We start from the raw sequence: 144,179 nt of genomic DNA on the forward strand, positions 1-144,179 counted from the left end.
ATGATTTCAATAGGGTCATTTTATGTAAGGCCTGGTGAGAAGGTAAGTAGGGGTTATCGGGAAAAGGCAAATGCATCCAACTCTTAACGGGTTTTTGAGGAAGGAAGTGAAATGCTAACAGCAGCTTTTAGAGCAACTTCTCAGATCTCGACTTAGGGGAGCAAACAGAATTCGGTTATGACTGAATCAATTGGACCAAGTAGAAGATTGTGGGGCCCTATCCAGGATTTGACATGTCCTATCTGAGACCAAGTGGTGGGTGTGAGAACAGAGGGCAATGGGTGAGTCTAAAAACCAGTCCAAAGAAAGAAAAGGAAGACATGTTGACGTTGGCTAACCAAATGAAGGGAGAAGAAAAATTAAAAAACAAAAACAAAAACTTGGAAATGGCAAAAACAAACAAATAAACAAAAACTGGCAAGCAGACAACAGACAGGGAAGCAATCTCTATTGCCAGAAAGGGAGTTCAAGTTTTAATATGTTCATCTGGGGGGCAACGGCAGGACATGTGAGGGCAGGCATATCATTAGCACGGAGAACCCTTGGATAAGAGACCAGACTAAGATCCCTGTGAGGATGTGGAAACTGTGAAGCCCCAGGCTGTCCATCAGATAACTGTTATTATTTTGTAAAGTCTCAGAAGCTTCTTATAGGGAAAAATGGAACATAAGTACAAAATAAATAATGAAAACGTTTCTCCCAGCTGCCACTTTGCCCAAATTTCTCTTCATGTCACGCTTTCACACTAACCACTGGGCATTCCTGTTAAAATACTACCTCTACTTCTTAATGCCTGCCCATGTTTGTTTAGATGGGTCTATGCCTTTGATCCTTTTTCTTTCATGCTGTCTCAAGTAATAAGGACAATAATGACTGGAATCTGTCTATTTTGGCCTATACAGCACTGATTGGAGTGATATACTTTTATACCATGTTATTTCATAGTAAACATGACATTAAACTCAATTACACCGAAGATTAAATTCTTTAAAGTCAGCCTTTCTAATGGGACTAACCTCATAACTCTTTGTATGGCCTTTGTTGCACTACCGTGGGTAAAGGCTGAGCTACTATTAGAAACCAAAAACAAACAAACAAACAAACAAAACAACAAATTCAGAAAGTGGGACTCTACCACTTGGAATTTTATTTTCATCCATATCCTAGTTCAAAAATAGCAGTCAAGTTCTGGTGGGGTTTCTTGGACATCGTCAACAGGCGTGGCTTCTGTCTTAGGATTAAGATGGCTATCCTCAGTCATAGCAAAAAGTAAAAGAGGAAGCAGAGGACAATCAGCTTCTTTTTTTCCAAAGAACTGACACAGGTTGTACACACATCACATCTGCTCATACCTTATTGCTCTGGACTTAGTCACGTGACTCTGGGAAAGCCGGGAAATATGGCTTCTAGGTGGGTGGCCTTGTACCAGCTACTATCAGAGGGGAGCAGGAAGTTCAGGTCTTTATTACTAAAAAGAAGAAGGGGAGAATGAATTTGTGGGACCAGTTAGCAAGCTCTGCTACCCTTGGGTTCAGATCTCCGCTCCTCATTATGCTGTTCTCTTCATTTAACAAGACCTCCCTCTACAGGTATCAAACCAATTTTTACAGCAACTAACCCATTTTGTAGTGCTGTTTTCAAATGGAACACATTATGATTTAAAAGAGCTAAAGGTCAGAGCTGCTTTGGTTAAAGTTGGAAGTGAGGGGCCAGCATAAGCATCTGAGTCTCCTCTTTTCTCTCCATACCTCACTTCACAGGAGTCCCTTAATTCTGAGAAATAAGGAGTTCTTGGGTGGCTCAGTGGGTTAACTCAATCTTGATCCCAGGGTCCTGCGACTGAGCCCAGCATCGGGCTTCCTGCTCAGTGGAGAGCCTGCTTCTCCCTCTCACCTGGCTCAAATAAATAAATAAAACCTTAAAAAAAAATTCTGACAACTAAAATTTGGAAATTGCTATTACAGTGCTCTTATATGCTAGAGCACCTGGGCTTAAGATCTGCCTTGGGCTCAGGTCATGATCTCAGGGTGCTGGGACTGAGCCCTGCTCAGGAGGGAGTCTGCTTCTCCCTCTTCCTCTGCCCCCTCACCACACATGCGCTCGCTCTCGCTCTCTCTCTCCCCATCTCAAATAAATAAATAAAATCTTAAAAAAAGAAAAAAACAACTATGTTATGCTTCCTAAGCAGTCAAAGATAACCAGTGAAAATTACTCTCTACCACTTAAATAATGAAAAGTCCTCTTCAAGTCCTGATTTACATCCATCTTGTCAGCTAAGTGAACAAGTGAGCATGGAGCCATTTCCCAGTCTGTTCTCAGAGAGCTTCTAACCTTGCAGAACACCCTGCCAAGTGTGAATTAATAATCACTTTGATGCAAAGGGCAAAAGGGTAGGATATTTCTGTGATTCTTCCCCACAAATCTAATCTTGACAAATGGAATAACATTATGTCTCATTAGCTAATAAACTATCTAGACTGAAATTGCATTTAGGGATAGAAATGAGCTCCAATTATGCATAATACTCCTGGAAACATCTTTTTTATCTTCATTTCAAGAATAGAGTGATGTGGTTTGAAGTGGTAGGGTTTGTAGCCAACGGCCAAGGGAAAGTTCTTGAGACATCTTTGGTACAAAAAGGTGGTTTTATTAAAGCACAGAGACAGGACCCATGTGCCTAAAGAGCTGCACTTGGGTCATAAGGAGTGGCTGGTTATACACTTTCAAGTTGGGAGGGGGTTACGGATAGTGTAGGTTTCTAAAGAATTTAGAAGCAAGATTTCCAGGACCTCGAGGGGCCTAGCTATTATTTGGAAAAGGTCATTTATTACTGTCTAATAAAACCTTAGTCATGAGACCCTTCAGATGTGTATCAGTGGGTCATGTGCTTGGGGGATGATTGCCAACTTGTATCTTGGGGTTAGAGATAAAGGAAGTTTCCAAAGGAATTTTTATATGTTAAAGGAGACTTACAGGATCCTGGGGAGGTCGGGCCAAGACTGACTTTTGCTCTTAGCAAAGTATTAACATTGAGGCAGCTGAGGTCCTAAAGGAATGTCCCTCTGCCTGTTTCAAGGGCTTGTCAATGGGCTCTAAGGAGTAAGAAAATCTGATTTTTCTTTTGCCTTTGCTTCCCACGTCATTAAGGGCATAAAAAAAAAAAAAAAATCCCTAAAGAAAAGTCAACAGAACTAAAAACAAAACACTAAGAAATTTTTATTCTAGCCACTAATTCCATGGGTTTCATTATTGCAATCTAAGAAAACAGGGTAAAGACCTTGGCCATAGGGGGCTGTGGTTAATTATTTCAAATTCTGTGAGTCAAAATCAGGCTATGAAGTTCATCAGGCCTCCTGTCAAAAATCAAAATATTTAACAGCTTTTTCTTTTCCATTTTTCCTTTTCTTTTTTTTCTTTTCTCTTTTCCTTTTTATTTATTTTTTTTATTTTTGGTAGCATAGTACTATAATTTCTCATTTATAACCCCATGTTTGGGGTAAAAATAGTTTATTTCTGAATGTGGGAATAAATTATATCCAGCTACTTGTTAATATTCCTAGGATTAGTTCAAAATAAATCATATCAATACTTGTGGAAGGAAATTCTTTGCAGGACAATCTCATTGCCTGAATTAACAAAACACACATGCTTTATCATGGCGGGACTTTGTCATGGCCCAAGAACTCTTGTGTATAGGTTATTAACGGTGTCTTTATAGAATTCAAATGGAAAACTTGGGATATTGATCCACTTTATATTTGCAAGAGTAAAGTTTCTCTGTAGTTTTCAAGAGGTCTCTTGTTTATAAAGAAATAACTTACAGGGGCGCCTGCGTGGCTCAGTGGGTTAAGCCGCTGCCTTCGGCTCAGGTCATGATCTCAGGGTCCTGGGATCAAGTCCCGCATCGGGCTCTCTGCTCAGAGGGGAGCCTGCTTCCCTCTCTCTCTCTCTGCCTGCCTCTCCGTCTACTTGTGATTTCTGTCAAATAAATAAATAAAATCTTTAAAAAAAAAAAGAAAAGAAATAACTTACAAGCTATACTAACATATTTATTGTCTTACTAGCGATTACTTTGCTACTGAGAAATACAGGAGACTGATATTTAGGATTCATAATGAAACACACATTAGAGCATCTCGCATGTAAATCTTGTTTCGGTTTCCATTATTTTAATTTGCATAGAACCTCTGCCAAAACTTATTCAAGAAAATATTGGGATTTCAGATGTCGCATTACATGTTCTATCAGACAATATTTAGATGATCAAAATACTGTTTTGCAAGTCCTAGTATCTGAAGAGTTATGAATAACCCCTTGTATTCAAGAGTTAGAATCCTCACTCTAAGAATGCAATGTGTTATTTTTCCACCAATTCATATTCTAGCTGCTGGATCAAACCAGCAATTTATCTAAGTACTAGAGAGATAAAATCAGATTAAAATCAAATTATGGCACCTGGTCAAATACTTGCCCAAATAAAAACAGAAAGAGCAGATAATCCCTTTTTAAAGATGCCAGGTGCTTCAACTCACAAGATAAACAGCACTTAGCAAGTCCCAGCTCAGAGGCAGTGGCTGTTCCAGTGTGAGTCCTTTGCCTCTGTCAGTAAACTTCCTTAGCCTGCATCTTTCTGGCTTCCTTCAGTCCTTCAAGCGTGTGTGTGTGTGTGTGCACGCACACACACATAATAAGAGTCTGTTTGAAGTTTGTCTCTGGATCAAGTCATGGCCCATCATTACAGAATAAACTTCAACAGGACAAGGGCGGCGTCTTTCTTACTGACCTCAAGTCCTCAGGGATTGGCACAAAGCAGGAATTCAATGAATAGTTTTGAACAAATTAGTGAATGAATAAACTAGTGCCAAGATTTCCACTCCTACACCCTGTAAAGCCTACATTTGTCAGGGTCCCCAGTGACCTCCATGTTGCTGAAGCCGGCTGTCCATTCAGTGTCCTTGTCTTTTTGACTCATCAGGCCACTTCACAATGTTGGTTCCTGTCTATTCTCTGAGATCTCCACTCTTCTCAATCTTTTTCAATCCTTTTTTAACCTTGTTTGTCAGTTTCTCTTCTCCTCCCTGAGTTTTAATGTCAGAGAACCTGGACCTGAGGGGTGCTCTTTTTTGTTGTTTTTTGTTTTTTATTCTTCAAGGAGCTCACCCAATCTCATGGCTTTAAGTGACATCACTAACTTCCAGATTGATATCTACAGCCAACTCTAGACTATCCAGTCACTTCTTTTTTTTTTTTTTTAAGATTTTATTTATTTATTTGACAGACAGAGATCACAAGTAGGCAGAGAGGCAGACAGAGAGAGAGAGAGAGAGAGGAGGAAGCAAGCTCCCAGCAGAGCAGAGCGCCCAATGTGGGGCTCGATCCCAGGACCCTGGGATCATGACCTGAGCTGAAGGCAGAGGCTTAACCCACTGAGCCACCCAGGCGCCCCTATCCAGTCACTTCTTGATATCCCCGTTCGCATAGCTACTAGACTTCCCAAACTTCCCATTATCCAAATCCAGTTCCTGCTCCCCTTCCTATTGAGCCACTCACTTCCACCCCAAACATGCCCCATTTGCATTCATCTCCCTATTAGTATCAGTTCATGGCTTTTCTGTCCTCCAGGTGCTCAGTCACCCACCACTCCTACCATCACGAGACCGGAGACACCATCAGAAGCAGAAAACAATGACTTTTCTCTTCCTCCTACATTCATCCTCCTACCCCTCCTTTCCACTGGCAGATTCTATGTGGAAACCAGCTGGCAAGAGAGTCTAGGAATAGTGGTTTGAAGCTTCCAGACTCATGGTACACAGAGGAGAGCTTAGAAACCCGAGCATGGGGCGGAGCATCTGTGGACACTAGCTGCCGCAGCCTACTATCTCCTCTCCCTGCTTCCACCCTTATCCCCTGGATGACTCTCAACACTGCACCCAAGGGTACTTTTTAACAAATGCAAATCAGATAATGTCACTCATTTGCTAGAGCAGAATAAAATAAAACAAACTTTATTTGCTCTCCGTTTCACTGAGGAAAAGACAAAGTGCTCACAGATGGCTGCAAATGGAATGTGATCTAACATCTGTGGCCTTTCTGACTGAGCTCTGTGGCAGCAACCCTGGCCTCCTGTTCCTGGAATACCTTTAGCTCCCTTTTGCCCTTGACACTGGTGATTCCAAAAGCCTAAAACACTCTTTCCCCAGGTGGTCACCCTCACCACTAAGTCTTTGCTTAGTTGTTATTTTTCTAATGAAATTTTATTTTAAACTTAAATTTTAACTTTAAATCCTACCCCTAGCATTTCTAGTACCTGCACCATATTGTGATTCATAAGAAATATACATTTTGGTCATGCAGCTAACTATAATGTATATCTAATATGTATTGGTCTTTGCCCCTAGTTCTTCATTTACAGCTCCTAAAACCCTTGGAATTTCCTGTGATAAGACTGATTAATGTGTCTTTTGTTATGTTAATGAGGTGACTTTTGGACTCCACCCAAGGGTAGGGGCTGGCTGCCAGAACCAACCATGTGATTAAAAGGTTGGAAGTTCAGTTCTGCTTCCCTCACCCCCAATCTAAGGATGAGAGGGGCTGGGTGCTGAATTAGCCAATGGCTGGAGAGTTAATCAACTGTACCCAAGTAATGAAGCTTCCATAACAGTCCAAAAGGACAGGGTTTGGTGAGCTTCCAGGTTGGTGAACACTTAACAGATAGAGAGAGAGTGTTGTACCTGGAGAGATCATAACAGCTCCGCTCCCTTACCACATACCTTGCCCTCTGTATCTCTTCATCTGGTTGTTGATTCATATTTTTAATATAAACTGGTAAACATAGGTGTTTTCCCCTAGTTCTGTGAGCTGCTTTAGCAAATTAAAGGAATCTAAGGAGAAGGTCATTGGAACCTCCAATCTAGAGCTGGTTGATTAGAAGTGCAGTTAACAGCCTAGGGCTTGTGACTGGCTTCTGAAATTGGGGGGGGGGGGGGGCGCTGAACCTTTAACCTGTGGAAGGTGATGGATGTCTCCAGGTAGATAGTATCAGAATTGAGTTGACACCAGCAGGGTGGCCAAGATTTGCTTGGTGTTTTATTGGGGGGAATTTCCTGCATATTCAATGAACTCCAGAAACCCTTAAAAAAAAAAACTACTCTGATTTCTTTGTTGGTGGTAGCATTTTTAACTTAGCACTCTTTACCTACTAAGCCACAGAACTAAGCCATGTTTAGTTTTTCATGTGATAAACCCCACAAAAGAGGCGCCTGGGTGGCTCAGTGGGTTAAAGCCTCTGCCTTTAGCTCAGGTCATGATCTTAAGGTCCTGGGATGGAGTCCTGCATAGGGCTCTCTGCTCAGCAGGGAGCCTGTTTCCCCCTCTCTCTCTGCCTGCCTCTCTGCCTACTTGTGATCTCCCTCTCTCTGTCAAATAAATAAATAAACCTTAAAAAAACACACACACACACACACAAAAGCATGAACTTTTGTTCAGTTACATTTTAGGCCTAGGCCAGTGTTTTCAAAGTAATGAAAACAATTTCCCACATGCTGACCCTAATGGATATCAAGTCAAGATTACTGACCAGGCAACTGGTTTGTGCAAAGAATCAAACAGCTGCAGATAACTCTTTCATGCCTTTTGTTACTTATTTTTTTTTTTAAACAGTTAAACAGTTAAGCTTCATGCCTTTTCTGATAAATACCTTTAAGGAAGAAAAATAGAAAATGGGTATTGCAATGAAATGGTAGGATAACTGCCAAGTGACAGAATCGAGTATCTCAGGAGGTTCTCTCTCATCTGCAGTAACAAAAACCCAGTTAAGTCAAAAGTTGATTTATTGGGATGCCTGGGTGCCTCAATCACTTAAAGAGTATGACTCTTGATTTCAGTTCAGGTCATGATCTCAGGATTGTGGGATCAAGTCCCACCACTGGCATCACGCTCAGTGGGGAGTAAGCTTCTCTCTCTCTCTGTCCCTCTCCCTCTGCAACCCTCTCTCCCCCACTCATACACGCTTTCTCTCTCCAATAAATAAATAAATTTTTGGAAAAGGATGATTGTTGACCTCACAAGTGAAAAATCCAGGAATTGGAAATGACGTAACTGGGTCCAGATAACTCTAGTTGTAACCTGAAGAACCAGTCTCTTTCCTCCGCATGACTTTTTCTTCTCTGTTGGCTTTATTCTCAGGCAGGGACTCCCTAACAGCTGCCAAACCTGGCCACCAGCAGCAATAGTTTCCTTCCTGCTCATGAGGACCACAGTGAGGAAAGCGGCTCTTTTTCAGTGGTTCCAACAGAGTTTCCTGACTGACTCTCACTGTGCTGGATGAATCGCTACCCTTCTCAAACCAATCATTCAAGCCTTCAGTGGCCCTGTTTGAAGTCATATCCTGTTCCTCAGTCCAGGAGCTGGGGTGAACCCACTCAAACCAGATGAGAGTGACGGGTAAGTGGTTTCACAATGACAAGTCAAGAACTTTTACCAAAATAAGGAAGAAGGGGCACTGGATTGGTATTACAACTGATGTCTACAGTATTATGAAATGCCCAGAATTCTGAGAAAAAATGAGCAGTGTGTCTAGAGTAAAGTGATAGGAAATGAGAATGGAAAATTAGATTGGGTCTGCTTGTAAAGAGCTCTTCTTCCTCCTCCTCCTCTTCCTCCTCCTCCTCTTCCTCTTCCTCCTCTTCCCCCTCCTCCTCCTCCTCCTCCTCTTCTTCTTCTTCTTCTTTGTGAGAAAACCACTGCATGTGGTCTCAGGAGACTTGAGTTCTATTCCCAGATCTTTCTGGAACTATCTATGGGATCTTGCCAAGTAACTTAATATCTATATAAATGTGTCCTCAACTGTAAAATGATAAATTATACTAATATAATCTCCATATTTCCCACTAGTTCCATCAACCGATGATTCCCAAGGGACAAGGTAGGTGTTGCAGCCAGGTAATATACATAGATGTGCTTATTATCACCTAAGTGAAAGAAGAGGGAAACACCTGCTCTCTTTCTCTTGCCACAAGCTAGGAACACAGTTTCACGCCCATACGTAGTATAGTAGGGCATTCTGACAGATGGGAAAATTAATTCCAGGCAGAGAAAACTAGGTTCTGGCTAGTGCTTCCCAAACCTGGCTATGCTTCAGCATTACCTGAAAAACTAAAAAAAAAAAATAATAATAATAGACCTGGGCCCATTCCCAAGGTCTTGACTTAGGTTCATGAATTTGTATTTTTAAAATTCCCCTTGTTTTTGCTTCCTCCTTCTTTTCAGTCTTGGATAAGGCAGTTTTCTTAAATACTAATCAAAAATCTTATAGATCTACATGCCAAGAAAGATCTTGATTTGGGAATACACATCCACAAAATATCGCCTATATTGCTTGACACTAATATATGGGAGAAAAAGAAACACCACATTCACTAACATACTTGAGTGCTTTATGCAGAAGAGATGCATTTCATTTGACAAGAATTATGGTTTTCATAATATATACAAGATGCACCCTCTTTATTCTGCCAGTTTCAGAGAACTAGTCATAACTTTTCAATTTTCACAAAACATCAAGTCACAATAAGAATGAAGACACAATCTGAGGGGTTTGAAGTGGCGGGGGCGTGGGAGGTTGGGGTACCAGGTGGTGGGTATTATAGAGGGCACGGATTGCATGGAGCACTGGGTGTGGTGAAAAAATAATGAATACTGTTATGCTGAAAATAAATAAATTTAAAAAAAAAGAATGAAGGCATCCTCCACATATCTTCAGTCATTGATTTTTTTTTTCAATAAATCTCCAGAATTGTTTTAAATGTGGTGATGGTAATCAATATCAATTAAATCTAACACATCTGCTCCCCTTTGTGATGAATTTTTTAATAGATCACTACATTATACTTGATTAAGTTCTTAATTTTATGAATCAATAAACTGCTTTAGTTTTAATTTTTCTCAGAGCATTTTTCTGAGATTTGTTTAGCCAATAGATTAATTTTTGCAGGTCTGTCCATTTAGATGTGATAAAATTAGCCACAAAAGGAGCCTGAATTCTGAGGAAATAGTATCTCAGTGAAGACATGTTTATCTTAAATAGTGTTGTCATCCTGACTTCCTTTCTGTGTGAATATGTGCTCCGGGTTTGTCAAGAAAGAGTTAACCTCAGCATGATGCATATTCCTGAGACTAAAGGAAGGGAGTGCTGAGAAAGCTCAAGTGAGATGTAAATACAGTATTTCCTTTCCACAAACATAAGAAAATAAATAAGCATCAGGCGTGCGTGCACACACACACACAGACACACACACAAAATACATTTAGGATCAGTATGTAAAGTGTCCTGAGAGGAATTTAAACAAATGCTTATTTCAGGTACAATGGAAATAATCTCCAAACATCAGATAATTCTGACAGCTATAAGAAAAAAACCTGAAAAAAATAGATTCCTCTTTTGCCCTCGAGAATAAAGGTGATGTTTCATTCTTTAATAAGGTACTCTCCTTGCCAAGGCTATTTTGGAATAGAAAGAATTAATATTTGAGTCACTAAATTGTTCAATCATTAATTTACCAAATATTTATTTAACCTCTTCTATATCTAAACAGAACGCTTGGTACTAAGGAGATTTTTAGTATCTTCCCATGTAAACCATGACTGATACTACAGTAGTTTTTTGAGACCATGGAGTTATCATAGCCTTCCAAATCGGAGGGGGTTCCGAAGTACCTCAGGGCCTCTCCAGCTCAAATGAATCACCTATCAGGACACACAATATAAATGTACATCTTTCCCATGTTCATAGAGCATGTCTTCTGTGCCCAGCACTGCCTTCATCCTAATTCTGGGAATAGAGAGGTAAATCAGCCTCAGGTCCTACCTCCTAGAGCTATCGTACCAGTGAGGGAGCTGGACGTGTAAGAAATGCTGTGCGTGTGCCAGAAGCTATAATCATTGCAGGTGCAGAGTGCTAGAGCGCAGGGAGGGCAGCCAGTTCCCTCTCTCAAGACAGCAGGGGCATTGAAAGAGACATAAAGAGTACGAAAGAAAGACCAGGTGTGCATGGCAGAGGGAAATGTTGGTGCAAGTGCAGAAACAGGCATGAAAAATCTGGGGAGAGTCCTCAGGATGGCTTCAGAGAAAGCAAATATCGGAAGGATAAAGAGAGAGAGGAATGTGAAGAGAGGAGAAGAGCGTGGTAAGGAACACTTGTTTTAGAAAGACTTTTCTGCATGTTGCTTGAACACTAAACGGACACAGTAAGAGTGCATTTCAGAACCATCTCTCCAGGGTCACCTGGGTGGCTCAGTTCGTTGAGCCGCCCATTCTTGATTTTTGCTCATTTCATGATCTTGGAGTTGTGAGATCAAGCCCTGCCTCAGGTTCCACACTGAGTGTGGAGCCTCCTTGGGATTCTCTCTCTCTCACCCTCTGCCTCTCCCCACTCTCTCTCTAAGGGTAAAAGAAGAAGAAGAAGGAGGAGGAGGAGGAGGAGGAGGAGGAGGAGTGTTAATGTGAGAATGAATTCAGGTGAGGAAATCTGAAGTTAAGGAAAGGGTTAGAAGACTATCTGTATCATAGCAAGCCATGATAAGGGTCCACAAAGTGGGGAGAGCTGCCAGTAGGAATAAGAAGGGGATGAGTTTGAGATTTGAAATGACAAATTTAAGGTGGAAGATGCAAAGAAGGGAAGAATCAGGCAGGGGTGACTAGCAATTTTCCAGTTGGAGAAACAACATGGATGGTGGACCCTCTGTTAAGTATAACAGAAAGAAGTGAAGATGTGGGAGAAAGTAGGAAGAATGCGGAAGATGCTGAGTTCAGTTTTTTTCATGTGAAGTTTGAGGCACCTGTGGAACCTCCAGTAGAGGTTCCCATCGGGTAGGGGGAGGTCAGTCTGGACTGAGAAGACAGCTGAGGACTGAAGATGTGGTTTCAGGAAACTTCTGCATGTAGGTGGCAATTGAAGACGTGAAAAGAATAAGGTCAACCTGGATAGTTGTCCAGTGAGCGTGGAGGTAGCCTGAGAACAGAGCTCTGATGAAAACCAACATTCAAGGGAGCAATAAAGGAAAGCCACCCACAGATGAGAATAAATTGGGATAGTTTGGGGGAGAAGCAAGGATTAAACAGTGTTTCTTAAAAATAGCAACAAGGAGTTCATTGGGGACTTCAGAAGAGAATTTCAGCGCTACTTATGGGCAGCAGCCAGATTAGTTTAGAATAGTGAATTAAGGGCAGAGGCAGAGAATGTGGACTATGAAACTAGACCATGAGAGAGAGGAGACTCTCTCTCCTGGATACCACCAGGAGAGGAATGAGGCTACACCAAGGTGTTTTTATTTTACTGTTTTGTGATAGAAGATGTTTATCTCCCTAGAGGAAAGAGGCACTAAAATAAAGACTGGAAAGCATAAGCCAGCGGAAGTAATAAATGGGTGAGGTTTCAGAAAAGGCTATACAGAATGGGAAAAGAGGGGGCAGGGAGTGGATCTGGAATTAAACGGAGAGAAGAACATCGCTTCTTCGAAGGAAAAGCTTTGAGTGGATGCAAATGTTAATGTATGTGAGGGGTGGGACAGGAAGTTGAGGGTCTGCTCCTGCATCACCAATTTTCTCTGTGATATGGTCTGAGTCATCTTAGGAAGGAGAGCATCTAGAAGGCCCCATCGTTGCAATCTCTTCCTTGGGTCACACGAGGAATGTGACAACCTTGTGATCAGAGTCTGATATTTAAAATGTACAACCTTCTGGGGCCAGAGCTGCTAAAGGATCCCCTCTGTTCTGAATAACTTCAGAGGTGAACATCACTGTGTGGGGATGAGACTCCACTGGGAGATACCAAACGATTTGGTAGCAAATGGGGCAGAGAGGAGGAGACAGGGAGTCCTTTCTGGGGTCCCAGAAACTCCAGGCCCCAAAGAGTGTCAGAGTTCCAAAGGATTTCTAGAAAGGATGAATCTTGATATAACTAATCAGGTAAAGAAGAAGGCTTGTGTAGAAACATGTTCATCTCCATCATCCAGAGCTGAGTATTACACACTGGAAGAATTTTAGAATTTATTTTGCTGAAGTTAAATACCTGTCAACAAACTTAAATTTAGACCCATTTAAAATCGAAGGCAATTTTCTGGCTTTGTGTGCCAATAGCAATCGAAGAGCTGACCTTTAGGTAAGACTTCCTGCATTTATTTTGGTAGAAGTTCTATTTACCTAAGGTATTGATAACGAATGTTATAACATTATTAAAACTTGTTAGCTATACATTTAAGGCCTTCCTAAGCCTGTCAGTGTCATTTTCCTTTTATTCAACTTTATCTGCACAAGCCCTTCTCTAGTCAAACAGGTCTATTCAAATACAGTTGTATTTCCTTTTGCCATAAAACCTACTCTACCTTGCCTAAAATCCTTTCCCCACTCCTATTTTTCTGGATCATATCCACCCTCAAGACACAGATGGTATTTCTTCTTCTTCACCATGAAGTCACTGGGAGCTCTTTCTTATAATGATGTCTTATGTGAACCTCCACAGAAGCATTGCTTACATTAGTCTTCCAGTACTTGCAAACATCACCTTTATCATAATTTTATTTTTATCTGGGTCTAGCCTCCAATTCGATTTGTAAATTCAGTATAACTAAAATCCTTTCCCATGCTTCTTTGTATTCCTTCCTTCCGCATCACTACTCTGTAATACTATCTCCAAAGTCTCCATCCCTGACAACAATCCCCTTTGTATCCCCAGAGCTCTTCCTCTTCTTCCTACCACAAATGTTCTCCTGCTTCATCCTTTTCATGTCATCCTTCCCTGCATTTTCTCTCAATCTATCAGTCCCTTCTTTTTGTTTCCTTTTCTAGACATTCTGGATCATGTGGTTCACCTCTTAGACCATACTGTTGTCAACATTATCAGCTTCCTTCTTGTTCAAAGTCGTCCACCCAGTAAAATATCCAGGTTTAATTCACCCAACCATCATCCAACTCCATTGCTGTGTCTAGATTGCTGAAGTCCCCTGAGCATCAGCACAGGTGTCTCCTATCACAATGACTCAAGGCCATCTTCCCATTTCACTCTAGTCACCTACTTCTCCCACCCCACACTACAACCCTTCCAAAATGTCTCCACTCTCCTTTAGCCACTAGCTCCACCAATACTTCTCTCACTCATAAGAGAAGTTGGTTCACCTTCTAATTTGCAGAGAAAATAAAAGCTATTCAGCCTCATCTCCCATAACATCAGTCCTCTCTTCTCTGAATAAATCTATTTATTCCAATATTATTGCTTTTCTTCAATCCCAATGAATAAATAATTTCCTTTTCAACCAGAGTTACTCATGATATACATATATATATATATATCATATTTTGTATTATCCTCCTCTGCTTCCTCAAGAACCTTGTTTTTTCTCCCTCTCCCTCCTATATCTTCAACACCTCACTCTCTATCATTCTTCTCCCTAAGCTTATGAACATGGCCTAAGGTGTCCATATTTTTTTTAGAAAGAGATAGAATTAAGCTTTCTTGATTCTATGTCTCATTTATCTATGGCTGCATATTTGTATCCACTTATGGCCATGCTACATGAAAGAGTGGTCTATACACACTCTCCCTAATCTCTTACTTCCATATTTACAGTGTATCACTGCAAAGCCACTTCAGAACCCTGTGTTCCATTGAAGTAACTAATGCAAATGGCACATCTAAAGGAATATTTAGCCTTTGCTTTTCCTGATTTCAGTATCTAACACTGTTGACTATTCTCCACCTCTCTCCCAGTTTTCAGAAACCCACACCTTCTGGTTTTTTGTCGACTTCTCTGGCCATCCTGCTTTAGGCCCTATCTGGTTCCCTCTTCTTAGATATTTCTAAGGATCATGTCCTCAATTCTCTTCCCTTTGTATTATATAATTTACAACCCTCATGGCAGGTTGGAGTCACTCAGAGAAGTATTTGTAATTATTAATGCCTAGTCCTCATTCCCAGAGGATTTTATTCTTTGATCTGGAGTAATTCATACATCAATATTAAAATAAAATAGGGATGCCCGGGTGGCACAGTCGGCTAAGTATCTGACTCTGGTTTCAGCACTGAGATCTCAGCGTGATGAGATGGAGCCCCATGTGAGCTCTGTGCTTAGTGAGAAGTCTGCTTGGGAGTCTCTCTCCCTCTCCCTCTGTCCACCCCACCAGTGTCCTCTCTCTCTCCCTCTCTCTTCCTTCTGTCCCAAAATAAGTAAGTCTCTAAAAAAAAAAGTAAAATAAAATAAAAATAAATGTTGCCCGTGATTCTGGTGCACAACTATACCAAAGAACCACTGCTCTATAGAGTTGTCTTGTGTAATTCTATCCATTTCCATAACTGCTTCCTATCCATTCTCAAGTTTAGGTTAGCCAGCATAAGAGGGGAAGAAAATCCTGGATGATCATGTCACAGAGAGAATATGAATAAGCAGAATATACTGCAAAATAGTTTTAAAGCCCATTTATTTAGAAAGACTCATTTTAAATATTCAGGGACACGTTTATCATTCTAGACATCATCCAGAAGTGTTCATACAAGGGCAGTGGTTTAAGATTACGTTATTTAAAGAAAACGGATCCAAAATCTCAAAGCTGTCTTCCTCGTGTTGCCGTCTATCAGAGCTGAGATCTTCCCTTGATCAGATATGAAGACAAGGACTACACACAATCCATCGCATTCTGAATACATTCTCTTCTCTACTTTTTAAATGGTCCAGTGACTGCTGCCATCGAAAAGCTCATGTCCACGGCTCATCTCCTTTTCGCTGGTTGACCCCTGCCCTTCACTGCCATTGCCTTTTCCCACATGGCCATTTTCCTTCCGTCCACATCGTGATTCTTTTTCTCTCAAAGCTTACAGATGGTAGAGTCAAAATACTCATTAAAAAACAAAACAAAACAAAACAAAAGCAAACACCAAAAAACAAACTTTCTGGCCTCAAAAAACATGATTTGCAATTTGCGTTCACACCCGCAGGATGACAGTTGTCCCTTGCCAGCCTTGTCGCCTCATGTCTGTTTGGTAAGAAAGAAGGGTTCCCAAACTGTAATAACCACTTTGTAAGCTGTTGTAGCCTCCAGATGATAAATATCGTCTAAAATACTGCTTCACGGAAATTGTGTTTTTTCGACAAGTATACTATTAAACGTCTTTTAAAACCACATTTAATACACAACCTACAAAAAGTATATCTTGGGGGCACCTGGGTGGCTCAGTGGGTTAAAGCCTCTGCCTTCGGCTCAGGTCATGATCCCAGGGTCCTGGGATCAAGCCCCACATCGGGCTCTTTCCTCGGCAGGGAGCCTGCTTTCTCTTCTCTCTCTGCCTGCCGCTCTGCCTACTTGTGATCTCTGTCTGTCAAATAAATAAATAAAATCTTAAAAAAAAAAAAAAGTATATCTTGATCACTACGTATGTTTACAGCTCTGTCTCAAATTCTTTGTAAGAGTTTCAGACTGTCCTGCCAAAGATCTGCTGAAAAATCCGTCTGGTTACTCACTCTATGGCTGTCTCACACTTCAAATGTCCAAAATTGAATTCATTAATCTCCATCATCCTTTCTCCAGAGCCTGACTCTGGAGACTCTCTCCTCCAGACACTCTCTTTTGGAGACTTTCACAACTAGCCCCTTGCTGGCTCCCTAGCCAGACCTTGCCCATGCGCAGGGCCCTACATGGGTCGCTGCTCCTTCGCCAGTAGCCTCCCTCCCTGGTATCTAGTCTATCTCCTCATCTCATATGGAAGAGGGTGAGGGATACAGAGAGAAGACAAACTATTTTTCATTATTTTTTCACTGTTGCTGTTGTTACTATAATTACTATTCGTTTTAAACAGGCACATTCACTGTGGTCTCTTTAGCCTTCTAGTAACTTCCTACTAAAATGAATACAAAATCAAAATCTACCACAGCCTACCTGACCCCACAGGAGCAGATCCCTTTCTGTTTGTAAGATCCTCTTTTCTCTTTCTTGCCTTCACTCACTTATAGCCCCATAGGCCTTCTTACAATTTCCTGAACATTCCAAGCTTGTTCCTGACTTGGGAGACTTTCCACCATTGATACTCCTTCTGTACAGAATACTCTACCTCAGCCTTCATAAGGCTGGTACCTTCTTGCCCTTCTGGTCTTAACCCAAAGACTTTGCCTCAAAGAGTACCTCCCTGCCCATAAACCTAATTAAAGCCAATGCCCCATCACGATCACAATAGCTTATTTTGCTGTCTTTATAACATATATTACCCTCTGAAATTATTATACTGGTTAACTTTCTTGGTTTTTGTCTGTCTCCCTTCAAGAAAATTCAGAAAATTCAGAATCCTTCTGAAGAGCAGCTCTGCCTCTCTTGCTCACAGCTCCATTCCAGGACTCTACCTCCAGGAGCTAAAACAGTGCTGGGGCAGAGTAATGCCCGGTCATTTGTAAATGTTAAATAATAATGATAAATACTAAGCTATCCACTAAACATGAAAAGGTACATTCCAAACATTTATTAGAGGACAGGAGGAAGGGAACATCAAGAGAAATACTAATTTGGAGAATGTAGCAGAATCCCTAGAGGGGTTTCTGTTAGAATCCCCAGAGGGATGATTTGGGTTGGAGTCAAGGTCGGCAGAAAACAGCCAATTTGTAGGAAGTCATGGGGACGAAGACAGAACAAATTTTCAGCAATTGTTTTGAAATCCACCTGACCCAACTCTGAGTCCCTGGATAGGAACCACTGGGTCAGGAAGCACGTGTTCATGGTGTACCTTTCGTCATTTAATTGCACCACACCTGGTGTAGTAATTTGACTCTTTAACGTACATGTGTGTGCCTCCTCTTGTGAGGCAGTGTGGTGTGGTGCAAAGACCCAGACCTGAGGTCATTAACCAGCTTTGTGACCTTGGGGAGGAACTATACATCCTACTCTGCTGACTCATCTGTCTCCTGACCTTCAAACCAGCTAGGACACCAAACTATTCTGGGGTAGGATTTGAAAATGCTGCCTTTCTTGAATTGGCTTCTCTTAGATTTAGCCCATACTTGATTTCTTTCCACAATACCCCTTATTATTTGTTTATAACATTTTTTTTTCCTCCTTAGGCCAGATCTTCCTTAAGGTCTTGTTCAAGTCTACATCTTATCTTCCACCCCCAACTTCTTATCCCTACCTACTCCCAAACCCATCCCTTCACTATTATGCAAAATAAAAAATGTTTGTTAAAATGTTCCCCCAAACTTTCTGGAAAACAGAGTAGTAATATGTATCAAGTTCTTTAAAACTAAGTGTATTCTTTGTTTCAATTATTCTTTTAGAACCCTAATCTTAATTAGTAATTCCAAATGCAAACAAGAATATGTGTGCAAAGGTGTTCAATCCAGTGCATCATTAATCGCAAAACAAAACAAAACAAGGGGTGCCTGGGTGGCTCAGTTGTTTAGCAGTCTGCCTTCAGCTTGGGTCGTGATCTCAGGATCCTGGAATCGAATCCCACATCGGGCTCCTGCTCAGTGGGGAACCTGCCTCTCCCTCTGCCCTCCCTCCTGCTTGTGTGCTTTCTCTCTCTCTGTTTCTCTCAAATAAATAAATAAAATCTTTTAAAAAAATAATAATAAGGCAAAGCAATGAAACAACACAATCACCAAGAGCTGAGGGCTGAGTAATTCAGAGAAATAGCCAATGATAGAAGATTTACATATTCAAATATATGATATTTGAATTCTTTACATTCTTGTAAAGTGAAGTTTTTTAAAACAGGGTAATAAAACATACTACTAAGTGAAGAAATCGAGTTTTAAAACACAATACACATTATTATTCCAGTTGGACAGTATTATAAGCACACACACACGACTGAAAATATAATGAAATGTTAACCATGAATATTCTTAGAGTGAGATTTTGCATGATTATTTTTCTTTTAAATCCTTTTCTAAATTTTCAGCTTCTATAATGTACATTAATTACTGCTTAATAGTCAGAAGAAAAGTGTCTTAAAATTTTGCTGTTTAGTGAACTGATGAATTTAAAAAAATTGGTATCAAACTAGTTTAACTATAAAATGGGACTAATAATACTATTTCACTTCCCACTTTCTCCTGTGTGAAGCTTAATGGAAACATTATTACACTTTGCACTCTGATTGTTAGTATTAGTTTCCTCCATAGGTTAGTGACATTTTAAAGAAAAAATGATGATATCTTATATTTCTTTCAGATTGGTGAATTCCAGTGCACATAGCCAATAAACAGATGTTAAAAAATTATGATTTATAAAGATTAATTTTTTAACTCTGAAATTCACAGTAATACAAATCAGTGCTCATGTACAGACATTACAAAAGAAGAAGGAAAAGAGCTAGATTTGTTGAGAGCATGTTAAATGTTAGATAATTTACATTTGTTTACTGGGAACTATTATATGAGGCATATGAGGCAGGGATTATTTACCTTGTTTTACAGTTTGAGGGTGTTGAGATTTGGAAAAGTAAGTTCACTAAAATCACTGAAGTAAATTATATTCCAAACACTCTCCGAATGCTCTGCTTCCAGCGGCCCCTGCCTTACACGAAGTTCCACAATCCATCATTGACTCACGCTTAGCCTCGGGCCTTGTTTAAGCCAATGAGCAGAAATATCACATTGATGACCATGACTCCTCTTTCCCCCGTCCCATGGGGCCAACAATGTCCTCAATAACAAGATACAGGCTGCATCCTTATTCTGGTTTCTGGAATAAAGAAACCATGGAGCAAAGACATAACCAACCCAATAAAACATGTAACTTGAGTGAGCAATAAATCTTTGTGGTAAACTACTGAGACGAGGCAGCTGTATATCCTAATCTAACCTCTGCTGACGAAGACTCACTAGCAACTGGTGAGGACAAAATGCAAACCCAAGTCTGTTTGGCTCCAATGTCCATGCTTTTTTTCATGACATCACTCTACTTTATGTTTTCAATTTTTTTTTCATGAATATTATTTTTATCCTGAGAAAGAATCTATAATAAAACAATAGCTTCTGTGGGTCAGGGATGTTTTCTAAATGCAAAGCTGAAATGGCGAGCATTTTGTTTCCCCATGATCCCTGTATCTTCTATTACACGACAAGTAATTTTAAAGATTGAATCTAATACACTGGAAATAGTCACTCATGCCTCCTGAGTGACACCTTGCTAAGATTTCATGTGCTGGTTAGCTTTATCACCTAAGTGTTCTGATAGAAAACCCACATCCAAGGGAAGATTAATTGAGCTCATGGATAGGTGTTTTTTTGTTTGTTTGTTTTTCCAAACCATTTCTGTGGTTGAGGAAATAGGCTTTTTTAAGGCTTCTGCTTTTGCCTTGGCACACCATAGATGAGGACCTCTCAGTCCTACCACTTGAGAGGGCTCAGACCTATCGGGAAGCCATTCCTAAAGAAATGGGGGTTCCTCTCCTACTGGGCATTGTTATTTGCTGCCATGGAGACTCAAACCTTTGGCAGCTCCTACTGGACTTTCTATAGGATTTTAGAAAATTCCTGGCAAGCTCACCTTTACTATTTCGGAAATCTGGAACTAAAAGTTAGTTTCTAACGGCTCACAGTTACAGCAATAAAATTGATGATCAAACCTAGTCAAACTCATTAAGTTTTGACCTTGGGTCCCAAGAGCACCCACGTGAATATTAATACATGTACATGCTATCTCCTTTTTAAAGCAGCCTAGAGCCCCCAAATTAGCCCTTGGTTGTTCACCAGACTGGAGCACAGCTGAGGTCTCAGTGATTTTTATACCCAGTGTCTCTGACACATCCCTTATTTTTTCATGTAAAATTCCAGCCTTCTTTAACATGACATTCCTGTCCCCAAGATGTATCCCCAGCTGGAAAGTATCCCCAGCAAAAGTTTCCTGTGCATTCTGGAACAAGTTCAATCCACAGGACACAACATAACCTTTCCCAGGCTTCTCATGGAAAATCAGCAAGCCCAGGAACATCCCCTGGCCCCACCATTATTTTGACTACTTCTGGATGACACTGTCTTGATAAAGGTGCTGTCTCCTCATGTACTGAAATTGTATGGCCCTCAAGACACTGAAATATGGCTGTGTTCCCATCCTCTCTAAGCTAGGGACCTGAATCAATATGCCACCATCAACTATTTTTATTTCTATCCACCCACCCCTCCTAGGAATGATGAACAAGCTATCTCCCCACAAAAACCATAAAGTAAGCTACACTCAGTTCTCATCACCACCTAAACCACTACTTCAGGTTATCCTCACTGAGGACCAACACCCATTTCCCTTGTAACTCTTATTTCTTTACAATATCTTATGAGTTTTCTTTCATTTATGCCCATAGTGCTCTATGGAAGTACAATTTACATGCAGCAGCATCAAAACCTTAGGTGTACAGCTTGATGAAATTTTATATACTTCAGTGTAGCTTGGTCAAGATAGAAAATATTTCCACAACTCCGGAAAGTTTCTTCAGTCCTTTCACAATCAACAAACCCCATATTCCGCCCACGTCTCCAGGTCATCACTATTCAAAATTCTATAGCCACAGAGGAGTTTGTCATATTCTTGAATTTTATGTAAATAGAATCATACATCTACTTCTTGTGTCAGGATTCTTTTTCTCAAAAATTTTTGAATGTGTTAGCTGAGAAACAGTTATATGCTACAGTTGGCTTATCCATTCTTCTGTGACTGGCCATTGGTTGTTTTCATCTGAGGCCTATTATAAACAATGCCACCATGAATATTTTTGTAGAATTCTTTTTAAGGATGGATATCTAAAAATGAAATAGGTAAGCCATAGGGTAAATGTCTTTTTATTAGAACTTGCCAAAGTTTTACAAAATGAGGTACCATTTTATATTCCCAGTGGATACGTGTTCCAGTTGCTCCACATACAGAAAAGTATGTGATGATATTTCATTGTCCTCCTGGTGAATTCCTGAAAGTCCATGAGGCAATCAAATATGGTCCTATGGCAAGCATAACATAGTTACTGTGTTCAGGTCAAACAGTGATTTTTTTTAAAATTGAGATAAAATTGACAAATAACATTATATTTGCATAATGATGATTTTTATATGCTTATAGGCTTCTAAACACTGGAAGCTCAAGATGGATTTTCCTTTTCAGATATCAGAAAAAGAAATTACAGTAAAAGTTTGGAAGCCTTTATCCAAATGAAATTGTTCTATGTGGGCTGCTACTGTTGGGCATGCCTGAAGGAGAAGTTTTTCATTCTGGCTTGACATTTTTATTACTTGATTGCTCATTTTCAGAATCCCTCACGCTTGAAGGGTATTTTGTGTTTTCACACATCCATTGGCTCTCTCATCGCAGCCTGTATAAGTTAGGAAGATAAAAGTGTTATTATCCTGCCTAGAACTCCATGTTGGCACTGGGTGTTGAGCAAAAATAGCAGCCACGATAAGAAGGTTTCCCAGAGGAGCACCGGCACGTGAGGCTCACTGTTGGGCCTGAACTGAGAATTAAACCAGAATTAAAGTCAAAGAGATTTCATACCCAGAGACGTAGTCCCTAGAGCCTCTACTGCCCCTCAACACACCTCACATGTGCAACAGTGTTGATGACACAGCTGTCACGTGCTCTTTGCCTCAGCTAGGTATTTCATAAGCAGCTGGACCCAGGCCCAAATCCATTGTTGGAAGGTGTTGACACTTAGAGAGGGAATAATTTCTTGAGTGTTTTTTCATAATCAATACACAGACACTACCCCTCCACTGGAAATCTGTGTATACCAGGGAAATACATCCTCGGGTTCCTTTTACTCTGCTGTTTTTATAGTAGCTGCATTCAAAGCTAATTGATGCATGATTTTGACCATTCTAGTCCTTGGATTATTTATTTTTTTTAATCTTCTCTGGGTTCCAAATACTTTGCAGTCACAAGCATTTGCCCAGGATCTTGTTGGTGGCCCAAGATGCAGCTGTAACCACTGCTGACAATGATTTTGATTCTTCCTTGAGTCACTTGCTTTCCAACCCTCCTTGGAGTTATCTCAAAGTAACAGTGAGAATTTCTTAAATCTACTTGAGGGAATAGCCTAAGTGATTCCCGAGGAGAATATTCAGGACACATACACGTTCTCTGCCCACCCACTCAGAGTTGCTTGACCTTTGAGAGCATCCGTCTTCTCTGAAAAATGAAATTCATAATATTTCCTCTTGGGATAGTTGTGAAAAGTGAATAGACTATTCAATGTGAAAGTCCTTTATTAATTTTAAGGCATGGCAAAATATATTTTGTTACCCTTAAAAACAGAAAAGCCAAAATGAGTGCATGGGGCAGGATATCGCTGTGTCTGCATCTGAATGTGTGCCTAAGATGTGTGGCATTTCTTTCAAAGTGCTTTGTATTTCATGCAAGGTGGAAAAAATAAAAAAAAAAAAAAAAAACATGTCCAAAAGAGAGCGTGCTGATAAAAAGTATGTCAAGATGATATTTGAGGGGAGGTGCTACTAAAGCTAAGGATAAAGGCAAAGAAAAGAAATGACAACTAGAAAAACTAGGAAAACAAAGGCGTCGGAAGAGATGATAACAAATGAAATATAATTGTGCTAATCAAATGTAGCAATAAAACCATTATAAGTATAGGATATCTAACCTCTCCAAGATGCATGTGAAGTGACATTTAGGAAGTATATAAGTCAAAGAACTATGTCAGTTCTCTTTTCAGGCATACCTGATGTTTGTAGAACCTCTCCCTACTTACCACTCAGGCCTTTGTGAAATCAGTTTGAACCTCTGACCCAAGATCTGTTCTGGTGATTGAGCTTTAGAAGGTCCATGAGCTACACTTGTTTATCATCCACCTCTAGGCGAGGTTCATCCACACTCTGGGCTCTCTTTGTCCTAGGTCCAGTTCACCTCACTGACATTCCAGGGGCATTGTGCTTTCTTTGTCCTCCATCAGCTCAGTAGAATTACACTTGGGTGAAAAAGATCTGAGTTCCAATCTTTAGGATTGATTACTGCTGATTAGAACTTCAGTCATTGACATGAATTTGGGAGTGACTCTGGTTAACGTTCTCTGGCTTTGTTTACAGTAGGATTTTGTCTACTGTAGATATTGTCACACTCCCATTGACAAAGCCTGATGCACAAAAATGCCTACCTTGTAAATGGTCCCATTTAGAAATACTGCTTGGGTTTTTGAAAAGGTTTGTTATACGATTTCTTTAGGTCTTTTACTGCATTTGAATAAGATTTTATTCATCAATTTTCAAGAACACATCTATCACAGGTCAAGGGGGGGTATTCCTGTATAAGGAGTGCAGGAAGAATATCTTTAAAAGTTCAAAGGCCTGCTGGGGCACCTGGGTGGGGTGGTGAGTTAAGCAACCAGCTTGGCTTTCTCCTGGGTTGTGATCTCAGGATCATGATCTCAGGGTCATGAGAGGGAGCCCTGCATGCTCAACGGGGAGTCGAGACTCCATGCTCAATGGGGAGTCTGGATGAGATTCTCTCTCTCTCTCCCTCTGCCCCTCCTGCTCATGCACTCTGTCTGTCTCTCTCTCTCTGAAATAAATAAGTAAATTGTTTTAAAAAAAAAAATTAAAGGTCTGCTTGAAAATATTAAAAAAAAAAATGCCAAATGTTAGTCTTGCTTATAAAGAAGAAAATGGCCCTGCTTTTTCCCAGGACTTATTAAAACTCTATGCAAACATGGGACACTACTCCACTGTCCTTTGCCTTCTAGTTGCTTGGACTTGACACCCAATATATCCAGAATCACTTTTTATTTTTGTTTTTGTTTTTAAGATAAACCCTCTTTCTTAGGGGTGAATGTAAGAAAATAGTGCCTAGAGGGAGTCATAAGGTTAAACATTTATTTTGAAACTAGGATGAAAAGAGAGTAGAAGCAGCCCTCAATAATCCATGTTAAAAAGGGGCAAGATTAGTTTACTTAATCCAGAAATTTTTATTTTAGACACCACATGCAACTTTTTAATTAAATCATTCATGATAAATAATGCTTTTCCTTTCTTGTTAATACCTTCGCCAATTCTCCTTCCTAAATTTCCATTCAATTTTTGTTTCCTAAGACCCCAGCAGTATTCTATAGACATAAAGGAGTTAGATCACACCTCTTCAAATAATCCATCTTATTACCCAACTCACCCCCAAGCAATGTGCTAACCAGAAAGACAACGTATTTCATTAGTGAGTTAACAGTGGTTTGCAGAACTGGATCAACCAGATTCTCCTCTGCCAAGGCCCAGGTTTCTGAATTTCTGTCCTCAACGCAGCTCTGTAGGTTAGGGTAATGTATCAGAGACACTGGAAGCTTAAGCTCATTTCTGACTTCTTCCACTATACCTTCTCTCTTTCAACAGTCTTTAAACATGTATATATGTTATATTATATAAACATGTATATGCTTATACATATACATGTTTATACCTGGGTGGCTCAGTTGGTTAAGCATCTGCCTTTGGCTCAGGTCATGATCTCAGTGTCCTGGGGTTGAGTCCAGCCTCTATCTCCCTGCTTGGCGGGGAGCCTGCTTCTCCCTCTGCCTCTGACCCTGATTCTCTCTCTCTCTCTCTCTCTCTCTCTCTGTCAAATAAATAAAATCTTAAAAAAAAACAAAAACAAAACCCTTCTCCTTTGACCCCATTCTACCTCTTGGACTAGCATTCAAATATTTTATTCCTTTTTCCAAATTTATCAGAAGTGCAACGTGCATTCTCATTTGCTTGAGAATGCAAATGAAATCTGACATCTGCTTCATTACTTGATTGAAATTGCCTATCGTTCCTCCTAAGGTCACAAGCAACTTCTAAGCGACCAAATATCCAAAGGATATTTTTCAGTCTACCTGTGGAAGGCAACTTGGTTTAAATACTGTTGTTGACTTCCTGCTTCTTAAAACTCTACTCCCTTGGCCCCCGTGCTACCGCACCTTCCTGGTTTCCCTTATATTTCTGTGAGTCTTCCTTTTGCCTGTTTTCTCTGCACAACCATTCAATATTGCCCAGATGTATAGGGCTTTGTCTCACCATTTTCCATCTATGTTCTGTTCCTTTGTGGTTTTATCTACCCATGTAGTGCAAGTGTTATATGTTTGCTAATAGCTTCCAGATTTTACACTGAAGACTGAGACTCTTATGCTGAACTATAGGTTGGATAACTCCATGAGAATACACAACAAAACTTGAAATTCCACATGTCCAAAGCTGAAATTATCACTTATCTCTTGAATTTTTTTCCTATTCTTGTATTTTCTACTTCATTTTTATGGGATTGCCATTCAAACAAATGTTTAATCTAAAAACCTGGGTGTCACTCTTCACTGCTGCCTTCCTCAACCCACACTTGTGTAATCAATGAATTTAAACCTGATTCTGATTTTACTTCTAAAATATATCCTTTATTACCCCGATTGCTAGTATTAATACTGAAGTTCTAGTATTAATACTAAGGCTCCCCATCTAGGAAGACTCCTACAGGGTGTGCTAACCTCCTCAACCATCTCATTGACATTCTTCTCACCTTCCACTACCCCCTGGAGTTAGAGCTACAATATCTATCTCTTTAATGGTTCCCTCTCTCCTCACAGTGAAGACCAAGCTCCTTTGCATGGAACAGAGCCCCTTGACCATCTCTATGCCTTCATCCCTTGCCACTAAATCTCATATCTTTAATTTTTTACCACTCCATCTCAAACTTTATATTACAGGAAATTCAAAATGCTTGTAGTTTCCCACACAGCATTCAATTTCTTGCCTTCATATTTACGTAAGCTGTCTCCATTCCTATCTCTTATCTTCCCCTCACCCTAGCCAACACCCCCTACTGCCTAGCTTCTACTCATCCTTTGAGAATGAGCTCATCGTAATCTCCAAAAGCTTTTCTGAGGGTAACACCCTCCTTTCCACCCCAGGGTAGTTGAACTTCTCTCCTCCAAGACCTCAGATGTGTTGTATATCTCCCTCTGTGTACTCATCCTCAGTCTTCAGCATCATACCTGACAATAACTGGCTCCCATGGATATTTGTTGAATGAATGAGTGTGGAGTAACAGGTTGGCTTCCTGCTGACTGGACTTTTAGCATTGTATCAGTCTAAGATATGATGTCATTTCTTTCCATTGTAGAGGAGGCAGAGAGGAATATGACAAATGATTTTTATCACATTTCCTTTTAACAGTTCAGCCTCATGATTTTGTTTGAAATGTTATAGACTTGCAGAATACCAAATGCATACAGATCTAAATGTGGCCATCAAGTTACGTTTCAAAAGCAATAATTTTAAAATAGCTCCCATTGTGGAAACTGTGTGACAAGTTTCCTCTAAGAGAGGACACAGTCGGAGACTGCCTATAGTTTTCATGTCCTTCTGTTGCACATTTTCCATAGGCGACACCAACGATTAGGACAAGTTTCCCATGTGTCTGCTTTCTCTCTGGTCCCAGTATAGAGGTGGTAATTGATGTGAAACTTGGTTAAAGTTGGTTACCAAAGAGGAGAGAAGGAAAATCTAAAAGCATGGGAACCATCCTTCCAATAATCAAGAGATAACACAGTGCGTTTTTACACTATTTTAGCATTTTTCAACTCCAGAAAAAAAAACAGTGCTTCCTGTAACTCACAAGTCAGCGCCTGGGCTTTGTCTCACAGGAAGCATCTGGGCGCTGCAGGTCAGAGGCGAGGAAGGTTACAACGGGCAGGTTTCACAGGCAGTGATTAAGAGTGTGGAAACTGGAAGTTTCCGGGAATAGGATGTGAATACTTTTTAAGACAAGAGCAAAGAAGGATAGACAACAGAAGAACTATCGGAAAATATCTGAAAAAGAAACTCAGAGGCTTCAAGGAATAAAAACAAAATAAGCCACATAATTACTACCCACTGTGTTCAAAAAGGGAAAAATTAAGAGAAAGAGTTTTTAACTTAAAAAAAAAAAATTATTGACAGAAGGAATGCAGCAGTGACCGTGGAGGACGCATCTAACATCCTTTGGGAGATGCCCAGAACAAAGCAATACTGAAAGGGAGAATAATAGCAGTTTTTGTCAAAAAGTTTTCCGATTTTATAGACAAGAAAGTCTTTAGTTCTGTACCTGCATAATACTTCCTTTGTTAAATCTTACGTTACATATTACTAATGTTCATTTAAACTTTAAAAATAAAGAATTTTAGGGTGCCTGGGTGGCTCAGTGGGTTAAGCCGCTGCCTTCGGCTCAGGTCATGATTTCATGACCTGGGATCGAGTCCCGCATCAGGCTCTCTGCTCAGCAGGGAGCCTGCTTCCCCCTCTCTCTCTCTGCTTGCCTCTCTGCCTACTTATGACTTTTCTGTCAAATAAATAAATATATCTTTTTAAAAATAGAATAAAATAAAAGAATTTTAAAATTGTCTTAAATATTTGATTCTAGATAAGATACAGCTCATTCCATTCTTCCACCTATACTGGTTTCTTTTCTAATTTTGCAGTATTAGCATTTTGAGATTTATATTCCATTTTCATCCACTGGATATCCTCCAGTCAAAGCACCTCGTGAAATCCAACCTCAAAACTCTCCAGACTCGTGGATCCCTTCAGCTTCCAGAAGGACTCAGCATGCCCTTCGTTTTCCATGCCCTTCCTCCGAAGGCATTTGACTCAGTCATTCAGATGCCATAAGTTTCTTAAATAACAGTTTCTAAAGACTCAAGTCTTTTTGTAATAGAATAAAGCTTATACAATTAGGCAATTATAGGTAGAGTCATTAGCTTTGTCCCTCTGATAAATGAAAAAAAAAAAGAAAAAATAAATGCGGACATATTTTTTTTAAGATTTTATTTGTTTATTTAACAGACAGAGCTCACAAGTAGGAAGAGAGGCAGACGGGGCGGGGGGGCGGGGGGAAGCAGTCTCGCCGCTGAGCAGAGAGCCTGATGCAGGGCTCGATCCCAGAACCCTGAGAGCATGACCTGAGCGGAAGGCAGAAGCTTTAACCCACTGAGCCACCCAGGTGCCCCACACATATTATTTTAGATTAAATGCAAGTAAGTTCAGCATAAGCTTGAAAAGTTCATTATATGGGGTTGGCTTATACTTTGCCATAACACCATACATATGTACCACTAATAAAAGCTGTATCTTTAGATATTTAGACAATATCTTTAAAATTTAGTATCATCAAGTCATTTTATATACTTGGAAGCCAAAGCCCTCCATAAACAATGTATAATTCACAAATATTTTAGGCCTAGAATCGGGGAAAAAAGCACGGTACTGAAAAAGTTAAATTTATTGCTACGTGGCGGAATCCTAAATTCATCCGCTTATTATGCAAAACAGTGATCTTTTCATTTCTAAACTATAAACACACCTGTAAATGTTACAAATATAACATCCTATTGATGACTAAATCAGCTTACTCTATCATGAAACCTTTACTCAAGGCTGTTTTTCATGAGCTATAGAGAAAAAGAGCAAAAGATAGAAGAAAAAGCATCAGTACTTTATATTTCATTTGGCTTAAGGTTTTCTTTTTGTTTTAGGATGTCCCCAGGCAGTAATTTCATTAATGTTCATGTAGGGTATTCCTACCAATCCAGTAAGAAATTCTTCTGATAATGTTTGTTCATAGCAGTTGAAAGAAAAACTAAGGTACCAGGAAAAAACAAAACATTCCCTGCCGAACAGGAAAATAGGATCTGGAAAATCTGAGCAGAAGTGTAGAAAAAAACAGCCTATTCCTCTGTATTTTGCTTGTTCAACATCCTTTTTGATAGGGACAGAATCTGGCTTCTTGGTACAGGATGATATGGTATGTATATTACTTACCCATTACTGGTTACAAATTACCCCTCAATTACCATAAAAAAGAAATAATATCTGATGCAGTTTCTGGGAAGTCAGGGACCTGACAGCCATTTAGGCAATGGTTCTAGCTCAGGGGGTCTCATGAGGTTGCACTCAAGCTAGGGTGACCAACACTCCCAGTTTGCCCATGACAGAGGAGTTTCCCAGGAAACACTATGTCAGTGCTAAAACTGAAAAAGTCCCTGGAAAACCTAGGCAGTTGGTTCCCATAAATCGAGTGTCATTTGGGGCTTTAATCTCTAGGGATGACTGGGTTTGGAGGATCCACTTCCAAGTTTACTCACATGATTGTTGGCAGGAGGTTTCAGTTCTTTACTGTGTAAACCTATCTACAGAGCAAGCTTATAACATGGTTCCCCTCAGAGACGGTGAGGCGACACCGCATTTTATGGCCTAACCTCCAAGGCATACAACCTAACTTCTGCTTTAGTCTATTCATTAGAACTGAGACACTAAACTCAGATCACACTAGAGAGCAGGAGACATAGAAGGTCGTGCATACCAGGAAACAAGGATCATTTTAGTTTTGTGTACCCAATAAAGGGCAGTGCCTACCTTGAAGAGCCCAAAAGATGTTTGTGGAATGAGTTGCATTGCGGTCGACGGGCTTCCAGCTTTTACACTACCCAGTGTTAGAATCATCACTCCTCTCTTGTCAACTGCATCCCGAAGCCCAAGGGCACAGACATCCACAAAAGCACCCACCTCTGACCACCATGAACCACTAAACGGATCACCTGCTGGCCATGACCTGAAACTACCTCTTATCAACCACAAGCATATTTTCATTTAATGGAATTCATTTTTCTCTTCCTTTTTTTAATTGATTAATCAAATCCATAATAAAACTGCTTTAAGTTGGTAAGAATCACTCTGTTTAAACAGTTTTTTCTTCAAAGATAGGGAATTGGGGAATAAATAGTATTTATCACATTTTGTTTTCCTTTAAAAGATAATCATAATCCCTGATGTAACTTTTTTCCCACTTTAGGCCAGACAGTTGTGATAATGATTTGAATCAGGTTTGGAAAAGAAATAATTATTTTTGCTGGCATAAGCCTTTGAAGTATAATTGGGTTTCCCTGCTGGGAAAAAATCTGTCAGCTGTTATGAGGCTTTCTCGGTTCTCAAACTACAAATGTAAATACTGAGACCTTTGCAACACCAGTGAGTGATCCCGGTGTCCAGTAGCTGGAATAGGTAGAAATAGCCCAGCTATTGGCAAATGCTACAACCATAATATTGTGTCTCCAGAATCCACAACTTTTCCAAGGCTTCCTGGTCCTTGGATACACCTCAACATTCTGAAACATTCTGTGATTCCAGCTGCTGAGATGGTTTATATCTAAGGAAATATTCTCGTTAAATTCAGGTTGTTTTTCTATCTGTGATCTCAGAGCAGTTGACATTTGACTTGTGGTGGGAAAGAGCAAGATATTTTATACAAAGGACAACCTGCCCCCCACCCCATTTGTCAGAGGCTTAGTAATAGTGGAGAGCTCCAATGTGATTTCATCTGCTATCTAGTTTGGCTTTCTTCCCATAAGCACTCAGACATGGTAAATGACATCATCAGAAACAGGGTAAATACTTTCAGAATGGACAAGCTTATTAATGCTCACATCAACGTGGATAAAATGAAACTAAATTTGAAAAACTCCTTATCCTAAGAGAGCAAACATATGTAATATTTAACTTTGGAACATCAGGAAGGTTTCTAAGATTTTTTTAAGAGGATTTTTCTTTTTCTTTTCTTTTAAAAGACTTTAAGATCACAAGGAGTCAGAGAGGCCGGCAGAGAGAGAGAGGGAAGCAGGCTGCCCTGCCCACCGAACAGAGAGCCAGATGCAGGGCTCTATCCAGGACCCTGGGACCGTGACCTGAGCTGAAGGCAGAGGCTTAACCCACTGAGCCACCCAGATGCCCCAAGAGGATTTTGCTTTCTCTAAGCGAGATGTTTGTTACCATTTCTCATAATTTAATTGTCCTTTATTTCTAAACTTTAAATTTTGTCTTTTGTCCTTTTAAAAATTGATTGAGATAGTGGGATATCATTGTTCAAATTAGATGTGGCATGCAACAAAAATAATAATGAAACAAATGACTCATGACATAACACTCAGGTTCTGTAACCATATTACAAATATATGAGAAGCATCTCTCTTTTTAACTTTTTAAAAAGCCTCTTAAGAAGTATCTCCCTTTCTAATATTTTTAGAAGACTCTAACACTTTCTTACTCTCTCCCTCTGTCCCCCAACAAGGCCTATACACAGAGGGAACTAAGTAATGATTATTGTTAATGATGATGATCGGAATTAGCCACTTTTCAAAATTTTTAATAAAAATCATCCTTTTCCTCAACCTTAATTCATCTATTCATTGTAAAAACTGTTAGAAAATGTAAATAAACACAAGGACGAAAATGTGAAATACTCCTAACCTCGCTTCCCTAGAAAATCACTGTTACATTTGGAGATTGTCCTTATCTCTTTTCTCCCTCTAACTTGTAAAACTTAAAAATAAAATATCATGTGTCTGTCTATACTTTTATAACCATCTAAAATGTTTTATGTTGGTATCTTCAAGAATATCTTCTCATCATTGAAACAGCAGATATGCTCCAGTGCCTCGCGGGGAGCACTTACACAAGTGCTCCATAAAAATGAATCAGTGAGTGAAGGAGCAGACAAGTGAATTTGTAATGAACGTACCAAGACCTATCTTTGTGGAAAGCTGAATGATTGCTTTCATAAAGTGTTTTTGGCAAAAACGATGATCGATAATAGGACTCACTTTTTGGCATTTTTTTTTAGCACACTGCGAACGTGAGGAGATAGGTTTCGCCCTTTACCACCACCACGTCAGTGATCTCTGAGACACTGAACAAGCTGCCCAAGTTTTGAAGCTAAGTTTCAGACTCAGACCTGACTGAATTGAAAAGCACGTAGCTCTCTCCACCATAACACACTGCCTTTCAAATATGGCGCATACACTGAAGTGAAGCTTTGTCAAAAGGACGTCCCCACCACCTACAATACAAGGAATTGCATAATGACAAGAAGCCTGGTGGTAGAGTACAGCTGTTACCATCCATCCGGGGGGGGCTGTTTCATACTGGTACCGTCGGGGCCATTGAAATCACAGACACATTCACTCAGAAGAAAATGAGTGGATTTTCTTTTTCTTTTTGAGAAAGCTTTTTACAATAATCCACTTAATCCCATGGCTGATTTGCCATTGAAATCTGAGGCACAACGTCCTTTACCAGGAATTTCCTAACTTTGAAAACATTTAAATTAGCCAATAAGATTTTTATTATTGCTCCTTCCTTAACTTAAAAAAAAAAAAAAAAAAAAAGCATGTGTGTATGTGTGTGTATGAGTGTGTGTGTGTGTGTGTGTGTGTGTTTGGATCGGAAGGGTGAGGATGGAAGGGGGAAGCACATGGATTCTTTCAGCAAGATGAATATCATTTCACCTCTGAGAAGAATTATGGCATATCCAATAAAAACAAAGAAAATTGGATGACTTAGTTGTAGTGAAAGATAATTTATTTTTTTAAAAAAGGAGGATTTGGAATACATGTTGTTATATACTTATAAAAACCTACGGAATACACAACACCCAAGGTTAACCCTAATATAAACTATGAACTGTGGGTAACAGTGATACGTCCGTTTCATCCGTTGTAACATATGTACTATTCTGATGGGGGATGTGGATAAGAGGGGAAGCTGTGTGTGTTTGGGGGCAAGAGGCATATGGGAACTCTATATTCTACTCAATTTTGCTGTGAAGTTACAATTGCTCCCAAAAAAGTTATTGTTGTTGTTGTTGTTTAAACCAGACCGGCATGACACAAATGAATGTATTTCTAGGTCTTACAAAGAAGTAAACAATGCTTTTCTCATTCCAATGGAATAAACAGAATTATATATATAAATTTCTGGTCTTCTAACGTTATTTATGTGAGAGGTGAACCCGTAGCCATGGATTTCTGCCTTAGTTTTCCCTGGTTTTGAATGGCATCACAACCTCCCATTGCTGGGCTCAACCTAATGCAACAAAAGCATCTCCTGGGAACTTAAAAGGAATGCAGATTCTTAGGTACCACCCAGACCCACTGAATCAGAAAATCTGTCTCTTAATAATAAGCCCTCCAAGTGATTCTGATGCAAACCAAAGTCTGAGGCCCACTGGTTTAGAGGATAGTGCTACGGCATTCTCTGGCCAGATCATTCACAAACACACAGGCCAGCTGCAGGGATCAAGTGTTCAATGATCTAAAATGGGAGAGCAATACCTTTTTTATAAGAGTGCTATGGCAATTAATGACTTAGTACATATAAAATACTGAAAACAAAGCTTGGCATATATGTGTCTATTAATATTAGCTATTGTCCCTGCCATATTTACCATTATAAGTTATCCAGCTCTTTGAAATTGTTCATGAGCATAATTTTAAAACTATGTTGGGACAACTGAACTTGGATCTGTTAACTGCTCATAAATTCTGTTTATGGGGAAATGTTTGTATTTGTTGCAATGATAGTAAACTCTTAACCCCCAGGTAGTTTCTACACACAGACTCTTCATTGTCTAGCCCATTAGGGCCACGGGTAACAATCTCTCCTCACAGGTGCACAGTGTGAAAAGGATGTTATGAGCCAGCCTCATGGGATAAGATACTGAGATTAGGAGAAGAAGGACAGAGTGCTCTTAGACAGGCACTTAATTACTGGGGAAGTGGGAGATGTTTGGCAAACAGCTAAGGGAAAAGTTGTAAAGAAACACTAAAGAAATAAACTGTGTGGGGAAATAAAAGTAAGCCATGAAGTCTAGCTGTGAAGACCCAAACAGGGTATTTTCTACAGAGGGAGTTAATAAAGGAACAAAGGAGCATCAGGGAAGACAGGATGAATGTCAGGAACCAAAGATGGCCCCATCATTTCAGTACATTTAAAAAGTGGGGAAGCTCAATAACTTTTTTAGTATATGACAAAATTGCCTTATCAAAATGGCTATCCTCAGGATGCCTGGGTGGCTCAGTCAGTTAAGTGTCTGCCTTCAGCTCAGGTCATGATCTCAGAGTCCTGGGATTGAGTTCCATATTGAGCTCTCTGCTCAGCAGGGAGCCTGATTTTCCCTCTGCCTGCCTCTCCCCTGCTTGTACTCTCTCTCTCTGACAAATAAAATCTTAGGAAAAAAAAAAAATGGCCATTCTAAGACATTCCAGACCCAACATGGACAGAGTAAGGAAGAATCTGAATATTGACAATGGCCACTGCTATCATCTAGTCTCTGAAGATGAAGATGAGATTGTTATAAATTCTCATGGCTCAATGCCCTGCCAAGATTTCCATGTCTTTCCAGTATATTTATGTTGTTATGGTTCTCATCAAATTAAGATGGTTTATTGATTAATAATAATAGCTAAAACATATATTACTTACTCTGAACTAGGCACTTCTGAGTTTTACAAACTGTAACTCATTAGCTAGTGACCACAACCTCAGGGAGTGGTTATTACTATTATTGGAGGAAACTAAAGCACAGAGAAGGTAATAAGTTCCCAAGATAACAGTGCTGGTTTGAGGTTCAATCCCAAGCAGCTTGGCTCCAGAGACTGAGTTCTTGTCCACTTAATGGACAAGTTTTGCTGACTTAATGTTGTCCTGTCCTGCGTGTGCTGTTTTCGTTGTATATCTCATGGACTCTACAATGGCTGTGTTATTTGGCTGACCAAAAAAGGTAAAGAAGAAAGAGAAGATTATCACACAAGACATGTATGCGTGTAGTTGACTTTATTAAAGCTTTGAAAAGATGGACAGAGCAAGTCTGCCTTACAACAATTAAGAGAACTCAAAATTGAATTGTAAATGCCAATGTATATAAAAAGCATTTTTTTTTAAATGTCCTAACCTTCCAGACTGAAACTGGGCCCCCTTTTTTTCACATCCTGATGGTCTGCTTAACTTTGTTCATAAGGAAAGAAAAAAACCAGTTTGTCCCTAGAAATAATTTTAGCACTTGCCACCAAGATAATCATTTTATTTACCCTTGTTGCCCTCACATTCAGATACCAGAGAAAGCCAAGAGCCAGTTTAAGTAAGTCCCCTCTAGAAGGGCTAAGAAGCTAGAATTATATAAACAATAGGCCCTAATCCAACCTGGCTTCACTGGAACACAATGTGAAAGGGACTGTTGGTCATGTTTTTATGTTTTCTTTAGGTCATACACATGAGTTAAGAAACACCTCTGTCCTTTGAATTTAGATGCCACATGGGCCCAGGTAGACGCTAGGATCGGTTGACTAAGATGCCCCTTAGACCCCCTGCAGTGCAGGCACCTGGCATCTCGCTAAAGTGTTCATTCAGTAAGAGCAATTTGAGGACCACATTCAGAGACAGCATCATACACACATGACCTGCGCAATTGCAGACCCCCTGCCTTCAGAAGAGCATCACACTTGGTTTAATGCTCTGTTGTCACTGTCCTGAAATTCTTAATGATTTTGAGTAAGGAGCCCCATATTTTCATTTTGTACTGAGCCCCACACATTATGTAGCCAGCGCTGGCCCTAGCAGCTGCCTTACATCCATCTTCTCATGTGCTAGTCAGCATGGACAGGAAGGTAAGTTAAAACTGTCAGAAGATACTAAGCCAAACAGCATCTCCGCTTGATCACACACCAACTAGAATTTGACTTTGAACAGTGTCAGGTAGCTTCAAGCCATGCTCCTAAAATACAAAGCATAGATACTTGAAGCCCATCTACAAACTGTGAGTCCTCAGAGAGACAAATACCAAAACTGAGAGTAAACATTCAGATTTTTTTAAGATTTTATTTATTTACTTTGAGGGAGAGAGAGCACCCAAGTGTGCCTATGTGGAGAGAGAGAGGGAGAGGGCATCTCAAGCAGACTCACACTGAGTATGGAGCCCAGTGCTAGGCTTCATCTCATGACCCTGAGATCATGACCTGAACTGAAACTATGAGTCACTTGCTTAGCCAACTGAGTCACCGCAGATACCCCAGAACTTTTGTTCTAACAATTGGACATTACCACAATATCCAACTACATGATAATTTCTCTCATCATTCATTTTCATTAGATTTTATAAAATTATGAGTCCATGACGGGGGGAGAGGGAAATACTCTGATGCTTGCCACAGATATTTTGAAAAACACTGCCCAAGTGAGAACCTCTTTTCCAATCAAGATTAAGAAAAAACAGAGACCACAAAAGAAATGTCAGATTAAGATGCTGCCCTTGGAAATTTGAGGCCCTGCGAATGAGACATCCTAAAGAGATTTAAAAATAAACAATACACCAAAGACATTTTCAAAACACTTTCTGACTAACATTTGCCATAGAAAACATAACCTTATTTCTTGGAATGTCTTCTTGATATTATTGAATTAAAAGTATATTCTTTGAACTCAAATGTAGGGCAACAGTAGTTTTATACTTCTTACCATTTCCAGGTTCAGATTTAAACGTTAACAAGTCCTGTGCTCTACTCTGGACCTGGCCTTTCCACCTCTTAGGAGAGGCCAACTATACTCCAAGCATTATTTGTCACCTGGAGGGCTGATACCGCATAAAGATTTCACGTAAAAATGTAATGCCACAATTTATCTTCTCTGGTACTCAATTAATTCTTCCTCTCTGGGTAGACTATGACTTTTAGTTGGCTTACATTTCATGTAGGTGAGGAGCTAGGTGTTTGCCTATGGTCAAACTAGGGTACCTAGACCATCTGCTTTCATTTCCTGTCTGTAGCCTTTTGAGTCACACTCTTGTCTACCCTGCAGATAAGAAGAGGCAGAGTAGTGACTCTTGTCGTGACTAAACTGAGCTTTGGCCAGATGCCATCTGCTCACACTGAGGCCTGCCCCATGAAAAAGCCCCACATTCTTAAGTCTACGAGGAGGTAGTTTGTTGGGTTTGTTGTTCATAATATTATACCCTGGGGAGAAATTCCTGCCTGTCCTTAATATAAGCAATAGTTTAGTTTTTCCTGTCCAATTAGTCTCTCTCTATGCCACGGACGCTGTAAGTTGTATAAGTGATCAAGCAGCTTTCTCTTTCTTCCTGGCTGCTAGGATGCCAATTAGTACCAGATTCATAGTCCTTTTGTACCAACTGTGTAGGCTTTTATGGGATGTGCTTTTATACTTGGTTTGTTCTTAGCTCCCTGCTATCCCCCTCTCTAGTTTGCTTTTTCTTTTCCCAACTACGTATAATTTATGCTATATCCCATCATAAAATACTTCAGTTGTTACTGAAAAAAGACATCAGGGAAAAAGAGAATGGAGAAAGAAGAGATGGGAAACACAGCAGGGGAGAAGCAGGAGGGGGAAAAATGGGGGGGGGAATATAAGGCAAGGAAAGAAAAGGGCTATATTTTTGTGGTAATAAATGGAAATGAGATTGAAATGAAACTGGATTCAAATTATAAAAGGGACATAGAAAAGGAAGTATAGATTATTGTAGCCATGAATTATATAAAAATCGTTTCAAAAATAAAAATTGGGAACTCTCTAAATACTCATTATCTGTTGCTATTTGATTACGTCAAAGACATGAAATGTGTAACAAGATATGGAATGAAGCTTCTCTTGTTGTCTCAGAGGTTTGGCTTCAAATCTGAAAGCTTCAAATTTAAGAACCAAGTTCACTATTATTCCCTTGCCCATTCTAAAAAGATGGTCTAGACACATCCCCATAGAATTTACTAGGAAGTAGCTGAACTGATTTCTTCAACTACCGAATCTATTAGGCAACACCAACCTAAAGAAGCTGAAGATGCTATGGAGGAGATTTTTTTGAAAGGCATTAGTAGGAATGAAAAGCAACTGATGTTTTTCTCTTATCTCCTCCATGAATGCTTCCTCTCTCTCAAACACACACAAACACACACACACACACACACACACACACACACACACACACACTCCTTAAACCAAGAGAGAAGACCCTGAAGGAAGCTCTCATAGCGTTTGGAATCATCTTCTCGACGACGCAACTGGCACCTCAGCCTCCAGATGGATACAGGCTGAGTTGCAGACTCTTGGGTGCCTGTGCCTTTAGAGAAGACTGGGGAGAACCTGACGTGTTTAGCGTCTCCAGGAGTTTGGTGTTATGCCTGAATATAGACACTGAGGCTCCCTCTTCATAGAGAAGTCTGAGGATGGGAGGCTGGCTGGAGGAAACTATAAGAAAGGATGAGGAGACAGGACAGCAGTAAGGGTGACCTGCACTTCCAGAGTTTTCCTTCAGGTCATGTGGAAGTTGCAGAAGGTAGCCAGACTCTAGGCTGCTCAAAAGGATCCCAGGGGAGGGGATTACCAGCCAGGTGGAGGAAACCCCAAGGGTGGGCATCTGTGGTAAGAGAGGAAGGTTCTGAGATGTAAACCAGCGGAAACCTCACCCATGTGAGGAAATCACAGTGGGGATATCCCCAGAAGGGTCTTCCCAAACAGCCCTCCAAAACACCTGGCAAAGGAATAAGCATTGGGCATCTGTCCCCAAAGAAGGCTGACCCTGAACTGTGCACAACAGTCAGTGAGGGGCGCCTTTTCTCCTTTGCCTCTGATGACTGAAGCAGAAGCCATGCCTGCGTTCAGCCGCAGTTAGGGAGAAGGAGTACGCCTTTGAATTGAGTGCCAACGTAATCGTGTTTTAAATTTTAATTAAACTTTTTTTTAGCTAGGAAAAAAAATACTGTTGTAATACCTAAAAGTAACTTCAAAAGCAATGGGATCTCTGGTTCTGGGGTGGAAAATCTAAAAGATGGTAGAGGAAATTTTTTTTCATGATTTATGCTGTCAGACCTAGCCCATTCAAGAAATCATTTACATAACTGTATAAGTAATCCAAGTCAAAATAAGACACAAAGCAATCAAAATATATATATAAAAAAAAAAGAAGAAGAAGAAGAAGAAAAAGCCTGGGACACCTAAAAATATAAACTACTTATATTCTCCTCAGGGCACCTGGGTGGTCAGTGGGTTAAAGCCTCTGCCTTCGGCTCAGGTCATGATCCCAGGGTCCTGGGATCGAGCCCCACATCAGGCTCTCTGCTCAGTGGGGAGCCTGCTTCCTCCTCTCTCTCTCTCTGCCTGCCTCTCTGCCTACTTGTGATCTCTCTGTCAAATAAATAAATAAAAATCTTAAAAAAAAAAAACTACCTATATTCTCCTCAGCACACTTACATGACATGTTATTTTAAAATTATATTGATAGTGTTACCTCACACCTTAATTTTTCTCTTTCTCAGATAAATGATTGACCTTCCCTCTTCCTTCTCCTTTCCCAGGTTATCCCATTTTTAATTTACTTTTTTCTATTTAGTTTAACTGGAGTAAAAGGAAGGGGAAGACAGTAAAGGCAAGAGTTTCTAACTTTCAGAAAATCAGTGTAACTTTTAAATTCATTGGGAATAGGAGTTATAATAACATGGCTATGGAGACATTTTCATACACCAGTGAATTCATTCAGTTGTGTATGCAGCACTCTGTTCAGTGCCTTGCTCAAAGGACATACTCTGTGAGGGCAGAAAAGCCTTCTATGCCATAAAGTGACTTACTCAGACTACATCACTCTCAACAACACAGCTTCGTGAGATCAGCCGTCACCAGGCATCTTTCTTAACATGACCTCACACTCTTACTGCAATCAGCAGTGCCAAATGCTTTACCATTTAGATATAAAATTCTCCACTAAGAAACCTTAAATCATTTGCAAATTGCTTTCATAACTACACCCTAAACTGAGCCTTCAAATTTTTTCTCTCTATAAAATTGAGTTTTCTAAATGAGTATGGTTTTTCTTCTTTCCTAATGACTCTGCACACAGGCTATTTTAGCTTAGTTGAAACAGGTGGCTGGAGCCAGAAAAACTGGGGCCTGAGTCTCCAGCCCATTGAAATACATTTCTTCCCTAGCAGCAGCTGCCCTTCTGAGTGTTTTTTAAACTGTGAATCCTCCCACTAACAGTACAATTAATCAGTGACTGCTTTTAGATAAATGCATGTAAAACCTAGAATACAATTAAATTAGACAAAAATTGGTCCAAATAGTAAACCAATTTTTGTAGACTGTATATAATCCTTCAAACCCACAAATTGTTCCAAAAATATGTAAATGAATGAATAAATAGTTTCATATAAATCTTTTTTTTTTTTAAGTCTCATATAAATTTTCTGATGTGCCTCTAATTACACTTGCTTAATCACAAATCATCACAAAACTTAAGGCTTTAAAACAACTACTTTATTTAGGGCAGTATTCTGTGGATCGGGAACATAGGAAAGACTTGGCTGGGCAGTTCTCTACTGGAAACTCTCAGGAGGTCACAGCAAGATGTGGGCTAGGATTTGGAGCCAACTTAGGGATCTACTTGGCTGGTCATCCCAGGTGCTGTCTCCAGAGGGCTGGCAGTTGATTTGGGCTATTTCTGGACATTCAGCTGGGGCTGACCAGAGCCCTAGCACATGGTCTCTCCAGCCCGGCAATCTCAGGATGAGACTATAATGGCAGCTACTTCCCCCAAAGAGAGCATCCCAAGAAAAACTAGAGGAAGTTGGCGGTTTTTTAGGATCAAGCTTTTGAAGTTGCCTAGTGTCCCTTCCACTGCATTCTGTTGCTTACAAACTAGTTACTATGTTTCTCCCAGATTCCACAGGAAATCCCATAGACCTCACCTCTCCATGAGAGGAATGCCATAGGATTTGAGGATATGTTTTAAAACGGCCACTTTCCAGTTCTTCTCTTGTAACAACAATCTTTCCCCTGCCTTGTACACTAACTACCCCCCACGCGCACAAAAGAAGGCTTCTGTAATTACATTACCCTTTAAAAATCCTGACTGAAATGTAAAGCATTTGAAAGCACAGGATTTAATTATTTAGCTTAAAAAAAATTTTTTTTTGGTTGTTAGGGGGGAAAAAAGTTGAAAGATATTTTGTCTGTTTTCACCTGGATGGTATGGATGGAATTTAAACATTTTTACATGGGTTTGACATTGATTCACTGAGACTGAGAAGTCTCTATGAACAATTCAACTAATGAATTTGATTCTAAGCCATGGCTTCATAGCACTTTAACACCACACACTTAAACACATTTTCCAAAAAGTGTCCCACCCTCTTAACCACCAAGTAGTGATTCTCAAGGCCCCTGACAATGCCAAGGTCATTTCAAAGCATCTCTATTCCTTTTGCAATGCATAAGGTCTTTAAACATTATTGTTTTTTTATGGCTCTGGAGTCATCTTGCTTAGCATTATCTTCTTTCCAGGAAGACCAAAAAGCACTTGAGTAACTCTTAGTAAAATGAATGAATTCATGAACTTTCCAGTGGAGCTTCTGAGGGTTGGAGCATTTCTAAAACTCACTTCTACACAGAAGGAATCACCTACCCCATCTTTCCTGTCCCACTTGTCTTGTATAAAGTTCAAATAGAACAGGGTGCACAGTTTATTGTTTACTTGTCTATCTCCTCTGCAAATTAAATACTCACTGGCAAGAGTGGAGGTTTCAACCATCTTTTCATCCTCAATAGCTACAACATAGAAGATGCTTCACAAGGGTGCCTCGGTGGCTCAGTCGTTTAAACATCTGCATTCTGTTCAGGTCATAATCCCAAGAGTCCTGGGATTGAGCCCCACATTGGGCTTCCTGTTTAGCAAGAAGCCTGCTTCTCCCTCTCCTTCTGTCTGCAGCTCCCCCTGCTTTTGATTTCTCTCTCCATCAAATAAATAAATAAAATCTTTAAAAAAAAAAAAAAAAAGGAAGAAGAAGATGCTTAATGAACATTGAATTATTCTATTTTTTTTCTTTTTCTTATAAAAGCATTGTTGCTGAAGCTTAAAAAAAAAAAAAAAAAGTGTCAGTACATATTGCTTCCCTAAAAGAATGTCGAATGCCACAGGTTTTCAAAACTTCCAGGGATTACTGTTTTGATAACCTAAATCAGTGGTTCTCAAACCTGAGTCACACTAAAGATCTTTAAAAATTCCAACTCCCAACCCCAGAAATCTTAATCTAATTGGTCTGTGATGAGGCTAAGGCATCTATATTTTTAGAAACATTAATTTTTTTTATCTTGAAGTATATTTAGACTTACATAAAAGTTGCAAAAATAGAACAGAGAACTTCTATACACTTCTCACAAGGCTTCCCTTAATGTTAACATCTTATAAAACCACATTACAACTATCAAAACTAACAAATTAATATTGGTGCAAAATTCTTAACTAAACTACGTAGGTTACTTGAATTTTACTAGTTTTGTAGGAATGTGCTTTTTCTGTTCCAGGATCCAATCCAAGATCCTATGTTGCATGCAGTTGTCATGTCTCCTTTGTCTCCTTCAATCTGACATCTCCCATCCTTTCCTGGTCTTTTATGACCTTACCACTTTAAAAGAGTGCTGTTCAGTTGATTTGTAGAATGCTTTCCAATTTGGGAGCATTTCACTTTCTGATTATTGGATTGAGGCTTTTCATTTTTGCCAGAACACCACAGAAGTGGTGTCACCTTCTCAGAACATAATGTCAGTCAGTACATTATGTCAATATGTCTTGTTTCTAGTGATACGAATCTTGATCACTGCGTTGAAGTTGTATCTGCTGGGTTTCTCCACCACAGTGCTACTAGTTTCACCAATATAATTAATGAAATTTCTGGGGAAAGTAATTTGAGACTATGCAAATATACTCTTTCGATTGATTTTTTTCCCTCAAACATTGAAACTAACTTGAGCACATACCCATGGATCTTGCCTACAACAGCTCTTACTATGCCGTTTCTAATGGCAATTTTCTATTTTCCTTCCTTCTTCCACAGTTATTAAGTTCATCTGGGGGGAAACACTATCCCTTATTCTCCCATTTGTTTAACTATTCATTTATTCAATTATATTTGTAAGAACATATGGATCAAATTTTTGTGAGCTCCAAGGTGATTCTAATTTGTACTCAGGACAGAAAACCACTGGGTGATCTTTGAATCTGGCTCATAGTGTGCTTCTCCTAGTCTGTCTGCTAATATAACAGTCTGTCTTTTCAATATATGTGTTGTTGGTACAATCTGTTCAAAAAGCTTGTTGCCCCTCTAAAATTTATATGGAAATTCAAAGGACCCAAAATAGCCAAAAATTTTTTAAAAAGAAGATAGAGAACTAGCACTTCCCAATTAAGACTTGTAAATCTTGGGGCTCCTGGGTGGCTCAGTGGGTTAAACATCTGCCTTCCAGCTCAGGTCATGATCCCAGGGTCCAGGGCATCAGGCTCCCTGCAGGGAACCTTCTTCTCCTTCTCCCTCTGCTCTTCTAACCCCCTCATTCACTCTCTCTTTCTCCCTCTCAAATAAATAAATAAAATCTTTAAAGACTTGTAAAACTTGTAAAGCTACACTAGTCAAGACAGTGTGGCATTGGTTAAAAAAAAAAAAAAAATAGGCGAAAGATCAATATGACAGAATAGAGTCCAGAAATAGACCCGCACATGCATATAGGCATACTTCTGAGATACTGCAAGGTTGGTCCCAGACCACTACAATAAAGCAAATATCACAATAAAGAGAGATAAATGATTTTTTTTTTTTAGTTTCCCAATGCATATAAAAGTTGTGTTTACACTATGCTATAGTTTCTTAAGCGTGTAATAACATTATGTCTAAAAAAAAGTACATGCTGTAATTTAAAAGTACTTTATTGCTAAAAGATACTAACCATCATCTGAGCTTTCAGCAAGTCATAATCACTAATCACAGATCACCATAACAAATATACTGGTAATGAAAATGTTTGAAATGTTATGAGAATTGCTGATATGTGATACAGAGACATGCACTGAGCAAAAATGCTGCTAGAAAAAAGGTGCCAGCTGACTTGTTTGCCGCAGGATGCCACAGAACTTCAATTTGTAAAAAAAAAAAACACAATATCTGCAAAGCACAATAAAGCAAAAGGCAGTAAAATAAAGTATGGCTATAAGCAATTTATTTTCAACAAATTGCCAAGATAATTCAATGGGGGAAAAGATAATTCAATGGGGGAAAAGATAATCTTTTTGGCAAGAGGTTCTGGAACAATAAGACATTCATATGGAAAAATACACATAAATCTTGACCCTTTCCTCATAACTAATTCAAAAGGATCATAGACCTAAGTGTAAGAGCAAAAACCATATATCTAGAAGAAATTTCAAGGAAAATCTTAGTGACCTTGAATTTGGCAAAAGCAAAGACCACAAAAGTCAATAAATTGACTTAATCAAAACCACAAATTTTGCTCTTCAAATGTCACTGTTAAGAAAATGAAAAGGCAAGTTTACAGGGTGGACTTTTAAAGTTTTTGTTTTGTTTTGTTTTTTTGACAGAGAGATCACAAGTAGGCAAAAAGGCAGGGGAAGCAGGCTCCCCACTGAGCAGAGAGCCTGATGTGGGGCTCAATCCCAGGACCCAGAGATCATGGCCAAAGGCAGAGGCGTAACCCCCTGAGGCACCCAGGTGCCCCACACAGAGTGGACTTTTATATATAATATCTTAAAACCCCTACTACCAAATAATGAAAGGACAAATGGCCCAGTTTTTAAAAGCTGAACAGACACTCCACAAAAGAATATATATGATTAGGAAATAAGCAGATGAAAATATGCTCAACATCATTAATCATTAGGCAAGTGCAAGTTAAAGCCACGATGAGACATGACTATGAATCTATTAGAAATTACTAAAAATTTTAGAAGTGGTCATATCAAGTGTTAGCAAAAATGTGAAGGAACTAGAACTCTAATACACTGTTGATAAAAATATGAAATGGTACAGTTGCTTTAGAAAACAGTTTTTCAGCTGTTTAAAACTTAAACATACATTTACCATGTGTACTCTTAGATAAAATGGACGTATACACCTATACAAAGACACAGTGGCTCAAATCATATATCTGCCAATAAATGTAATGATAGGCAAATTATGGTTTTTCCATACAATGGAGTACTACTTAGCAAAAATAAAATAAAATACTAATAATTTTTTTAATTAAATGACCATTTGATACATGCAACTTCTTTCTGGGAAAAGACACCAGAACAAATAGTACATACTGTACAATTATATTTATATATAATTATAGAAACACAGAAAAAACTATAGTGATGGTAGCAGGTTGAAGGTTACCTGGAGATGGTGGGGAGAAACAGAAGGAAGATTTTACAAGGGGGCATGAGAAAACACAGATATGTTCATTCTTGGTTGTGGTAAGGGTTTCATGGGTATATGCACACATCAAAAGTTATTACCTATTAATCATCCCTCAATACAGCTGTTTTTAAAAAGAAAGATATTACAAGAAAACAAAAGTACATGCCCATATCCCTCATGAACATGGATTAAACAACAACAATAATAAACCTGATTCTGGGTCCCCTACCCAGAAATTTGGATTTAATTGATAGTATGACCTATATGTCAAGATTTTTATTAGGGTTCCGTACATGATTCTGGTATGCAGCAAACTTAAGAATCACTGTTCTGTTCCATGACCCTAGACTACACTCCTAGCCCTGGGGAAAAGCCTCACTTCAATTAACACCTTTATTTGCTAGGGCACAGTGTTGGGAAAACATGAGTGGGTCATGTAGACACATCAGCACTTACAGAAAACAACCTGAAAACACTTAATATTGATGGCTCATCAGTTTTGCCATCTTAGTAAAATATGGGTTATATTTTTAAAAAGAGGAGAAAGAAGTGAGCTGCCGAGGATTGGGTAAGAGTGCTAATGACAAAAACACATAACCATACCTGCAGTGGGTAGGGAATAGATAACTCAGAAAATAAAGCTTTCTGAAATGCCCTAATGAACAGGGAAATATGAAAGATAGGAGAGAAGTTGAAAGAAAGAAAAGGAAGGAAGGAAGGAAGGAAGGAAGGAAGGAAGGGGAAAAAAGAAAGAAAGGAAGAAGAAAGGGAAGAAGAAAGGAAGGAAGGATGGAAAAAGGGAAAAATCAGAAGTTCTCAACAATAGATCAGGAAGTCAGAAGTCAACAATGTGACTCACTGCTCTGAAAGGCATTATCAGTCAATAGAAGCTTATGTTTACTTTCGTTTGGTGCCTTCTATGTTTTTTTTTTTTAATTGTACAGCATTCAAAGTAGTTTTCTCTTTTAATATACTTGTTTTACTTCTCCTTTCTTCAAAAAAATATCTGAAATTCTTTTCCTTCTTCTTATCAGCCATGCAAGTAGTTGCACAATTTTATGTTTTGGTTTATGAGTTTATTAATTTTGAGGATTTAGGGCTTCTTTTTGAACTTCTTTTACCGTAAGAATGTTTACATTCCTTTTCACCAACTACTGCTTATTAAAGGATGTGAGGAAATGAGTTCACTGTGCTCAATCCTCAGCTGTTTTCTTCCAGCAACACTGATAAGGCCCAGCAGAATTCCTTTAGGAACAAGAAAAGAGACAGAAATTGTAGATTTCAGTCATCTGTCCCTCCCTAATGCTGACTAACATGTGTCCTGAATTCCACTGAAGCACTTTGCAGATAATGACAAATCTGTATGATCCTAACTGAATACTTGGCAACCTCACTATTTTATAAAGGCAAGAACCCAAGGGGGAAGAAAGAGCACTTCCAGATCATGTTTGACCTTCAACCAGGGTACAAAACTAAAAGTGCTAAAATCCTACATTTTGTAAGAAGAAAAAGTCCAATTTCCTGTATTTATTAGAAATGGCAAAAATATAGCTTTATTTTATAATTCTTTATAGCTGAGATACTATTTAACTGGAAAAGATAGAAGACTCTTTTCCAGAAAACATGGAAGACCTCAGATCTAACATCATTTCACACAGAAATATATCTGATAACAAGTTGATTAAGACATGGGTCAAAATGGTTTCTGAATATTTGTATCATTAAATCATAAGTGGACTAAGTAAGATAAAAATCTTATTTTTTTGCTTTGTTTTCTACTTATTTCTAGTCACAATTTTTAATTTTGTAAGAACTTTACAAGCAGTGACTTAATTGTGAGTCATATACAGAAAATGATTCCAGCCTAAATTTAAAAATTTATTAATAAGAAATTCATTAATAAGAAGAGAAAGTAGGACTTCCTGGTCCTCACTGTTGTGTGGAGTGCAGCCTTAATGAAATGGGCTATGGAAGATGAAATGTACTAGGATTTCTGGAGAGAACCTGGTGACCAAAGGAGAGAAAGACCACATGGCCTCTCGTGAGCACAGTTTAAAAGACATGAGAGTTATGATGAGAGCACGAGAGAGAAAAAAAATCAAAATAGATGGCATATTATTACTGACAAGCACAGGGGCAACTCAAATACAGAGAACTGCAAAGTAAATTTGTACAGCATGCATAGTCATGACCTAAGGCCCACATAGATAGAATGAGACTGTAATTTAATACCCAAACAGGACACTCTTGAGAATAAGAGGGCACAATTAACAATTGCTCTGGGGCAGCGGCATAAACCAGGACTATCTTGGGCAAGCCAGCATATATAACTCCTTACAGAGCACAGAGGATAATGAGATTTGAAGAAAGAGGGCAACAGGAAGACCAGAAGGACTTGAAAGGCTGCTTAAATTTGATGCGATAGGTCACTAGAAACTACTACAAAAGAGTCTTTACAAGATAAAGAAAATAGTATTTTTGGTGTGAATGCAGCTGATCAGATGAAGACAGACTAAAGGCAGGGAAATTGGCAAAGAGGTTTCTAAAGGCAGCAAGTTCAAGGCCGTGTGGCAGTAGGATGAAAATATGCCAAGAGTGGATTTAGGAAACAGCTGAGGGGAAGACATGCAGGATGGACAGCACCCTGATTGCTAAGCAGTCTAGCAGAACTATACAGCGATGAGTCCAACAATGTAGGGATGGGAAAAGGGATCAAAAAGTAACCTGGAGAAAAGTCAGCCCGAGTGAAGATATTCAAGAACTTCATGCGAAAAATGTAGGCCTGTAGATAGGACACAAGATTGGGGCATTAGAAGAGTCCAGGAAAATGTAAATGAAGGAAAAATAAGGGGGGTGACGACAATGAAAAGAGCAGAGTAACTTTGAAATGAGGGGCATCTAGTATAAGAAGGAAGTCAGTAGTGTTAGAACAGCATCGAGCCTGTGAAGGAAAAGAGTACCTTTGCCTTGAGGGACATCAAGAAGAGGTTTCATTTTTTTTTTTTTTTTTTTGGTAAATATGGTTATGAAAAGTGAGAGATACTGCAGTCTTTAGAGAAATACTGTGATCCCTTGCAAATGTTGTAAGGAATCAATTGGAAATACAATCTGAAAATGGGAATTTTATTTGCACAGCAAAGGAAACCATCAACAAAACAAAAAAACAACTCACCAAATGGGAAAAAAATATTTGCAAATAATATATTTGGTAAGGGGTTAATTCAAAAATATATGAAGCACTTCTACAATTCAACACCAAAAAGACAACCCCATTTAAAAACAGATAAAGCATCTGAATAGACATTTTTCCAAAGAAGATGTACAGATGCAGGAAAGATGCTCAACATCACTAAACATCAGGGAAACAAATCGAAACCACAATGAGATATCACACCTCACACCTGTCAGAATGGCTAGTATCAAAAAGACAACAAAGAATAAGTTGGTGAGGATGTGGAGGAAAAAAATGCCTTCATGCACTGTTGGTGGGACTATAATTCGGTGCAACCACTGGGGAAAACAGTACGGATATTCCTCAAAAATTTTAAAATAAAAATACCATAATAATCCAGTAATTCTACTACTGGGTAAGAAAACAAAGAAAACAAAACTACTAATTCAAAAAGATATATGAACCCCTATGTTTATTGCAACATTATGTACAGTAGCCAAGATATGGAAGCAACCCATGTCCATTGACAGATGAATGGATGCAATGGAATATTACTTAACCATGAAAATAGTGAGATCTTGCCATATGGAATAACAGGGATAGAACTAGAAGGTATTATGCTATGTGAAACAAGTCGGAGAAAGAAATACCATAGATTTCACTTGTATGTGGAATCTAAAAAACAAACAAACGTACAGAGAACAAATGGTAGTTAACAGAGGGGTAGAGGTTGGTGAAGATGGGAAAAATATTAGAAAAGTTCAAGAAGTACAAACTTCCACTTAAAGGTGAAGGGGTTTGAGAGGTATAAAATTCCAGATATAAAATAAATAAGTCACGGGGATGAGAAGTACAGCATAGGGAATAGAGTCAATAACACTTTGATAGTGTTATGTGGTGACAGATGGTAACTACACTTACTGTGGTGAGTACAGTATAATATAGAGAATTGTTGAATAACTGCATTGTACACCTGAAACTAATACAACGTTGGATGCCATCTATATATCAACTAAAAAAAGAAAGAAAATAGGAATTTTATAGGATTTTGGAAAAAAAAATTGGTGGCTGCTTTTTTGCTGCATTTATTTATTGTTGAATTCAACATGCAAATCTCATCATTTCACCAGTCTTTGATATTCTCATTCTTGGTTTCGCTGGGCTTTCCTTGGTTTTCTGCTTATAATTTTATACTCAGTTTTGACTACAAACTCTTATTAGTCAAGTTCAGTTCAATCAAATCGCATCCAAGATAACTAAAATATTCTAATTATTACTCCTTTTTGAATAGTTTCATTTTTCACTATGATATAATTTGATGAAATATTGGATATGAGAGAAGTTGGCCTTAATGAGATTACAGAAATGGGGAAAAAGGTGGAAATATCCTTCAGATGAGTTCCTCCAATGACCTAGGAAATGTGGAACTAGCGCCCTCAGACACCTGTGAAATTTAAGTCAGAAAGAATTCCTCTTTTCCTAAATTGCCTGATATCTGAAGATGTATAGACTTGTTTTCTAATCAATTCTAAATTTTTTTGATAACTAAGTGTGACCCCTGAAATTTTGATACTCAACAGACAACAGTGTTGTCTGATGGGACACATACAATATGGCAGAATTTACTGACTGTCTTCTTGTCCTCAAATATAAATTGGATTATATTCCTATTAATTGCCTTCTAAATGAATTGATCATGAAATAAGAATCCTAATGACCCTTCTCTTTAGCTTAATTCTTACCTTTTTTTCATAACTTTGTTCTAACTCAGGCCCTACTTGCTTCAAGCTTTTGTATACATTAGAAAAAGCACTCTTCTCCAGCACTTTGCTTTGATCGTTTGGAACAATATGAGAAATGTGACATCTATAACATCTCTGATCCGAATGATGCCCCTAGAGTTGTACAGTATACAGCCTGCACAACCATATGCAGCAACCCTGGGAAGTTGTTCCTGGTGCCTTTCTCTCTGCTCCAGAGTACAGAGTCACCTAGATGAGGTAAGACATAGACCTGAGGCACAGAGGAATGAGGCAACTCTTCCATAAAACCTCATAACACACAATGATAAAACAAAAAGGGAGAAATGCAACTTCCTGGCACTTATGACCAGGCTAACCTGAATTCTCAGTAATCCTCCCAGAGCTGCCAACCTCCCACTCAGTGGTGATGCCCTAACATGCCCTAGGAAGGATGACATCAGTGTTACCTCTGCTCAGGGCTGAACCTTAGTTGGGGAAGCAGCCTTGTTCTGGAAAGGAATTCTATTTTCTGACATGCATCTCTAATAATTGCCTGCGTTTATACACACAGAGGATATGAGCCTCACCTGCGCACCTTATAGACTTTGAGATTCTCAAAAGAAATCATCTATATGAACATTTTGTTAACTATAAGATGCTGAGAAGAGGTGTAACCGTGAAACATAAAGATATTTCATACAAGACAAAAAAGAAAAAGGAAAGAAAGAAAGAGGAGGGAGAGGGAGGAAAGGAAAGGAAGGATTTGCTTATCATTAGAGAAAGGAGAAGTTTGGGTCAGGCTTCCCCCAAGGGCTTGTTCTAACAAGACTTGAGTGTCGGTGCTGCCCTCTCTGCTCTTGCTTTTCCAACAGGTAGACACAATCTCCCAAAATAACCTGGCTGCCAGTTAACCAGGTGACGCTCATCCAGTCCAAACACATACCCAGCTCCGTGCAGCTACTCTGGAATAAGAATGCTTTCATGTTATGCAGTACTTCTCATCTCGGGATTTCCAAATATATTTTAGTCAGTAATTAAGTCATGTAGTATACCAAGTCGGCCTCCTAAAGAAGAGTTGCAGAATGTTAAGGCTACAGGTCAATGCCTGGATGGGAGTGATACATCATTCACCAAAGTTCATTCCTCTTCTCAGGGAGAGGAGTTCATCTCATTTTTCTTTCTTCTCTTCCTTTGTGAAGTCAACGTACATGAACTGAACTGGGAACAAGGAGCCTTGACAAACTATTAAAGACCTGGGCACCAGTTCTGGCTTTGTGGCCATCTGGACCTATCTCCAAGCCACTTTACATTTCCGGGCCTCAGACTGTGCACATGTAAAGGGCCTGAGGCCACTGGAGTTATTGGTTAGAGCCTCAGTAGGGGGATAAATACGAATTGACCGAGACTGATGGAAAGATTAAATAGCAAACACCTGCACTGCCATTCAACTGCATGTTCTCTCTAAGCCTTTCATCTCCTGTTCTGTATCTGGTCTTTGCCACCAAACCTCTCAACCTATTGATCTAGTGAAAATGAACAGTAATGAGTCAGTGATTAATTGGTTCAAACCAATGAAGATATAATCAGAACATTGTTTTGAATAACAAACACTTCACACAGAGCTTTCAGAAAAATCTATCAACCTGATTTGATTATTAACTAAGATACGTGAACCTCTTTAGTGATTAGATTCTGGTAGTACCTATTTTTCCCCAAGGTTTCTCCTTGCTTCATTAGATGCTCCCAACACTTAAAAATGCTACACACTCAAGCAAACTGTCATAAGATATCTCAAAGCCTCCTGCCTGCTGAATCTTCACACATGTCCCTCATGCTTGGCTTCCTTCTGAAGTTAGCAGACAAGAATGCTTGATGAGATTTTTTTTTTAAGCATCTCCCCTGACCCTCATCCCATGTTGCTTTCAAAAGCCTGACATTAGATTTTTTGGAGGAGTGAAGAAGAAAAAAGGTGGAGAAATTTATGTATAATCTCCCTTCTTTCCAGAGACATGCTGCTGTTACTATTAAAACATTGCTCTTACAGAGTTCCTTTATATCCTAATTACTTTATATCTTATTTTATATCCTAATCTTCCAAGCTGATGAGGTCTGAGGAAATTCTTCAGATACCCAGTTCCTTTCAACTATGTGGCATGCCTCTTCTTTAGAAACCATAAGATATCATCAATGCTATTCTGAGGACCCTCCTTCTCTAAAATAAGAATCGAAGGAAGTTTTAAAGTAGGGCTTTGAGTTTTGTTTTGTTTTAACTTTTGGTACTGGTTATGGCAGACAACTCACTCTTCATGATTTGGGGCTGACACTTAACCCCTGTGGCCTCTTGGCATCTTCATCTGAACGTCAGTGAGATGGGACTGAATGACCTCCAAGGTCCTCCTCTCACTGAGAATCCGGGTCCTTTGGAGGCCTTACGTGATTAAGAATGCAGGTTCTGGGGTTAAACTGGTTGGTTTTGCCTACTGGCTCCACCACTTCCCTGCTGTAATTTCTGTGATATGTTCTTTATTCTCTCCCTAAATACAGCTCTCATGTCCATCACACTCTGCTCAAACGCATGTGAAGTGAAACCTTTCCCAAATGGTCTTTTTCCTCTGTCACCAGATTCTCTCCGAACACTCCACAACACTTCCTCTCCAGATAGCCCAACATCCCATAGCTGCAGGGCACATGACCTAACAGGAAGGGCCTGAAATACTGAAGCACTGCTTGTCAAATTGCCTATATAGAGTTTTACAGTCTCTATTCCTAAATTCAGGATATGATCATTTACCTGTTTATCTCAGTGATAAGTTCAAATTGGAAATCATTAAGAGATAAGAAATCAGATGCTTTTCCACTTAAATGAAGATTATCATTTACATTTACCCATTCTTCCTTTGAAAACTGACCCTTATTTACTTCTTGTCCTTTTTCGATTTGATCATTATGGTGGACAAGCCCTCAAGTGTCCCTCTTGATCCTTGCTCCCATGGTGTTGGTGCACCTTGTATAGTCCCCTACACTTGAGTATAGAAGGGATCTATGGCTTGTGTGTCTTACCAGTAGAACACAACAAAGGTGGTGGGATGCTTGTGATTACATTTTGTGGTTGCATTCCGTAGAATGTAACAGGAGACCATCCCCTCAGTCCTGGCTTAAGGAAGCAATCAGCCATCTATAGAAGATCCACATCCACATGACCAGGAGTTGAAGGATGACCAATATCCAGCAAAGAAATGGAATCTGACAGCCCACAAGGTATGAAATAACCACTGCCAACAACCACTTGACCTTAGAACTGGATCTTCCCCCTGTCAAGCATCAGGTGAGTCCCCAGACCTAGCCAACAGCAATTGCAGTGCTCTGAGGCACTCAAGAAGAAATATTAGCTAAACTATGCTGCAAATTTGGATGTCAAAACTATGAGACAATAAATGTGTGTTTTCTTAACCTACTGTGCTTGTGCTGATATAGTTATACAGTAGTAGACGAGCAGCCCCATCCTTAAACTATCCACTCAAGTCAAATTTATTTCTTCCTTCTTGTTTTAGTCATCTTGGACTGCTATCACAAAATACCATTAAGTGGGTGGCTTAAACAATAGACACTTATTTCTCACAGTTTTGGAGGCTGGGAAGTCCAAAATGTGTAGACACATTTGATTCTTAATGAAGGTGCTCTTCATGGCTTATAGACCTCTACATTCTCATTGTGTCCTCCATGGTGGAGAGAGGAAGCTCTGGTGCCTCTTTCTCTTTTTCTAAGGGCACTAATCCCATCATGGAGCACATTTTCATGACCTATTCTAAACCTAATTACCCCCAAAGTCCCACTTCCTAACACCATCACATGAGGAGTTAGGGTTTCAACATATGCATTTGGAGGGAATATAAACTTTCACTCCATAACACCTCTCTTCCTATTTCTTGTCTCCATACTTTCTGCTCACTCTATTACCCCTTCCTGAAATCCTTTCTTCTTTTTACTCCAATTCTTTTCATGTTTCAAACCCAAACATAGTTGGCTCTTACTTCTCTGGACTCTTACGGTACCAAACTGAAAGATCAGCCCTTTAAGAGCTAGATTATTTATTTAATAATGCCACTACATGGATAATGGTACTTGCTTTTTTGAAACCTAACTGAGTAACACAATGTCTTGAATATAACAGAAACTCAAAAATGGTTATCTTTAAGTTAATAGAGGAAAACATTACAGTTCCAATTTTTAGTGGGGTAGAAGTACAATGATATGTATATTTTAATGAAAATAATTTAGTTAATCTTAGAAATAAGTGTTAATAGCCCCTTAAAACCAAATTTATATTTCAGGGCCACCCTACAACTTAAAGTTGGGTTTAATAGTGTATTCATAGAGGATATATATATTCTGTGGAAGGAATTCTTAACAAACAGGTGAATAAAAAATGACTTTAGAAATAACACTTTTTGCTTTGCTTATTTTTTTTTCCTTTTAGAAATAAGTATGTGTTTCCAAAATGGCACTTACTATAGAGTGCAAAAAGTTAAAATGTGCATTAAAAACTCTGTCTTTGGAAATTATCTTTAGAAAAAACATAATTGCTTGCTTTAAAGATAGAGTATATTTTAAATAATTCATTCATAAATACAAAAGGCTATTTAATATCCTAGTCTGTTAAAACTAACCCTCGTTAAATTACTCATAGTAGTGAAAAAGAATAGTCAGATGCTAAAATGCTGCAGTTTAAAATAACCCCAGGCACTGATGTTGTTTGCAGGGTTCACAGTGAGCTCAGACAAGGCAAGATTTGGCCTCTCTCCTTTGACCAGGGCTCTGAAACTACATGTGTTTGCACAGGGGTCTGTGGGAGGTGGAGTGACTCACCCAAGGATGCTCTTATTCATACAAATATATTACAGCACTGCTCTGAGATGCAGACCAAATGGCTCTTGGGCAAGTCAGAAGAGTAGGAGCTTTGTTTGTATTTGTGGACTAAGAAAATATGCAGTGTTCATTCTAAAGAGCAGTTAAAACCAGATAAGGCCAAGGAGGGAGAAACAAGGAGTCTAATATGAAAAGAATTATAGAAAACTGCTCATTTTTACTTTGTTTAAGGAAAACCAAAATGAATTTGCCTTTGAAGAAAAGAGGTTAACAATTTCTGATGAAGAAAGAAAGGATAGTTTGCCGTTCTAGTCTTTGATCCTGAAGTTCCCCCAGCATTGTTTCTTTTCTGCATTTTATCAGACGTACATAATGTAAGACACAATGGAGGGAATGGACATGTGCATGTATGTGTGTGCATGTGTGTGTGTGCGTGTGTGTGTGTGTGTGTATATACATATATATATATATATGTGGTAGAAGAAAGTGGAGAACAAGAGGGGGAAATAATGAATAATTTTTGCACACCACCAATTTAAAATCTCTCTCTACTAGTTCTTTTGGGGCTGAAATCCACCCAATTCCCAATCCTCTACTCCTACCATTTGTGTAAATATGTGGGTATTTATGTTATAGAAAGCATAAAAGTGTGTTATGAAGCTTGGCTCTATTATTAATAAAATATTTGAAATGACTGGAAAAAAAAGGTTATTTGTAACCTTAAGGTTTATATACTGGCATAAGAATATACAATGTCATTTTGAAATTGAAACAAACACAGAAACCGTAATGGTTAAGGAAAAATGAATTGAAAACAAAGGACACATACTTTTATAGTAAATAGGACAAATGCCCTTCACCTCAAGGTTATTAACTTAGGTCTAGTGACACAGATCATTAGGTAGCAAATGCCCACAGGTGTAGGAGAAAAAATCTGACTGTAATATAGAGTAGCCTGTGGATATTAAGAAAATAGAGACTGGAACATATTATTGGTTCTTCTTAGATGATGTAAAGTCTTCTTAGAAGACTCTAGAAATGTTGCATCACCAACCCAAGAGAAAAACAAAACACATAATCAAACAAATACTTTAATTTTCCTCAACTAACTGGACCTACATCATTGCTTCTTATGAATATAAAAATAGGTGTTCAAAGAAAACGGAGTTGGTAGAATATTAACTCCTTAAGATTAAATTGTCACATGACTGGATACAGCCCAGATTACAAAGAAAAAATTCAAGATGGTCACGAATTAAATAATGTCCTATGATTACTTGGCTTCCTAAGTTCTTAAATAGTCATAAGAAGTTCTGACTGAGACCACACATTCCGACCTAAAGCTGTCCAGGGCAAATCTACACTACTCGGCTGTTAAAAGATCTTGCTATTTTATTTTTCTTTGCTGACTAAGTTGGGAGAATTTGGCTGTGAGAGTACCCTTGTCATTTTGCCTATAGCAGCCTTTTGACTTTCAGTGATGTATCTGGCATGAAATGAAGCAAAGCGCCAGCCTGTTCTGAATTCCATCATGCAGGATCCAGGATAAAGAGAAGTAGTCAGAGCTTTTTAAAATGCACCAAAGCAGTAATTCTTAGAGCATTTGCCTTGAGGTCCAAGCTAAACTTGTGTTTCTCTCTCAGCTGGGCAAAAGGCTTTAAGTAAAATCCCAGAGTATTCAGTTGCAGCTCCGGAAGCCATTAACAATGGGGGCTCCTCTAGTTGAGAACAAATGATTTGCAAACGAGCTATCACGTTCTCCATTGATAAGAATGGATAAGAATCTAAGTCAAAAAACAATGATAAACTTTTCTTTTTACTTTCCTATTATCATCCGTATAAAGAAATTCCAAAGAGCTCTGCTATTTAGGGCTATCAGACAAAACATGAGCCTGCAAAGTTTAATATATTTGTGACCCCCAACTCTCTCTTCAGTGTCTCCCCTCAAATTCTTCTCATCCCACTCCATCCTCCAAATCAACCCACACATAAATATGCTCCAGATCTGTCCTTTGAATATTTATGAATATTTTGTGTGTCAATAGCTAATAATCATGTTGAAACATTCTTCCCATAGCTCTATGCATTTTGCCCAAATCAAAACTGTATGCGTAAGGGTTAACAGATCACTGGTGCAGTACCAGACAGAGCAAAGATTAGGCCTTGGAACGTGAGAGACAGAAAGACATTGAATTCTTTTTTTTTTTTTTTTTAAAGATTTTATTTATTTATTTGACAGAAATCACAAGTAGGCAGAGAGGCAGATAGAGAGAGAGGGGGAAGCAGGCTCCCTACTGAGCAGAGAGCCCAATGCGGGCCTCGATCCCAGGACCCTGAGATCATGACTTGAGCCAAAGGCAGAGGCTTTAAACCACTGAGCCACCCAGGCGCCCGACATTGAATTCTTATTTTATTAATTGGGTAGACAGTTTAGCACCAAGTCTGTTCTGGGAGAGCTCAGTAGTTAAATCTTCATTGCCAAGAGTTGCACAAGAGAAAAATTATTTCAATGGAATAAGTTGCTTTTACATCAACTAATCTACCAAATGATTTTGAGATAACATGGTAGAATGACAAGTTTACAGAATTTGAAGACCATGGTTCAAGTTCAAAGGAGCAACCACAAAACTTCTGATGTTAAAAGACAGACACAGGACATGTTTATAGTGGAAACTTTGAAAGTGTGGATGTATACAAACACCCAAAGGAAGAAATGAAAATCACCTGCAACTATACTAGTTAAAGAAATGATCCCTGTTATGATTTTGTTTTATATCTTTTCTGTCTTTATGTCATGTATAATATAAATTTGGGGTTGTTTATATGGTTATGACTTGATCTTTTAGTCAATATAATACTACTATTTTTCATGCCATTAAAATATTATTTCAAGGCATAGTATCCAATTGTGGCTACATCATAATCTACTTAACCAATCTCCTGTTGTTGACATTTAGGTGGTTTCCAGCTTTTTACTATCATAATAATGCTTCCGTGAAAAGGATATCCTGGTACATAAAACATTTTATACTACAGTTATTTCCTTGACATTAATACCTAGAAATGGAATAGTAAGGCATAAGGACTTAATATTTTTTAAAACTGATACATCCAGCCATGTTGCCCTCCAAGAAGACTTTATCAATTTCATACTGCCTCTCACAATTTACTAAATGTTCTTTTGCCTAAAACTTTATTAAAATAATATTTCATATCTACCCGTGATGAGTTGAAATGTATCCTCTGCATTGCATTCCAACATCATGCATTTCTGCCAACCAACACGAAATTCTAATATACAAAAATTGAGTAATTAAGCAACATATCATTATTATGGGTTCCAAAGAAGACAAAAAACTTAAAATGCCTTATTGTCCTTTGCTTTTTCCGACACTTCTCTCAATGGTATATATTCTTTTTGTAATGCCCTTCACAAGTGTGCACTGACTTGGACAACCTGACTTAAGTCTCACAACTAATTAAGACTAGATGCTGAATGCTTTCAAAATGCCAGATGATTTCCATCTCTGTCTCTATAGCCTCAGTGTGAGCTATGTATCTTCTATCAATAACATAAATAATGCTTATTTCTCCATTTTTACTCATTTTTGTAAAGTAAAGCAAAATATGATAAAATATTCAAATGATTTTATGAACATTATTATATGGATACAAGATACACTGCTGAAACTGAAATGTTGGCCAATAGCACCAACTTGCCACGTTCTAAAATATTCTTATCAGTTAAATGTTCACATTAAATACAATAAAGGCAGTTTAGTTATGTCAATGTATTAGGCACAAGAGTCAAACCTAATCAAAACATGGAACCCATATAATGTCATCAGCGCTTTATTTCCCAGTCCTTTGATTCCTAAGGACAATGAACATGTTTCCCTAAGTGTATCGGTCATATGTTGTTCTTCCGGAAATTTCCAGTTTATATTCTTTGTCTATATTTTATTGGGATGTATGTATTTGGCTAATAAAATATTATAAATATTATTTTCAAATTCAGAAAATAAGAACTGTCATAGTTAATTTGACTAATGAAACCTGATTGTCCATATGCATTTAGATTTGGCTTATGGTGTTTATTACGGATCTGTAGATATTCTTAATTTTTATGTATGCAGTCAAATAATCTCAGTGCTATCATTGAGAGGCTTCTATGCTTCGTTACTTTAAATGATGATTCTACTCTATTTAGATCTATTTTCTTCAAGTTCTCTTTTTGGGAGAAGAGGGATGTTGTTTGTTTACATTTAATTAATTAAACTGCTATTGATTTTATGGCTTCTTCTAAGGTAGGAATTTAACTGTATTATATTTCAAATTGTAACCAATTAGTCCAGCACCATTTTTGACTAATCTACTTTCCTCCTGAATTAAAATGCTGCTTATTTTTATAACAAGCATTTACATGTATCTGGGCCAGTCTCTCAGTTTCCTATACTGCAAAATTTCTATTCCTTAGAACTTCCTGTCTATTTTTTTACACATATATTATAATCAGAATTATTCTGACTATTTAATATATTTTCATATCCTAAAACCTCTTCTTTCATTATTCTGTTTTGTAAGTTATTTGTTTCATTCATATAAACTTTCGGATAATTGAATAATTTTGCTGAATTAAAAGAAACATCCACTTGGGTTTTTAATTAGAATTACATTCAAATTATGAGTCAATGTAGGAAAATTTATACATTTGCTATGCTGAATTTTTCCCATCCAATGTCATGCTGTTAATAGAACTCATAGAAACTCCATTACTTTAAAATTTTATTTACAGTGCTCAGTAGAATCTCATGGCTTTCCCCATAAAGTTCCTGCAGAGCTTTCATCAAAGTTCTTGCTATGTTTGTTATGATTATGATTTTTTCCCTTTTTATGGAAACCATTTTCCTAGGTTATGAGGTATCCAAGGATGTAGAACTTTGGGAAAGTTGTAGGCAGACTGGGACAGTTTGTTACCCTATTTTATATTGTTCAAATGATTATAACTGGCATGTAGGAAATCTAATTATTTAAACATATATTTATTTTGCTCCCAGCCACTTAACTCTATTTTAATTTTCAACAGAATGGTTGTTGACTTTACTGTTATTTAAAATCAAACTGCTATTTTATCTACAAATAGTGATAATTTCCAAAACTTATAGTGACTTTTTTCTTGCCTTATGGTACAGATCAGTTTGTCCAGAATAATGCTGAGTAGTAAGTAATAATAGTGACATTGGATATTTCTTGGCCATTAGCTTGATGGGTATTATTTACCAAGTTAGAGAACTATTCTGTTTTTGTAAGACTGTGTTAGTTGCTGTTTCTGTTTGTTTTAAAATTAAACATGAAATGTTTAACTTTATAAAATAAATTTGGAACTTTCTATTTCAGTGATTTCAATGGCAAAAATTTAGGGAGAAAGAAGGAAAGCACTCTATAGGAGGTTATAGCAAAATCAATTGCAGGTCTTTTTTCAAACTAGACTATAATCTCAATCCCATCACTTCCTTCTTCCCTAAGGTAAGAGGTGTGTATGGATTACTCCTATTTTAGAATCAATGATTGTATGAGCCAATGTAAAAAAAATGTTTTTTCTAACTGCCAAATAGACATTATAATTTTTCTTCTTTTATCCAAAGATGCGATAAAAGTATACTATTCCTAATAATAATCTGTTCTTGTATTGCTGAAATAGACTTCCTTTTTGTTTTAATAAACCACCAGATATGAGTTACAAAACTTTTTACAAAATCTCTATTTATAAATGAGATCCTTTTGTAGATTTCTATCCCATTTGAGGACAGACATTCATATCACTGTATCATCATAAATATGAAAACTTGGAAAATTATACATCTTTTATCCTCTGATCTTAAACAATTTTATATATATTGTGAATATCTGTTCCTTGAAAGTTTACAGGATTTCATCCATGAAAGTACCTAAAGAAACCATGCTTTTATGGAGAGAATTTATCAACAACTTCTGATGGGTTCTTTTTTTTCTCTCATAATTATTGGACTCTTTAGTTTTCTATCTCTTTTACATCAATGTCATTACTTTAAATTTTTCTAGAAATTATCCATTTCAACAAAAACTCAGTTTATAAGATTTACTTTTACAATTTTAATTTCATATTATATAAATATATATGTACATTCAGTTTCAGGTTCTTATTTTGGCTTTGATCATCTGTTGATTAGACTAGCTAAGGCTTTGTCACTTTATTGTTATTTATTTTGTCTGGTTAAAAAAAACAGCTTTTGGATCTCTTACTACTTCTATATGTTTTGTTTATGTATTTTCCATCTTTTTGTCTCTTGATATTTTGGTCTAGTCACTTGGATGAGTTCTTTCCTATTTTCCAGTTCTCTGATTCTGTCTTAATGAAATCTATCTATTCTGTTCTTACTTGCAATTATTACATTTTTTCCAGTTCTCGAAATTCCTTTTAGCTTACCTATATTTTTCCAGTTTCCTGCCTAAATTCTCCATTTTTTCTCTTAACAAATAAATGACAGATATTTTAATATCCATGCCTGATCATTTCAAAATCTGGATCAACTGTGGGTCTGATTTTATTGTCTGTTTAAATTTTTTCTCTTGGGTTTTGGCCAACATGACCAGCTTTTTTTTTTTTTTTTTTAAACATAATGCTGGATGTTGTTTACGAAAAATAATTTAAAGCTCTAGACAATGCTGTCTTTTTCCAGAGAGGATTTACTTCTGGTTTTGAAATAAAGCAAAGGTATGTCACTTTAATCCAGTTGATAAAAGTAGACTGAACTCTGCTCAGCTTGTCAGCCTCTCATATACTATTTTCTGTAAAACTTCTAGCCTCTCAGAATTCACCCATGCTTCTAATTAGCAAATGTCTTAAGATAAAAAGTGGTGTCAAAGATAGGGTTCATCTCTCTACACTCTTCTTTTCTCCAGGATCTTGCTCCTTAAGTCCTTGCTACTTTGTAGATTTTAAGTGTCTTCAAAAAGATTTTGTTGTTGATATTTCGCTTACTTAAGTTTTTCCAATATGTAGAGTTGGCTTAAAATAAATAGTCTGCCATTACCACAAAGGGAAATTTTTCATTCTGTTTTTTCACTATTTTATCTTCTTCCTTTTGTCTTTATCCATTTCATTAGCATATTTTCTTTGGTTTGTTTTATGGTACTTTTTCTTACTGAGTTGAATATTTAATCTGTTTATCTGTTTTTAGTGCTTGTATCATTGCCTTTAATGTAAATTCATTTTGAACTTGTCCATGAATAGTGACCAGCAGAGTCATAGAACTTGTTGTAATGACCCAAAATTAACCTAGTAAATAACTGATAATTTTCTACCTTGTATCCATGATCTACCACCCACTTTTTAACAACACTCAGATTCAAGTATCTGCTATTCTCCCTCCAGCTAAATTACTTTGATGGAAACTGATTTCACCTCCAATTCCAATCTTTGGCCCTGGAATAGTTTAAATCAAATGTCACATTTCATTTTTCAGGACACAAAAATTGGTTCTGATATATACATATGATCTCATCAATTTCAGTAAGAGTGATCTTAAGATCTTGTTTGAAATTCTAAGATAGGAATGCTTTTTCTCCCCTGTATACGAGTAAGAGAACATCAAACACTGTTTTCTCTGTTATTTATTTTGCAACCATGAGAGAAGTCTGCCAGGGACTAACATGATGCATGCATGGAATTGGACAGAGCTAGAATAGTCACAGAGCAATTCACCCAGAGCCCTGATTAAACCATGCTGGAAGCCCACCTTCCAGCTGGACTTTTAAGTTACTGAGCCAACAAAGTCCCTTTATTATTTAAGGCAGTTTGAATGTAATTGACTTTTCTCTCACTCACAGCTAAATACATGCTAATACACTTGAATATATAACAAACACTTTGTAATGGTGGTGACACTGAAGAAATTAAAACAAAAGATAAAAACAAAACCAAAACTAGGCTTATGTTATAAGACCATATCCATTGGTCCATTACGTAAAAATATAAGGTACTCATTTTGAGCACCTGGAATCTTACTTTTTTTGTTTCTACTTGTACCTGTAGGACCTAGTCTGGTGCCTGATATTTTCTGATAAATATTCAGTAACTATATGTTGAAATAGTGAATAGTATGGATTTCAATATTTTTTTCTAAAGATATTTCTATAAACTTTCAAGTAATGGAAGGATAACATTTCCTCAGTGTGTAAAATGTCCCAACCCTATGCCAAGGTGGGAATCTTAGCACTCATAAGATCTCATTCCAATGAAATACATTTTTCCTAAGACTTCCCAGGTTCAATCAAAGGTTATGTGCATAAACAATGAGTATAAATCCCAGGTACTTAACAATAAATCTCATGACATATATTTTTATAGACTATTAATAAGAATAGTAGCAATGTGTCAACAATGTTTAACCAAGCCACAAGACAGTTTAGTTCTGTCATTTGTAAAATAAATTAAATGAATGCTTCTAAGATTATGTCCAATTTCAAAAATAATATGAGTTTATGATCCTAAAGTTGTTCTTTTATCATCAAAATGATCAAATTCATTCACAACTCCAACTGTTCTTCTGATGGCTTCTGTGGCACTTTCACCTGCTAGGTGATCGATTTCAGACTGCAAAAATTTAATGATCTGGAATATGCATGTCCAAAAACCAGGAGTACTTTGAAAAGGTACTGAAGCTCAACTGATTACAGATAGCATGAATCAATCCTCTTCACCCAAGGGAGGACTCACAAAAGACCTTTTTGGTGAAGACTAGGGATAGCAAGCACAGAGTGCAATATAAATCCAATCAGATACACTCCAAGTTAGAGCAAGGAGTCCAATTAAATTAGGGTTTACTAGCGTGGAACACATTGGGGTTAGGGAGAAAGGAGAGGAGTCACCATATACTTAGAAGCAAACATAGTTCATGTTCTTATATTTTTCCAGTAGAAGATTTGAGTCTATGCCATGCCAGTAATAGCAAATGCTTGGCCTTCAAAACATTTCCCACCCCAACATCTGCCACAGGAGAAGACAGTAGCCAGTAAGGGACTGTGGAGATTTAGAATCAACAGCACTGGATGGGGGAGGAATGGCAAGGGTCCTGGGTAGCAGCACAGGTGGCAGCCAAGTGGTAACATGCATGCCAGATGGGAGAGTGTCACATGCTGCCCTCTGGCATACACAAAGCCCATTTTAGAGAATTAAGGAAGCCCTGTACTTCTCAAATGAACATATGGTGCCAAAGAGGAAGGTATAAAATTTTATTTTGTGAAAACTGATGAATAAAATCAAAATATTTCTTTTTTACTTACAGAAGAACTGTAAATAAATGGAATTATCAATTATAATTTCCAATAAAGGAGAAAAAAATTTCTACTGGAACCTGAAGAAAGAAATCTGCCTAAATGAGCTCATTCTCCAAGATGGCTACACCCAGCTTCCGTGTACAATCCACCTTCTTTTTCGGCATTAATTTTCTCCCGTCTTAATTCCAGCTGCTCGTTTCAGGTCTAAGCTTTCCCCACAAGTTACTATCGTGGAGTAGCTTTTCCAATCCACCCACATTGTTGTAGGCATGGTAATGGAACCCTTCAAATAGAAAATTGCTAGTTTAAAGATACAGGACACTTAAAGCCAAGGCAGTTGAAAAGATGTCATTGTGAGTTAATACAGCAGACAAATAGAATCTGGAAAGAATTCCTTCCAAATGTATTTGGACATGAAGAAGGAAGTGGGTCAGAAAATTATGACCTCTGTATATTTAGCCTAATCTACATCCTCATTCCAGGCAACTAATTGTGAGCTATTGAAAATGAAAGTCTACAGAGAATGTCATAAAAAGACATTCTCATAGCTTCTCCTCTGAAGATTCCATAAATAGATTGGAAATAATCTCCAGGGGACCTTTGCAACAGCTTGTGGACTGGTAGCAGTAATTAACAGAATCCAAACACAATGTAATCTACTTAAACACTGTCACCATTTCTTACTTTTCCTTAAAATTGTGATTATTTCTTGCTAGCTTTCTTGGCTCAAAAGATATATTTAAATTGCCCTACTTCTGTTCCCTCCATATCAAAAAGGGGAAAAAAAATAGACTAGTGAACCAGAAAGGAAAACAATATTTCTATAAGTATATAATCTTACTTTGAAACTGGCAAAGCAAATAGAAGTGACTAAAAATATTTTATCTTTGATTTCCATATTCATTACCTCCATGTGAAACCATATAATATGTGATAGTTGCAGTAATCAGGTCTTTGTTTCTCACTAAATGTAAAAAAGCTCAAGCAGGATGCCTGGGTGGCTCAGTGGGTTAAGCATCTGCCTTCAGCTCAGGTCATGATCTCAGAATCCTGGGATCAAGCCCCGCATCGGGCTCTTTGCTCAATAGGGAGCCTGCTTCTCTCTCTCTCCCTCTGCCTACTTGTGATCTTTCTGTCAAATAAATAAATAAAATCTTAAAGAAATCTTAAATAAAATCTTAAAGAAAAAAAAAAAAGCTCAAGCATAAATCCTAAAAAAGGGATTTTACTTAGATACTAGGAAGAATTATCTTCCTTTAGGTGATTCTCAAGTGCTGGAAGAGGAAACAAGGAAGGTTATGTAATTTTCTTTTTTATGAGATTATACAGAAGAAAGTAACAATTTTAAGGACAGTTTGTCAATATATCAGAGAGAAAGAAATAATATGAATTCTCTTATATCGCATAAACTCATTGATGGCATGACACTATAGTTTGTTTTTTTAATAAATTTTTTAAAATAGGGAGGCTGGGGGGCTCAGTGGGTTAAGCCTCTGCCTTCAGCTCAGTTCATGATCTCAGTGTCCTGGGATCGAGTCCCGCATTGGGCTTTCTGCTTGGCAGAGAGCTTGCTTCCTCCTCTTTTCTCTCTCTGCCTGCCTCTCTGTCTACTTGTGATCTCTCTCTGTCAAATAAATAAATAAAATCCCTTTAAAAATTTTTTAAATAAAAATAAACTATTACAGAAAATATTTGTCTAGGAATCATTCATAAATGCTCTAAATTATAAATTTGTTTTCTTCTTTTGACTAGCAAGAGGATTCTGAAAATTATCCAACAGTAACCATCCAACTAATAAAATGAGGTTCAAAAACCTCATTAGGTTTCTAAGCCACTGGTGAGCATGTGTGTAAAGTACAAATTCTATGGGGTCTCCTTTAAGGCACATTTTTTGATTCACTATGATATCTAAAGAAATATGTATTATTTTTCAATGTGTATGAATGAATGTGATTGTGTGTGTTCAAAACTAGCATTGAAATTAATAAGGGATTTTCATCTAAACACTGTTCCAATACACAATACTAATACAATGCTTGTATTAGTTTCTTAGGGATTCTGTAATAAAATACCACAAACTGGGTGGCTTAGACAACTGAAATTTATTGTCTTATAGTTCTGGAGGCTAGAAGCCCAAGATCAAGGTGTTAGCAGTATCAGTTTCTTCTGAGAGTTGAAAGAAAAAATCTGTTTTATGCTTCTCACCTACTTTTGGTGGTTTGCTGGCAATCTTTGTCATTCCTTAGCTCAGAGAAGTATCTAGATCTAGATCTAAACCAATCTAAATGTCTGCCTTCATCTTCATATGGTATTCTCCCTGTGTGCATGTCTATGTTCAAATGTCCTTTTTTTTTTTAGTAAGGATATTTATCATATTAGATGAGGGGCCACCCCAAAAACTTCATTTCAGGGGCGACTGGGTGGCTCAGTGGGTTAAGCCACTGCCTTCGGCTCCGGTCGTGATCTCAGGGTCCTGGGATCGAGTCCCATATCCGGCTCTCTGCTCAGCAGGGAGCCTGCTTCCCTCTCTCTTTCTTTGCCTGCCTCTCTGCCTACTTGTGATTTCTCTCTATCAAATGGATAAATAAAATTTTTAAAAAAAACTTCATTTCAATTTGATCACCTTTGTAAAGACTACCACCAAATAATGTCACGTTCTGAGATACTGGAGATTAGGATACCAACATATATTTTTCAGGGGCATGAGGGTTGGGGACAGAATTGAACCAATAACATGTGCCCTAAAAGAATGATTACGTCAACAGGCTGGAAGATACAAAAGCAACCAAACATATTTAACCAAACCAGATGTCTATATTTATTTATCATACAAAGATTAGTCCTCAATAATACCAAAACACATGGGCATTTTAATTCTGTCCTCAGACTGAGCTAGCTCATTGATTAGTGTTTTAGAGATAAATAACCCATTGGTAATTTTTTAAAATTCAAATTTCCAAAAATTGAACAATGTGTAGACACAGCAAAAACTAAAACTGCCATACCACTGGAATGACTCAGAGCTATAATCACAGGTCACACAGGCACAACATTGTGTTCTAATGATGAATATCAACTGAGCCTCACAAAGAAAACTCTTAAAATTAATGGTTTCGCTGTCTGATGTATGCAGATTACTTCAAACACTCCCTGACACAGAATTTTTCCAAGTTTTATATTACAGTAGTTAATTTGTTTTGACACGATAGAATAGAAAATAGAAAATATTACAACTGAAAGGGGATTTCAAAATTGGCCTGTCCAATTATAGATCTGAAAACTATGTATCTGAGCAAGTAAGTGACTTGTTCAAGGTAATCTAGCAAATTGGAAAAAAGCCAGGAAAATAACCTGAGATTTGGCTTTCCCTCCAGGTTAATGATGTTCTGTTGCTAGATCATCATCACATCACCTTGTCTGGGAATCACTTCTCACACTCAGAATTAGGTCCTCAATGGCTACATGGAGCGTAGAACTCAGTTTAGAAACTGTCACAAAGGTCATGATCTATGTTTGCACAGGCTGGAACCACAATCTCCCTTATGGATTCCCACAAAAGCTGTGTTGTCTTTAGTGCTTTGTTTAAAATGTACTATATACATTTATTATTGTAGTTGTCTGCTTCCTCCTTTAAATCTTGAGTTCTCCCTAGATTATGGCTATGACTGCCAGATTTTCAAATCTGAAAATCAGGATACATGCTCTGATAGAAAATGTATTTATCGAATATGCTGGCACAGAACTCAGTATTTGTTTCAAAATGACCCTTTTCTGAAAGTCTCAAATTGGTTCGGATTCTTATGTACATATGAGTGTTACATTGACATTCACGGTGGTATATGGCAATGGAAGAACTGGAAGGAATATTTAAAGTCAGGATTGCCCTAGGTTGCTGGTGGGGTGAGGGTAAAGAGCTATTAGGACACTATGGTTAGGGCAAACAAAAAATTGGACAAGCTTAGGACACCTCAGCGACTCAGTTGATTAAGCAGCTGCCTTCAGCTGAGGTCAGGATCCTTGGGTCCTGAGATAGAGTCCGGCCTTGAGCTCCTTGCTCAGCAGGGAGTCTGCTTCTCCCTCTGCCTGCTGTTGGCCCCTGCTTGTGCTCTCTCTCCCTCTCTAATAAATAAATAAATAATTTTTAAAAAGATTAGAAAAGCTTGAATGTGTGGGGAAGTGAGAATGATTATAATGAGGGCTCCACAAAAAACATGTTTGCATTTTTTCCCCTATAAGTGACAGGTGACAAAAATATCGAGGTGAATAATACAGAGTCATTTTGGTATAGGAACAAATATATCCCCATCAGGGCTGGGAGTAGGGCAAATGAGGCAACCTTTAAGGAAATAGTCACTTTTAACTCTATGATGGACAGAGTACTCCCTTAAATGTTCCCTTCTGGGTGCTTCTCTCCTCACCCTGGTCCCAACTGGCTCTCATACACCCGCCAGTGGTCCTTGAGAGAAAGGTTGTTGCTATACTACAACTACACTACACACTAATCAATTGTTGCTACACTACACACTAATCAATGTACACAATGATTATTCTGAATCATGGAGATACTAAATTACTACAGTCATACTCTCTTATAAGACAGAGAAACACACTTACAAGTTTTATGTAGTCTAAGTTGTACGTTTTGGCAAACAAGCATTAACCCCAAATTTTCTGAAATATGATGTGAACCAGAAAGCCTCATCCCTGATTCCACCGCAGGACTTGGGCGATGACTGTGCGTTATATTCCATTCTATGTAGACGAGCTTTCCCCTTCTCTGACTGGTCCAGAGCAGTCACCTGACCCAAGCCGGGCCCATCAAACTCTACCGTCAGAGAATTTGAGATTTAGATACAGAGATTGGAGGTCCACAGAACCGGGCAGGACCGGATCGACCCGTTCCAACAGTCCGGGTGCTGGCGTTTCCTTCCTGGTCTCAGCTGTTCACCGCTTAGAGTCCGTATGATGGCTCATCACCTTTTCAATCAATCCCCCTTTGGGCTAAAGTTTGCCATTAACTTCTTCCTTGTGACTCCCAAAGCTGAAACAGAAAGAGACTCCCCTCAGCGGCAAGAATTGCGCTAGGAGCGGGGGTAATGAGGACAGACATAATCCAGTTCCCACCTTTGCACATTTCACAAAATCAATGAATGCTAAATGTGGTATTAGTTTCATCTCTTTGATTATCCCATAACTCCTAAAAGTGGGCCCATATCTTTTCTTCCTATGAAGAATTCCCTTGGTGTTGTCTGATGCTAGAAATTTGGGGACGATAGGACATACAGAAAGCTGTGTGGTTATGTGTATGAATTACTGGTTTTAACTAATGCTAATAACTTCATTTGTTTAGCTATAGGATATCATCTTTTAATAAAATGTTTCATGTAAGATAACATTTGATCTTAGTAAAATTTAAATATCATTTAGAGACATTTTGGAGAAAAAAATGTATCTTTTAGAGAAAAAAATAATATGATAACCATAAGATTCCCAGATAGTTTACAAGGAAGAAAGGAAGAAAAGTATTTAAAATGCAAAACTAATATTTAGTGAATATTTTTCATAGTTTGCAAATACATTTTGCTTTGAACAGGCAGAATTTCAGCAGCTGGAAACCTGTTATATGTTTAATTAAATGGCCCACACATGTGTTTATAATACACAGAACTGTGGCCTGTGAATGGATCCCTGGGGTGGATAGTCGGACATGGGAAAGGGGGTGCTTGTTTGAGTTTTCTCCTTCCTAGTTCCACATTTCCTCCACCAGCTACTGGCCTGCAAACACACTCATGTCCCAAGCATGATAGACTCCGCTGACCTAATCTGCCCTGAAGTGCCAGACCTGTCCACACATCTCGATTACACCAGCATGTCCAGCTCACTCCGACTTCCCCTAAGGGATGGTGCAGGCTGTCTCCCCCAGGCCAGGTTCCTCTGATTGATTTGCCTTTTGCTCTCTTCTTCCCCTGGGAAGGGAGATCCTCGGCACTGACTGGGGCAAAGAGAATGAAGCTGAGATGCTGATTCTTCCTTAATGAGCTCAAGTTCTCCAGATGGCAGCAAGCGCTCGTCATGCAAATTCTTGGCAGCAGGGAGCCTGTCAAGTGGCTACTGCTGCTTATTGTTACCACCACTCCCCCACCCCCTCCACACAGACGCAGAAGAAATACCATCTGTCTACTGTAGAGCTGAGTGGTACTTTCCAAGTCCTGTAGTCGGTGCCGCTTAGCAGCCCTGTGCTGTACCCACAGCCCAAACATGAGTTGCCTCAAGATGGCATCCAGTCTGGGGAAGCGCCGAGCCAGGGAGGTTCACCCCAGCTGGCAAGCCCCTCTCCTCCCTGGCCTGGCCCCCACCTCGCTCCATGCAGGGGCAGTTAACTCGCAGATTTCTCACAAGATATTTATGTAACAAAAATAGCAAAACTGGCTCTGTTCTTCCGTACAGATACTGAGAAGGGAACAAGATGAACTGAATTAGCAGCCTATCTCCATCCCTAGTGACCAATGGAGTAGAGAATTGGTTGGAGAGCGCAGCGCAGCAGTGAAAAGCACAGCCTGGAAGAGGAAAAGATGCCTGGGTCGTGAAGATGATTTCCTTTTGCTTTCGTTTCTCTCTCACAAACATCATAACTCCTGAGTAACAATGAACTCTCCTCAGATGTTAAGATCTTTAGGGACACATGAAAGCTGTCACCCAAAAGGTTCCAAACTCTAGGGAAGGCTCAGTACCTGCTCCATCACTGAGTCCAGGGACCACTGCGGTCCTTCCATAACTGTATTTTTTACTTTTGTTGTTGTAATTTTTGGTCATGTATACAAATGCACGTGGAAACCTAATCATAATATGCCATATAATTTCCTCATCCTTAATGTTTTCTCCAGAGGTAAGGGAGTAATTAGTTCATACGCCTAAATTCAAGTCACACGACCTTCCCCTATTTGTGCAAATCTCCTCTTCTATTATTTTTTTTTAACTTTTAGTATTAATCCCGCATAGACCTAGACATCAACATCCATAAAGTATGAGTAATCTCCACCTTCCTAATTGACCTTCCATGTATTTCCTTAGATAAGCATCCCTAAAAAATATGTTATGTTTACTTTGCATTTGTGTTCTTTAAAAAAAAGTTATACATGTATATGCATATACAGTTATATATAAGTATACATTGTATCATTCCCAACTTTTCCACTGATACAATGCTCCTAGTTCTATCCCTGTTGCTATGTTCCCCACACAGGTAGTCACTTTCCCAAAAAGAGCCTCATTCTACCCTGCTTCTCACTCTGCTTTTGAGAGGTGGAATAACTTCTTCATCAGTAATTTGAGAATGGTTGCTATGCTTGGCTCTGTTCTGCCTGCTTCCCCATTGGTCCTGGATACCTACAGGGAGTTGTTCACTTTATCTTCTGCTTGATCACTTTATCTTCAGACTTGAAGAGTCTACGTACTTTAATTTTCAATTACTGTACGCCTTTTGGGAGAGAGTTCCTCTGGTGTGTACATCAAGAGTGGGATTGTTGGATCATAGTTACATGAATGGTTAATTTCACCAGCCACTACCCATTATTGGCCAAAGTGACAGCACCATCTGCCCTCCACCAGCAGTAGATATTATGAGGCTCTCTAAATTTTTTTCAGTCTGATAATGATAGTTCATGATTGTTTAAATTTGTCAATATCTGCTATTTACAATTTGATCCCTAGGCCCACGTTTCTGTGAATTCCATTTATTTTATTCGATTGTTGCTGAATCTACAGACTTCTTACTCATTTGCAAAAAACCAACTTACACATTCTATGTGTCTGTCTATGTAATGTAATTATCACTTGTTGGTTCTCCCATTATAAATATCTTCTTTTAATCTGTACCTGCCTGTTAACTTTGCTTGTGGAGTCCTTTGTTAAATAAAGTATTTATATTTATAAAGATATTAAATGTATCTTTTTCCTCTTCTCATTTGTGCTTTGGGACATTTTGGGGATTCCCCGAATGAAGTCACAAAGTTAAACTCCTATAGCTTTTTGTTTCTGTTTTTGTTTTTCATAAATGCTTTAGATTTTTGTCTTTCAAATTCATGATTTTTCTTCTTTTCTTTTAATATGGTGTGAAGTATGAATTTCAAATTCATTTTCCTTTGTGTGGTGACCTAATTCTTCTATTGCTTATATTAAAGAACCTACATTTTTTTTGTCTAATTTATGATGTCACCTCGATCATATTCTTTCTCCTCTTTCTGGATTCTATTCCATTCTATCATCTACCTAAATGTTCCCCCACTAGTACCGCATTTTTTAAGAACAGTTTTGTGATGTGCCTTAAGTTCTATTTGGGCAAGTCCTTTCTTGGCTCTTTTGTAAAAACTGCTGTAACTAGTGATGGACCTTTATCTTTCTACATACATTTATTTTAGAATCAATTTTTAAAGTTTACTCAAGAATCCTCCTTGGATTTTGACTAGATTAGATATAATTAATAGATTAAATTGTGAAAATTTGAAGTCCATCTATAATATTAAATATATCTTTCATTTTACTCAAGTTTTTTTGTCCATTTATTATGTTAATAGCATATTGATTCTTTTGAATTTTCTGTTACGTATAATTAAGGACATTTTTGTCTCTACCTTTCTAGTACATGATTGCTATTTCTTTTTTTTTTTTTTTACCTTATTTCATTGGCTAGATGCTCCTAGAATGTTTTCTCATTGGAAATGAAAGTGAACATCCTAGTCTTCTTCCCAACTAGAAATGTGTTGGACCTGAACTCCTCTACTATAGCTGATATTTGCTGTAGGTTTTTGTCACCTAGCTTTGCCATACCTAGTATTTCTTATGAATTGAAATAGTTCAGGTTATTTGGTGACACCATGAAATCCTACACTTTCAAGTAGACCATTACAAAAAAAGTGAGTTTATCTCAGAACTGGGTTAAGCCGCTGCCTTCGGCTCAGGTCATGATCTCAGGGTCCTGGGATCGAGTCCCTCATAGATTTCTAAGCTTCACTCCAGAATGTCAGATTCAGAGGTTCTAGGGTGGGGCTACATAGGCATTTCTAATAAGCATCCAGGTGCTGCTGCTGGTGGTCTAGAGAACCACTTTAGTATCCCTAAACATAATTACTTTCATTTAATACTGATCTTTCCATAGACAAATTATTTTTTTATTCCAGATTCAAGTTGCATTTTCTGTCTTGAGGCAATAACCATTACGTCTTTAACTTATTTCAGTTTCTCAATGTATTTTGCTCAAGTATATGAAATTGTTATTCATCCATTTTTAAGCATTAAAATTGAAATTGCATATGATTTAACCTAATATCAAACTTTGCCAACAGGGGCCTTTTAAAATAGTTATTTCTATTCAGACAAAAAAGTCTCCTGATTCTAACGTTCTCATAATTACCCCTGGTCAATTCCTCAGCCTGAAGAGTCTAGTTGCTTCCCCAGGCTCAAGTTAAATCTTGCTTAGTTCCATAGAGATGGATAATAGAATATGTTCTTTGCTTAAGATAAAGTTTAGAAAATTAGAAAGTTCTTTTTTTTTAAGATTTTATTTATTTATTTGACAGAGAGAGATCACAAGTAGGCAGAGAGACAGGCAGAGAGAGAGGAGGAAGCAGACTCCCTGCCGAGTAGATAGCCCGATGTGGAACTCGATCCCAGGACCCTGAGATCATGACCTGAGCTGCAGGCAGAGGCTTAACCCAGTGAGCCACTCAGGCGCCTCGAAAATTAGAAAATTCTTAAAAACCAAATAATGTATCTTTACAGGAGTAGACCATGGTCTTCAGGGTCAACTTTCTTTGTTAGTCTGTTTTTTGAGTCAAATTACTTAAAAAAAAAAAAAGATATCTTTAATTTTATGGGTTAATTATCAAGAAAATAGAAGTAAATAAGTAGACTAATTTTTCTTTAAGATACATTAGAGGTTTTATTTATCTATTTATTTGACAGAGAGAGAAATCACAAGCAGGGAGAGGAGCAGGCAGAGGGAGAGGGAGAAGTTGGGAGCTGAGCAGGGAGCCCAATGTGGGCTGGTTCCCAGGACCCCAGGATCATGACCTGAGCGGAAGGCAGATGCTGTACCAACTGAGCCACCCAGGGGCCCCAAGAAGTTTAAAAATCATAGCTAACAGTTCATATCCCAGATTGCTTGGGTGGCTCAGTTGGTTAAATATCAGCTCTTGCTTTCAGCTCAGGGTCATAAGATCAAGCCCAATGTCAGGCACTGCACTCAATGGAAAGTGAGCTAGAGATTCTTTCTCTCCCTTTCCCTTTGCCCCTCCCTTCCCCACTCTCTTGTGTTCTCTAAATAAATAAATAAATAAATAAAATCTTTTAAAAATAATATAAAAATAAATGAAAAGCTTAGCTAACAAGACATATCTGATATTGTTGGATTAACTCAACATGCTAAAAATAAATTTAATTTAAAAAGTACAATTATAGGGATGGCTGGGTGGCTCAGTCCGTTAAGCAACTGCCTTTGGCTCAGGTCATGATCCCAGGGTCCTGGGATTGAGTCCACCATTGGTCTCCTTGCTTGACAGGCAGCCTGCTTCTCCCTCTGCCTGCCACTCCCCTTGCTTGTGCTCACTTGCTTTCTCTTTTGCTCTCTCTCTCTCTGACAAATAAGTTAATTTAAAAAAAAAAAAAAAAAGACAATAATGCAGGGTTGCCTGAGTGGCATAGTCCATTATGCTTCCAACTGCTTGTTTCATCTCAGGTCCTGATCTCAGGACTGATCAAGCCCTGCATTTGGCTCATGCCCAGCACAAAGTCTGCTTGAGTTTCTCTCTCCTTCTCCCTCTGCTCCTGTCCCCCCCACCAACTCTCTCTCACAAATAAATAAATAAACCTTAAAAAAATACAGTTATACAAATTGGAATATTTTCCTGACATTTCCCCCAGTTTTCACATTCCCTTTTAAAGTAAACATATGGTTTGTACTGTGCTCAAGAGCACAACAGAATATTCCATGTCAATCCAATCTATTAAGAGAACAGTTCTTATGTTCAAGACCTTGGGAATGAAGTTCTTGCTCATGGGAGGATTTGGTTTGGTTTCATATGCAGAAAATCAATTTGTGAGTCTCAAATGCAACCAATATCTAAAGACAGGCTTGAGCATTTAGCTATGACAATCAAACATGATAAATTGCACCTATCTTTTTGACAACTGCTAGCTAATCAGACTAAACAAGTCTTTGTCATCATACCCAGTTCTACAGGCCAGCGTATAGCCAATGATTCCACATCTTCACATTTAAACTGATAGTAGCTGGGAAATTGAACTCTCAAAGAAAAAATTTTATGGTTGTCCAAAACGTGTTCTACCCTGTTAAATTTCTTCACAAAGGTTATTTTTTATAAAAAGCAATTTGATAATTAAATGACCCATTTTTACCCTTGTCACAGTATTAAAAAAAAAAATGACAGGATATTTTGTCATTCATAACACAACTTCTTTATTCTCTCTTCATTATGTAGGAAATTTTATCTCATTCTATCTTATTTTTCCTTTTTTTTTTTCCTTTTTCCTAAATAATACCAACTTGGTACAAGCTGGTTAGTTTTTGTTTGAATTTTTGCAGTTGAACTTTGCAAAATTTAGTTGTGATTTTTGGCTTCTTCTGTCACCAGCTTACTCTGTGATTCCAACATCTTACCGGGTATGTTTTGGGAAGTGGGAGGTTTATTTTAACTTACATACAGTATAAGAAACATGGACTTGTAAAACAGGTAAATGTGAATTTTAATCCTAATTATGCCACTAATTATCTCTGTGACCTTAGGCAAGTAACTTACTTTCTTGAAAGCTTGGCATTTTCCCTTTTAAAATAAGCATATAAAAATCTGCCTCTATACAAGAAAAATCTACACTGTTCCTGAAATTTCATTAAAATACAAATGTTTCAAAGGGCAACAGTATAAATATGTTACATGAAAACATTATACTTGAAGAAAAGTTTAAAAAGATTAGCCTAATCTGTGTGATATATGAAGCTGATTTGAAATTTAGAAATTAATCCATCCCACAAACATATATCCTTGTATTGGTCAAGTTTGGGATTTGAGTTGCCTATGAGATTTAGACCAGAGTTTAGAGCTCCCCATGGGAGCAACTTACAGGGTGAGTCCCTAAAGCAATGTAACTTCCAGGCAGTCTACTGGGCACTTTGAACGTAATCCACAAAGTACTACTTAGGACCAGGCCTTGGTCTCTTTTTCCCCAAGCCCTCTGTTCTATTACAACATCATGTTGTGAAAAAGAAGGCTGAAGTTTCCTCCTGGTGGGGCAGGATCTCATGATATTCCACCGCATCCAGTGTATCAGATCTTATAACATACCATTACTTTACATATTGCTAAGAAAGACCCAAAAAGCTGACAATTAAAATATAACCTATACTTCTTTTCCCTTATAATTTTAATTTTATACATATGAAAAGAGCCCATCTAGACTTATTCAGGATTATATATTACTCTTATGCATATATAAAAAAGAAAACACAAGCAAAACAGATAAGACATTTGAAAAGCTTTTTCATATTTCAAGTTCAGCTCTACTAAATCATGTTTTGTACAAGAATTGTTAACGGGGGTGCCTCGGTGGCTCAGTGGGTTAAAGCCTCTGCCTTCAGCTCAGATCCTGGTCCCAGGGTCCTGGGATCGAGCCCCGCATCGGGCTCTTTGCTCAGCAGGGAGCCTGCTTCCTCCTCTCTCTCTCTGCCTGCCTCTCTGCCTGCTTGTGATCTCTATCAAATAAAATAAATAAAATCTTTAAAAAAAATAAGTAAATAATAATAAAAAAAAAGAATTGTTAACGCCTGTGATTTTCCACACAATGGCATCATCTGTGCCATTAAGAGCATTGGTGATGCAGCATTTCTTACAAAAGAGCTCTATCATTGTGTCCAGGATTTTCTTCCAAGCCACTGGCACTAATTCTGCCAGTTCTCATGCACATGTACAAACAATAACATCCCCAATAGGAATGCCACCTAGCCAACAGCCATTGGAGAACACCTAATTTCAGATATAAAAATCTGAAAAAATGTACATCATAGAATCAGTATAATGCAATACTCACTGAAAGAGCTATAACTCATTAACTAGGAACTACTTTCCTAGTTCCTAGAAGTTGATATTGGTTTTAAATATGAAAAGATAGTTTTCTATTGATTTGTACTTTGTCCCATATTTTTTTGTTGTTGCTTCTCATTCTTCTTCTGGAATTACTACTTGTCTCTAACCGTCTTGAATTCCATGAAACAAAAAACTGAGCACAGCGACCAAGTCAAACAAGGATTTATTTTTCTCACATAACGAGGAAGACTCCAGGTGGAAGCACTAGGGCAAGTGGGAGGCACCACAATGCCATCAAAGATCCGTGCTGCTCTCATTTTCTGCTGTGGTTCAAATGCTATTACATCCTCATGGTTGCAAGATGGCTGCTGCATTATGGCCACATTCCCAAGAGGAATTGGGAGAGAACAAAGGGCGAAAGTCATCATGGAAACACCAGTCCTTCCTCATCAGACCTCTTCTTACCTCTCACTGGTAAACACCGGGTTAAATGACGAACCTGACTTCAAAATGGTCTCAGGAAAGAAATATTTTCTAACTGGGAATATTGCTTTCCTGATAATATTGGGGTTCTCTAGATTGAAAAAAAAATAAATAAATGGAACTCTGGAAAATAGCATGGAGGTTCCTCAAAAAGTTGAAAATAAAGCTACCCTATGACCCAGCAATTGCGCATTTACCCTAAAGATACAAATGTAGTGATTCAAAGGGGAACGGGTACCCAAATGATTATAGCAGCAAAGTCCACACTAGCCAAACTATAGAAAGAACCTAGATGTCCATCAACAGATGAATGGATAAAGAAGATGTGGTATATATATATAATGGAATACCATGCAGCCATCAAAAGAAATGAAATCTTGACATTTGAGACAACGTAGATAAAACTAGAGAGTATTATGCTTAGTGAAATAAGTCAATCAGAGAAAGACAACTATCATATGATCTCCCTGATATGAGGAAGTCAAGAAGCAACATGGGGGGTTTGGGGGTAGGAAAAGAATAAATGAAACAAGATGAGATTGGGAGGGAGATAAACCATAAGAGACTCTTAATCTCACAAAACAAACTGAGGGTTGCTGGGGGTGGGGCGGATAGGGAGAGGGTAGTTGGGTTATGGGCATTGGGGAGGGTATGTGCTATGGTGAGTGCTGTGAAGTGTGTAAACCTGGAGATTCACAGACTTGTATCTCTGGGGCTAATAATACATTATATGTTACTAAAAAAAAATAAGTGGAAGATGACTATCTGTAAGTAAGTAGCTCTACCTGCTACCACTCTATGGTCCTAAAAGTTCCAGAGTTTCAAGTGGCATGCTTGTCACATGTACGTGGAACGCTGTGGGTTTTGCTTTATTTTATCTAATGCAGTTGGGTAGGATTTCACTGGAAATTAAACAGATCTGTTCGACAATGTGACTAATATATTGTACATCCTCATCTCCCTAAAAAGCATTAGCTGTAAAGTGAAAGAAAATGAAAGACATCAAAATGCTTAAGAAGAATTCAAGTGACATAATAATATTGTAGTAGTTTTCTAGTCCAGAATGTTGCTTTACACATAACAAGCATTTAATGAATGTATATAGTATGAACTAGTAAGTATTTTTATCACTTTTCTAAAGATTCATTCTTGGTTTATTTTTTTCTACATCAGATTGGGGGGAAAGATCCCTATGAAAGATACAATAATGATCCCTTACATGTGAATAACATTTAACCCTAAATACTTTCTGCCACATTCAAAGTTTAACTTCCAAAAAGTTGGATTAGAAAAGATATTTACATATTAATCACAAATTGGTCTAATTATTCCACTAGCAAAGCAAGCAGTGTGTCCTGAGATGTTACAGTCATGCTTGTAAAAAAGTTCTACTCTGAAATGTTTACTTTGGTTTTCCCACTGTCATCTGTCTCAGCCTCACCTTTTCTCTGCCGTTGGCTCTTCTTAGCAGTTATTTTAACTCTTCCACCCCTATATACTTGGACTTTGCTATTTTTCTAGGGGATCATTTACCCTAATACCATAATTCCTTGTTATTCTTTATACCAGTAAGGATAAAATACTGTAGACTCTCCCTTTGTCACTAGGCTTCCCTTCCTTCTCTCTCCATTTCCAACTGGCTCTGTTTTCTGGATCCTGCTTCCATAAGACACATGCAGGAAACAGACTTCACTGTGTTCCTTCTTACCTGTACCCTTCTCTAGGAAGATACTGTCTCTGCAACTGTAGAATTCTACATGGTTTTAATCCAGAGGCATTGCATACCGTATTCCACTGACATCTGCTTTGTACTAATTCTTAGATCTCTTACAGACAGCTGCCAATCATAATACTCGAAACTTCAAGTTCATTGACCTCGATTTCACAATCACCATTCCCATTTGTTAGTGTTCTTACTGTAACACTTTCCTGTGGGGTTTTTGGTTTCTGTTTTTATTTTTATTTTTGCTGTTTTATAACCCTTTTGAGGTCCTTTATACAACCTTTTATACAACCCTACATAATCTATATTCCTTTTTTTTCCTGCATTATATGATACATTACTAGGAATACGGGAATTATGTCTAAATAATCTGTGTATTCTTAGAACAAGCGGAGTATATTGTTGGATCAATGAACGATTCTTCTCCCAGATTTTGTGTACCAAAAAAAATAAAAATAAAAAAAAAATCTTTTTAAGCGATATGCCTATTTCAGCAGTCATTTGACATGAGCAGGCCAAATCCAAGGAGTGGCCCTCATAACTGTTCATGTGTTCAGCTTTCTAAAGTAAACATACACACATCAAACTTGAAAAACATCCAAATTGGTGTGCCTGGAATCTCATTCTCTTTTGGCAAACATTGTGGGCTGCCTTCCTGTTTGCAGTGTTGTTTCATTAGGTCATGAAAAAGGCCCCATCAGAAGGCTGGCACACCCCATTAGTGGAATTATACTCAACTGAAGTTTAAAAACAATTTGACGACCAAAAAAAAAAAAAAAAAAGTTTGATCAATATTACTGTTTTTTAAAACACTGGTTCGCTGACTTCTGTATTGCCTGTGTCATCACCTGTTTTCTTTTGCATCTTCTTCTCATCACAGCACACTCCAGAAATGTTCATTGGCCCTTTCATTCATGTATTCAACAAACCTTTATTAAACCACCTCTGCAGAAAAGGCACACCCCGACCCACCAACCCAGATTGCCATACTCCTTCCCAGACTCTAATCTTCCAGCAATTGGTCTATCTCTTGTACTAATGCCAGACATTTTTGAAGCTACGTGATTGTCATTTTGGTGCTGGTATCCACTGAAGGTGGAAGGTGGTCTTTTTGGTAATTACACTGAAAGGATGGAAATTATAAAACTAAAAATTATGACTTGAAAGGCAGAGTTTAGAGAGTACATAACCTGAATTCTCTCTTCTGCAACCACATTCTCTTGAACCTAGAATCTAGATGTTGAGAAGACTCTGGTATGGTAGAAGATGGATACTGCCATATTGAAGTCAAAATGAGAGGCAAGATGGTCAACAAAAATTTAGACTAGTGACTGAAGAGCAACCATAACCAGTCAGTAATTTATTTTCTGAGTAATAATTTTAGTCTGTTGCTCTCTACTAGATTAATGAAAGTTTTGTTATAGGCTACCCGTCATGCTGCGTGGTATTAAGAGACACCCCCATGTCCACTCATTTCAGAAAGAGTTAAGGAGAGCACAGTGCCCCCCCCCCCCAGCCCAACATGGAAATGGCAATTTTGGTTAGTGAGATCCCAAAAGAAAGGCCCAGCTCCTGGGGTATGTCAGTGTTCTGAACACCAGCAACCCTCCCTACACTGTGATTTGTCCTCTACTGTCAAACTTGTAGTCAAATATCTTGCTATTATTAAGAGAGCTGGGAGGTGGGAGGTAGGGCTACAGTAGTACAGAGCATTCTCTGTACTACTTATTTTGAACAGGAAGATAAAAAAATGAACAACTCTGACCAGAAGGAGCTAACATTCTAGGAAAGCAAGTAGCCAATGAAACAAGCAATAGTATACAGTATGTGACATGATAATAATATGTACTTGAGAGTCTATCTTTCTTTGATAATTTGTATCAAAGATACAAAGTTCTTTCAATACTATGGTGGTTTTTTTTCCTCTTTTTTTTGGTCTCTCCTTCGTAAGGCTTTCTTTCTTGCGCTACAACAACCGCAGAATTTTAAAGCTTGAAACACTTCCTTCTATGATAATATAACAAACCCTGTTTACCATGTAAAATACTCTATAGTTTTCTGAGAGTCCTTAAAGCCATAGAATTAAATGATTCATTTTCTAAGAACTTCAGTTCTACAAGATTTTTAGAGTAATGGCTTTATTACAATATTAAAATAATCACTGAAATATGGAGTAGAATGCAAAATTAATGATCAATTTTTTTAATGTCACTGGAGAATTCAAAGACATTCTGTGCTTAAAGCAAGGGGCTTTGATTTTATCCTCAGATCTTAGGAGTAATGGATGCTTAGTGAAATAGTTTGAGAAGTCTTAATTTAAAACTGTAAGTAAGGGACTCTAAGGTGCCTCAGTCAGTTGAGCATCTGCCTTTGGCTCAGGTCGTGATCATGGGGTCCTGGAATCAAGCCTTGCACTAGGCTCCCTGCTCAGTGAGGAGCCTGCTTCTCTCTTTGCTTCTCCCCCAGCTCGTGCTGTCTATCTCTATCTCTCTCTCTCTCTCTCAAATAAATAAAAAATTTTTAAAAAGAAAAAGAAAGGTAAGTGGTATCAGTCCACATGCCACCATTCTTTTTCTTAAAAACAAAAGTATGCATATATACCAAAGAATATATATCACATATATGTAAAGTATGAAGAATAATACAATCAAATACTGCATTACCATTGACATGTTCATGTGTTCATGTATCCTAACCTGCCCCACCATACCACTATCCTGGAATTTTTACATATTTTTATGATATCCACATACCCTAAGCAATATATTATTTTTGCATGGGTTGCATATTGAAAAGTGTTTAAGAAGTTACTCCCACTGCATTATCCTGCCAAAAATAGATTTTTTTCACTCACACAGATACTTGTAGCTATTGTTTATTGATTTTTCACACAGTATAACTGACATGGTATGAAAAGTATAAAAGTGTTTTGCATGTTCTCATGCCAATAAATGTTTAGGGTATTTCCAGACATTGTACATACATTGCTGCTGTGAACATTGTTGTACAAGCTTCCTGATACACATTAGTAGAAATTACTCTGTTTATCTACAAGTAATTTTTTGGGTCATAGGGTATGGACATTTTTAACTCTACAAAATAGTGCCAAATCATTTTCCAAACTATTTATGCTATTTCCTGTCCAAAATACATGAGTTGTTATTGCTTCATATCCTTTACAACATTCATTATTGTCTGGCTTTTTGATATTTGCCAATCTTTAGAGTTGAAATTGTATCTGAGAATTCAATTTACCCTTCCTCTGTGTCTTAGAAAGTTGAGTTTTTATTTATGTCAATTGGCCCCTGAGTTTCTTCTTCTGCCCCCATATTTCTATTGAGTTGTTTATCTTATTGATTTTTTTTATTGATCTTTAGGAGTTTGGGGTTATATAATCCATTTTAGTTCAACATGACAATCTGTGCTCAGCTTTCATGTTATTTATGTCTTCTAATGAATATAGTTCTTAGTCTCAATGTATTCAGGTAATCAACTTTTTTAATGGGGTTTACACTTTTGAGGTCCTATCTACAAAAACTTTTTCCTATTTCTAAGTAGGAGTAAAGGTAAGAAATTATTTCTCATTTGAGGAGCAAATATTATAGCAAATAGGAACTCTACTGTATATGATTTTCATTTAATAGCCTCGCCTAAATAACCAACACTACTTATTTTCTCTATAAAAAATTGAATTCTCAAGGGCACTTGGGTGGTTCAGTCAGTTAAGCACCTGACTCTTCATTTTGTTCAGGACATGATCTCAAGGTCCTGAGATTGAGCTCCCCGTAGGGTTCTGGGCTCTGCACTGGGTGTGGAGCCTGCTTAGGATTTTCTTTCTTTCTCTCTCTCTCTCTCCCAGCCTTTCTCTCTCCCTCTGCCCCTCTCTGCAACCCCCCCGCCCCGCCCCAGGCTCATGCTTGTTCACACACTCTAACATTCTATGAATAAATAAATAAATAAATAAATGAAACTTTCAATGTTAATAGATTGCTTCTCTGTTGTTGTAGATTGCAAAAACATCACAAATGCCTCCCTTCACTACACATACTCTTCTTTACAATGTGACATAGCTGCCTCTGTCACAGTGTGATGGTCTTTATCTTTCCATTCCGTATATCTGGAGGATATCCAGGTGACTATCTTGGTCCATGGGACTTTGACAAAAGTATGCAAGCAGATGCTTGGAAATTGCTTTCCCTCCAGAGCTTACCCTCTTGTTTTTTATGGAACTCTTTGATATCTATGAGAAGAAACCTGGGCTAATCTGCTAGAGGAAAGAGACCAGTGAATCAGAAACAGGTTATCCTAGTGAGACCACCCTAGTTCATGCAGCCCCAGTTAAGGAGCCAGGCTGGACGTACTCAACTAATTCAGAATCATGCAGAGAATCGGGACGCCTGGGTGGCTCAGTTGGTTGGACGACTGCCTTCGGCTCAGGTCATGATCCCAGAGTCCCGGGATCGAGTCCCGCATCGAGCTCCCAGCTCCATGGGGAGTCTGCTTCTCCCTCTGACTTTCTCCTCCCTCATGCTCTCTCTCACTGTCTCTCTCTCAAATAAATAAAATCTTTAAAAAAAAAAAAAAGAATCATGCAGAGAATAAATGTTTGTTGTTTCAAGCAACAAAGTTTAGGAAGATCTGTTATGCAACAAAATTTAATCAATACAATATCATACAAGACTGATTTCTATTTCTGTTAAATGCTTTCTTTGTTTATGGGGACAGAGATGGCTAGGGCCAAGAATTCATCCTCTCCTTCTTTAAGTAGCAGATGTTCCCCCTTTATGGGGAACTAGCTATGAACTACACTTTCCAGCCATCTAGCAGCTATGTGAGACCACGTACCTAGGTCTGGGCCAATAGAACATGTGTAGTAATGACAAGTGCAACTACATATGCTTGTGTTGGCCTCTGTCCTTTCCCCTCCCCTCACTCCCCTTTTTTGGACTGCAATGTAGGCAGAACATAGTTCACCTTTAACTAAGCAGGAAAAGAAAACATTTCGAGGGTTATCGCTTACACTCACCTGATTTTGAACTGTCCTCTGAAAATATATTTCTACCATAAAACCTACTCTGTTGAACTTCTTTATTATAGCAACTTAACCTGTATCTTCACTAATATACTTACCAACAGTCAGTTATGTTTGTCTTTATACTTATTTATGACACATGTCTTTATTATTATAATTACGATTTTTTTAAAATACTATTTCACTTGATGAAATATGAGGGTGAAATAAAAAGAAGTTATTGTTTCCATGGAAATGAACTTGAATACTTTGGAATAATTCAGTAGAGCTATTCACTAATAATTAGGTGTGGATGAGACAATTGGAAATGATGGGGAGAAAATCATCAAAATCTGAAGGATTCTCTCAGACTGCTTCAGAAATGTCTTTAAATTCTCCTTTTACTTTAAAAAATATCTATTTTGTAAGAATGATGTTATGTGTGAGATTTGTAGGAAAAAAAAAAAAACAGATGACTTTGAGCTCCAACTGGTAGACATATTTAAAGAAAAGACTTTGACCCAAAATTATAAATATATCAAATAAGAGTAAATTAATGTGCTTTAGGATAGTACAAAATGTCCAAAAGAACTTTTTTATTATTATTATTCCCTGATTTGCTTATTTTTATTTTTTAATAAACCAAACATATATTGGTCTCATCACATGACTAAGAGTGCTTCTAAACTGTATTCTCTTCAATCACGAGTTGATCCTATGTGGGTGAAGTAAAATAGGACTGTGATTGGGGCAAAAGTAGAAGTGATGGGGTTCCTAGTAACCCAGAGACAGCATGGGCTTTGCAAAGGGAAGCTACTACTTGACTCCAGCAAATTGTTGACATGTGGTGTTCCACCAAACTTTCCAGATATTTCCATTTGGGAGAAGCTAGAAATAGATATGTGGGGTGTGATCTTTGAGTTTTAAGTGTCAGCAACTGTGGCAGAGACAGTTAGCCATGGACCAAAGTACATTTTCCTTTTAGCGAGACCATGTTTCGCAAGCTTCCCTGAATTTAACTGGGGTCACATGACCAGGTTCCAGCCAATAGCAAGTATACAGAAATGACTGATGTGTTTTCTTTCTAGGTCTGGTGTACAGCACATCATGAGATCTTTTCTCCTTCCACTGCCTGAAATGCTGGTAACCAGAGCATCCATGTAAAGCAGTATTAAAGATGATGAAGTTGCTTTCATCCTAGATACCTGAAAGACTACATGAATAGAGTCCTTTCTCCACTTCCTAACCTGGAACATAGGAACATCTAGTCTAGACTGAGTGAAAAATCAATCTCAGCTTCAGTAGAGCAATTACATTTTGACTTTATTGGTTACACCATTTAATCAACACTAACTGATAGAGCTGTTACCAACTTCGATGTAATATATTATACGGGGTAAGATTCAGTCCTCTAAGCCCTCAATTTTAGAATCTGCATTTAAGCATCTTTTTTCTCCCATCTGCTTTTCAAAAAAATGCAGGGTTATCTTACTATTTTTCTTCCTTCTGAGTCTTTCTCCTTCTATAGTCCTTTTTGAAGAAGATGATAAAATGATAGCTATTTCTTTCTTTTCTTGTTTTCATTTTATCCTTCTCCATTCTACCCTTTTCTCTTTCTTTATTCTGCCTTTGTTATTAGCTTTTCATTTTAGCTTTTCCTTTAGATTCCCTCCTTTTGACGCTTTCTTATCCAAGGGTAAAAAATATCTATGTGTCCAAACTTATAACATCCGCATTCCCACAGTTCTGAATTTCTTGTCCATTTGCGTTTTTTCCCCGAGGTTTTCATGACTTATGCCCACATCCTGGCCTCAAAAATCCTCTGTATTAATAAATATTTTTAAATAAGTGGATCTGGAAGATGGGGATTGAAGCATAGCGATGTTGGAAAGGGACACAAGTAAAAATACTCATGGGCCAACAGTTACCCAAGACCTTACCTTTCTTCCTATTTCCTCACTCTGCTTTTTCTGGCTTTCCTCATATATTAATTTCTCTTCTAGGAGCATCTTTTCTGACATATGTTCAAAACTAAATGGTAGTTTTTTAAGTAGATTTTCCAATGAGGTTCTTTATAAAAGATAATAGTCTGCTGGAATGGGACCCACTTGTTACAAAACTACCAGCAGGACTTGCTACAGATCAGACACCATTCTAAATGCCTTACTATGATTCGAGAAGACTCAAATAAATCGATGAGATTGGGAGGAGAAGAAGAAGAGAAATGCCTCGTTTTATAGAAAAATAAACTAAGTTGCAAAATTTTCAGGTAAGTTTCTGAAGTTCAGACAACAAGTAAGATGAAGAATTGGAATTGGAGCCCAGGCATTTGGGCTCCATCCTGGTTCCAGAGCCCTCTTAGAACCACAACACAAGTGACAATCTTGAGGCACCACAGAAGACTCTTTTCCAAAGTCCCACTTCAAACCAGGAGAGAACCCAGGTTTTGTAAGTCATAATATAAGACTTATCCCAACAAATCAAACTTATTTTTTCTGTATTTCCAACTGCCTTTCTATATTAGGTACCCACATCCTATGAAACTTGACAACATGCTGTATCTAATTAGCATCTTCTATAGAAACTCCTCTCTTGCAAATACCTTCATTTTGGGCAGACATCTACAAAACAAATACATTAATATTCTAGTCTAACATTTGGGTGTTTTAGCTCTAATAGCTTCAAATTCTTGAATATTAAAAATACCTCTTGTTTAATATTTTATAGATGCAGTATCTAAGTACTTGATAGTATTTTTTAAATTTTTATCCAGAAGTTTTAGTTGTTATGTAGATAATCCTAAATGTTTCCATTCGTGGGGAAAAACTATATTGATGTCTATGTATCTGAATGTTTTATATATACATATATATATATAATGTCTGACTGTTTTATTTTGAGTACTCTGTTAAGATTCACGAAACACAGATATTGAGACCTCAAAATCTTCCTGTTGCCTAGAGTACTCTTTGCTCCCTAGGGAAATGTAAACAACTTGGTCCCTCAGGAAATATTTTTAAAGTGCCGGTCGTCTTTTGTTTTGAAACTCGGTACACATCACCTCCTTCTCCAGTAGGGCACAATAATTGGCAGAAAACTAATAAGGTGACTCCACGAGCTTATTAAACCAACAAAGCAAGGAAGCTCATGAGAGAACCATTCGAAAATTAAAATTTGGCTAGAATATTATCCCTCACGTTTCTCCAATACTGAAATTATGTATTTGTACACCAAGTAGGATAAGAATTGTGGCAATTATTTGGATAATTTAGGCCAAGGACCACTTTTGCTGATAATAATTCACACAATTGCAGCCTCTTTTTGGTTTGGCTGGAATTATTCCGGCAGCTGCCTCAATTTTCCCCTTCACTTTCCATCTGTAGAAATCATACAAAATGAAAGGGAAACCATCATTGGAATTTTAAACAGTTTCACAGGTCATTCAAAATCTGAAACTTGTTAGGCTAGAGAAGTCATCTCAAAAAAGAGATGGTCCTACAATGACCAAAACTGCATCCATTCACAATTCCCCACAAAAAGAATGACTGAGTCAAATCTTAGCTGGCAGTCACAGTGCTTTCTCTCTTACCCAACATTTTAAAGTCAGGGAAAGGAAAATAATTATAGAATACCTACCAGGTCAAGGACTATGAGTGGCAAGATATTAAATTTTATTTAATTCCTTTTTTTAAAATATCCTATATTCAGAGACACCAGTCCATCTATTTTGCACACAAGTATAGCGAAGATAAAACAAAAATAAGACACTTGTCCAACAGCGAACTTTAATACATGAAGAACCAGATCATTCTCTTGATATGAAGCCCAATGGTCTATCCACTGTAGAGACATAGATGACAAAAATTTCTAATCAGGAAGTTGCAAAGTCATGCCTTTTGGTGGTTTTCTCCTTTTAGTGTAAAAGCTTTTAAAATATAGGAAATCTTCTCTAAATTAGTGAATCAAAAACATTTGGAAACTTTCTTAGGTTCAACCCCTCAATATCTTGCTAGTAAATTAGAAGTCTTAATTTTGAAAGGCAGGTAGCTTGACTCAGCCAAAGGAAAATTAAGGAGAAAATAAGAAAGTGTAATAAAATCATATTTGAGAATCCTTATTCTTCACAAAATTAATTAAATCCAACAGGTTGTTTTTATTGTTCCCATAGTGTGTTAGGCACAAATAAATAATATCATCATGTAATAGACTAAGCCTAGTGTTTGAATGGGTTCTTTGAATTAAGAATTTAATAAAAGCTTAATCTTTATCTTGAATTTTACTTATATACAGTTGTCTAAAAAGTTAAGAATGAGTACCAACCAAGTAAATTCCAAGTAACATGGAGATACGATCCCAAAGTAGTTCTGAAATTTATATCTAAGAATTGGTCTCTAACCAGGATTTGGGCATGTAATCCTATTAATCAAAGAAGCAGACCAGAAATTTGGAAAACATTATCTCATTACACATGTCAGATCCCATTCTAGTCCTATAAGATCTGATTTTTAAAGGATAGGGCTTGGACACATGTATTTTAAAAATTTTCCATATGTGAGTTGATGTCTGTCTTGGTTAAATACTACTGGATGACGTGTCAGTCTGAATTTACTGGAGCAGTCAATGTCTTCCATGATTCTGGTCCAGATTCTCCTCCATTTTCATCACCCATGTGTTACCTTTTTTACAGCAGTCCTACCTCAGGCCTTCATCTGCCTCGCCTACTTCTACATGTGATTACATCCACATTACAATTATTCCTGCATGCATAGCGCAACGGAAGAATGGAAAGGCTGCTGTAGACCAGACTTTAAGCTGGGAGATGTGAATTGGAGAACAGTCTCCACCATCAGGGGTCCAGAGCTTTGTAGGTTGTTTATGTGGCCCTCATTTATCATAGCTCCATGCCAGATTTACACCCCTTTCCCCTTCAGTTCTGGTGAGTTATTGTTTCCCTTTCTGGATCTTCCCAGTCCTCCCTTTATCTCTCTTCCATATCACTAATCTTGATGATCAGCGAGGACTCCAATAAGTAATAGACTTTGATATTTGTATTATTAATAAAACTAAAACCATCACTGTAGGCAGCTGAACTCTAAAATTTAATTGAGGTTCTTTCTAACTAAAGCCCTACCAGACAAGAGTTTCTATGAGGATGTAATGAAATTTTGTTATACGGTCATGAGGGGCAATCATTGCCTACCATACTTTAAAATGTTTATAGATAAACATCATTGTGTCTCTGTTTTATGGAACCTAACTTTGGGTTTCTGGATTTGTATTTATTTGTGTGTTTAAGATTATAACTGGGAGATTATTTCGTTTGGTTTGGAAATGCTGCCCTAGCCCACCAGCTATGGATCAACCTAACTATAAACAGACAGAATGCACCCATATTTTTAAAATTTCTACAAAAGGACCTCAGCCTACTCTCCAGTTTGTTGATAGGCAACACATACAGATTAACCCTCAGTCAATGACATAGGAGATATCTGTGCTCCATATGCTTTCCACAGAAGAACCCCAGACATCCTGCCAATTAATTCTTATGAAGAACTTATTTACAAATCACAGAAATAATACTTATGGGAGATTTTCTGAAGGATATGTAATCCCATCATTATATATTGTAAGGGCTTATAGCCAGAGTGGCCCCACCTTGGTTCAACAGCGATTTTGTTGTTTATGCAGTAAAACTTAAACTGACCCTGCCACCAACCCCCCCCCCCCCCCCCCCCGCCAGGGGAATTTACTTAAAAGCAAGTCTGGAAAACCGGTCCCAGGTAACAAAGCCCAAATACAAGGGTGGGTGAGGTCGGGTGGAGATAACAGCCCAAATGCAGGGATGAGTTGGGTCAGGTGGAGACATCCAATTAGTAAAGCGTGCATACTATCTCCCTAGCTACCAAGGAGTGTGGGTTCCACCTTTTGGGCGCCAATTCTGACCAAGGTGATAGGCTAGTTCAAATAGCTACTATCGGGTGAATTGTAATTCAATTGGCCACCCGTGTATGACCTAAAATGACTGTGCAGCTTTCTCTGTGTGTTGCAATCTCATTTGCCACCTGTGTGTGGCCAGGCTTAACCACATGGCCTTTGTTCTATAAAAGTTAGTCTCTGAAGCAGGGAGGGGTTGCTCTTTCTGTAAGAAGAGTGGCCCTGAATGGTCGGTTTGATTCTTGATGCTTGGTGCGAAATAAAGCTTTGCTTGACCTTCGCTTAATATCAGTCTCACTCCTTTGACCATGGAACCATTATTGGGGGATCCAACATTGGGGTCCCAACAATATAAATAAAATAAAATGTCTCCAGGGTAAAGCCAGACCTTCAGAGGTTACCTAGGCAGGTAGATTTCATAGCAGACTATGCTTTTTGCCACCTTGTAGATTTTTCACACTGTGCTTCATTGAGCTTGGACCTCAGGCCATGCCACCAGTCACTTCCTTGGCTTCTCTGACAGTGACAAAAATCAGCAATTCTCAGGTTAGCTCCAGTAGCAAATACAAACCATGTCTTGAAGGAAAAGCAGAACCTAATAGAATTAGGCCCCTGGGAAACCTGCTCTGTCATCCAGAAAGCACCACGGTTCCGGCGACATCTCAAACCCCAGCTCAGCAGCAGAAGCTTATTGATTACACCATTTCCATCCCTACAAAATCATCCCCTCGTCCCTCGCTCTGAGTGTCCTTTTCACTTTGTGCCTATTTATTGTTTCAGCTGCCTCTTGGCCTTTGCAACCCAACTTTTCTCTCTGTGCCCTTTGGTTCCTGCTCACACTTCCAAACAATTGCCTCCCTCTGTGTATCTCTCATCTTCAAATGCTCCAAAAGAAAACATCCGATTGTTTCCTCTCAACCTCAATCATCCCTTTGGAGCACAGCTTTTTTGTCAGATGTCCTTGTAGGCCACCAGTCAGTCTGTAAACATCAGTTACTCTTGAGTCAAGTGCTCTCCCGTCTGCAGGCCAATTAGCCGTGGCCATAATGTTTGTAATTGGGAGGCTGGGTTGCTGTGTGTGTGTGTGTGTGTGTGCATTGGAAGAAAGGTTGCACTGTGCAGAGCCCGGCTATTTGTGGTCAAGCCAACTTCGTACTCTTTATACAGATCCGTAAGGGAAATTTCTCTTGTATTTCAATATAAGTAAAAGCTTGGTTCATCATTAGTTTCTGTTGGCTCTGTTCTTATGTATACCATGAATTTTGTAAACCATACTTTTTAGACTGGCTACTAAAAGATTCAAGGTTAAATCTGTGAGTCACTTCTGGCAAACATGCAGAATTTTATGGTCTGTGTCGAGAGCTCACCCTACTCAGACTTTCATTTCATTTCATTTTCTGTCTTGATTTTACTTCACCTATTCATCTTCATTTTTAAAAAATATTTTGTCACGTATGTCTACTCAAGCCCCATCAAATCTTAATTTCAGAAGGGATGAGATGTAAAAAAATGACAAAAGCATAATTATCTATTAATATAATCATCCTTTTCACTAAACTATAAATTTTTCAAGAAAAGCGATCATCTTGTCACCTTTGTACCTACAGAATTTCATACAGTTCTGGTCCACAATAAGCATTTATTAAAAGTTTGTTGAATGAATGAACGGTTCAATAATTTTTACCAAAATATTGGACAATGGTAAATTTCATGCTGCAAACTTTATGTAAAATATGCATTTGGAAATGAGATCATTTTATGAAACTGGCATATTTCGATACAATCATGGTAACAATATTATCAGATCTCCAATTCTGACTTATCACAGATACAATATCTCTTTTATTTTCATCGAACAACACAGCTACAGTCACTAAGAGCATGAAAGTGAGATTCTTTTAAGTTCATGAAGTTTATGAGTAAAATAAAACATGAATTACAATGAAGACCAAAGCCAATACTTTTAAAAGCAAATTGAAAGTTCTTTTAGGGATCATTTTGGCATTACTATTCATCATTGTGACCTGACTCTGAATGAAGTTGTATTTTCATGTTAGTGTCCTTTGAAATATGTAATTCCATAAGCATTCCGTTGTGATGAAAGCTCTTGTGTCCATCCAAACAGAGAAAACACTGTATCACAAGTTACTCATGGCAAGTTTTTGGCAACCACTTAAAGGGGACAAGTAAGAGGAATTTAATAGAATTCAATCAAAGACCAGCAATACACATTAGAAAAAAACAAGGCTGGACAGAAAATTAGTAAAGTCAGCGTAATTCCTGAATGCAACACTTCACAGTGTTTTAGAACTGCCTAGAAGGAATGCATTGTGTGGCATGATACAACAGCTAATTGATACATGTAACTACTTAAGTTAATGTAAAAACTTAGCTGTACTAGACATTAGGAAATCTGGCATGAGGATGTCACTTCATGTTTCTGGAAGGATAAACAGCCAGCTAGGATTTCTTTTCATTGGTTAGGAGAGCCCAGGAATGCCATAGTGTCCTCGGGTTGGTCGGTGGGTGCGTCCTGCGCAGTTTCAACATGTCGCTGGGGATAACGTGCTGCACCATGTTCAAAGGCTGCCTGGAGAGAAGAGCAAGCCTTTCCCTTTGCCCTTCCCCCAGTGCCCGGCTCTGAACGCCTTCTTATACTCAGAGATAAAAGCCCTTGACCTTTTTACTTAAAACTGAAATGCAAGATCATAGGAACTGATAGTCCATACACATTCCAGGTCCCTACTGGAAGCAGTGACACATTCTCTTGGTTTCAGATTATTTAGAAGCTTTTATAAGAGAAGCATCCTTGAGGGTGAAATTTGGACTCATAAAATTGCATTAATTATATACTGACTCTGCACTATTAAAACAAAGCCCTTTGACAAGCGGCCATCAGATACCTTTCAGAGGGGGGAGTCTCGGCTGTTATTCTCACAGCGCCAGTGAAAGAGCACTGATCCTCTCTGGCTGTAGCTTTTGTTTCCAGCCCCTCTTTTTCAATGGTTGTCATGGAATCAACTTATTAACATATGAAAAGCCATACACAACACTTTTCCCTTCACCCCTGCCTCTCCCATCACCAAAGCCTGTTGCTAAAGCCTTAGTCCTTAATATTCATGTAAAGGAGGGTGGGGTGTGAGAACAGAAATAAAATTGTGGGTGGAAAAACACAAAGACGTTTTCAACTTGCATCCTCTGGGGCAAAAATAGTTGATTTTTTTTAAGTTGGAATTTTCTCGATTTCTGCCTTTTTCCTGAATCTTCCCTAGATTATGAGAGCTGTAGTTGCCTACCTTGTTACAACCGATTTATTCACCAGAATGGATTTTAATTGCTTCATGAGTCAGAGGAAAGACTTGCATCCTTCTCAGTGTACTGTGTCAACTGCTTTTGCTTAATTTAGGGTTAATTTCCATGGCTAACTCTTCTGTTTTCTTAAAAATAATTTTTAAATTTCCTTAAAATTCTCGCCTTACTATTTTCTTTAGAATAATTTTTAGATTTCTTTAAAATTTTCCAGAAGTGACAGAAATTTTTATTTTATTTTGTTAAAGTGAGCTTATTGGTTATCTGGACCACAGCGCATGAAAAAGGCTAGGATTGTGTTTGTTTTTTGGCGTTGTCTAGCGCCTATCAATAAGCCACCTCTTCTCTCTCCTTGTGTATATAGTCAAAATGATATATTGTGTTTCCATGTAAAAGTAAATCTTGCCAACTCCCCACAAATACACTTATGTAACGGACTTGGAAAGACTTTGAGAACACTAATAGACAGAGAGGCGACTTCTTAAAACAAAAAACAATCTCATGAAGCACATTATACTCCATATAATATAGTTATGTAGACGAAACCCCAAATCCACCGCCTAAATACTTTTCCCTGCATATAGACTTACCACTCTCCAACCTCCAATTTCTCAACTTAGTCTCTATTGCAATAACTTCTGCTAAGCACATAGGATGAAGAAAAAATGATGATCGTTAACAAACAATTTGAGCCATGTGCTAAGTGCAAAGAGTTTTATATGATTGACTTGTAACAATCAAAGAAACAAAAATGGACTACTTCTTCAATTCAGGCACTTAGTACCCTCAATTAGGAACCTTCTTTTAGGGAAAGAAATTCTGGTAAAATAAACCAAATTTGACCAAGTTGATTTGTATAATCTACCTGGAATTTCCACAGATAATGTTAAATGGGATTCCTTTGGCTGTCAGCAGCAAACAAAAAGTTTGAGTGAGTAGGTAAGAAAGCAAAAGGGGAAAGTAATTATTAACTCTTGTATGTAGAAAATCCAAGAGAGGCACTGACTTTAAGCACGACTAAATCCGGATATCAATAAACATTCAATATTTGTCTGATGCTTTTCCCCAACCCAACTTCACTGTCTTCTTCTCTTGGCCCTACTTATTTGCTGCCCTAGAAGACCTCACAATGAAGCCTCCTTCTGAGTACCTCAAGAAAATGACTAAAGGTAGTTTCAGACTCATATCCGCTCTGAAAGAGGTCACTCCGTTAGCCTGGTTCCCATGTAACAAAATCAGAGAAAGACTTTGACTGGTCCTGCTTGGCTCGTATCTTTAAAGCTAGGGCAGTATCTGGCTTGTCTTGTTACAGCCTACTCCCATGGCTGGAGGTGACACATCCTTTACCCAGTAGGAGAGATGAGAAAACTTCCTGAGAATGGATAACACCTATAGCTACTGATCATCCCACACAGGCCTTTATTCCTCCATGTTTGAAACGAAATATAACTCAGGTTAATTCAAGTTTTCTCTAATAGAAAGCTTCCTTATTTATCTAAACTAATGAACGTACTAGCCGGGTGTTTGTTACCTTAAAAATGAATAATATTAAAATGAGCTTCAGTAAAAATTTACCTAGTGCCCACGCAATGTGAAGTCTTGCTGGAAGGGGTCAGTGATGGGGAGGCAAGGGGAGACCCAGTTTTATTGAGAAGACGTACTTTAAAAAATAAAAATCAACCAATCAGGATGTTTCTCCCTAATTCCTACCACGTGACCCACACCGTGCTTTGTGCACTGGAAGAGAAAACAATGACAAACATCCGGGCTATCAGATGATGGAAATAATATATACTAAGTTCTCAACACACAGCTGGAGGGTGAACTGAGAAATAAATTTGGTTCTTTCCCACCAGAACGGTCTATAAGAAAGTGATGAGACAGTGAGTCAGCCTGTGTCTGAATAAAAGAAGCCTGAAGCTTAGGATCCCTTATTGCCCTCTGACACTCCTGGATTCTGTAATACCCTGCAAATCCCCCCATGGTAGCAGAGGCAGGATGCAGGATTTGGCTTAACTGGGATTGGCATAAGGAATCTGTAAAATGCTGTGTTTGTCTCCTGTATGCTCCTTGCCCTTCTACCAGACTTGAGACAGATGCTTATGCACACTGTGATTCTTAAAGCTATCAGGACTTCTTTGCAGCTTCCTTGTTCCTGTGGTTTTCTCCTATTACACATCTGGGAGAAAGATGCTGTGCATGGAGAACCCAGGCGCATGTTACAGGCTCTCATCACCCTCCCCACCACCACACAAACAGAAATGAATGGAAATTATAAATGTGAAATCTAAAACATCTCCTCCTGTGTGAGCTCCTAAGCCATTCTGTCACACACAAAAAGGCCTGTGTAGGCAAGGGGAGCTGCCATTCTTGGGGCATCATCATTTGGAGACTTGTCAAGGCCTGAAGGAGTTTCTGCAATTTTGATTCATCATTGATCCATCTGTTATTGGGGTATGTGTGTGTGTGTGTGTTTGTGTGTGTGTGTGTGTGTTTGCTCTCTCCATTGAACCCATTTGGGGGAGTTACCCACTGATCATCAGATATCACTATACTCTAGTTACTTTTAAAATCACAACCATGGTTTTAAAAGTCTTACCCAAAATAGTTCATTCAACCAACCTACAGATGGCCTTATCTTCAGAGATTATATTTCATTAAAAATATTCATTATAAACTCCTATTTCTCCTAATAATTTTTTTTTTAAAGTGTCATTAGGGACACCTGGGTGCCTCACTTGGCTAAGCCTCTGCTTTGGCTAAGATCATGATCTCAGGGTCCTGGGATTGAACCCTGCTCAGCAGGGAGTCTGCTTCTCTCTCTGCCTCTGCCTGCCACTCTGCCTGCTTCTGCTCTCTCTCTCTCTGACAAATAAATAAATAAAATCTTTTTTAAAGAGTGTCATTAAACAAATATCTCTAATTTCCTATTCCCATTTGGATATATATGGATATATATATATGGATATATCTAATATATTCTAATATATCCTAATCCTATATGGATTCCCTCATTTCTGATCAAATAGTCCTTCTTTTCTTCCTCAAAAATCAAACATTTTGAGCACACCTCCTTAAGAAACCTTCCCTTATTAAACCTTAATCAATATATTACTCTAAGTTATATAAAAATCTATGAGAATTTGTAGTCAGTCAATCCACAAATAATTATTGGGCATTTATTAGATGCTTAGTACTATGAAAGTATGTGGGGAAAAAGTATAAAACATAGTCTCTTCCCCCCAAGAAACTTACAGTCTAAAGAGACGAGATTTACCCAGAAATATTTTAAAACAAGATAATGTATGGTAAACCTAATGAACTGTATGATTCAGGTATAAGTACAAGATTTTGCCAAATCACAGTTGGGACAGATTGCAACTGGGGCAGGTTGCAATTATGGCAGAGGAGGTGAGAAAAAGTGGAGGTGAAGAAAGGGAACAATGTGTGCAAAGAACAAAATTCTCTTTTAAATCCTTTTGTAATGATGAGGCACGTAAATAGATAAGCCAGCAAATAAGCAATACCCATACATATTTGCAGAAGAGCCAAAGCAGATTTACCAGACACAGAGGGTGCCGGAAGCTGCTGGGCTTTGTGGAGTTTCTAGGTCAGGCGGGAGCTTCATGCTGCAACCAGGAAGCATTCTAGGAAAGCAGGTCTGGAAAGCTGCCCAACAGGATCTTAGAGGAAAGATGCCCGAATTTCCAAGATCCAGTAACTCCACTAAAGTCTACCTAGCTTTGTCTTCCTGATCACAAAAAAATCCCCCCTAAATTGCATAAAATTCCAATTGCGGGAACTTGACTCTCCCCTGCTGTGGGGAGAGAGTTGCAGTGAATTATTTTGCCACAGAGATAGGCCTTGACCTGGGCTTTGAATAGAAGGCCCCCCTGCTGAGCAAAGAAAGAAATTGTATTCCAAGTGGGAAAGTTTTGTGTCTGGGATGATTTAAATGCAAACTTTCCCAGAAACAGAGGTAGACTAGATAGCCATGAAAGATCCCTTTCTGTCCTATGATTTCATAATTTTGAAGTATCAGATACTCATACTGTGTAAGTATCAGATACATACACTTAACACAGATCACACTGTAGCTACAATCTCAAAATCACAGATCCCATATTTGGAGGATATGAGTGTGACCAATTGTTCAGCACAGTCCTAAACATATGTCAGAATTCATGCATAAACTTCAGAATTAAAAAGTCAATTTCTAGTCTCAGAAATAAAGGTCATTCAAATAGAGGTTCTGAACTGCCATTTCTCTCCTTGTGTTTGTGCAGATTTAAGCCGGACGATCCATTATTTAGATAATGTTTTATATGACCCCGGTACTATGCCTTCCTTCAAGTGTTCTGGCTTAGGCCTATGTTATAAGCTGAAGAACTCAGCTCGTGCCAACCAGAAGGGCTGTGGAAAGCTGCCTGGTATAACAGACTGGTTTCAGAAGCTACAGCTGAAAGACCTGAGTGTGAGTCTCAGATCCACCACCTTCTTGAAAGTCACCTGACAAATGTTCACTGTAATGTCCCTCCTCAAGGATTTCTGGGAGGAGTAACTAGATTAATCTGTCAAACACTCAAGGCTGACAGTATTCTGAAGTTCGAGTCTGTTGGGATTGATTGCTATAGTGGTTGTTAAAATGTTAAGTATTTTTCATTTCTTCCTGCCTGGAGCACAGTAGAGATGCCAGATAAGGGTTCTGCTTACCATTGGCAGAACCTGCTTAGAGCAATCACAACTCTAAGACCGAGTGGATTGTTGCCTACAGTTTAGGGGCTTCATTTCTCTGGATATAAACAGCTCCGGGGTCATGATGGTTTTGAATTCTCCGGCTAGGCACAAGGGCTAATGCCTTAACAAGAAGCAAAGTTGTTAGGCTGGCCCCAAAGGTGCTCCATCCTAGCACCACACAGCATCACCTGGGGAGCTTTTAAAAAAATATTTGTGCCTGGACTCCACCCTAGATGAATTAAATCAGAATTTCTATGTGTGGAGTCATAGTGAATCTTTTCCAAGTGATGTCACTGTGCATTCAGAATTCAGAACCATTGTAATTAGGCTTCTATTCTCATTAACATATGAGGCAAAGAGTACCTGGTATCTGCAGGTACTGCGGCAAGTGTCTACTTTCTAAGTGAAACATTCTCTTCTAAAGGACCTACTTTATATACTAACCATAAATCCAAGCATGAGGGCTGACTGCTTTGTGCCCTATGTTTTATAAGGCTCAACCTGGTCTTTCAACAGTGCTTCTGTTCATGGGAAGAAGAGTCCACCAGGCCAAAGGAATAGTCCCACACACATACACCCTCAATTATTTTTTGGGTTCTCAGGACCCTGGAGTTCCCTTTTCAACCGGCCAGAGTCCATTTCCAGGATCTATGTAAGGCTTCTTTCCTGGTGTCTGTCCACCTACAAACTGGGCACACCTCTAGGCAAAGGAATGACCCAGGGAGGGCAGTTGGTAAGATTGTCAATGAAACTTTGACACATGAGGTAGAGCAACATACATGAGTTTGAGAGGCCACACACACTGCAGGATTGAACCAGCGTATGAGGAGAGAAGTGTGGACCTGGGACCGTGGACAGTGGGCTGAGTAGTGAGAGGCCAGCTCTCACTGGCCATTGTGTTCCAAATGGAGTTAGAGACTCCTAAATTTGAACAAAACATCTAAATTATCAATAAAAATATTGTAGAGCAATGATAGAACAAATTTTATGTTTTATTTAAGAGTTTTCAAGCTTGAATCTTAACTTTTAAGTATTTAAGCATGTGGCATGTGGGCCTCCACTTGTATGCTTACCCTGGGCCCCATGAATCAGACGTGAACCCAAAGGACACATCTTTGCACTGCTTCTCTCCAGGATGTTTTCTTATTTGAAATCAGCAGCCATGGAAGCTTTCCAAGGCTGTTTAAATGCAATGAGAATGTGGTCCATCAAAAATGCTGTCTGGTTTTATTGCACACAAGAGGTTGTTCACTCTGGCAATCTCACCAGATTGGGCTGTGTTCTCATTGTCTTTTCAGTCTCCCCAGCCAAATCCTAATGGAGGAATGAGTCTGTGCCTATGAGATTTGTGGGAGGGGCTGTGGAAAATGTAATCAAGCTGATCACCAAGGGTTGAGCTGAAAGACCGAAAGCTTCTGCTCCCTTGACTCCATTTTCAATTCACTTCATTGAGGGTTTGTTTGGTTGGGGCTTGCTTTTTTGGAAGCAGGAAAGAAAAAGAATGATATTTTCCTCTTCTGAACCCTGGACCAGGATAACTGCTCTGGTCCCATAGGAACACTGTAAGGAGTCTCTCAGAGGACAATAACTGGTTTATACCCTGCATATGAAAATGGATAAGAACTCATCATCATCCTTTCCCCGCTTTGTCAATCCGGCAGGATTTACTAGGGTTATAGAAGGGAAGCGTGGCTATGTCTTAAGAGAAGCTACAATGGGGAAGTGGTGGGAGTTGGACAAGAGTCAGCCAAAGGCAGAATTCAGTTCACACTTTACATATCTAGCACCAGTGTATGTGAACTGGCTTATATCAGTCAAGGAAGAAACTTAAAACAAACCAAGGGTTATCCTCGGGCACTCACTATTGCCAATGAATTAACCAGAAACCCCCAGAGGTAGGAACTTCCAGAATCTAGGCAAATTCTATGGAGACCCTATCTCCACAGCTGCCAAAGAAGCTCATGCATACGTCACACCACAGCAGGCGGGGGGTGTGGGGAGGGAGGGCCTTGGCCCTGAAAGGAAATGAAAGTCCCTAAGCCTGAGCCTCTGGGGAAAGGTCACCAACACCAGCTTCCTCCTAGGACCGCTGAAGTGACGGGGTGGGATGGACCGTCAGCTCAGACCGAATAAACTGCTTAGAGCTAGAGATGGATGGTTAGAATTTTCCAAGCAGCCCAGATCTTGTCCGCTGGCAATAGGGAATTTTTGTCAGTTCTTGATCTCATGTAGTTTAGGGAGCTACCAGAAATTCCTAGAGGTGAATGAGAGGCATCTTCACTTTATCTTTCCAGAACTGACTTCTTCCCTTACTAACGTGGAACTTGGGTTTGTTATTGGTGGAAATGTATGAAAATGGGCCGATTATCAAGAGATTAAGTTGCTAGAGCGTCTGTGCAATAAATCTGGGGTGGGTGAGGAAGAGCAGGGTGGGAGGGAGTGTGTGGCTCTTCTGCCCGGACCCAGGGAAAATGGTGAGCATTCTGGATACTGGAGACATGCTGCTTTTCTAAAGCCTCAGTTAACAAGGACAAATACCGTCTAACCCCCAAATCCAGTTTCTGGAAATAACTAGAGCGTTCATCCTCCCATAAAACACACAGAAACACAAACTAACAAACAAGAAGTAAACCCTTACTTCTTGCGGGCGTTGTGCTCAGCAAGAGATAAAATGAGCCTCTCAAGCAACAATTGGCAAAAACGGGAGGGCAGCCACCCGTCGTCTCAGCTTGACTGGGACACCAGCTGAAGTAGGAGTCTGAGACAGCTCTCCCATGGCTTCACCCTGCCCTCAGTCTCAGTTGCCTGAGAAGTCATTCCATGCCCTTGGACCAGTTCTGTGTAGCATGATCATCTGCAACATGTTCATGTGGGGATAGTCAACTTGGCAACTAATTATCACTAATCTATAAAGGCCACCAAAAATGTCACAAGAATCAATGTGCATTGATCCCATTCTCAGTGTCTTTGAGGAAGAAGGAAAACATTTCCTACTAGGACAAACCTATTATAGCTGAGTACCTTAGGGAAGTGGCAGGATGGTGGTCCACTGAAAGTCATGATCATGGCTGAATTCTGACAATGAAAAGTGTTCAGCACAATGCTCTTTAGAGGCGTGTTTTATTTTGTCATCTAAATTTTAAACACCTTATTATGTCATCAACAAATTGAGGCTTAGAAAAAGCAGAAGGAAAAAAGGAGTTAAAAAAAAATCACTGAAGGATGGAAAAACATGTTGCCGATACTCTTGAGCAAATGTTCTCATTGGCCACTGAAAGGGAACTAATTGGTAAGAACCTGGTTTATATACAATATTGAATAAGAGATTCATTTTTCTGCATCCCCAGTGAAATGATTATTGGGCTATTTTGTAAATATTATTTTGAGAGAATATTAAATCAGGCACTGACTCAAGTTGCTTCGGGTCCTAGTCAGTCCTGCTGGTGTTCTTTCCAAACAACAAAGTTTTTTTTTCTAGAATATATAACTGAAGATCTACTGAAATTGTTCATGGGCCAAATATAGCAGAACCACTGCTCTAAAGACAGTAAAATAGATATTTCCCCTGGAACGTACCTACTGATAAAAAATAATAGACTGAAGAGCTGAATATATTCCAGTTTTCCTGGTGGTCTTAATTACTAAAGTAGTTTGATTACATGGTTAATCAAATTAACTGGATTAGGTCAACTGGGTGGGGGAGGCACATTAATCCTTTTTTCCCTGAGTGCTAGTTTATGTCAAATAAACATGGTCTTTCCAAAGTATCTCTGGAAAATGAGATTTCTTATTGCTTTTTGATAAATTTTTCCAATGATTAAATGCTTTAAAACTCAAATATTATGTTCCTCATCTAATCTAAACTTTCTTGGTGTAAACCTATTTTCTCTTTGCCCAAGATCACTTTCAAAACATAAGTATCCTCACATCTTCATTTTCCACCCTGAAAAAAATACCCATTTCACTCAGAATAAAATTCCAACTTCTTAATTTTCCCTAAAATACCCATCCATAATCTCTCTACTCACCTCTTCACCTCTCTGATCTCATCTCCTCCAACTGTGCCCCTGCTTACTCTGTTTTAGGCACATGATACCTGATAACTCTAAAGAACACTAGCCACGTACCTGCCCCAGGAACTTTGCACTTGCTGTTTATTCCCCCTAGAACCATTGTTCATAAATATCTACCTAGAATGTTCTCTCATATCCTTCAGGTTTCTGCTGCATGTTGCCTGACCAAAGAGCCTTTCCCTGATATCCTTATATTTAAAAAACTACTCTAAAATTTTCATTCTGTAAGTTTCTCCATTTACCTTTCTTTCCCATTCTAAACATTTTTCTTTTAAGAGAGAGAGTGTGAGAGCATATGGGTGCAAGCACAAGCAAGCCTGGGACAGGGCAGAGGGCCCGAAATCATGACCTGACCCGTAATCAAGAGTCAGATGCTTAAGCAACTAAGCCACCCCGACACCACACAAACATTCTTTCCTTTAAATATTTATATATCTATTGGAGATCAAGGGCTTTATCTTTGTTTACTGGTATATCCCCTATACCATTTATAACTCTTCCATAAGTATTATCGAACATCTCCATGTGACCGACGCTGAGACATACAAATCAAGTGTGTCAGAAAGATGTGGAACCAGACATTTCCAGGAAGAAGGGTGGGGTGCCAAGGGGCCATAAGCTTTGTGAGCCTTCCTCTCTTATCTATTCTCCAGCAAAGCAAAGATAAAACATGTATACTTTTTTAAAAAATGTTAGTGTCCTATTTTGACTGTTCTTCCTTAGTGTCCATTTCTTAATGGTCTTCTCTTTCTCTTCAGACTAATGTCTCTCATTCATAAGATATTTTTAAGGGGCTGAATTTTCCCTTACATAAAATGTAAACATTTTGTGCTTGCAAAAGGGCATGTTTTGTGAATGAATTCATTGTTTTTGACTTTTGCATATAACCTGAAGTCATAGTTTCTAGTGAGATTACTGACATACAAACTCAAGCAATTGTAGAGGCTCAAATTGGTCCAAGTTCAGGAAAAACACCAGGAGCTAAGATATTTATCTTATGTTCATCTGTGCATTTAAAGAGAATGCCCACGATGAATGTAAGCCCCACCCAGATGGCGGCAGGCTGGTCTGACTCATCTCGGCGGTAGCCACCTGCTACCTCACAGGGTGCCAGGTCCTGGTGAATCTGTTAGTAAGCAACTAGTTCTGGGAAGGTTTCAGTGTGTTCAGCTGGTGCTTCCCCCTTCGCTCTGATGTTCTTGGATGTTTTCCTTTGTTACAGTCATGTATTGTGTCTTCACCACCTACTGTCTTGAAAATTATGATGCTATCTCTCTAGATAGATGTGAAAATGCTATCTTCTCAAGCAGAGTTTTGATTGTGAGCACCCCACCCCTGACTTCTCAGTATTTCTACTTCTCATCCCACCCAAATAAATACCTCCTACAGACTTTGAAACAGATAAGGAAACTAATTTCTTTTGATGAGCCACTCAAAGGGTTTGGGTTCAGCTTGAGACTTTGGCCAAGATTTAGGACAGTTCCTATGTTGTCAAACATGTTTAGCCATCCCAATGGGGAACTTTATTCTACTGCTTCCTACACAACAAGGAGAGAGAGAGAGAGAGATGGTGGCAGGTTATGGGAAATAGGAGAAAGGCCTTTCTCTTACCTCTGGGGATTGTCAATGGCTGATATGGAAGATTACACTGGAACAAAGATTGCATTGCCAGCTTGTGTAGTTTATGCTCTACTTGTACTACATTATTATAGACTAGTTCTATTGTCTCGGTGGACAATAGAGGGTTTTATTTCAACATTATGTACAGAATGCCTGTATGGTCTCTTTCTTCCCTCCTCCAGATGCAGGAAGATACTGAGTATCAGATTTCTGAAGGAGCCATGTCCAAATGAGGAGGTATAAACATTTCCTCCCCCCCCCCCAGCCCCCCATCCCCGTCAGCTTTCAAAGCCCAGTATTCTGTTGTTTGTGCAAGAAGACTAAGTCAGAACCTATTAGAGTGAGGTCTTCTTGGGCAACTCTGCACAAACAAAAATGAGTCATAAAATAGGATCCCGAAAGAGTGATTTCCATGCCAAACACCTGAAAGGTAAGTCTTGAAGGGATTTAAGGAAAAAATGTTTTAAGCATAAATACTCAGAAAATTCTGCTTTTAGGTAAAATTTCTTCTCTTTCTTTCCCCTTCCTGTTCCTGCCTCATCACATACACGTGCCAGACCATAAATTATATATTCTCAGGTAGATACACAAATGTACAACCAATGTACATTCACAGTAATTGTTTCAAGTAAACCATGGCTTACTGGTGTCATCTGCTGGGAGATACAGTCCGTGATATCGTCAAAACTTGTCTTCAACTGTTCTTTCCATTCTTTCAGATGTTTTCATTTTCTCTCCCCAATGATGCCTCGCGGGTGATCCTTAAAAAGACAATTTCATGCAGGCAGCCTGTAGATTGGGGCATACTCAACACAAAGTGAAGAATTAGCATGACTTTTTCTTTTTTTATTTTGAATAAGAGACAAAAATTAGTCCAAATAATCCATGACAACAGTCTAATGTCATTGTCCTAAATTTTTCAAATTATCCATGCCAGTTTCAGCAATTAAGGACAGTTCCTTGTTGGATGAGAAACTCCAGTCCTCCACATATGCTCAACCTTAATTATTCCCAATTAGGCTGTTTCGTCAAAAGTTCGGTCTGGTCAAATTATTTGACTGTTAAGTAATTGCCACCTAAAGTTCTTCTGACCTGTCTTCTGCGAAAGGAAATTGATGTAATGAGAATACTGCTTTTGTGTCACCATGTGTACTTAAACTTTCTGGGCTACAGTTTCCCCATCTTCAAAACACAAATGCTTCATGGTGCTCAGAGGGATGGATGAGAGCTGAATAGGTAATGTCCCTAAGGTCCCTTGCATTTGCAGAGTGTGGGGGGAGTAGAAGGTCGGAAGAAGAAGCCTATGGATCTGAAGATGATGATAATCATTGCCTATCATTTGATATATGTCTTTTAAATCAATGATTGAGTCCATTTCATAAGTAAATGATGGGCCCAGTTTCTGCAAAATAACTTGCTACATCTTTTAGAAGTTTACCAGCAGCACAACTGATTTTATTGCTTCACTGATCGACGCAAACTCAGTTCTCTGGAGAAATAAAATAAGACTCCCATGTTATGAATCTTCTCTTTCTTTTATTCATACTGCTACCACCACCGTTCCAATCTTGTCACACCACACCTTGAATGTTGCCATAGTTTCCCAACCGCCCTTCCTCCCTCCTGGGGTTCATCCTGAAGATTGCACTTAATCATTTTCTTAAAGCACAACAAAATCACCAAGATCCTACTTAAAATTTTGACTGCCTCTTCACTGAGGATGGAATGAAGACCAAGACATTTAGTGTAAAATTCTGGCTCCCAACTGTTCTTCCGGTCTCAAGCTCTACTCCTCCTCAAGGTTGAGCTCTAAATGCAACTTATTTTGGATTATTTTCTGATCATAAAATGCCCTTCTCACCTCCACGTTGTTGTCTCAGCTGCAGCTTCTCTGCCCAGCACTGTCCTCCACACTTTTTTGTTTTTTTTAAAGATTTAATTTATTTATTTGACAGACAGAGATCATAAGTAGGCAGAGAGGCAGGCAGAAAGGGGGTAGGGAAGCAGGATCCCCGCTGAGCAGAGAGCCTGATGCGGGGCTCCATCCCAGGACCCTGGGATCATGACCTGAGCTGAAGGCAGAGGCTTAACCCACTGAGCCACCCAGGCACCCCTCCACTCTTTATCAAAAGGAAATCTACCCTTCAGCTCTCTAAATAGTATTCCCACTATAGCCAGAAGCCCTTTCGTTTCATATTTCTGGAGCTCATGGTCTGCATCACAGGTATGGGACATCATCACTGCCTGGATTATTACATGTATGGGTACAAGTCTTAGCCCTCCCACCAGAATACAACCCCAATATCTTGCACGGCATATTATCTGGCACAATGCCTCGCTGTAGAAGGAAGATGGGGCTGCTACGTATTTGCTTAGTAAATGAATTAATAAAATCAATAAAAATAAAAACAGAGCTACAAGGGAAAAAAATGAAACAAAGAAAGGACCATGATTTTTTTTTTTTTAAAGAACAGAAAATCATTTTATCTGTCAGTAAGATGACCACATAGAATGTGAACAAAGCATGCTATAAGCCATTTTTTATGGAAACTCCAAGTGGAAGGTGACAACCTTATACCAGAACTAAATGCACATGCGTCTAGCCATCGGCAGGACTAAACACATTCAACCTAACACCATGTTTTTGCAGGTCAGGGCAAATGAGACTTTGCCATTGGCAGATGCTCCAGTATGTCAGAAAGGGACTGCTCATTTGCATTGTTAAATAACTTGTAGTTAACTCTGTTTGAAGCAAGCATCCTAAGAACTTAATTAGAAAGCAAAGACTTTTGAGGAATGCATTAATCACTCTGCCTCTAGACTTTCCAGCCTGCTCTTCTAATCTACAGATTCTGGATGTGAGCGACAGCCTCCAGCTGGGTTTCCCACTTCTAGCTCTGTCAGCTCAGCTTGCTGCAGACTGGCCAGCCCCCACAGCCCAGAAAGGCCTGGGCCAGTACCTTCACTTCTCCTGTTACTACTGTTTCTCCTAACTGGAGATTTGGTGCAATTCAGTGGCATTTGGATCCTGACAGACTTTTTCACCTTGTCTGAAGTCTGAAATCAAGGGGAAATCCTTGTCAGCAACCAAGGACCTCTCCCTTCAGTCCTGAATGGGTTTTTCCAATTGCAACACAGTTTTACCGATCTTACTGCCCTTAGAGTTTATTTGTGCTACTAACCGTGTAAATGTATAGATAGAATTTACCACCTGCTAGAGTCTCTAATTATTTAATATAAAGACATCCATTTTATCTTTACAATTCAAACACCTGGACATACGCCAAGGCAAGTGTATACTTTGGCTCAGCATTTAATAATGAATTTCAGAGGCGTACAATAAAACATGAAAACTATACCCCTCCCCCCAAAATGTCTTGCAGTTAAAGCAACAGTGAACCCATGATCAATTCAAAAAGATGATTCAATTCATGAGATAGTGCATGTCTGAATAATGAATTCCATTAAAGCTGTGCAGAAATTCAGAGCTGAAAGTCTGAAAGCATTTGCAAAGATAATGTTTACACTAGTCCTTAAATACTCTGGCAAGGCAAACTCTAGAAGATAATAAATCAATGATTGAAGGGTGGAATAGAGACAATATCACAACCATTAGAAGGTTTTTAAATGATCTAATGAAATACCTTACCCTATATTTTTAAATTTTTCTATGAGAAACAACCCACCAGAATTAATTGTTAAAAGGCTTCATTTTCACACAATAAAAAGTAACTACCATGTAATTAGATTGCCAATTGTATGCCAATATAATTAAGAAATCAACTTAAATACACCACACATACATTATTTCTTTTATATCAAAAGTCTTGGTATTGCACTGATCTCAAATATCCCCTGTCTTCCGAGTAAGACATGATAGACACACTCTGGCTGTCTTCGTGTGGTTTCCCATAAATGTCATTTTCAGAAACCTATACCATAGCTTCATAGATCAAGGAATGAAAAGTATATGAAGCCAAAGGCCTGTTTTCCACCTTGTGTTTCAGATCATTTACACCCAGGAGTCCTGTTGATCACCTGGTGTCCCTTGGCGTCACTGACATGGATGGTGGGGTATAAGAGTAAATGAAGAGGTTGAGTTATGAGGTTTTAAGGGTGGATCTCAGAAATTCTACCAAGAAAGCTTTCCCTTTGTCTTTCAAGTCTTTGCTCCTTTTAAAATTACAAACAACCCTTCAAAAAACAGACTTTTCATGCACATATCAATCATTTGTGAATTGGTGTTAGTGGAAGACTTGGAAGACTTAGTGCCAGGCCTTGGAAGGGGAATGGGAAGAGCAAGAGCAAGAAGACAAAATTGGTAGAACTTCTGTAGAGTTGGTGACCTCAAGTTCTTAAAGAAAACCCTCTTGCAATAAAACTGTAGTCATATGAGAGAAAACAAAGTCATATGCAACAAATTAATTTATAAAAAGACACTAAAGAAAAATGTTTTAAGCATGAAAAATATTAGTTAGGAAGACCAGAAAATTTATCATTCAAATGGAGACCCAAAAAGAGCTATCATTTTTTTAAAAGATTTTATTTATTTATTTGACAGAGAGAGAGAGATCACAAATAGGCAGAGAGGCAGGCAAAGAGAATGGGAAGCAGGCTCCCTGCTGAGCAGAGAGCTCGATGCAGGACTCGATCCCAGGAACCCTGAGATCATAACCCAAGTCGAAGGCAAAGGTCCTAACCCACTGAGCCACCCAGGCACCCAAGGGCTGTCATTTTTATCAGGAAGTCGAACAGGTAGACTAGAATGTATGTTTATCCTACCTACACATCCATTTTTAGTCATGAAAAACTACTGCTATCTTTCTGGCATATTGGATAATTAATTTTCATCTTTCAATGTCCTCCAGAGTTGAAGGACTGATTCCATAGCTACAACTGTTTACAAATGCGATTCGTTTTCAAATTCCTGATCTAGTTTTCCATAATGTATTAGTTGCTTAGTTAACTCAGTAAACTTTTCGCTGAGAGGGGACCTTGCTTGGGGTGACGAGTGGCAGGCACACAGGGCTGCAAAAGTTAGATGTTTCCCCAACAGGAAGTCAATTCTCTCACGCAGGAGACAGACGGCTACTGGAAGACTTTGAGACAAGAAGGCTCTAGGAAAGAGTCTGAGTCCTTGCAGGAGGAAAAAAAGACCTTTATAAGTGATGAAGAAAAATGCTGATTAAGAAAGAATGAAAAGAGGAGCTCCTAAAATCTCTGTGACAAAAAAGAATAAGTAGCTTCTTTCTTTCACAAAGATATGCTCAGATTTATTTCCATGTTTCCATAAGCCACATTGGACCGATTCCCATGATGCCAAGCTATGGTTACTCTTCTTCCTCTACTTAAAAAGTAAAGACTGTGTGATTTCATCATCCCTAAGGAGAGGTCTTCATGGCTCAAGGATAAAATCCGTTGCCAGAATAGATTCTGAAGCACATGGAGCACTTGTGGGACCTGTTTTGATTTTATGTTTTCTGTGCAGGAAATAGAGAGCATCACTCACGAAGTTCTAAGATTTACCCTCCCGTGCTAATTTAAGAACAACCCCAAAAGCAGTGCTGGGAATGGTGCACGCATTTTCATATAAAGACCTGCAAACTGCTTTTGATTCTACACTATGCTTTTTGTCAAAAAAGCAGACGGGACATTTTAATGTGATCACGTGCACATACCAGGCCCTGATTTTCCTAAATTGCCCCTACTAAATGGAATTCCTTTACCAAAGCACAGCTCCACTTCCCCCCTGAGGGGCATACTATTTAAATTCTCCAATGAAACTTGATTCTGTATGGTTCAAGGTTGAGCCAAAGCTGTAATAAATCCACCTTTAAACACTTCCACTTACTTATCAGGAGGCTTTAAATTATTTGATTCTATATATTCTATTTTAATAGACCAAAATATATACAGCCAGGGAACTTAATCTCTTAGCCTTTTCACCTAGTTATTCTCTGTTTATCACTTCACTTTGATGAGAAACACATTTATTACAAAGCTATTGGCTGAGGACAACATAAAATGGATAGCTTTGCTGATGGTTTCGAACACAGGAAAAACCTCAGGGCAACTTTTTTGCACATTTTCCTTTTCTAAACGTTCCACTGCTGTCAAAGAATGTCAGCTTTAGGCAAGACTTCTAGATGTGTTTTTCCAAAAACCCTGAGTAAACTTCATTTTGAAATCTTTAAAATGCCAGCCGTGAAGGTTGCCTTGCACACAGCCTCTAGGAGAGCAGCCCGGGTTGTCATGGTGAAATGGGTCACCGCCGTTCGCCAGGCAGCCCGTGAGACTTCGAGCGCGCTGCTGGCGTAGTGGTAGCAACGCAGGCCAAAGCAGTCCCCGATCTATAGCTGAATCTAGGTCACGGGGATTCTTTGATGCCGCAGCTGGCCATGTGGGACTTCCATCTCCAGCAGGGTTCACAAAGCTCTCGCGTACACTGGGCATCCCCCGGAGCTGTAAACTGCCATTTCACTCCTTCCGCTCCTTCTGCTGGCCATGTGTGATTCTTTGGATTAATTGAGGATTCCCAGCCCTGTGAGCTGGGAAAACATTCTGTGTGTGTGTGTGCGCCCACGGGTGCGTGTGTGTGTGTGTGTGTGTGTGTGTGTAAGAAAGATGCCGAGAGACAGAGATCTTGCTCGGGATCCTGTATGCTGAAATTGCTATTTAAATGCATATTTCTACAGAGTGAGCTAAATATTAATATCACATTCCTCTGTTAATGTAAACACCAGCAGCAAGATTTGGCAGCTCATAAAATGAGGAAGAACTTAGGCTTTTCTCCATATGCAACATGTGCTTTTTTTTTTTTTTTTTTTTTTTGCCTGAGTACCATTTAAGTTAACACCATATCTCCAGTGTGCCTAAAACGGCAGGAATGCAGTGAGACTGGCAGGGGGATGACAGGGAGGGTTTGAGCCTGTGGGTACCCTTGACGGTTGGGCGGGGCTCCTGTTGCTGGGAAGGCTCTCCATTGTCCTTTGTCCTTCCTTGTTGGAGCTGGACGCTACGCATTTGTGCCATTTGACATTACTTTTTAAGTTTACATTACCGGGACGCCTGGGTGGCTCCGTGGTTTGGGCTGCTGCCTTCAGCTCGGGTCATGATCTCAGGGTCCTGGGATCGAGCCCCCCATCGGGCTCTCTGCTCCACAGGAAGCCTGCTTCCCTCTCTCTCTCTCTCTTTCTCTGCCTGCCTCTCTGCCTACTTGTGATCTCTGTCTGTCAAATAAATAAATAAAATCTTAAAAAAAAAAAGTTTACATTACATTTTCCATTCTATTTAAAAGGAGCAGTCTGCATTTTTCATATAGAGAAACAATCTTCTTCAGCATTTCTATTTTTATGATTACTTTTTTCTGTAGTTGGTTGTCCCCTGAGAACCTATTTTTCATTTGAAGAGCAAGCTTTTTTTTTTTTAATTGTTCATCCAAATACCAGTGAGGATTTCCCAATTTTCTAGCTAAATGCCAAGTGCACATACCTACACCTAAACACACACACACACACACACACACACACTGCTAGTATGTCACTTGCTGCTCCCAGATCTGCACTATATAAAAAGTATCTTTTCTCAATTTAGCTAAAGAGAAAAAAATAAAAAGCCTTTCAATCTCTACAGGAGTCGATGAATGAGGGGGAAGATTTCTATTTATCTACCTCTTTCTTCAAAGAAAAATGTTGAAATAAATAAATACCTGAAAGGAATATGACATCAAGCCCCAGATAGCAAGCCACTGAAGAAGAGAGGCAGAAGGCAACACTTGATGCAATGTGGACCACATGTGGTCCACTGATGGGATGTGGAAGGATTAACCTTGAAAAGGAAAAATAGCTCTCTGAAATCAGAGGGTAGAAAGCAAGAATGGTTACCATGATGCACTGAATCCCATCCCTTCCCAAATTGGAAGGTCGAAGCCCTGAACTCCAGGACCTCAGAAAGTGACTGCATTTGGAAACAGGACCTCTCAAGAGGCGATTAAGGTTAAATGAGGCCATATGGGTGGGTCCCCGGTCCAACATGACTGGTGTCCTTATGAGAAGAGTGAGAAATAGCAGGTGCATTGAGGAAAGGCCGTGCGAGGACGCAAGGAGAAGACACCATCTGCAAGCCAGGGAGAGAGGCCGCGGGAGAAGCCAAACCTGCCGACGACATCTGGATCTTGCGCTTCTAGCCTCTAGAACTGGGAGGAAATAAATTTCTGTTGTTTACACCACTTAGTCTGTGGTATTTGGTTATGGCAGCCCTAGTAAATTAATACAGTTGCAAACACAAATACATTTGGATGTTCAGGAATTTGAGCAAACCTTTGCCTTTGCTAGGCATCTAAGACCATTAGTAATGAAGACAGCTACCTTTTTTTTTTTTTTTAAGATTTTATTTATTTGACAGACAGAGATCACAAGTAGGCAGAGAGGCAGGCAGAGAGAGAGAGGAGGAAGCAGGCTCCCCGCTGAGCAGAGAGCCCAATGTGGGGCTCGATCCCAGACCCTGGGATCATGACCCAAGCTGAAGGCAGAGGCTTAACCCACTGAACCACCCAGGCGCTCCGATCGCTACCATTTTAATCAGCATGAGTTGTGTGCCAGGAAGCCTGCCCATCCTCCATGCACTGTTTCACTGAATCTTCACTGTTAACACCGGGAGATGAGCACTATCTTTGCCCCTATCTCATGATAGGGAATTGTGTGTGTGTGCGTGCACATACACACACACACACACACACACGTGTGCACGAGCTCAGGGAGTGAATCAGTGGACCAGAACCTCAATGACGGCATGGGTGGGTGGGCAGTCAGATGGTAGGCAGTCTCCCTCCAGATCCCACGGACACACAACAACTCCATTTCCAACCACATGGCCTTCCTGGGGTCCCTCCAGTAGAAAACATGACTTCCCATTCCCATCACGCCCTGTTAGGAGATACACCCTCCTCGCTTCCTCTTGGAATCTCATCTGCCAATTCAAAGCCCAGGTGAGATTGTAGCAATCAATAGAAGCCCACTTATGCTCCCAGCTTCTTCTGTCTCCTAGAACATAACATTCTATGCATTCCTATAGCACTGCCTGCATATTGCTGGGAATAATCATGAATCATCTGCCTGGGGTGGTATGTCCTGTGTCCATATCTAGAGAAAAAGCTTCTTGAGGGTAGGGGCTCTACCATGGATTTCCTCCCAGCATCTATTACCAGACTAGCATATAAATATACTTAAGAAACATATTTGACTAAAGCTTCCAAAAATAAATTTTGGTACAAGACACTGTAATTAAACTTAAAATCATGAAAACACCTCAATAATAATCTGAGATGTGTGATTTCAGCTGTAGTAAGAGTCTGGCCTGCCTTGTCCTTTTGAGAGTCTACATGAGTGTGGCACCCAAAGGTGATTATGCGAGGACAAGTGGGGAGTAAATCCAGTGGCCCTCAGATGAGTCAAATAGCTGTTTTGCTACTTAAGCACCCAAAAACTCCCCTTGCATGTGCATTTCCAACATCTATCAGTTTTTAATTAGACAGTTTGTTGTGTAGGAGATGCAAAGTTTTAAAGTCAGATACTTAATACCTAAGAAACATTGAACAAGTTAATGTCTCTGAATTTCAGTTTTGTATTTGCAAAAGAATGATAATTTTTACTTCAGCATCCCCACCATAGTCTTATGGATCTGTAGTAAAATTTAAAAGAAGCAATTTATATAAGATGCCCAATATACAACAGATATTCAGTATATGTTAAGGCTGCCTTCTTTCACTTCTTTCTGTGCCAAATGTTAAAAAAAAAAAAATCAACAAACTGTCACTGGTAATTAAATTGCTCTGCATAGCCATTGGAAAAGGTTTCCAATCATACTGATACTTAACATTTGATTAAAGATTTGCTATTTACAAAGGGCTTTTATGAGCCTTAACATTTGATCCTTAGAAAAAGTTCCATGAAGGAATCAAAGCAAGAATTATTACCATTTCAATTTCAGAGAAAAAAAGTAAAAACATTCTAAGTCCTCTATAGAACAAGTTACTCAATCAAACTTACTGAACTGGAAAGTAACAAAGCTCAGGTTTAAACCCAGAGAATCAGGATCTTTCTGGGAAAGCACAATAACTCCCTGAACGGGGCTCTGGGTAAGGTGACTGTTCTGAAAAATACAATGCGAACGTTTCACACACATTCTGTGAGTAATTGTGACAAAAGGTTCCGCTGCTTTTTTCACCAGTCTTCCTTAAGTTATACTCCCTTCTAAGAATATTCTCAGTATAAAGGAAAAAATTATCCCTTTCCCATTTCCATGAGTATAAGAACATGGTGACATCTATCCAACTTTCTTCCAAGAGAGGCATAGCGAAAAGGCTGAGTAGGACTACGTGCATTGCATAGCTTGATTCAAATTATTTTTCATGTGATGCTTCAGTTTTTGTGGTAAAATAGAATCAATTTAATTGTGGTTTTATGAGAAATGATTCATATAAATGTTAGTGATACAATTTGTCAAGTTTGCAAATGTATTAATCTCAAAATAATAAAGCTAGAAATGACTTTATAAAATTTAATTGACAAACCAAAAAAATTGGAAAATAAAATTTCAAAATTATACTACGTATGAGATCAAAGGACATAAAATGCTTAGGGACAAATTTGACAAAAATCTGTGCAAAAGCATCATACAGAAAAAGATTAGACATTGCTAGAGAAATGTTTACAGATTTGAATAATGGAAATATATACTATGTTCATGAATTGGTGCTCGGTAATATTCTCTACTCTTAGCAAATTAATCTATAGATTTTATGTAATCTCAATCAGAATCCCAGAAAATCTATTATTTAAAGAAATTGATAAGCTGTTTCACAATGTGTATGAATATGCAAAAGATCTAAGGGAAAATTAATTTTGAAAAAGACATACAAAACTGAAGAACTTACACTATTTGATTTTAAGACTTTCTGTGAAGCAACCAAGGAAGTGGAATAAAATAGACCCAAACATGTATGATAACTTTGTGTCAGGGAAAATTTCTTTACTAGGTCAGAAATAATACTAAAAATAAAATAAAAATTTATTACATTGGACAGTATCAAAATTAAATCCTTTATTTTCTTCAAGAGAAGAATCAAGGAAATGAAAAGGGAGACTGGGAGAAAATATTTGCAATGCATATAATTGATAAAGAAGTATATCCAGTATATGTAAAGCACTTTCCCAACCCAATAAGAAGACAAATAATAAAATTTATTAAAAAGGGTAGAAAATTTCAATAAACTCTATACAAAGATATATGAATATACAATATGTATATGAAAAGATATTTAACATCAGTCACTTGGGAAATGTAAACTGAATTAAAACCACAATGTGATATTACTTGATGTCCACTAGAATAGTTAAAATTAAAATGGCTGGCAATATCAAATATTGTCTACAATGGGGAGCAACTGGAATTCTCATACATTGTTGGTGAGAGTATGAAATGGTACAACTACTTTGACAAGCAGTTTGGAAGTGTTTTATTAAGCTAAAAATAAACTTACTGTATGACCTTGCAATTCCACGTTTAACTATTTACTAAAGAGAAATAAACATGCATGGCACACAAAAGCCTTGTACACAAATGTTCACTGTTCCTAGCAGTTTTATTCATAATAGTCCAAATAAGGAATCAACCCAGAATCCATCAACAAGTGACTAGATAAACAAATTGTGGTATAGTCATACAACTGAGTATCTTACTCACTAATAAAAAAGAATGAATTACTAATGTACACCACAGCAAGGATAAATCACACAGACATGTTGAATGAAGGGAGATGATACCAAGAACTGGTATGATTCCATTACACGAGATTTCAGAACAGACAAAATTAATCTATAATAATAGAAATCAGGTTAGTGGTTTCCTAAAGTAGAGGAGGAGGAACTGACCGTAAGTAGCACAAGGGAACTTTCTGGAAAGGTGGAAGTATTCTTTATTTTGATTGGGATATCATTCAACCTGTATATCTGAAATATGTGAACTTCACTGCATATAAATTATACTTCAAAAAAGTTGATATTTTTAAAAATGAACATGGTCAAATTTCCTTAAATATTCTTCTTCTTAAATTCTTAAAAATTTGTGAAGATCCTTCTCTTCTAGGTTAGACATTAGTCTATACTGGGGGCTACCCGCCTCTATACTAAGTCTATACTGAAGTTAAAGATTAGTCTATACTGAGGGGATTTTACTGAGCTTCCCTCTCAGGTATGCTAAATACCATTCTCCTAAAACCAACAGCTCCGATATTCTTTAAATGGTGAGTGGTAAAAGAGGGTCATACACTAAAACTATCAACAAAATGAGACAGTAACTAGACCTACAAACCAGGCAAGTTCTATGGGCTTTTTAAAAACATTTTTTTTTAAAGATTTTATTTATTTATCTGACAGAGAGAGATCACAAGTAGGCAGAGAGACAGGCAGAGAGAGAGGAAGGAAAGCAGGCCCCCCGCTGAGCAGGGAGCCCGATGCGGGACTCGATCCCAGGACCCTGAGATCATGACCTGAGCCGAAGGCAGCGGCTTAACCCACTGAGCCACCCAGGCGCCCTTAAAAACACTTTTTAATGGAAAATTATAAACGTACATAAAAGAAAGCACAGCATAAGAATTCTTCGTGTCCCCATCACCTAGATTCAAAAATCATTGTTCTATGGCCAGTCTTGTTTGACTATAACCCTATTGCTCCCTTTCTGCAGCTTCTCGATGAATATTTTATAGCAAATCCTAGGAGTCATGTCATTTTATCTGTAAATACAAGAAGCTCTAAAATTGTGATTTGTTTGCTCATACTGTATTCTCTGCGTGAAATTCTTAACCCTTTGCCTGGAATATCGCTGAATCTTTCTCATCTGTCAGATGAGACCTTTTCAGAAAGACCTTCCCTGATGTCCTTATTGAAATAGTATTGAAATAGCTCACCTCTACCTTGGCTCCACTACTTTTTGTCCTATTTTTGGTAATCTGTAAATTATTAGTTACTGGTTTTTGTCTGTCTTCTCAACTATATTCAAAGTGCCACTGGACCAGCACTAGTACAGTGTCTGAAAGATGACTACTAAATGGTAAGTCGTCATTGTTAATGAATTTTCCTGACCAGGTAATCTGCTACAACTTTTCAGAGGTCCATAATTCACGTTTTATCTATATGTGGTGATGCTCTGGATAATCACCAAAGGTGAGCTGGCATTGTTCTTTCATAATTTTTAAAGCCTAAGGTATAAGGAGGTGTCAAACAGAGCCATCGGTTGTGTTTCTTCTTTTGTATATTTTTGTAAGAAACATGGAATGTTATGAATGGAAGCAGCTTGAGAAATAATCTAAATTCATAGATTTGTTGGCTTTTAGAATGAAAAGAATCCTTAGATAACATTTTGTTGAAGACGGTTCAAACTTTTTCTGTTAACAGATAACAAAATGTCATAACCCACACCTAAAGTTGTAGAATTTGTGATCTGAAATCCTTGTCTAGATATATAATCCACTAACTTAAGCGAGAATTTGCTTTTATGAAACATTAGAAAAATCACTTCATTTTATTTTATCTATACCTAGTACACTCAGTTAAGCTATTTATTCAATGAATATTTATTTTACATCCATCATGTAATAAAATCTCCTCTAGGTGGTTGGGGTTAAGTCAGTGGGAGATAGAATAACCCTGGAATGGAAGTAGAGATATAGTAAGAGACAGCCTTAAACCCAGAAGTGTCCAGTATTAACAGCTTAAAGGTTCAGGTAACCATTCAAGTTAGCCATTCAACCAAGTCTGATTCATACAGAAGAGTGTCTTCCATCCTATTTTCTCCAAGAAGTTATGTCAAATATTCTGTCCATTTCCATCATCATTCACTCACTCTTGCCAGGGCACTAATCGCAAGATATGGCATAAGGAAATGGGTTGCCACAATGATAGTGTCTTCTGCACGGGGCATGGAGTCAGGGGCAACGTCGGAGGTGGAGGGACAGAAGCAAGGGAGGTGGGCTGGCCGGCAAGAGGAAGTGCACACCTCCCCAAAGTAAAGCAGATGCAACACCCCTCCTCCCTCAATAAGCTCAATCAGGGTGATGTCACTATCCTGTTCTCTGTCTCTCCAATGTTCTTTTCTTCCACCACCACTACCACATGAGAGGGAGCTTTTCTAGTTAGTTCCCGGGCAAAAGTCTTCTCATTCTCTGAATATTGGCTATCCTGGCAATTCTAGCAAGACTTCCTGCTTTACCTGGGCACTACCAGTCCATGAAGTAACAGCTTCGGATGACAACAATATAACAGCAGTACAACTAGTCTAACAAGGGTGGGTTTTTGAAACAATGGGATACCACAACTACAGTGTTTTCCCCTCTTAGAATAGAAAATAGCATGCGTTGCATTTTTAGAATTATAAAATAATGCAAATTTCCTATTTTAACATTTCAGATCTCAGTTGCCAAGTAACAAAACCACAAGTTCTCCTATTTTCCATAAGCTTTCAAAGTTTATGTTTTTGGCATACTTCAGGGCAAGAAGGAACTTGTTGCTAAATATATTGCATGTTCTGCCTCCAAGAAATTTGGGGATTTCTCAGAACAACCTTGGGGGTCGAAGGGTGATCAAAAAGTCACTTCTGGCTTTTCCTTTCTGAGCTGCTGGTTCTACTACTACTGAGAGACAAAGACTAATTGTTCTCCTCAGGATGAATGTTGCTTTGAGAAGCCAGAGGCACTTCTGAAAAGATGGAGCAATAACCTTGGTGAGTTCAGAAAAGGGCATGTTGGGATCAAGACTAGGATTCTGTCTTCCTTGTGGATAGCATTCTAACAATCTGAACCCTGAAGGATTCTAATGGGTGCACAGAGCTAGATGTCTAGCCCTGGGTCTTGTCTTGCTGGTCCACATCCATGGTGAAAATTAGTACCTCCCACCTCTAAATTCTTGTAGATCTTATTTTTTTTATATATATATTTTTTTAAGATTTTATTTATTTATTAGACAGAAAGAGAAAGAAATCACAAGCAGGCAGAGAGGCAGGTAGAGAGGAGGAAGAAGGCTCCCTGCGGAGCAGAGAGCAGGATGTGGGGCTCGATCCCAGGACCCTGAGATCATGACCTGAGCTGAAGGCAGAGGCTTAACCCACTGAGCCACCCAGGCATCGCTTATAGATCTTATTTTATACATAAGTTCTTGGTACTGATCATACGTTGCACCTGTTATTGGTGCTATTGTGCCTGTGATACATCCTTACCTAAATCACAGGCTTCCAGGGAACCTCTATAGCTTACACTTCTTGTATCTCTCCCACAGTCCTAGAGGAAATGCTCTATACCTAAGTTCTAAGTAAGTATATGTTAAATGACTAAACATTCATATCTGACTGAGCTAAGGAAGCATAAGTAGTATCTGCTGACAATATTCCCCACATTCTGTTTCCTTCCATAAATACCAAACACACACACACACACACACACACACACACACACATACACCCCTACACACAGATACACACACTCGTACAGACACTAAAAGCCAAGTCTGTCCTTCACTCTTATTACTCTGACTCCTAACGTCCCTTGGCCTATCTTGATTTCTTATGGTAAAATATATTAATAATTGGGCCTGTGCTTCATTTCATCTTGATTTTCTTAGATTCTGTGATTCTGCAGAATGGACATTCCCTGGCTTTCTCCCTGTTTTTCTCCACTCTGAGTCTCCTTTGTGGGTTCCTGACTATGGCCCAGCCCTTAGTTATTGGTGCTTCTCAACAGTGTCACCCACACTCCTCTCTCAGCAGTCACTCCAGGTAAGAGCTTTTATTATCATCTACAGGCTGTGACTGCCAATTTCTAGTGGCAAACAAACTCTCTCCTCTGAATGTCAGAACCATGTAACTAACTGCCTACGGGACATCTCCACCTGCCCCCTTCAATGACCCAAACCAGAACTACCACCCTCCAGCTTCAAACCTCATCTTACTCCTGTTTCTGCTTTCTGAAAATGGCACCACCATCAACCCAATTACCTAAACCAGACACTTTCCTCTTGGCCTGGCTAAGCACCAGCTCATCGATGGCTGTTAACATCACATTCCTCTTTATCTTGCTGGTCACCGGCTAGTTCTGGGGCCAGCATCCCTCACAGTATTATGGAAGTCCTATTCTATCTGTCTCACTAAGTATGATTTTGAGCACTCCAGGCCATTTAATGCTGAAACCAGAGTAATCTTTCCTTCTTTCCTCTTCTTTTTTTTTTTCTTTTTTTCTTTTTTTTTTTTTTTATGTAGGCTTCATGCATGGAGCCCAATAAGAGGCTTGAATTCTCAACCCTGAGATCAAGACCTGAGCTGAGATCAAAAGTCAGACCCTTAACACACTGAACCATCCAGGTGTCCCCCTTCTAAAATATAAATTTGATCATGTCACTCTGTGCCTAAAAGTCTTTCAATGCAACCCATTGTTCTTCATGATAAAGCAAAATCTCTTGACTTGGCCCACAGGCTTCTGCGTGACGTCACCTGCCACCCCAGTCCCAATGCTAACCTTCTTCCTAGCCCTCCCAAATATCTTTTCTACCTAAATGTCTTTACTATCTCAAATGTGTCATACTGTCTCTCATTTTTGAGTTTTTCCTCAACATATCACACTGCACCCCTAACCCAGTCCCCAGTTTTGCCATAAACCCTGCTTATCCTTTATTTTAGCTCTCCCTCTTCCAAGAAGCCTTTCCCAACCCTCAAGTACAGATGAAGGGTCACTCTCTGGCATTCCCAGAGCATCTGTACTCACTCTGTGATTGCATCTATCACACTGTGGTATCCTTGGCTTTTTTTCTGAATCTCTCATTAGCCTCCCCCCACAAGGACAAAGATTCCATCTATTTTGTTTGAAGCTTAATCTCCAACATCTGGCCCAGTGCTTGACCTATAGTTAGCACTCAGAAAATATTTGCTAATGACGGTCTTGAATAATAAATAACACGAAATCACTTTCCCTACATCAGTGAGAGATACTGGAGAGAAAGATATTTCTCACCTTGTGTTTAAAGTTGACATGGGTTTTCCCCTTCCCTAACCTTACCGGCTGTTTTAATTATCAGGAAAAGGCAACTTCTGTATGAAGTGGGGTAAGGCAGAAACTGTAGGCAGAAGTTTGATAGGAATGGTTCCAGTGGCCAGTGACCACAGATTCCCGTGCATCACGAGATCCACACAGAATGCAGGTCTAGACACCATTAAGTTAATTCCCGAAGGATTGTGGGTTTTTGTTTTTTGTTTTTGGGTTTTTTGTTTGTTTGTTTGTTTTGTTTTTAACTTACTAATTTATTAACCGATCTGAAATAGAACCAATAATAAGTACATTTCAAACCCTTGGTACATTCTGGAAGGTCATGTATCAGTTTTTCTGTGCACATTAAATACATACTAATAATGTCATTCAGACCTCATACTTGGCAGAGTATTTACATTAAAAGGGGCCTATTTCCTATTTGACTACTCAGACCACCTGGTACTCCCAAGTAAATTCCAAGAGACTCTAGGTTGGATTCGTTTCCAATTAGACCCTGAGCAAGACAAGAGAAGAAATAGTATATTCAGTGATTCAATGACTAATCATGTCAAAGTGCAAAGAAATCCACTTTCTTGCCCTGAATGGATTAAGGAGAATATTTTTAAAGAGGTGGTTAAAAATAAAGGTCTTAGCAGACAAAGCCTATAGAATCTGTTGGCCCTTTCTGAGAAAATAAACTGCCAAAATTAAATAGTAACTCCACCAAGAGGCATTTGAAAACCACTTTTAGAGGAATGCTCTTGTCAGGACCATGAGACCTAATGTCCTTCCTGGGTGCTGGGGACACCAGTTAGCTCGGAACAAGGAAAAACAAAAGAAATAAACAAACAGTTCTTCTGTCATATTCCTGGATCCAATGTATCTTAAATTACAGCTAACAGACCTTAGAAGAACACAGGGAAAGTAAGCCTTTTAAGCCCCGTGCTCAACAAACCTAATGCTGAAACATTGGTTTCTGAACTCAGAAAGGGCCTTATTAGAGCTCTTTAGGGCTGGAACCTTCTGGATCCCCCAACGTCTAGATGCACATGTGGCAGAGTCAAACAAACACAGAACTCAAGTCAGATGACCTGACTTTTTAAATCCAGGCTTTTTCCACACACCAGCAGAATCAACTCAGGTAAGTAAATGCCTTTCCAGAGTTTTGGAAACCTCAAGGTACAACTCGTAGGTTAAAAAACCAGGTTGGTTGGTTTCTTGTCTTCTTTTCTAGAAGGAATCTGCTACAGAAGTAGCAAGTCTCAGCTGGCCTCCTTGGCAAAGGGTTAAAATTCACTTCACGGCGAAGCTTTTAGCAGCAACCTGGAAAGCTCTTTCACTTCTGCCCAATTACACTGCAAAATGTCAAGCCTGTGAATTTAAAAACTTACTGTCAACACTTTGTGGCAAGTAGATATTAATTGATGTTAAATCACGATGGAATGCCTATAGAAACGCACTGCGTGCCAAAGACTTTCTGACGTAGGGAAGGTAAGCACAGTGACATAATGAGATATGACTTTCCATTTCTTTACAAATGTTGTTAAAATACTTAATTCAGCAGCTCTTGGGTTCTCGCTGCCTTTATTATTAGCTTACTTGTATTCATTTTGTCTAGTTCTCTGTAGGTGCTTCTTTTAAGCCCCTTAAAATAAAAGAATATAATATTCAAAATCAATTTGCTTCATTGATCCCAGTACTTTCTCAGCATTAACCATTAAACTGAAAGCTGAGTCTGCAATAATGCTGACACTTCAAGGCTTACAAACACTTTTATGAAAGAGGATGGGTACCTTGGACTTGAGCATGGAGTTATTGTTATAATTGGGAGGATATAAGGAAATTCAAAAATTATTTAAAATTCTTCCCTATTCTACAAACTTGGGGTCATGGAATAGATGTAAATGCTGCTTAGCAGTACTGCCAACTTTCTTCTCTTCGGACAAGGGAGTATTCTACTTTTCATGTCCTTGAGATTACATGTAGTCACATGACTTGCTTTGGCCAATGAGATAGGAGTGTCACCTCCCAGCAGAAGCATGTAATGGCTGGTGTGAGACCCTACGGTGGTCTCCTGCCCTGCTTTGGTTCCAGTAGAAGCACATATTGATAGGAAGACATGACACTGAGTCGTCATGGGAAAGAAGGTTACTCTAGGGAGTCACCCAGCCATGCAGTAGACTTAGAATGAGTAAAAAAAAAACTTCTGTTGCTTTAAGATTTAGAACTGTTTGTTATCACAACATGGCTTAGACTTTCTAACCAATACAGGGACCACCAAGTCCTACCATACCTAGCTCCCTGGATTCCCTAAGCATGTCCTCACAAACTGTCCATTCTCTCCTCTAATTTGTTACTAACTTCAGAATCATACATTTTTTTTTAAGGAAAACTATTAATATATTGGGTACTAGCACCAAGAAAATCACATGATTGGATTGACTATATATACATATAATCTTGACAGAAAAATTCACACAGTTATATACTGGATTAAATGTCTCCTGGAATTTTCTTTTTCCGAATCTAAAGGGTATATCATTGCTTATTGCTGCTATAACAAACAAAGTGGCTGAAAACAATGTAATTGTCTTCTTTTACAGTTCTGGAGAACATGAATCTAAATCAAAGTGTTAGCAAGGCTGTGTTCCTTCTGGGGGTTCCAGGAGGTCTGTTTCCTTTTTTTTTTTTTCCCCCCACTTCTGGTGCTGCCTGTATTCTTTGGCTTGTGACCTCATTTCCAAGGTCATTGGAAATGACCTCATTGTGTCCTCATTTCATCACTTCAACCTCATTTTTCATCATCACATTTCCTGCCATACACTCTGATCCCCTGCCTCCCTCTGAATAAGGACCCCATATTTACACTGGGTTTATAAGGATAATCCAGAATAAGTCCCCCATCTCAAGATCCCTAAACACATCTGCAAAGACCCTTTGGCCACATCAGGTAACATGCACAGTGGGTGTTTTTAAATCATCTGGCCCATCTTGCTTTGTCACCCCTCCACCTCTTCTCACCCTTGCCTATGTCTTAACAGCACAATGTCTTGAACAGAAATCCTTGCTGAAGAAATGAATGTTTAACTCAAATGTACACTGTGTCAAATCTCCTTTATTCAAGAGCACCAAACAATATAGGTAATAAAGATACACTCACAGAGAGAAAAAAGTAATGCCTCTCACAAAAACAAGAATAGGGGAACTTGAAATGAGTTCCATTCAGGCCAATCAAAATTAATGGAAAAGGAAGTAAAATATTTTTGCAAACTGGCACTTAGTGCCAAGTCTTTAGTAATATAAAAAAAAAATGCTTCAAGTCTATGACTAGTCATATAAATACATATACTGTACATACATATGTTAGCATTAGATACATCTGCATAGATTCAAATCACTAGTAACCAATCAGAATATAAGTTATATGTCTTCTTGCTGGAAGTTGCTTATCAGTTATCTTTCATTCTTCTCATATGAGACAATGTGCTGAAAGGAAAAATCCATTATTTCACTCTTCTCAGTTTGGGGTCTGTCCAGGACAACTCCCTCTATTTCTGTTTTTTTGGTATCTTCATATTCCCCAATTCACATGGGCCCTGAGGTTTAAAAAAAAAAAAAAAAATGTAAAGATTCCCCTCAAAATGTGTGCCTGGATGGCTTAGCCAGTTAAGTGTTGGACTCTTGATTTCTGCTCAGGTCATAATCTCAGGGTTGTAAGATGGAAGTCTGCACTGGGCTCTGTGTTGGGCATGAAGTCTGCTTCGGATTGTCTCTCTCCCTCTGCCCCCGAAATTGTACATTCTATTTCTCACAAAAAAAAAAAAAAAAAGTGATCTCCCAAGTCCACCAAACCCTGTGACTCCATGGTAACTTTTTCCAGCAGTTTCCTCTGCTGACCCAGCACTTCCAGGTTGAGGAGGAAAATTCACTTTTATGGGCTGTCCAGTTTGCCGGCACCCTAACAGCTGACATTATAGTTTATATCATTCTTTCTGAAGAACAACATTGACAGTTCTGGGATCTCCCAATGGTGAGTATAAACTCATTGGAACAATGATCAATGGGCTTAGTAAATAACCAGTGAGTGAATTCCAATAATTGGATTGCAAATAAATCTCAACCACAACAACAACAACAACAAAAGGTTTCATTTGACTGCAGGTTCTGAAATGAAGGCTAAAAATGTGAAAGATCCAACTGTTACTTTAAGAGGCTATTAAACAGAAAACATAGTAAGTACTTAGGGCCACTGACAAGTGGTACCCAAAGCTCTGCAGACACAGAATGGCCTGAGAATGCCTCAGAGGTGGTGACCCCCATGGCTGTGGCTGGGAACTAGAACCAGCTGGGCCACAACAGTGAATCCAACAACATTCCTCAGCATTCCAGACCAATATCCTGCCCATGTAGGCTTTCTCCCCTTGAATTTCATATCTCTTTTCCATGCTTATCCATTCTAGGTGTTCCACTCACTTTATTCCTAGCTTGGTTTCCGTTTCCTATCCATAAAATAATGTCAGAAGAATGAACAAGGATAACTCATACAAAACACCTAACATACCACAGCACAACCGATCCAAAAAAGGACTATTTGATTGGTTGCTTGGTTGATTAAGTCATAGACTGAATCATTCATTCGATGTATGCAATATGTACAAGGCTCTGCACTAGGTGTGGGAGATAAGCTTGTCCAAAAAGTCATGGTGCTGGCTTGGTCAATTATTTCACAGTGCAGAGGAGAGTTTTTTTAAGCTAGGGTCTATGGAACTCTAAGGTAAAGATACGCAACTTCAGAAGTTCTGTGACCTCCTGAAATTCTGAGCAGAATTATATTGTGTTCATAAGTGCTTATGAAAATTTTTCTAGAAATAGAAGGTTTCATCAAATACTTGAAGGAATCAGCATCGGGGTCATCTTTGCCACCATGTGAGGAAGTCTACCTAAGATGAAAGCCAACAAGGAAGAACACTAAATAGAAATCCGGAAAAAGACAAAACTACAAAAAACTTTTGTTGGAAGACATTCTTTCATCCGAAGCTAAAGCTATATCTAGCCAGCGACTTTTTAGTTACATAAAGAATATATTTTAGTTTTTGTGCAAACCTGTTACAATTGTCTTTCCCTCCTTTTAGTGAGAGTCAATCTGGTTAATTCAGTGTAAACACTCCTTACAAACAAACAAAGCCACTAGTTTACTGCTCCCAGATACTAAGCTCTCTATTCTATGGTTATTGAGTCAACTTAGCTCTCTTATTTTTGGGGATCCATTACTTTACTCATCTCCAAATTCAAATTCAATCCCACCATAAGCCCATGGCTTACAATGCCTTCTTGTTTTACTTTATCATCTCTACATTCACTTCTTCTCTTGTTACAGAATACGACAATGGAGATTATTTTTCCACTCTGATTGGCCCTGAGTCTCTTGCAAAATCACAAAACTGACAGTTAAGTTTCCTTCATTATTTTCACTCCCATCTTCAGCATGCCAGAGTGATGGTATAAACTCTGTCCAAATCAACGTAGTTTTACTCAGTCCTCACTGGGTATTCAATACATATTTGTGAAAGATCGTGGAATCTTTCTCTTTCATTCTTAAAGGAAGAGAAACACCAGAAACAGAGTTTGATCCCAGGGCCTCAGAGAGGGGCCAATCCCCAGGATGAGAGAATGTTATCTTCATCTTAACTTGGTATGTTATAGGTCTGAGAGGAGAGAGCACATAAAGTAAGAGAAGTGGGTAGACCCAATGCAATAAATTTGTGGCAACACTAGTTTCACTTTTATGGCACAAATTTTTAAAGCCTACCTTAAGCAATCATAATACATGAATAGTAAGTGAATAAAAACTGAAAGTTAATATTTGAAAGTGAAATCAGTCATTAGATGAAAAGGGAGAGATTGGAACTATATTTTCTCTTTTCAAAAAATTCTTGTAAAATGTTTAATGTTATTTAAAATATTTTCAAAAACATTGGCATAAGTTGCATTTTTTTAAACTATTGCAGATAGTTCAGTTGTGTTGCAACATATCCTCCAGTGGGAAAATTCTCTGGCCTCAAAATATCTAGAAAGTAGGGCACTGAGGAGAAAACACACACACACACACACACAGACACACACACACACACAGGGCAAAAAGACAAATCCATTTGATTAAATAGACTTTATTTTATCATCATGTGTATATAGTATTCAAAACATAGAAAAATGTCACAAGAATGACTGGAGAATTTTTTTTTTTCACTGCAAGACCTGATTGAACATGAGAATTGTATTTCTGAAGCTATGTTTAAAAAAAAAAAAAAGAGGGCCTTTGCTGCGAAATGGCAATCCCTTGTTCGGGTGAGGTGGGGGGGGAACCGGCCCAAACTACTGGGCAGAGAAGAAAGAGGCTTCTTAGGAAATCCCTGTGAGCTATAAAGGAAGTGAGGACCCAAAAAATGCAGAGCCCAATAACCCCCTAAGAACCACAGAAGCCTATAAATTTCCATTGGAGGTTTTGAGAGTTGGCCCTGGTGACCGGGGAAAGGTGACACAGAGAGGAGAGGGAAGAGAAGCAACAACAAAGGCCTTTGGGGGGAAGCCGAAGGGATCTGGAGGCACAGTGACAGAATCCAGGGCAATGGAGACACCAGGAGTAAAGACGGCCGGACCCTCACCTTCCCACTGTGTTCAAACTGCCTGCAGAACGCTGGGGCAGACATTGGCCAGGCTGAGGGGCTGCCTGCACAGTGGGAAAGAGAAGTGTAAATCTCAAGAAGAGGGGAAATGCCTCTTTCGGAGGGGACTTTCCCTGGCCAGTGAGGTTTCAGATCATGTTCTGCAACAACCTCCTGGCTTGTGACAGCGTTTCAGGGAAATGAGACAACCCAAATGCAAATCACAAAGGAAAAGAAATTCAGCAGTGGCTTGAGAAAACAAACCGAGCCATGCTGAGTCTGACAAGGCAGAACTCAAAAGTAGCGTGAACTGTAGCAAGTGCTGCTTTGAAAGGGAAGAGCAGAGAGGAAGGGCACACGTCACTCCGGAGTAAAGAACGATCAGAGCCTCTGTTTCTGGACAGCCTACTATGTGCCTTGAGCTCTGCATGCCTCATCACTTATCCATCCAGCAGTTGATGTGAAAGAGATATTATTATCCCTCTTCTCATCTGTATGGATGAGGAGACACACTCCGAGAAATTAAGTGGGAAATTAGCCAACATCACCCAGTTCCAGGGCCAAGATTCAAACCGAGACCCATCTGATATCAGGGATCATGCTTCTCCCCCTGACCCTTCTGCCACTAATTGAAGTGACTCATGGCACAAATCACAATCTTCTTTATACCCAGACTTCCCTTTATGACACGGTACAGGTAAGCTTAACGTCAGATAAGACAGCAGCTTAACATCAGCCAGTTTCAGCCCTGAGATGTTGGTCACCGACCAGTTTTGTGGCAATGAGTAATTCATGCAACTTCTCTGAGTCCCCGTGTTCTCATCTGTAAAATGGGTCTGTGCTGGGGGCGCTCCGGTTCTCCACTTCCAGGAGGCATTCCTAGTCCTCACATGTCAAAGGAAGGAAATTTCAAAGTTGTGTTTCCTTTTTAACAGAATATACGGGATTGTCATGTTCCAGTCCTCTGTGGAGACCAGGCCTGTAAGGATCCCGTGCTTAGAAGGTGAAACTACTCTTAAGATGGTGTTTCAGAAGGCCTTGTGAATGGAGCCAGAGCCTTCCTAGCCAACCCTCTGTGAGCAGAAAGGCTAGATGGAAAAACAGCCACTCCACATTCTTCGCCCCTTCCCAGCATAAATCATCACTTACTGTGGGAAAGTGATTACTTGCCAGGATGTAGGGCCTGTGACTCATCATACGGTTGTCCGTAGCCCCTGATCAAGCAGGAATTAAAGGTGGAGAGCCTGAGAAGCTGGGGCGAGGACACTGAATTGCCGAGTCTCACCTATGACACCGCTCGAGAGGCAAACGGAAAGTCAGATGAGCAGCGGGGCCAAGTGGAGTCATGACGCTGCTATGCTGCGCGGCCAAGCCCGGAGCAGAACGACATGGGCCCCTGGCTTTCTGAGTCATTCCTTGGGTCTGAGTCCTTACAGCCCCAAAGAGGCAATGATCAGCAACATGCAGATAATGCCACCCCTGAGCTTGTCCTGACAGGCAACCAGCTGGCGGAGGAGTGCTTGTGTAAGACATACCCTCCTCATCCAGAAACACCAGCAGACTTCACAAAGAAAGGGTTAAACTGCTCCACATCAGAGCTCATATTCTAGAACAGAAATACATGAGCGATAGACACCACAAACACATTCCCTTGTGGTTTCAGCCAACACTGGGCTAGCCTTTCTCCTTTGTTGCTATAAGCTTTGGCATATCTATATATCTACTTTCTATTATATTTTTCTATATGGTCTTTGATGTCCTTAAAAACGTTCCATTTGAAGGGGCGCCTGGGTGGCTCAGTGGGTTAAAGACTCTGCTCGACTCGGGTCCTGATCCCAGGGTCCTGGGATCGAGCCCCACATCAGGGTCTCTGCTCAGCAGGGAGCCTGCCTCCTCCTCTCTCTCTCTCTCTCTCTCTCTCTCTGCCTACCTCTCAGCCTACTTGTGATCTCTATCTGTCAAATAAATAAATAAAATCTTAAAAAAAAAAAAAGTTTCATTTGAACAAAGAGCTATTTTGTGATCCAAAGCATAGAAAGTTAGAATTACAAACTGCATCTATAAAATCCTAGGAACTTACTAAGGGCGATAGGAAGATTGATCTGTTATCTAGGCTGAGTATTGTTCTCTACTTTCTTCAATGTCATAAAGGTAGCGAAAGTAGAAGTTCCTTATGGCAATGATGTAGGAGAAAAAAATTTTTTAAACTCTCCTTGTCTGAGGAGAGGCTGTTGGGTATGGTCTCGGGGTAGTGGTTTGTGATTAAGGAACTACAGCGAAGATACTTGGAATAATGAAATGCAACCAGTGTTAACTAGTCTTCAGCTGATGTTAGGAAACAGTAGGTCTTTGGATGTGAAAAATTGAGAGAATGGAAGCCTCTTCCTTATGGTAGTGGGATAAGTATAAAATATTTCTTCGAGTATGTTCCACAGAACTCCAGGCCCATGAGCCACTGCATAAAGAAGGTTTTATACTCCATAAGCAGTTTGGAGAACTCTGCGGTGATGTCCTCCACGCCACACCCATGTGGCTGGAGAAACCTGGCACCTTTGTCAGACCTAGCATTTCCCGAAGTTACTAAAGACCTCAGAACCACACACCTCCCCTTTCATATTTCACGTGATCCTTATTAATCCCGTACAACTAGTGGTGCATGACCAATTCTTGGTAAAACACTGATGAGGAAGAAAAATAGAAGGGGAAGAATTTACATGGTAAGGGATCCCCAGAAGATTCCTGACCAGTGATGCCCCAAAAGGTAAGATACTAATAGGAAGAGAGGTAGTCAAGGGATACCATGCAGTTGATGGGTTAAACCAACCAGGGGAGGGGATAAAAAGAAGAAAAGAGAGTTGGTTCTTATAATACTTAAATTATATGGCACACAACGTACCCAGCTTTGTGGGGAGGAATTATTACTCCATCTACCATTAGGAAGAATAAGCAATTCATCCAAGACCACCTACCAAGTACTTCAAGCACTGAGGCTCAAGCAAGCACTTCCAGCCAGACAGCCACGAAGGGCAGGGTGCAGAAGCCGCTGGCCACCTAGATGGAGATGGGAATGGCACATGCGAGCTTGTGACAGAGCAGGGACATGGTCCTCCTGAGATTTGAAAAGAGATATGCAGGTTTTCAAACTTGGAGTGTGCTTTGCTCTGCAGGGAGAAGCAGGCTGATGCAGTAGGAGGAAAAAGAAAAAAAACAAAATCGAAACAAACAAAAAAGCCTTCTCTTTCCTTCCCTTCAACCTGAGTCCCTTAGTTACTAAATTGCTGGAGAAATGGGCAGGAATTGTGCCTTTAACACCTTTTCTTACCAATTCAAAGCAGGCAACATTTTCTCTCACAGGAGGGTCCTCTCTTCTGATGTCCAGAGGAAAACAGGCTCCAATTTTTCTCCCTCAGAGGGGACAGACCACAGGTAATCTACATGAGCACCCTTAATCATCATTTTGACTTCCATTCCTCTGGCTTTCTCAAACCCCTGCTTTGTGAGCACTTATAGCAGTATCTAGGAGTATTGCACAGCCATGACATGAAGGAGTATGCAAAAAGGCAGGTGCTCTGGCCTAAAAATCAATGTTCTCTTACAAGGGTCGCCATCAACTTTATCTAAACTGATGTGAGACTCTCAAGGTGGTTGGAATTCAGAGGAAAACTTTGGATTTTCATGGGTCTATTGTTTTCATGAGAAATAGTCTTGTAGAACCCATCTTCACACAATGCATGGATTGGAAAGACTGGGTATGATAGGCAAGGTGCTACCTAATCAGGAAGCTTTCACCCTATTTAATCTCCCCTGCTTAATACTAAGAAAAAAAATTACGCCAATATATCTGCTTTTACCTACAAACTACATAACTGTGCTGCCAACTAATATATTATGAATAATATAAAGCATTTTAGAAATGAATTTTTTAAAATGATATTTAAAGATACACTTATTCATTTTAACTATTTCCCTCATACCTCAATAAGCCAAGGGCTCTATGCACCTCACTTTGGGATCACTGACCTTACCCTTTGCCTGTCACAATAGAACTCATCTATTAAATGAGCTCAGAAAGGTTTTGAGTCTCTAAATAATCTTGTTAAAATCCTAAACAGCCCATTAATAACATGATTGGTCTTAAGGCAATTGAACTATGCACTCAGAAGAAATCATCAAGCAAAAGAATTTAGGCCACTGGTTGGCTGGTTTATAACAAGTTCCTTCTATTTCGCCAAATGTTTTTGGATCACTGCCCACTGGATTTTAAAGGAACAACTAAATATTGTCTCCTTGGTAATGTTGTTTTCCCTCAAGTGTGGGTAATCTTGCAGAGCTGTTTCTCTAGAAGAGAACAAGGTTATGTGAAGGGGAGAGAACATCTTTCCCTTCAGGGTACTTATGCAATGCAGGGTCAAGGGCTGTCTACAGAACTCAAAACCAGATCTTTAGGGAGTGCTAGGAGAAGAGACGGAGCTGAATAGAGATGCTTGGGCATGGTGAGTACTTGAATTTTCAGATGAAGAGTGACTATCAGAAACACAACAAAATATTTGGCACAACTAATTAAAAAAAAAAATACAGGCCTGGGTATGGGGTATTATCTGAGGACAGGAAATCACTAATGCCCTCACATGCACTCTCCATATTGAGGTCCCCATGTGCAAAATTCTCCTATGTAGAAGGACAGTATTGGTCCTTTACCTGTTTTTTGCTTTAAAGGTGTGTTCACTTCTTTTTCCATCTAAAAAAATGTCTATATTTGTTTTTAAAAGACTCCTTGGCAGGGAAACCCAGCAAACCACTATTAACCTCTTAGTGTGGCCTTGGGAAAAGGTCCTGTGACCAATGAAAGTGATAAGAGAATTGAGAATGTGGTGATCGGCGGCACAGTAGAGAAGGAAGATGCAAAGGGAAACTGGAAAGGCTCTTGATGCGGAAGGGGGAGACGCTGGGGCCAAGTGGTGAGTATGATCTCTGAAGGGTAAGCAGTATCACTCAGACTTTGGTTCAGAAACCATTCGAATGGCAGCTGCTCAAAATTCTGGTTCTTTGCTGGGTTAGTTCAGTGATCACCGAAATGAGGAAGTAAGCCCAACACTTTTGTAAGCCTCAGAGTCCACAAGAAGTTATGAAGATTCCTGGTGGGCTTCCACAAGACTCGAACAGGAAGGCAAGGAAAGACAGGGAGATTCCACCGATGAGTCAGACCAAAGGGACAAGGAAGACTCCAAAAGTTTTTCTCAGACAAAATGAGTCCTTAAAAGTTTGGGAGAATAAAATCAAGTTAACAAATTTGGGAGATATGGGTGTGTTTCCTACAGAATCTGAGAAAGAACACGAAATGATAAAGCTTTGGACATAAAGACTGATGTGAGAAGGATGCTCAGATTAAAAAGAGAAAAACAGAAAGCAAAGGTGCTGGTCCCTGGGGCTGGAGACAAGTTGGGAGAGGCCCTTAAGATGTGGTTGGTTTGGACCAGGAAAGACCCAACTATACCTGGAGGTGCTCAGGGGAGGCAAAACAAGTCCATTGTCTGTGAGAGGAGGTACCGAGTGAGGCTGAGTACCCGGCCAGACTCTGACATACCCTAATTCTTAATGAAATCAGCATGGCAGTGACCTTGCCAAAGGTGCTTTAACTGTACGGCCTAAAGTAGACAAAGATTAAGTGTATCAGGAAGAACCACATTGATGGGAGATGACTAATATATGGATGAGAATTTCTCATAAGCTTTTTCTTATTGAATGCATCTGTGATAAAGGCTCTGGCATCAAATTTTATACAATACCAAAATTGTAAAAACTCTGAAGTAATTATTAAATGTGTGATGTCAGATCTAATGTAGGCACAAACAACACGGGACACCACAGACGGTAATTTAGAAGGTTCTAATCACATCTTGACAACAAAAACATGAGAGTTATATAATGTCAAAGCATCTGAATGAAAAGAGAAAAACACAGGCAATAATTTTTCTTGCAAAAGCCAAACATCTGGATATTTTGGAAGACCAAACGTATATTTCACAAAACCACAGCATTTAAAGTTAAAACATTCTATGATCTGCTTGGATCTAACTATTTTCCATGGTTTTCCACACATATGGCAAAATAGTATTGGTTCAATAACTAATAACTGAATATAATAATGATAATTAATATGTAGCAGAGGTTGAGCTTCAAAATTACAGTATGATGTATGTATTTTAATGCCTGTATTTTATACATAATGAATCTTTTACAAATCATTCGCTCAGTTGCAAGACAAGTAGAGAGCTTCGGGACTCACAACTCCCTTTTGCTGTTTCCAGAATCCTAGTTCATCCTGTCTGTGGTCATTTACCTCTTTTAATTGGATTTAAACAAGAATTCTTTCTTTAATTAGCAATCATTTCTATTGCATGTTTTTATCTTATTGCCGCCTGTTTTATTTACGTCGGAGTGTCTGCTTCCTTGCCGTCTTCCCAACTACACTGTAATTCCTCCAGTGCTTACACGTGGTCTTCAGTTTCTGGCTGTGTTGGGAGCACAGCAGGTGCTCAATTAATATTTATTAAACTAAACAAGAGCTAAAGCTGACATAAAATTAAGAATTCAGCTAGAGTTCAGAGAGCATGTCAGATCATTTGCACCTTAACTAATTTCTGTACTTAAGCAAAACAAGTTAGGCCTGCAACTTTGATTTCATTGGGTTCTTCAGTATTCACATCAACTTGGATGCAGTTTTATTATTTTAAATGTGTGTAGTTCAGCTTGTTCGTTATGACTTTTCCTTTTTGTTTTTCCTTTAGCTGATTCCTTGCCAGCTTTTCTACACTTCCTTCTCACTCCCCACGTTGTCACTGCCTCTGGACAAATCCATTCGGTCATTTGTTAGATTTAAGATAAAAGTTAGAGACACAGGAAGAAAAAACAAACAGAAACCTTGGGCAATGCCTTTTTACTTTAATTTCGTTTCCCAAATTACTATGAAAACAACTTAGCACTATTTTTTTTTCTTTTCCCTTTTAGCATATGGTATACCCTGCATAGGCAGCTATGATTTCCTAATGATTCTACCTGATTTTTAATGTCTTGCCTTTAAATATTCAAAACAGTTTGTTAAGTCCATAATAAAATTTTAACTTGTTATTTGAACTCAGTGCACAACTACTGAGAAACACGAAAGACAATTGCTGCCACTCATTTTCATAAGATAATCAGAATCCATTTCCTAGCGGGGGGAGGTATTTTGGGGGTTTGACACTTCTAGGCACAATGACTCACCTCCGTGTAGACCAGGCAGGGGGACACTACAGGCGAAGCCGGATACAAGGGCAACCTTTAAATGCTCCCAATTCCTGAATAGAGAGCAAGGTCAGGAGTGAAGCCCATAGCTATCCTTCAACGTGAATCTCCGTATCTACCTCTCAACGTTTGTCTCCTTCCTACAGTTTGAATAATTTTTTTGAACTTGTAAATTTTGAATACGTTTTTTTGAATCAATTTCAGCTGCACAGAAATGGAGTGGGAGTATAATAAGCCCTTGCACCTCCCCAAACCATTAATCAAATATTCCGATACGTTCTGTTCTAAAGGGGCACACCTCATTCCATGATTTCCAGAACAGGCCAGGTCAAAATGCTGCACACCCAAAATTCAATATATTTGTCAATTTTGTTGTTGTTGTTGTTTTTTCTACAGCATAGTCCAAGGTAGCTCCCAAGTAGACTGCAGAACTGATTAATTTTATTTATTAAACTTTCTGTCTTATCCTCCAGCTTTCTGATTCCCTGGGGAATCTACATTTGCAGATAATACTTTGACACCCGAGTATGAACTAGACTTGATCGTGTCTACCCAAGTCTTCCACCTCACTGTTTCTGTGCTACAAGAACCACACTGCTCCGATGGAATTCTGTTCTTTGCAATGTATTTAATTCCGTGTTTGTTTCATTTGGTTTATTAGTTTGTTCTAGGGCTTTGCTCTTTATTTTCCCTCATGCGGGTATCTTGCCAGATTTTCCCTACTTTATCTTCTTTCTCCACTCCCCACTTTGCTACTGCCTCTCAACAAACCGATTTCCAGATTTAAACATGCTCATGTGGGTAATGTAGCTACATTATAATACTCAAATATGAGTATTCGAGTGGATCTATACAAAGTGGGGAGCTTGGGCAATTCTTACATGGTCTCCGGAGAGTTGCCTTGCCTGTGCAGATGTGAACTTTGGATTCACTAGGCCACTGTCCCAAGCTCTAACTTTGCGTCTGAATTGAAACCCGAGCCCTGGAATCCATTTGTACTGTTGACATTTGTCATTCTTGAACCCCCTGGTCACCCACCTTCACCAAACCCCTTCCCTAAAATACCAGCGAGACTAGTAATCTTTCAGAAATAACAAGAAAGAAGAATTTACAATTATTTTGATAATGTCTGTACAAACACCTATAAACTCTATACTTTCCATCATGCTAAGGGCTGCAGTGTTGACAGTAAGAAAGGGTCAAACCAAATATTTGCATCTAGGGCCTCACCTGTTAGACCAGCAGTGAAGAGGCCAAAGTACAGCCTCGAGGCACCCCCTGAAGCCTAACAGTGCACTTTATGAGAATTTCCTTGAAAGTTCCTGCTAGCCTACTCTCTCCCGCCCACTGCCGGCTCCTTTGAAATGGAGATATCACCTCTCCCCATTCCCTTATCGAAAATATGTCCCTTACAGGATCAGATAAAATTGTTTGTATACTCATTTGAAATCCTTAGCAGGTATGCCTGCTTTGGACCAGGAAGACAGTCATTTAAAGTGACCGCAGATAAAAGAAGAAAAAATAATTCAAAAATTTATCCACGCTCTCACCATCTCTAGTCTTCTTCCTCGAGTTTGAACTGAAATCCCTTGTCTGCTGCCGTGAAGGGGAAAATCCCAATTCATTCTACTGGGAACCCTTAACACATCTTTCTTTTGGTCCTCAGATCATAGGAAATCAAGAATTTTAAAGGAAGCAATTTTATTTTGTTTTGGTAGATTGAAACAAATTCAGGTCCTTAGATAAAAGAAAGAGGAGGAATGGAAATATGGTCGCCTGCCCCACCTCAAGCCGGGAAAACTTATTGTCTCAAAGCAGCATTTTAAAATATAAATTTAGCATAAATAATTGCCAGGAGGAAGTGAGTCCATATTTCTTACAATAAAGAATGTTCTAACCAATGAGCTCCAAAGTAGATAGCCTATCAGACACTTACTAGAGACCTTCTGTGGCCACTGATAGACAGAAGCATTATGCAGACAGCAACCGGCTTGTGCAATGAGAATTTTCTGGATATTCTTCATGCAAATATCTTGTCCCTTTGCTAAAACAGAGGAACAGATACATCCATCTGTGTCCAGCGTGCATGTTCTCGGCTACAGGAGGACTGTCCTCATTGCGGATGATCCAACAAAGCATGGGGAGTGATCATATTTTTAATTTTTCTACTTAAAATATTCATTGTTAATTACAGACTAAATATAGCTTGAGCCCAGTTTCCAGGGCCAGTGACAGAAGTTATTTACAACCTGATTTTACTTCTCGATCAACAAATATACCAACATTTTGAGCTCAAAAATGATTTTTGCCAATTATTTTGCTCTTCCATAAGCATGCCTCCAGAATCATAGTTAGAAGCTGAAATACGGGGGCGCCTGGGCTGCTCAGTCAGTTAAGCCTCTGCCTTCAGCTTGGGTCAGGATCCCAGGACCTGAGACCCGGTGGCCTTGGCTCCTGAGGGAAGCTGCTTCTCCCCCTGCCCCTCCCTCTGCTTCTGCTTTCCCTCTCTCTCTCAAATAAATAAATGAAAAAAGTCTTGAAGATTTTATTTATTTATCTGACAGACAGAGATCACGAGTAGGCAGAGAGCCAGGCAGAGAGAGAGAGAGGAGGAAGCAGGCTCCTCCCCAAGCAGAGAGCCTGATGCAGGGCTTGATCCCAAGACCCTGGGATCATGACCTGAGTGGAAGGCAGAGGCTTTAACCCACTGAGCCACCCAGGCACCCCTGAAAAAAATCTTAAAAAAAAAAAAAAAAAAGAAGCTGAAATACATCCCATTCCTTGGATTCTTACCTTAATGGTTTGTTTTGTTTGGTTTTGTTTTTTAAAGAAACAAGACCTCTTGTGGTCCTCAAGAGTATCCACACAGCCAACTTCCATTGGGCTAACAGTCTTGGTGTGAAAGCATTCGGTAGGGGCTCAACTGTGAAACCAAAAAGGCCAAAGATGGCTACTGAACACCAAGCATGTAAGAAGAATGAAACTGCCTGAGACTATTTAAAAAAAAAAAAAAATCCTAAATTATGATTTCCTGATGCCTCTGGCACAATAAATGCAACCCCACAAAGCCAGGAGCCTTCCACAGGGTGCTGCCCAGTCATGACTTAGTGGGAGCTCTGGGAGATACCCTAAACCCCAGAGAACATGCACATACGTGGAAATGCTCCCAGAGGCTTGTGGTGGGTCTATGCTGTGGTTTGAGTCCCTTTATGACTAAATAGTTTATTTACCATTTCGTACCCCCCTTTCCAAGGGTTGAGTGGCTATGAAACAAACATTGCTCGGAGGATAGTTTGCTGGGTTTTGGTTTGCGTTTTCAACCGTGCACCGGTCCTTTCTGAACGCAATTGGTGGGGGCGTTGGAGGGGGAAGCACCAGGAGAGAATGCACGAAGTCTAATCATCTGTGATTCCACCCCTCTCTGCCCTGGGGTCGCGGGGGGGGGGTCATTTCTCAATAATAAAAGGGTGGTGGGATCCGGATCCTTTATGTCCTCTTAGCTCCTTCCAAAAAGAGCCAAGTGGAGATTCAGCGTGTGCAGCGGCTTCAGCACGTCCACATCCGCCCCTGGCCTCTGGGAGGCCTAACCATGTGGCCTTGGGGAACAATAAATGCCAAGGTGTGTCAGGCCAGCCAGCTGACCATACGCTGTGCTTGGAACACGAATGGCTCCTTGTTTTCATGCTGAAAATATGCACCTCTTGGAACCTCTTACGTCTTGGTCAGATGTGCAGGGATGCGATTTACGTTATGGAATGCAGGACAGGCATTCGCTTGCAAGTGTTCTGATCCAAGAATCAGGTTTCTATTATACACACGATCTGTATTGCCTTTCGCAGTGACCTGAATACTTTTTTTTTTTTTTTTCATTTTAGTTTTGGACTTATTTTTAAATGATTTCATTTTCTATCAAGCCCTAAGCCCAAAATGTCTGCCCGGAAGATAACTGCTATCAAATGTATTATCGAAATGTCCTAGAGACTAATTTCACAAGCTCCTTTTTCCTGGTGTCTAAGAGCCTTCGGCCTTACACCCAGGAAACCCTATGGTGTGGATAACAGAGAGGTGAGGATACGTCTGCCCGGGTCCTCTCTCTGGGCTGTCTTCTCTTCTATGGGGTGGTGTGTGAGCAGACATGGCTGGGATTCCAAGCTTGTCAAAGAGACACCACAGGTTCCATGGAGACGTCATTAATATATTTGCTGGAGCTATTTAGATATTATTTTCTTTCTCTTGATGTTGTTTGTGTTCATTGAAGCTTACCTCTCAAGGATGTAGGGAATAAGAAATAAGTTTAATGTTTCTGGAACTTAGAAAGCCTAGGGAGCTTAGTTTTAAACCTTCACTCTACTACTAATGCAGCAGTAGGCTTTCGTAAATTGTTTTTCTGGGCCTCAGTTTGGGAACCCTGTTTGTATTCAGAGAGGTTTGGGGGTTTTGGTTTGTTTTGGGGTTTCTATTCTATAGGATCTCCCTGAGGCTTTGCAGCACAATGAGTATTGTTTGCTCCAAGAGTATCTAGTGAATCCCAAGCTGGCAAGACCACTGAACACTTTTCACCCCCAAAAAAGGGTTCCTATCCTGGACTCTATTGCAAGTGTTCTATAGAATATGGTCGAAAAAAGCTATAGAACTAGACGTGTTCTTTCTGCTTCCATGTATTATGAATCTATAAAGGCAATGCAGATTTGTACACATTGAATGGACATATAAAGAGGTCATTTATGAGCCTCTTGTATCAATCAAGGCTTTATGTTGCAAGTAAAAGTACTCACTATAGCTAGTTAAGGCAGAAAGGGACTTGCTCTAATGATCAGCTTATACCATCTAAAGGAGGACAAAAGAACCAGTCTTGAATACTTCCAAGGAAAATGCAGGAAGAAGTGGGCCAAAAAAAATACTCAACCACATTAGTTGTTCTAGCAAAAACACCCGTGTTGCTGCCCATGGGTTGGCACATGAAGCAGTAGGAAACTGGAGGAAACCCTCTCATGCTATCCTGGAAGGACCGTCTTTGCCACTGCGCTTGCTGAAAGGTGCGATCTCCCAGCATGTGAATACTACCTCACCTCGATTACCTCTGCCTCTAAATGGTACATGATGGTACAGGATTCTGAGATGGCCCACAAGATTCGTGCTCCCTGATTAAATGTCCAGTACAATACCCTTTCCTTGAGTGTAAGCAAAGCTTGTAAATATGATGGGATATCACTTCCACAATGACGTACTATCATATGACAAAAAGGGACCTTGAAAATGTAATTAAAATCTCCAGTCAGTTGACTGGGAATTAATCCAAAGGGAGTTATCCTGGGTGGGTCTGATCTAATTCAGTGAGCCCTTCAAGAAGTCAGACATTCGAAGCTAAGAGACAGTCTCCTATTGGCCTTGAAGGAGCAAACTGCCATGTTACAGATAGCACCACGGGGCAGAGAATGGCAAGGAGCCTCTACCAGCAATGAATGACCCCAGCAAAGGAACAAGGAGCTCACTCCTGCAACTGCAGGCAACTGAATTCCAACAACCAGGGTGTGAGCTTGGAAGACAACCCTGATGAAAGTATAGTGCTGGCCAACATCTTCATTTCAGCCTTGGGAAGCCCTGAGCAGAGAGGATCCAGCTACTCCATGCTCATACTTACGCTCTGCAGAAATTGTGAGCCAACAAATGATGTTATTTTAAGCTACCAAATCTGGGTAATTTGTTACACAGCAAAAGAAAACAAATATTTGCCTTTCTATAATAGAGCCAGGTGGTCCTCAAAATTAAACTCCAATGGCTTTTTCCTTTCTGCCCTCAAAAACTTAGTTAAAAAGAGCCCACAGTGGTTGGTGTTGGCATTAGGTCAATCAATTTCTAATATCAGCAACCATCTTCTTTGGGGAATTCTTTTCCAAAAGTCCATGTCTCTCATAGGACATACGATAAGCTTTAAAAAGTCCCTTAGTTTTTGTTTTGGTTTGGTTTTTTAAGATGACAAAGATCAACCTAACATACAAGAACTCAAGAGAAAATAATGAGCATTTTCGACAGCAAGTCCCTTTTATGAATCAACCAGTTGTCTAATCTGACACACCAAGATTTCTAGGTTGATTCCTCTATAAAATTTTTTTTTCTTCATGGAACAGATAACTTTTTTAGGAAAAGAATGCTATTCTAGGAATAGTCTCTATAATGGGATTCTTTACATGGAGATATTCCATACCTTTATACATGTATTGACAATCTGTGTATAGGGCCTCGCCTCTGAGTCTCACCAACGATGAGTGTATTGGTTATATTTTCAGAAGTTTTTTCCCTGAAAATTAAAGAAATCATCAACAAAACCAAGTTAATGAGGGAAGGATTTTTTTTTTTTAATTTTTCCAGAAGAGAAGTAAAAGGGCAAATATCATTAATTTGATAATATACAGTATTTCTCCCTGGGAATAGGAGGAGACAGGGATCCCACGGTACTCCTAGAAAGTTAGGACGTTTTCTGGTACAGCTGAACTTGTTTCTCATCCTTATATGAATGCCTACTCACATACCCCTTGTCTAGCCTACCACCTTCCCCACATTAAAGTGTTTCAGTTTCTATTTGTTCTATCCAGTAAGTCTGAGCCATCTCTTCTGCCTCATTAGTCCTCCCTGCCTGAACTTCCTCTCATTTCAGAACCACCTGTGGTGAGGAAGGGTAAACAATGAGAATGACAATTAAGAACCCCGTGATCTTGCTTTACCTTGTGTGGTAATTTCCCAGACCTGTTCCTCTTGGCCAGTGTTGAGCCAGGCATTTTCTCCCCTGAAGGCTGAGCAACTTCTTACAAAATCACATTCTGTGGGTTTTCCCAGGTGCTTTTATTTCCTGAGCATGGTATGGGTGATATAGTCCCTTCATTTTTACAGGCTGAAAGTTTGCAAAATGCGTTCAGAAAGTCTTGACTCAGCTCATTTGATCCTCTCAATAGTTCCATAGGGGTCAGGCCCAGTGTCATTATCTTACATTTATAAATAACAGAAACTTGTTTCTGGAATTACGTGGCTAGTCTAGACCGCAGGAAGCCGTGAGGCTGTGATTGGAACCCACGTTTTTCAATGTTAAGTCCGTCTTTCCCCAGGATTCTTTTCCTCTCACAAAAATATCAGTGAATGGATGGAAATAAGTATCCAATAGGCACTGGCTTTCTACAGTTCTCTCATCTCACTCACCCAAATCCTCTGCCTTTGTGAAAAGCACCTGTGACCATGGCTAACACCATGAAGTACAAGTTCCCACACATAGATCTGGATCCTGCCTACCTCTAAGCCTGACCCTTTATCTTCTAGGAACACTCCATTTTGTATAGTCCATTCCTCATACTTTCTTGTTTCTGCCTAGATTTGCCTCTGACTGCATTTTTTTGTCCGAGTAAGTTGTATTTGTCCTTCAAGACTCTGCTCAGACTTTGCCCAGGCTGGTCAGGAAGGACCCCTTCTGTGCCCAGTCTGTTCCTCTCTTTATCACAAATTGTTAAAATTTCTGCTGAGACGTACATACGTCTCTAGGGTATGGACCCACGTCTTATTTATATTGTGTCTTCTGTATTTAACAAAGCGCTAGGAATTTCGTCCCCAAAATGCATGTAGAATTCAGATTTTTTTAAGGAGTGGATTTACTGGCAATGAAATAAAAACCAAAAAACAGTGAACCTCCAAAGGAGAAATTTCCCTACCTACACTGGTTCGGAGGGGACTGAGAGTGTAAGAATGGAATGAATTACCATTAGTTGGGCTGGACGTGGGAGTGGAGAACAGAGGGGAACATGCCCATAAACTCTGGAAAGTTCTCCTGAGGATCCTAAGGATTTAAGGTCACATGGTTGGGCACTTCGGGGCCATGGAGCTACCTCTTTCAGCCCTCCCTTCCAGAAGATCTGCAGCAGGGAACATAGCTCTCTGACAGCCTCAAACTGCCATTAACTAAGGACCCACTGCAGCATTCAGGTTAGATCTACTTCCCATTTGCTGCTCCCAGACAATGAGAACACAATAGGAATAGTAAGTCTGGGCCACTTCTGCCTGA

This window comes from Mustela nigripes, chromosome 5 (assembly GCF_022355385.1).
Source record: "Mustela nigripes isolate SB6536 chromosome 5, MUSNIG.SB6536, whole genome shotgun sequence".
NCBI classification, from domain to species: Eukaryota; Metazoa; Chordata; class Mammalia; order Carnivora; family Mustelidae; genus Mustela; species Mustela nigripes.